This window comes from Taudactylus pleione, unplaced genomic scaffold, assembly GCF_031769625.1.
Source record: "Taudactylus pleione unplaced genomic scaffold, aTauple2 ptg000744l, whole genome shotgun sequence".
Classification (NCBI taxonomy): Eukaryota; Metazoa; Chordata; class Amphibia; order Anura; family Myobatrachidae; genus Taudactylus; species Taudactylus pleione.
This window is the reverse complement of record NW_028285146.1, coordinates 153,605-276,696: the sequence shown is the minus strand read 5'-3', so window position 1 is coordinate 276,696 and position 123,092 is coordinate 153,605. Positions and strand designations below refer to the sequence as shown.

The 123,092-nt window shown below is 52.4% G+C and overlaps 2 protein-coding genes across 4 annotated transcripts; one reads left to right on the top strand and one right to left on the bottom strand.

The window, feature by feature from the left end:
• Nucleotides 1-22,661: 22,661 nt before the first annotated feature.
• On the bottom strand, nucleotides 22,662-47,313 carry PYCR3 (pyrroline-5-carboxylate reductase 3). Its single transcript, XM_088457183.1, has 6 exons — nucleotides 47,203-47,313; nucleotides 30,132-30,196; nucleotides 27,655-27,834; nucleotides 25,930-26,142; nucleotides 23,891-23,983; nucleotides 22,662-23,208 (listed from the first exon to the last, which is right to left on the bottom strand). Exons 1-6 carry the CDS (start codon nucleotides 47,288-47,290, stop codon nucleotides 23,026-23,028), a joined length of 822 nt encoding a protein of 273 aa, XP_088313309.1. The 5' UTR covers nucleotides 47,291-47,313; the 3' UTR covers nucleotides 22,662-23,025.
• Nucleotides 47,314-47,425: 112 nt separating this feature from the next.
• Nucleotides 47,426-121,316, top strand: LOC148477124 (protein brambleberry-like). Of its 3 annotated transcripts, none has more exons than XM_088457181.1 (13): nucleotides 47,426-47,482; nucleotides 100,202-100,449; nucleotides 100,989-101,117; nucleotides 106,878-107,063; nucleotides 107,402-107,624; nucleotides 108,306-108,422; nucleotides 108,904-109,083; nucleotides 110,514-110,720; nucleotides 114,944-115,073; nucleotides 116,511-116,575; nucleotides 117,080-117,261; nucleotides 120,378-120,475; nucleotides 120,665-121,316. In XM_088457181.1, the coding sequence occupies exons 2-13, from the start codon at nucleotides 100,210-100,212 to the stop codon at nucleotides 120,801-120,803; spliced, it is 1,896 nt and encodes a 631-aa protein (XP_088313307.1). In that variant the 5' UTR covers nucleotides 47,426-47,482; nucleotides 100,202-100,209; the 3' UTR covers nucleotides 120,804-121,316. The 3 variants fall into 3 exon arrangements, with proteins under 3 accessions (XP_088313307.1, XP_088313306.1, XP_088313308.1); XM_088457180.1 differs by having other exon boundaries at nucleotides 120,375-120,475; XM_088457182.1 differs by lacking the exons at nucleotides 114,944-115,073; nucleotides 116,511-116,575 and having other exon boundaries at nucleotides 120,375-120,475.
• Nucleotides 121,317-123,092: the final 1,776 nt, after the last annotated feature.

The following is a 123,092-nucleotide window of genomic DNA, read 5'->3' as shown; positions in this document are numbered from 1 at the left end:
TTAGTAATTCCTGAGTAAGGTCAGAGCCAATGTAAGTGTGTGTGCTGTGATGGTACTCCATGTTACTGATGGTATCTCAGTCTTGTGTAATCACTGTGTGTGATGAGGTTAGTAATTCCTGAGTAAGGTCAGAGCCTGTGTAAGTGTGTGTGAGGCTGTGATGGTACTCCATGTTACTGATGGTATCTCAGTCTTGTGTAATCACTGTGTATGATGAGGTTAGTAATTCCTGAGTAAGGTCAGAGCCTGTGTAAGTGTGTGTGAGGATGTGATGGTACTCCATGTTACTGATGGTATCTCAGTCTTGTGTAATCACTGTGTGTGATGAGGTTAGTAATTCCTGAGTAAGGTCAGAGCCTGTGTAAGTGTGTGTGAGGCTGTGATGGTACTCCATGTTACTGATGGTATCTCAGTCTTGTGTAATCACTGCGTGTGATGAGGTTAGTAATTCCTGAGTAAGGTCAGAGCCTGTGTAAGTGTGTGTGAGGATGTGATGGTACTCCATGTTACTGATGGTTTCTCAGTTTTGTGTAATCACTGTGTATGATGAGGTTAGTAATTCCTGAGTAAGGTCAGAGCCTGTGTAAGTGTGTGTGAGGATGTGATGGTACTCCATGTTACTGATGGTTTCTCAGTCTTGTGTAATCACTGTGTGTGATGAGGATAGTAATTCTTGAGTAAGGTCAGAGCCTGTGTAAGTGTGTGTGAGGCTGTGATGGTACTCCATGTTACTGATGGTATCTCAGTCTTGTGTAATCACTGTGTGTGATGAGGATAGTAATTCTTGAGTAAGGTCAGAGCCTGTGTAAGTGTGTGTGAGGATGTGATGGTACTCCATGTTACTGATGGTTTCTCAGTCTTGTGTAATCACTGTGTGTGATGAGGTTAGTAATTCCTGAGTAAGGTCAGAGCCTGTGTAAGTGTGTGTGAGGATGTGATGGTACTCCATGTTACTGATGGTCTCTCAGTCTTGTGTAATCACTGTGTGTGATGAGGTTAGTGATTCCTCAGTAAGGTCAGAGCCTGTGTAAGTGTGTGTGAGGCTGTGATGGTACTACATGTTATCGATGGTTTCTCAGTCTTGTGTAGTCACTGTGTGTGATGAGGTTAGTAATTCTTGAGTAAGGTCAGAGCCTGTGTAAGTGTGTGTGATGCTGTGATGGTACTCCATGTTACTGATGGTCTCTGTCTTGTGTAATCACTGTGTGTGATGAGGTTAGTAATTCCTGAGTAAGGTCAGAGCCTGTGTAAGTGTGTGTGAGGCTGTGATGGTACTCCATGTTACTGATGGTGTCTCAGTCTTGTGTAATCACTGCGTGTGATGAGGTTAGTAATTCCTGAGTAAGGTCAGAGCCTGTGTAAGTGTGTGTGAGGATGTGATGGTACTCCATGTTACTGATGGTATCTCAGTCTTGTGTAATCACTGTGTGTGATGAGGTTAGTAATTCCTGAGTAAGGTCAGAGCCAATGTAAGTGTGTGTGCTGTGATGGTACTCCATGTTACTGATGGTATCTCAGTCTTGTGTAATCACTGTGTGTGATGAGGTTAGTAATTCCTGAGTAAGGTCAGAGCCTGTGTAAGTGTGTGTGAGGCTGTGATGGTACTCCATGTTACTGATGGTATCTCAGTCTTGTGTAATCACTGTGTGTGATGAGGTTAGTAATTCCTGAGTAAGGTTAGAGCCTGTGTAAGTGTGTGTGATGCTGTGATGGTACTCCATGTTACTGATGGTTTCTCAGTTTTGTGTAATCACTGTGTATGATGAGGTTAGTAATTCCTGAGTAAGGTCAGAGCCTGTGTAAGTGTGTGTGAGGATGTGATGGTACTCCATGTTACTGATGGTATCTCAGTCTTGTGTAATCACTGTGTGTGATGAGGTTAGTAATTCCTGAGTAAGGTCAGAGCCTGTGTAAGTGTGTGTGAGGCTGTGATGGTACTCCATGTTACTGATGGTATCTCAGTCTTGTGTAATCACTGCGTGTGATGAGGTTAGTAATTCCTGAGTAAGGTCAGAGCCTGTGTAAGTGTGTGTGAGGATGTGATGGTACTCCATGTTACTGATGGTTTCTCAGTTTTGTGTAATCACTGTGTATGATGAGGTTAGTAATTCCTGAGTAAGGTCAGAGCCTGTGTAAGTGTGTGTGAGGATGTGATGGTACTCCATGTTACTGATGGTTTCTCAGTCTTGTGTAATCACTGTGTGTGATGAGGATAGTAATTCTTGAGTAAGGTCAGAGCCTGTGTAAGTGTGTGTGAGGATGTGATGGTACTCCATGTTACTGATGGTTTCTCAGTCTTGTGTAATCACTGCGTGTGATGAGGATAGTAATTCTTGAGTAAGGTCAGAGCCTGTGTAAGTGTGTGTGAGGATGTGATGGTACTCCATGTTACTGATGGTTTCTCAGTCTTGTGTAATCACTGTGTGTGATGAGGTTAGTAATTCCTGAGTAAGGTCAGAGCCTGTGTAAGTGTGTGTGAGGATGTGATGGTACTCCATGTTACTGATGGTCTCTCAGTCTTGTGTAATCACTGTGTGTGATGAGGTTAGTGATTCCTCAGTAAGGTCAGAGCCTGTGTAAGTGTGTGTGAGGCTGTGATGGTACTACATGTTATCGATGGTTTCTCAGTCTTGTGTAGTCACTGTGTGTGATGAGGTTAGTAATTCTTGAGTAAGGTCAGAGCCTGTGTAAGTGTGTGTGATGCTGTGATGGTACTCCATGTTACTGATGGTCTCTGTCTTGTGTAATCACTGTGTGTGATGAGGTTAGTAATTCCTGAGTAAGGTCAGAGCCTGTGTAAGTGTGTGTGAGGCTGTGATGGTACTCCATGTTACTGATGGTGTCTCAGTCTTGTGTAATCACTGCGTGTGATGAGGTTAGTAATTCCTGAGTAAGGTCAGAGCCTGTGTAAGTGTGTGTGAGGATGTGATGGTACTCCATGTTACTGATGGTCTCTCAGGCTTGTGTAATCACTGTGTGGGATGAGGTTAGTAATTCCTGAGTAAGGTCAGAGCCTGTGTAAGTGTGTGTGAGGCTGTGATGGTACTCCATGTTACTGATGGTTTCTCAGTCTTGTGTAATCGCTGCGTGTGATGAGGTTAGTGATTCCTCAGTAAGGTCAGAGCCTGTGTAAGTGTGTGTGAGGCTGTGATGGTACTCCATGTTACTGATGGTCTCTCAGTCTTGTGTAATCACTGTGTGTGATGAGGTTAGTAATTCCTGAGTAAGGTCAGAGCCTGTGTAAGTGTGTGTGAGGCTGTGATGGTACTCCATGTTACTGATGGTTTCTCAGTCTTATGTAATCACTGTGTGTGATGACGTTAGTAATTCCTGAGTAAGGTCAGAGCCTATGTAAGTGTGTGTGACGCTGTGATGGTACTCCATGTTACTGATGGTTTCTCAGTTTTGTGTAATCACTGTGTGAGATGAGGTTAGTAATCCCTGAGTAAGGTTAGAGCCTGTGTAAGTGTGTGTGAGGCTGTGATGGTACTCCATGTTACTGATGGTCTCTGTCTTGTGTAATCACTGTGTGTGATGAGGTTAGTAATTCCTGAGTAAGGTCACAGCCTGTGTAAGTGTGTGTGAGGCTGTGATGGTACTCCATGTTACTGATGGTTTCTCAGTCTTGTGTAATCACTGTGTGTGATGAGGTTAGTAATACCTGAGTAAGGTCAGAGCCTGTGTAAGTGTGTGAGGCTGTGATGGTACTCCATGTTACTGATGGTTTCTCAGTTTTGTGTAATCACTGTGTATGATGAGGTTAGTAATTCCTGAGTAAGGTCAGAGCCTGTGTAAGTGTGTGTGAGGCTGTGATGGTACTCCATGTTACTGATGGTCTCTGTCTTGTGTAATCACTGTGTGTGATGAGGTTAGTAATTCCTGAGTAAGGTCACAGCCTGTGTAAGTGTGTGTGAGGCTGTGATGGTACTCCATGTTACCGATGGTGTCTCAGTCTTGTGTAATCACTGTGTGTGATGAGGTTAGTAATTCCTGAGTAAGGTCAGAGCCTGTGTAAGTGTGTGTGAGGCTGTGATGGTACTCAATGTTACTGATGGTATCTCAGTCTTGTGTAATCACTGTGTGTGATGAGGTTAGTAATTCCTGAGTAAGGTCAGAGCCTGTGTAAGTGTGTGTGAGGATGTGATGGTACTCCATGTTACTGATGGTATCTCAGTCTTGTGTAATCACTGCGTGTGATGAGGTTAGTAATTCCTGAGTAAGGTCAGAGCCTATGTAAGTGTGTGTGAGGCTGTGATGGTACTCCATGTTACTGATGGTATCTCAGTCTTGTGTAATCACTGCGTGTGATGAGGTTAGTAATTCCTGAGTAAGGTCAGAGCCTGTGTAAGTGTGTGTGATGCTGTGATGGTACTCCATGTTACTGATGGTTTCTCAGTTTTGTGTAATCACTGTGTATGATGAGGTTAGTAATTCCTGAGTAAGGTCAGAGCCTGTGTAAGTGTGTGTGAGGCTGTGATGGTACTCCATGTTACTGATGGTTTCTCAGTCTTGTGTAATCACTGTGTGTGATGAGGTTAGTAATTCCTGAGTAAGGTCAGAGCCTGTGTAAGTGTGTGTGAGGCTGTGATGGTACTCCATGTTACTGATGGTTTCTCAGTCCTGTGTAATCACTGTGTGTGATGAGATTAGTAATTCCTGAGTAAGGTCAGAGCCTGTGTAAGTGTGTGTGAGGATGTGATGGTACTCCATGTTACTGATGGTTTCTCAGTCTTGTGTAATCACTGCGTGTGATGAGGATAGTAATTCTTGAGTAAGGTCAGAGCCTGTGTAAGTGTGTGTGAGGATGTGATGGTACTCCATGTTACTGATGGTTTCTCAGTCTTGTGTAATCACTGCGTGTGATGAGGATAGTAATTCTTGAGTAAGGTCAGAGCCTGTGTAAGTGTGTGTGATGCTGTGATGGTACTCCATGTTACTGATGGTCTCTGTCTTGTGTAATCACTGTGTGTGATGAGGTTAGTAATTCCTGAGTAAGGTCAGAGCCTGTGTAAGTATGTGTGAGGATGTGATGGTACTCCATGTTACCGATGGTTTCTCAGTCTTGTGTAATCACTGTGTGTGATGAGGTTAGTAATTCCTGAGTAAGGTCACAGCCGGTGTAAGTGTGTGTGAGGCTGTGATGGTACTCCATGTTACTGATGGTGTCTCAGTCTTGTGTAATCACTGCGTGTGATGAGGTTAGTAATTCCTGAGTAAGGTCAGAGCCTGTGTAAGTGTGTGTGAGGCTGTGATGGTACTCCATGTTACTGATGGTTTCTCAGTCTTGTGTAATCGCTGCATGTGATGAGGTTAGTGATTCCTCAGTAAGGTCAGAGCCTGTGTAAGTGTGTGTGAGGCTGTGATGGTACTCCATGTTACTGATGGTCTCTCAGTCTTGTGTAATCACTGCGTGTGATGAGGTTAGTAATTCCTGAGTAAGGTCAGAGCCTGTGTAAGTGTGTGTGAGGCTGTGATGGTACTCCATGTTACTGATGGTATCTCAGTCTTGTGTAATCACTGTGTGTGATGAGGTTAGTAATTCCTGAGTAAGGTCAGAGCCTATGTAAGTGTGTGTGATGCTGTGATGGTACTCCATGTTACTGATGGTTTCTCAGTTTTGTGTAATCACTGTGTATGATGAGGTTAGTAATTCCTGAGTAAGGTCAGAGCCTGTGTAAGTGTGTGTGAGGCTGTGATGGTACTCCATGTTACTGATGGTTTCTCAGTCTTGTGTAGTCACTGTGTGAGATGAGGTTAGTAATTCCTAAGTAAGGTCAGAGCCTGTGTAAGTGTGTGTGAGGCTGTGATGGTACTCCATGTTACTGATGGTTTCTCAGTCTTGTGTAATCACTGTGTGTGATGAGGTTAGTAATACCTGAGTAAGGTCAGAGCCTGTGTTAGTGTGTGTGAGGCTGTGATGGTACTCCATGTTACTGATGGTTTCTCAGTATTGTGTAATCACTGTGTATGATGAGGTTAGTAATTCCTGAGTAAGGTCAGAGCCTGTGTAAGTGTGTGTGAGGATGTGATGGTACTCCATGTTACTGATGGTTTCTCAGTCTTGTGTAGTCACTGCGTGTGATGAGGTTAGTAATCCCTGAGTAAGGTCAGAGCCTGTGTAAGTGTGTGTGAGGCTGTGATGGTACTCCATGTTACTGATGGTTTCTCAGTCTTGTGTAGTCACTGTATGTGATGAGGTTAGTAATTCCTGAGTAAGGTTAGAGCCTGTGTAAGTGTGTGTGAGGATGTGATGGTACTCCATGTTATTGATGGTTTCTCAGTCTTGTGTAGTCACTGTGTGAGATGAGGTTAGTAATCCCTGAGTAAGGTTAGAGCCTGTGTAAGTGTGTGTGAGGCTATGATGGTACTCCATGTTACTGATGGTCTCTGTCTTGTGTAATCACTGTGTGTGATGAGGTTAGTAATTCCTGAGTAAGGTCAGAGCCTGTGTAAGTGTGTGTGAGGATGTGATGGTACTCCATGTTACCGATGGTGTCTCAGTCTTGTGTAATCACTGTGTGTGATGAGGTTAGTAATTCCTGAGTAAGGTCAGAGCCTGTGTAAGTGTGTGTGAGGCTGTGATGGTACTCAATGTTACTGATGGTATCTCAGTCTTGTGTAATCACTGTGTGTGATGAGGTTAGTAATTCCTGAGTAAGGTCAGAGCCTGTGTAAGTGTGTGTGAGGATGTGATGGTACTCCATGTTACTGATGGTATCTCAGTCTTGTGTAATCACTGCGTGTGATGAGGTTAGTAATTCCTGAGTAAGGTCAGAGCCTGTGTAAGTGTGTGTGATGCTGTGATGGTACTCCATGTTACTGATGGTTTCTCAGTTTTGTGTAATCACTGTGTATGATGAGGTTAGTAATTCCTGAGTAAGGTCAGAGCCTGTGTAAGTGTGTGTGAGGATGTGATGGTACTCCATGTTACTGATGGTTTCTCAGTCTTGTGTAATCACTGTGTGTGATGAGGTTAGTAATTCCTGAGTAAGGTCAGAGCCTGTGTAAGTGTGTGTGAGGCTGTGATGGTACTCCATGTTACTGATGGTTTCTCAGTCCTGTGTAATCACTGTGTGTGATGAGATTAGTAATTCCTGAGTAAGGTCAGAGCCTGTGTAAGTGTGTGTGAGGATGTGATGGTACTCCATGTTACTGATGGTTTCTCAGTCTTGTGTAATCACTGCGTGTGATGAGGATAGTAATTCTTGAGTAAGGTCAGAGCCTGTGTAAGTGTGTGTGAGGATGTGATGGTACTCCATGTTACTGATGGTTTCTCAGTCTTGTGTAATCACTGCGTGTGATGAGGATAGTAATTCTTGAGTAAGGTCAGAGCCTGTGTAAGTGTGTGTGATGCTGTGATGGTACTCCATGTTACTGATGGTCTCTGTCTTGTGTAATCACTGTGTGTGATGAGGTTAGTAATTCCTGAGTAAGGTCAGAGCCTGTGTAAGTATGTGTGAGGATGTGATGGTACTCCATGTTACCGATGGTTTCTCAGTCTTGTGTAATCACTGTGTGTGATGAGGTTAGTAATTCCTGAGTAAGGTCACAGCCGGTGTAAGTGTGTGTGAGGCTGTGATGGTACTCCATGTTACTGATGGTGTCTCAGTCTTGTGTAATCACTGCGTGTGATGAGGTTAGTAATTCCTGAGTAAGGTCAGAGCCTGTGTAAGTGTGTGTGAGGCTGTGATGGTACTCCATGTTATTGATGGTTTCTCAGTCTTGTGTAATCGCTGCGTGTGATGAGGTTAGTGATTCCTCAGTAAGGTCAGAGCCTGTGTAAGTGTGTGTGAGGCTGTGATGGTACTCCATGTTACTGATGGTCTCTCAGTCTTGTGTAATCACTGCGTGTGATGAGGTTAGTAATTCCTGAGTAAGGTCAGAGCCTGTGTAAGTGTGTGTGAGGCTGTGATGGTACTCCATGTTACTGATGGTATCTCAGTCTTGTGTAATCACTGTGTGTGATGAGGTTAGTAATTCCTGAGTAAGGTCAGAGCCTATGTAAGTGTGTGTGATGCTGTGATGGTACTCCATGTTACTGATGGTTTCTCAGTTTTGTGTAATCACTGTGTATGATGAGGTTAGTAATTCCTGAGTAAGGTCAGAGCCTGTGTAAGTGTGTGTGAGGATGTGATGGTACTCCATGTTACTGATGGTTTCTCAGTCTTGTGTAGTCACTGTGTGAGATGAGGTTAGTAATTCCTGAGTAAGGTCAGAGCCTGTGTAAGTGTGTGTGAGGCTGTGATGGTACTCCATGTTACTGATGGTTTCTCAGTCTTGTGTAATCACTGTGTGTGATGAGGTTAGTAATACCTGAGTAAGGTCAGAGCCTGTGTTAGTGTGTGTGAGGCTGTGATGGTACTCCATGTTACTGATGGTGTCTCAGTATTGTGTAATCACTGTGTGTGATGAGGTTAGTAATTCCTGAGTAAGGTCAGAGCCTGTGTAAGTGTGTGTGAGGCTGTGATGGTACTCCATGTTACTGATGGTTTCTCAGTATTGTGTAATCACTGTGTGTGATGAGGTTAGTAATTCCTGAGTAAGGTCAGAGCCTGTGTAAGTGTGTGTGAGGCTGTGATGGTACTCCATGTTACTGATGGTGTCTCAGTCTTGTGTATTCACTGTGTGTGATGAGGATAGTAATTCCTGAGTATGGTCAGAGCCTGTGTGAGTGAGGCTGTGATGGTACTCCATGTTACTGATGGTTTCTCAGTCTTGTGTAGTCACTGCGTGTGATGAGGTTAGTAATCCCTGAGTAAGGTCAGAGCCTGAGTAAGTGTGTGTGAGGCTGTGATGGTACTCCATGTTACTGATGGTCTCTCAGTCTTGTGTAATCACTGTGTGTGATGAGGTTAGTAATTCCTGAGTAAGGTCAGAGCCTGTGTAAGTGTGTGTGAGGATGTGATGGTACTCCATGTTACTGATGGTCTCTCAGTCTTGTGTAATCACTGTGTGTGATGAGGTTAGTAATTCCTGAGTAAGGTCAGAGCCTGTGTAAGTGTGTGTGAGGCTGTGATGGTACTCCATGTTACTGATGGTCTCTCAGTCTTGTGTAATCACTGTGTGTGATGAGGTTAGTAATTCCTGAGTATGGTCAGAGCCTGTGTGAGTGAGGCTGTGATGGTACTCCATGTTACTGATGGTTTCTCAGTCCTGTGTAATCACTGTGTGTGATGAGGTTAGTAATCCCTGAGTAAGGTCAGAGCCTGAGTAAGTGTGTGTGAGGCTGTGATGGTACTCCATGTTACTGATGGTTTCTCAGTCTTGTGTAATCACTGTGTGTGATGAGGATAGTAATTCCTGAGTAAGGTCAGAGCCTGTGTAAGTGTGTGTGAGGATGTGATAGTACTCCATGTTACTGATGGTTTCTCAGTCTTGTGTAATCACTGTGTGTGATGAGGTTAGTAATTCCTGAGTAAGGTCAGAGCCTGTGTAAGTGTGTGTGAGGATGTGATGGTACTCCATGTTACTGATGGTTTCTCAGTCTTGTGTAGTCAGTGTGTGTGATGAGGTTAGTAATTCCTGAGTAAGGTCAGAGCCTGTGTAAGTGTGTGTGAGGCTGTGATGGTACTCCATGTTACTGATGGTGTCTCAGTCTTGTGTAATCACTGTGTGATGAGGATAGTAATTCCTGAGTATGGTCAGAGCCTGTGTGTGTGAGGATGTGATGGTACTCCATGTTACCGATGGTATCTCAGTCTTGTGTAATCACTGTGTGTGATGAGGTTAGTAATTCCTGAGTAAGGTCAGAGCCTGTGTAAGTGTGTGTGAGGATGTGATGGTACTCCATGTTACTGATGGTTTCTCAGTCTTGTGTAATCACTGCATGTGATGAGGTTAGTATTTCCTGAGTAAGGTCAGAGCCTGTGTAAGTGTGTGTGAGGATGTGATAGTACTCCATGTTACTGATGGTTTCTCAGTCTTGTGTAATCACTGCGTGTGATGAGGTTAGTAATTCCTGAGTAAGGTCAGAGCCTGTGTAAGTGTGTGTGAGGCTGTGATGGTACTCCATGTTACTGATGGTATCTCAGTCTTGTGTAATCACTGCGTGTGATGAGGTTAGTAATTCCTGAGTAAGGTCAGAGCCTATGTAAGTGTGTGTGATGCTGTGATGGTACTCCATGTTACTGATGGTTTCTCAGTTTTGTGTAATCACTGTGTATGATGAGGTTAGTAATTCCTGAGTAAGGTCAGAGCCTGTGTAAGTGTGTGTGAGGATGTGATGGTACTCCATGTTACTGATGGTTTCTCAGTCTTGTGTAATCACTGTGTGTGATGAGGATAGTAATTCCTGAGTATGGTCAGAGCCTGTGTGAGTGAGGCTGTGATGGTACTCCATGTTACTGATGGTTTCTCAGTCCTGTGTAATCACTGTGTGTGATGAGGTTAGTAATCCCTGAGTAAGGTCAGAGCCTGAGTAAGTGTGTGTGAGGCTGTGATGGTACTCCATGTTACTGATGGTTTCTCAGTCTTGTGTAATCACTGTGTGTGATGAGGATAGTAATTCCTGAGTATGGTCAGAGCCTGTGTGAGTGAGGCTGTGATGGTACTCCATGTTACTGATGGTTTCTCAGTCTTGTGTAATCACTGTGTGTGATGAGGATAGTAATTCCTGAGTAAGGTCAGAGCCTGTGTAAGTGTGTGTGAGGATGTGATAGTACTCCATGTTACTGATGGTTTCTCAGTCTTGTGTAATCACTGTGTGTGATGAGGTTAGTAATTCCTGAGTAAGGTCAGAGCCTGTGTAAGTGTGTGTGAGGATGTGATGGTACTCCATGTTACTGATGGTATCTCAGTCTTGTGTAATCACTGTGTGATGAGGTTAGTATTTCCTGAGTAAGGTCAGAGCCTGTGTAAGTGTGTGTGAGGATGTGATAGTACTCCATGTTACTGATGGTGTCTCAGTCTTGTGTAATCACTGTGTGTGATGAGGTTAGTAATTCCTGAGTAAGGTCAGAGCCTGTGTAAGTGTGTGTGAGGCTGTGATGGTACTCCATGTTACTGATGGTTTCTCAGTCTTGTGTAATCACTGTGTGTGATGAGGTTAGTAATTCCTGAGTAAGGTCAGAGCCTGTGTAAGTGTGTGTGAGGCTGTGATGGTACTCCATGTTACTGATGGTTTCTCAGTCTTGTGTAATCACTGTGTGTGATGAGGTTAGTAATTCCTGAGTAAGGTCAGAGCCTGTGTAAGTGTGTGTGCTGTGATGGTACTCCATGTTACTGATGGTCTCTCAGTCTTGTGTAATCACTGTGTGTGATGAGGTTAGTAATTCCTGAGTAAGGTCAGAGCCTGTGTAAGTGTGTGTGAGGCTGTGATGGTACCCCATGTTACTGATGGTATCTCAGTCTTGTGTAATCACTGCGTGTGATGAGGTTAGTATTTCCTGAGTAAGGTCAGAGCCTGTGTAAGTGTGTGTGAGGCTGTGATGGTACTCCATGTTACTGATGGTATCTCAGTCTTGTGTAATCACTGCGTGTGATGAGGTTAGTAATACCTGAGTAAGGTCAGAGCCTGTGTAAGTGTGTGTGAGGCTGTGATGACCATTCTAGGCACCCTACTAGCCAGATGAGGTTAGCAGAAAAAAGCTCCAAGGGCCTGACCAAATGATTCCGGGGGCCTTATACAGCCCCCGGGCGTGAGGTTCCCCATCCCTGCTCTATAGAGTAGTGACAACTGCATCAAAATGTGTCCAGTGGTTCTCGAGATTATCCCAAACACACAGACCGACGCCTACCAGGGACTTTATTTTATACTATATAGATAGCTATAATGGAATTGCAGGTGTTTAATTTTATCAGATGGAGTCACAATGTTTTCACCAAAAGTTTTCAATGAAAGATACATATAAACGTCTTTGAGCCAAATGTAATAGGGTGAGAGTTTAGAAATCACACTTTTTAAACTCAGAAAAAGTAATAGAGTATGCGAACATGGAAACTCAGCCTATGTAATAGAGCCTGAGAACATACAAACTCAGCCAATGTAATAGAGTCTGAGAACATGGAAACTCGGCCAATGTAATAGAGTCTGAGAACATGGAAACTCGGCCAATGTAATAGAGTCTGAGAACATGGAAACTCGGCCAATGTAATAGAGTCTGAGAACATGGAAACTCGGCCAATGTAATAGAGTCTGAGAACATACAAACTCGGCCAATGTAATAGTCTGAGAACATACAAACTCGGCCAATGTAATAGAGTCTGAGAACATACAAACTCGCCTGTTTTCAGACTAAAAAACCTCTCATGATTTAAACTCTCATCCAGATAATTTCCCATTTTGAAGATAAAACTCCACCAATGTGACAGTGTGAGCGGTTACTGCTAAACTCTCCCACATTCTCTATACGCTCACCCTATTACATTTGGCCTCTGTGTCGGCAGACGCATTGATTTCATAGAGAATAACTTTTCGTTCTTTTTTAAATTTTGGGTTTTTTTTTAGGTAGAAGTGGATTTTTTTTATGGTAGAACATTGGAATAAATGTTTTATGTTATGGTCTTTACAAGGGGCAAAATGGACAATAAGAAACAGGGCGTGACTCATTAAGGATCTCTATTGTGATCGCAGCAGCGATTACACACGCAATCTCATTGCGAAAATATGCTAATTGCAATGCCGTGGCAGCATAACTTAAGGACGCCCACTTCCCCTTTCACACATCCGTAATACTTAAGGGCATATTCAATAGGCTGCGAGAATAGCAAAAAACCCGCACCTGCGAGGTTTTTCCCTCAGGTGCGGGTTTTTTGCTATTCTATTAGGTACGTATTTTTTGTAAAAGACACACTAGGAGGTTTTTTTTCGCGCACCTCCTGAGCAAGCGGGATTTTTCCTAAAATCGATGATTTTAGGTAACATCACCGGGACTTGCTCCAACACCCCTGAGGACTAATTAAGCAATTGGAAGTATCCAGTTAGCTTAATTACCTTCGGGAGCCATGTCTTCTTCATCCTGCGTCGGGAGCCGGCTCTTCTGCAGCAGGAGTGAGGTTGGTGTTTGTAAGTGTGTATGAGTGTGTGTGTCATGGTGTCAGTGTGCCCCACCCCCAGTGCCACTGTGGTCCCCCTGTAATGGGCGCAGGGAGAACTACATCTCCCAGCAGCCCTTGCCCCACCCGCTAGCCCCTGGACTCTCAGCAGTCTCCCCTCCAGTAAGAAGAGAGAGGGGAAGCCACCGGGAGCCGTGGAGACCCCGGGCAGGTTAAGTGACTTTTTTTTTTTTATTACGCGGCGCAGGGTTTGCAGTGATGAAAACCCCGCTTCCACAATTTTTTTAAATGAAATCCCGCGGGTATCGGGAGCGCGCATACCTGTGGGATTCCGAAATTGGGCTAAAACCTCGCGCCCAATTGAATATACCCCTTAGCAAGTTTGCGAAACCATCGGTAACATCGCAGACTCATACACAAGCTCTGACCTTACTCCAGAATTGCTAACCTCATCGCACGCAGTGAAAGCCCAAGCTGCGTATGGCATTGTAGTGGCTAATTTATGCACGCCCCTGTAATGGCGTACAAGCGCTCTGGCACGCCTGCGTTTCGCCAACCACCCCTCAGTCACCTACCCCCAGTCACTTCCTGTCAATCATACAAACAAATAGTTGGAGAATACCACTCTGCGCTTTCTTAACATATAAAGTTTACTTATCTTAAATATGATGTCCTGGTTTTTGGGACCTCAAATCCTTTTGTAATAGACACTTTATATAATAGATGTGGAATATATGCTCCGATGTTGGTGAATATGTGGGAACATAAAACACAATCTAGTGCAGACGTATAAAGATTCACTTAAGTACACAATAATTCAAAGAGATTGACATATGAGGGTATATGTGACTTAACCCAGATCAAAACACATATAATCCATTCAAATATGTACTCTCCATGTATCCATGATGAAATGGGAAAAAAAAAAGAGTCACGTTTAAAACAGAAGAGACAATTTTCCAAATAAAAATAAAAATATTTAATTGGATATGTCCAGATAATAGAATTCAAAAATGACTTTAGAATACAACAATGTTTCACTGCTGATATATCCAAAAAACGGTGAAGGTGACTTCCTACCAGAATCCAGTGGTTTTTTGTGCATATAAGAGTAATCTCACTGCCCGCAGTAATACACCCCAAATCTTTGATGGAAAAGGCACCGTCTTCCTCTGGTCTGGATAGCTGTTCAACACCAATACCGCCAACGTGTTTCGATCAGTACTCTGATCTTTCTCAAGGCTTAGATGTTTACCACTCTTCCCATGGGTATTTATACCCAGTGGGATAAGATGCACCTAATTACTGGGAGGAGCCACCCTCACTTACAAAATACACATATTTACAAATATTACATAAATGACTGTCTAACATAAAAATATCTTCCTAAACAAATAACCACACCATCGTTTCATTAATAACATAAAAACATAGATTTCATAATTTTTATTTATAAATAAAATAATTTATAAGGGCTTCCGGCTATTACTTCCGGTTCGACCATTAAGTATGTCCCCGCAGAGCTCAGCCATAAAGGTTCCTCCTCCATTAGTATAAAACTAACTTTATACTAATGGAGGAGGAACCTGTATGGATTCTGGTAGGAAGCCACCTTCACCTTTTTTTGGATATATCAGCAGTGAAACATTGTTGTATTCTAAAGTCATTTTTGAATTCTATTATCTGGACATATCCAATTAAATTTTTTTTTTTTTTTTTTTGGATAATTGTCTTCTGTTTTAAACGTGACTTTTTTTTTCCATTTCATCATGGATACATGGAGAGTACATATTTGAATGGATTATATGTGTTTTGATCTGGGTTAAGTCACATATACCCTCATATGTCAATCTCTTTGAATTATTGTGTACTTAAGTGAATCTTTATACGTCTGCACTAGATTGTGTTTTATGTTCCCACATATTCACCAACATCGGCGCATATATTCCACATCTATTATATAAAGTGTCTATTACAAAAGGATTTGAGGTCCCAAAAACCAGGACATCATATTTAAGATAAGTAAACTTTATACTTTAAGAAAGCGCAGAGTGGTATTCTCCAAATATTTGTTTGTATTAATGTATTTTTGGTGAGGATAACACCAAGGAGATTTATTCTTCAGCAGCTTTCTTGGCGCAATTGTTGGCAGATATCACTTTTCACACTTCCTGTCAATCACTCTGCGATGGGTCTGCGTAGTCACTGCGATCTCTGCCCTGATTCAGAGACGGACACTCTGAAAGAGCGCTAGCTCTGAAATCAGGGCGGTTTTTTTGGGTGTGGCCTCCTGGCCGTTCACATAGCTGTGGGTGACTACCCACAGCTATTGCAAGCGGCCAGGTTGATGGTCGCGATGGTCAAGACCATCGGGCTTGCGTCGAGACCCTTGAAGTAGTGTCTCGTGGCCGCAAGCCCCAGAGAGCTTCTGGCTCTAATAGAGCCGGAAGCTCTCCCACTGACATCACTGGTGATGCCAGTGGGGCCGCCCCCAAACGGCAGGCGTTCCTTCGGGAACGCATCCGTTTGGTCAGCCACCCCCCCCCTGCCCACCTACCAAACGGGGCAAGCTGTCAATCACCATCGACAGCTCGCCCCCTTTGGTGCGAGACCCAGAGCGACGAAGCACCAGTCGCTAGCCGGGTCTCGCGCATGCACATGACGTAGCCGGCTCAGTCGTGCGCATCCCCAGTGGGCAAACATCGACTCGGTTGCGAGCACTCAGCGCTTGCGACCGGGTCGGAATCAGGGCCTCTGCCCCGATCACAATGAAGTCTTCGCGCACTGCAATGCATGAGCAGAACGCAACAATCGGCTGATTGCGTGCATAATCATAGTTGCGATCGGTAGTGATTTAGGCCCTATGTGCAGTGATAGTGAGCAGTGATTATTATTATCGTTTATTTATATGGCGCCACAAGTGTTCCGCAGCGCCTTACACAGTACATAACCAAAAAAGTGACTTACAATACAATACAATGCAGGACAAGGACATGGATAATATACATTGATACATAGGTGGCCATAACACCCAGATAAGCAACAGAACATAAGCACCAAGTGTTGGGTGCCTGAGTGGTGGGTAAGAAGTAGATGAAAATAAAGTAAGGAGAAGCACAAGAGGGAAGAGCACAGAGTATATGCGCAGTGACAGGGATTACAGAGTATGCGCAGTGACAGTGTGAGCACAGAGTATGCGCAATGACAGTGATTACAGAGTATATGCGCAGTGACAGTGATTACAGAGTATATGCGCAGTGACAGTGATTACAGAGTATATGCGCAGTGACAGTGATTACAGAGTATATGCGCAGTGACAGTGATTACAGAGTATATGCGCAGTGACAGTGATTACAGAGTATATGCGCAGTGACAGGGATTACAGAGTATATGCGCAGTGACAGGGATTACAGAGTATATGCGCAGTGACAGTGTGAGCACAGAGTATGCGCAGTGACAGGGATTACAGAGTATATGCGCAGTGACAGGGATTACAGAGTATATGCGCAGTGACAGGGATTACAGAGTATATGCGCAGTGACAGGGATTACAGAGTATATGCGCAGTGACAGGGATTACAGAGTATATGCGCAGTGACAGGGATTACAGAGTATATGCGCAGTGACAGGGATTACAGAGTATATGCGCAGTGACAGGGATTACAGAGTATATGCGCAGTGACAGGGATTACAGAGTATATGCGCAGTGACAGGGATTACAGAGTATATGCGCAGTGACAGGGATTACAGAGTATGCGCAGTGACAGTGATTACAGAGTATGCACAGTGACAGTGATTACAGAGTATGCGCAGTGACAGTGATTACAGAGTATATGCGCAGTGACAGTGATTACAGAGTATATGCGCAGTGACAGTGATTACAGAGTATATGCGCAGTGACAGTGATTACAGAGTATATGCGCAGTGACAGTGATTACAGAGTATATGCGCAGTGACAGGGATTACAGAGTATATGCGCAGTGACAGTGTGAGCACAGAGTATGCGCAGTGACAGTGTGAGCACAGAGTATGCGCAGTGACAGTGTGAGCACAGAGTATGCGCAGTGACAGTGTGAGCACAGAGTATGCGCAGTGACAGTGATTACAGAGTATGCGCAGTGACAGTGATTACAGAGTATGCGCAGTGACAGGGATTACAGAGTATATGCGCAGTGACAGGGATTACAGAGTATATGCGCAGTGACAGGGATTACAGAGTATATGCGCAGTGACAGGGATTACAGAGTATATGCGCAGTGACAGGGATTACAGAGTATATGCGCAGTGACAGGGATTACAGAGTATATGCGCAGTGACAGGGATTACAGAGTATGCGCAGTGACAGGGATTACAGAGTATGCGCAGTGATTACAGAGTATGCGCAGTGACAGTGATTACAGAGTATGCGCAGTGATTACAGAGTATATGCGCAGTGACAGTGATTACAGAGTATGCGCAGTGACAGTGATTACAGAGTATGCGCAGTGATTACAGAGTATGCGCAGTGATTACAGAGTATGAGCAGTGATTACAGAGTATGAGCAGTGATAGTGATTACAGAGTATATGCGCAGTGACAGTGATTACAGAGTATGCGCAGTGACAGTGATTACAGAGTATATGCGCAGTGACAGTGATTACAGAGTATATGCGCAGTGACAGTGATTACAGAGTATGCGCAGTGACAGTGTGAGCACAGAGTATGCGCAGTGACAGTGATTACAGAGTATGCGCAGTGACAGTGATTACAGAGTATGCGCAGTGACTGATTACAGAGTATATGCGCAGTGACTGATTACAGAGTATATGCGCAGTGACAGTGATTACAGAGTATATGCGCAGTGACAGGGATTACAGAGTATATGCGCAGTGACAGGGATTACAGAGTATATGCGCAGTGACAGGGATTACAGAGTATATGCGCAGTGACAGGGATTACAGAGTATATGCGCAGTGACAGGGATTACAGAGTATATGCGCAGTGACAGGGATTACAGAGTATGCGCAGTGACAGGGATTACAGAGTATGCGCAGTGATTACAGAGTATGCGCAGTGACAGTGATTACAGAGTATGCGCAGTGATTACAGAGTATATGCGCAGTGACAGTGATTACAGAGTATGCGCAGTGACAGTGATTACAGAGTATGCGCAGTGATTACAGAGTATGCGCAGTGATTACAGAGTATGCGCAGTGACAGTGATTACAGAGTATGCGCAGTGATTACAGAGTATGCGCAGTGATTACAGAGTATGCGCAGTGATTACAGAGTATGCGCAGTGATTACAGAGTATGCGCAGTGACAGTGATTACAGAGTATGAGCAGTGACAGTGATTACAGAGTATGAGCAGTGACAGTGATTACAGAGTATATGCGCAGTGACAGTGATTACAGAGTATGCGCAGTGACAGTGATTACAGAGTATGCGCAGTGATTACAGAGTATGAGCAGTGACAGTGATTACAGAGTATATGCGCAGTGACAGGGATTAGAGTATGCGCAGTGACAGTGATTACAGAGTATGCGCAGTGACAGTGATTACAGAGTATGAGCAGTGATAGTGATTACAGAGTATGCGCAGTGATAGTGATTACAGAGTATATGCGCAGTGACAGTGATTACAGAGTATGCGCAGTGACAGTGATTACAGAGTATGCGCAGTGATTACAGAGTATATGCGCAGTGACAGTGATTACAGAGTATGAGCAGTGATAGTGATTACAGAGTATGAGCAGTGATAGTGATTAGAGTATGCGCAGTGATTACAGAGTATGCGCAGTGATTACAGAGTATGCGCAGTGATTACAGAGTATGCGCAGTGACAGTGATTACAGAGTATGCGCAGTGACAGTGATTACAGAGTATGCGCAGTGACAGTGATTACAGAGTATGAGCAGTGATAGTGATTACAGAGTATGCGCAGTGATAGTGATTACAGAGTATGAGCAGTGATAGTGATTACAGAGTATGAGCAGTGATTACAGTGTATGCGCAGTGATAGTGATTACAGAGTATGCGCAGTGATAGTGATTACAGTGTATGCGAAGTGATAGTGATTACAGAGTATGCGCAGTGATAGTGATTACAGAGTATGAGCAGTGATAGTGATTACAGAGTATGAGCAGTGACAGTGATTACAGAGTATATGCGCAGTGACAGTGATTACAGAGTATATGCGCAGTGACAGTGATTACAGAGTATATGCGCAGTGACAGTGATTACAGAGTATATGCGCAGTGACAGTGATTACAGAGTATGAGCAGTGATAGTGATTACAGAGTATGAGCAGTGATAGTGATTAGAGTATGCGCAGTGATTACAGAGTATGCGCAGTGATTACAGAGTATGAGCAGTGACAGTGATTACAGAGTATGAGCAGTGACAGTGATTACAGAGTATGCGCAGTGATAGTGATTACAGAGTATGAGCAGTGATAGTGATTACAGAGTATGAGCAGTGATTACAGTGTATGCGCAGTGATAGTGATTACAGAGTATGCGCAGTGATAGTGATTACAGTGTATGCGCAGTGATAGTGATTACAGAGTATGCGCAGTGATAGTGATTACAGAGTATGAGCAGTGATAGTGATTACAGAGTATGAGCAGTGACAGTGATTACAGAGTATATGCGCAGTGACAGTGATTACAGAGTATATGCGCAGTGACAGTGATTACAGAGTATATGCGCAGTGACAGTGATTACAGAGTATATGCGCAGTGATAGTGATTACAGAGTATGAGCAGTGATAGTGATTACAGAGTATGAGCAGTGATAGTGATTACAGTGTATGCGCAGTGATAGTGATTACAGAGTATGCGCAGTGATAGTGATTACAGAGTATGCGCAGTGACAGTGATTACAGAGTATGCGCAGTGATAGTGTGATCACAGTGGAGCCTTCGCACACGTGCACTGCGATGTATTCGCAGTATGCAACAACCGGCCGTATGTGTGCAGAACCGCAATAGCGATCTGTAATGAATCAGAGCCAGAAACACTTGTGTGTGATTCTTTGACAAACTACATTTACATTATTAGTGCATCCCCAAACTCTATCCCAAATTCAAACTGCTGCTCCTGGGGGGGGCACATTATAAAGACACAGATTTCCTCATATAGGGCTGACATTGCAGGTCTTTCGGGTTTGAGCGGGTGGAGAGGTAAATGGGGCCCCCCTTATAGGTGCGGTATCGCCGGTGTGACATCACTTCTGCTATCCTCCAGAAAGGAGACAGCGCCAGGAAACCATGCGCAAGCTACTTTCTGCCATATTTGTGTGGCCCGCGCTTTATGTGTGATCAGCAGACGGGCAGAGGTCTCGGCCATCACTGGAAATAGCGTCTGCGGTATTTTATCACCATTTCCCTTACAGCCAGTCACGTCTTGTCTGAGTGCACGGTGTCCATTGCAGCAACATACATGTATATAGGTATGTACCAGATTTATGGTCAGTAAATTAACCCCTGCTAGAGATATTTTCCACCACAAAGCCCAGACTTACTTTCATATATGTGCAATACATCCATCCTATTTTCTTTTTCTCTCTCTTACGCCCCCTCCTCAAACAAGATTCATTTTTATTCCTGGGCAAATGTGACTTTGTCAGGCAGGAAACGGGAATAAAGGGGAGAATAGACGGGGATTTAGAAGACGCGGTAATACCCTGTACAGGAAGTCAGCAGCAACATTTCAGGATTCTGCCGAAGGCTCCATTCATACAGATCCCATTTATAGCCTCAAGCGTTTATCAGCTTTATCTCCCCCGCGCAGTGATACACCAATGACACGCAGCGTCGGGATAGTAATACAGGGAGAGCCGGGCAGTAATACACCAATGACACGCAGCGTCGGGATAGTAATACAGGGAGAGCCGGGCAGTGATACACCAATGACACGCAGCTTTGGGATAGTAATACAGGGAGAGCCGGGCAGTGATACACCAATGACACGCAGCTTTGGGATAGTAATACAGGGAGAGCCGGGCAGTGATACACCAATGACACGCAGCTTTGGGATAGTAATACAGGGAGAGCCGGGCAGTGATACACCAATGACACGCAGCTTTGGGATAGTAATACAGGGAGAGCCGGGCAGTGATACACCAATGACACGCAGCTATGGGATAGTAATACAGGGGAGAGCCAGGCAGTGATACACCAATGACACGCAGCTATGGGATAGTAATACAGGAGAGCTGGGCAGTGATACACCAATGACACGCAGCTATGGGATAGTAATACAGGGAGAGCAGAGCAGTGATACACCAATGACACGCAGCTTTGGGATAGTAATACAGGGAGAGCCGGGCAGTGATACACCAATGACACGCAGCTATGGGATAGTAATACAGGGAGAGCAGAGCAGTGATACACCAATGACACGCAGCTTTGGGATAGTAATACAGGGAGAGCCGGGCAGTGATACACCAATGACACGCAGCTATGGGATAGTAATACAAGGAGAGCAGGGCAGTGATACACCAATGACACGCAGGGAGAGCCGGGCAGTGATACACCAATGACACGCAGCTTTGGTATAGTAATACAGGGAGAGCCGGGCAGTGATACACCAATGACACGCAGCTATGGGATAGTAATACAGGGAGAGCCGGGCAGTGATACACCAATGACACGCAGCTATGGGATAGTAATACAGGGGAGAGCCAGGCAGTGATACACCAATGACACGCAGCTATGGGATAGTAATACAGGAGAGCTGGGCAGTGATACACCAATGACACGCAGCTATGGGATAGTAATACAGGGAGAGCAGAGCAGTGATACACCAATGACACGCAGCTTTGGGATAGTAATACAGGGAGAGCCGGGCAGTGATACACCAATGACACGCAGCTATGGGATAGTAATACAAGGAGAGCAGGGCAGTGATACACCAATGACACGCAGCTATGGGATAGTAATACAGGGGAGAGCCAGGCAGTGATACACCAATGACACGCAGCTTTGGGATAGTAATACAGGGAGAGCCGGGCAGTGATACACCAATGACACGCAGCTATGGGATAGTAATACAGGGGAGAGCCAGGCAGTGATACACCAATGACACGCAGCTATGGGATAGTAATACAGGGAGAGCCGGGCAGTGATACACCAATGACACGCAGATTTGGAATAGTAATACTATGATTTCTGGGTGACCAGATGCCTCACTATCCTTTGGGGATGCAATCAGGAAGCAGACGGTCGAAATCCCGACGCCTATCATTATCCCTACGCCGACGGATGTATACCGAACGAAGGTAAGCCAGACGGCGGGCGTGGATAGCTGCGGGAAGGGGGGGGGCGGGACGTTTAGGGTAGGCACCCCCCCCCCCCGGGAGAGACTTGGGTGTAGGCTGCGTGGAAGGGGGGGGGGCTTTGGCACTTACAGGGGGGGGGGTTAGGCATTTGGAGGGAGGTTAGTCACCCCTAAGGGAGGATTAGTAATAGTGAAAAAACTTACCTGTCAGGATCTTCTGTTGCCGGTCTACCGGTGTCGGGATTTGAACCGCCGGACATGCGTCTGATCCTGTCTGCCACTCCTGGCAGACAGCAGTTAAGGCTGGAACTGAAACCTAAATCCTGCCGAGATGTTTCCATCTGTCAGGCTATGGTGCTTGTTATTGCTAATGTGTCCCAAGTTAGGAAATGTACAGGTCCACATAATAATGAAATGATAGCAGCTTTTATTTAGTCCGAGTACAACAGTATTACTGATGGGAGCATTACAGACTTTATCCTATAAGGAGACAGCGCAGTATACTCCCAAATAGTGGGATGTGATGTGAACAGGACAGCAAAACATCACTTACACAGCATTTACTGTGACATCCAGGTGTGTGTGTGTAGCGGTGTGTGTGTAGAAGGTGTGTGTAGATGGTGTATGTGTAGCGGTGTGTGTGTAGAAGGTGTGTGTGTAATACTGGATGTGGGGCAGTTTCAAACATTTAGCTGTGTGACACAATCTGTTCAGCTGGTGATAGCAGGGAGCGGCCTCGGTCTGTGACTACCCCAAACGCAGGTCCTTTGCTTCTCAGCGCCTGTCCAGATCTCGGGCCCTTTGTGTTGCAGCTTCCACGGCGTTCATTACCGTGGCTCTCAGACCCCCCTTTTCCAGTTCGTGGAGGCCATGTATTGTGGTCCCTCCGGGGGTGCAGACGTCTGAGCGCAGCTTTGCCGGGTGGTCCCCAGTCTCTAGAATCATCTTTGCAGCCCCCTTAAATGACAGAATAAATAGATTAATGGGGAAGATGATCTGTAACAGTGTTCCCCCAATATGTGCAGGGGAAGGTGAAGTCCCTATTACATAATCCTGGCATCCACCCCCCGGGAGGTATGAAACCAACACAGCCTGGACGGGCCCGCTCATTAATGACGTTCCCCGCCAAAGAGTGAGGGGGGGGGGGGGGACTTAATATCTTCCAAATGTGACCAGACCCCCTTTAAGTGTGTTGTATCTTTTTACTGACACCATGGAGCATTCACAGCTAGAGGTCAGGAGACGCCACAAGAGGCAGGAAATGTATCACACACAAGACTTCCACCCCTTTCACATTACCGGCAATAACCCAGGTCACTGTGCAGTGTGCAAGGGCCCACTTGAAATAACCCATGTGGAGCAACCCGGCATTTCAACCCGGGTAACGAGCAGGGTTGAACACGGGTTCAACTCGGCTTGGCACATGCCTGTGGTGACGTCAAGTCTGAAAGGGGCCTCATCTAGGATGGACCGTGTACAAAATCCCAAGGGCGACCCGGCATTGCGATGTGAAAGCAGTTTTCGGTGGTGTGAGGGCACGCTCATGATACGGGCAGACTAGGCCGGAGAGGTAAAGTGCGCCAGTTACTAATATAGATTTATGGAAGCATTGTCCTGTGGATTTGTTATCCGCACTTACCAGCAGAGTCTGGGCTGCAATGCGGCGTGCGAGGTCACCAGACATTCCCATCTTCACTGCACCATCCGCTAAAGCTTCTGCAAACACGTAAACCTGATGAGAGCAACACATGTGAGGAGACTGAATCCGGGAAATGTCATTACCGCGTCCATTTACAAAGGGCTGAACAAGAGACATACAAGTAACGGCTGAGATAAGATTATCAGATAGGAAACCCGACTACAGAAGGAGGCAATTCCCTAGATTGCAAAACTACAGGATAGACAACAGTCTGACAGTGCTCTTAAGGCCCCCATACACAGGGCGATTTTTCACACGATATAGCAGTTTTCGACTGATCGTAAGGTCCAATCGTGTAAAAAAATGGCGTTTTCTAGACTATTACGATGCCCATGAGCCTTCCCCGCAGTCGTGTATCGGCAACGTAGATCAAATGGTTTTGCAGAAAGCTTTCGACCGATCGAGTACGATGTGACGCATCTTAATACATCGTATCGTATGGTCATTTGTACAGTCGTACCTTTTCTAAACACAAATCGTACAGAATGGCAAAGGTAGAATTTTCAAGGGAAATCGTATGTGCCATCGGATCTGATACAAATCGCCCCGTGTATGGGGGCCTTAACTCTCCTCCGTACAGGCTGCCCTCTCTCAGACTCCCCTCCCCTTCCAAGCTGCCCTCCCCCACACTGACCCACCCCTCAGACTCCCCTCTTCTTCCAAGATGCCCTCCCCATACTGACCCACCCCTCAGACTCCCCTCTTCTTCCAGGCTGCCCTCCCCCAGACTGACACTCCCCTCCCCTACCAGACTGACCCACCCCTCAGACTCACCTTCCCTTCCAGGCTGTCTCCTGCTTCTTGATTGTCCCATCACACACACTCGCCCCCGCTTCCAGGCTGCCCTCCCCCAGACTCGCCCCCGCTTCCAGGCTGCCCTCCCCCAGACTCGCCCCCGCTTCCAGGCTGCCCTCCCCCAGACTCGCCCCCGCTTCCAGGCTGCCCTCCCCCAGACTCGCCCCCGCTTCCAGGCTGCCCTCCCCCAGACTCGCCCCCGCTTCCAGGCTGCCCTCCCCCAGACTCGCCCCCGCTTCCAGGCTGCCCTCCCCCAGACTCGCCCCCGCTTCCAGGCTGCCCTCCCCCAGACTCGCCCCCGCTTCCAGGCTGCCCTCCCCCAGACTCGCCCCCGCTTCCAGGCTGCCCTCCCCCAGACTCGCCCCCGCTTCCAGGCTGCCCTCCCCCAGACTCGCCCCCGCTTCCAGGCTGCCCTCCCCCAGACTCGCCCCCGCTTCCAGGCTGCCCTCCCCCAGACTCGCCCCCGCTTCCAGGCTGCCCTCCCCCAGACTCGCCCCCGCTTCCAGGCTGCCCTCCCCCAGACTCGCCCCCGCTTCCAGGCTGCCCTCCCCCAGACTCGCCCCCGCTTCCAGGCTGCCCTCCCCCAGACTCGCCCCCGCTTCCAGGCTGCCCTCCCCCAGACTCGCCCCCGCTTCCAGGCTGCCCTCCCCCAGACTCGCCCCCGCTTCCAGGCTGCCCTCCCCCAGACTCGCCCCCGCTTCCAGGCTGCCCTCCCCCAGACTCGCCCCCGCTTCCAGGCTGCCCTCCCCCAGACTCGCCCCCGCTTCCAGGCTGCCCTCCCCCAGACTCGCCCCCGCTTCCAGGCTGCCCTCCCCCAGACTCGCCCCCGCTTCCAGGCTGCCCTCCCCCAGACTCGCCCCCGCTTCCAGGCTGCCCTCCCCCAGACTCACACCTGCTTCCAGGCTGCCCTCCTCCGGATCCAGACTCACCCAATTCCAGGTTACCCTTCCCTCCCCCAGACTCACCCCTTCCACACTGACCCTCCTCTCAGACTTAACCCTGCTTCCAGGCTGACTCTCCCTACATACTAACCCCCACTTCCAGCATGACCCTCACCTCGTACTCACTCCCGCTTCCATGCTGTCCTTACACAGACACGTCTTGATTCCACACTGCAACCTCCCCTGAGTCTCCCCACTTAGCAACCACTCTCTCTACTCACCCTGCCCTCACCCGGCACTCACATATGCCACTCCGCTGCCGCTGAGTCCTGTGTGGATATCAATGTAGGCCTCTGGAGTCTCCTCACACAATCCACATTCAGACAGAAGGCTCTTTAACATGTCTGCCTCCTGCTGCTCCGCACAGGAACCACGAGAGAACACCAGCGCCCCCTCCTGGATCATACACGGCAGGTTGGGAGACATGCGGAGAATCTTGGTACCAGGAGGAGAGAGCTGGAGAAAATAATGGTTACAGGTTCACAGGTCCTCGCAAGCAGCATGCACCGTTTCGATAAATTATAATATATCATAACGGGGTACAAAAGCCCGAAATCCTCACAGTAATAAGCTGTATAATAACAACACTAAGGGCTCAGTTTATCAAATTATTTCTCTTCAACTTAACTATTTCGCATTGCACATGCCCGGACCCAGAAGTGATATCCTGTGTACATGCAAGATACTGTTGGTACATTTCCACCCCAAAAAAGGTTTGCAAATATTAATAAATCGTCCCCTAAATCTTTTACAGGGCTCATCATCCACATGCAGAGTCTGTGATGTCAGTCACTGTCCCCGGGCTCATCTTCCACGTGCAGAGTCTGTGATGTCAGTCACTGTCCCCGGGCTCATCTTCCATGTGCAGTCTGTGATGTCAGTCACTGTCCTGGGCTCATCTTCCATGTGCAGAGTCTGTGATGTCAGTCACTGTCCCGGGCTCATCTTCCATGTGCAGAGTCTGTGATGTCAGTCACTGTCCCGGGCTCATCTTCCATGTACAGAGTCTGTGATGTCAGTCACTGTCCAGGGCTCATCTTCCATGTGCAGAGTCTGTGATGTCAGTCACTGTCCTGGGCTCATCTTCCATGTGCAGAGTCTGTGATGTCAGTCACTGTCCCGGGCTCATCTTCCATGTACAGAGTCTGTGATGTCAGTCACTGTCCCGGGCTCATCTTCCATGTACAGAGTCTGTGATGTCAGTCACTGTCCAGGGCTCATCTTCCATGTGCAGAGTCTGATGTCAGTCCCTGTCCTGGGCTCATCTTCCATGTACAGAGTCTGTGATGTCAGTCACTGTCCTGGGCTCATCTTCCATGTGCAGAGTCTGTGATGTCAGTCACTGTCCTGGGCTCATCTTCCATGTGCAGAGTCTGTGATGTCAGTCACTGTCCTGGGCTCATCTTCCATGTGCAGAGTCTGTGATGTCAGTCACTGTCCCGGGCTCATCTTCCATGTACAGAGTCTGTGATGTCAGTCACTGTCCCGGGCTCAACTTCCATGTGCAGAGTCTGATGTCAGTCACTGTCCTGGGCTCATCTTCCATGTGCAGTCTGTGATGTCAGTCACTGTCCTGGGCTCATCTTCCATGTACAGAGTCTGTGGTGTCAGTCACTGTTCCGGGCTCATCATCCATGTGCAGAGTCTGTGGTGTCAGTCACTGTCCAGGGCTCATCTTACATGTGCAGAGTCTGTGATGTCAGTTACTGTCCCGGGCTAACCATCCATGTGCAGAGTCCGATGTCAGTCACTGTCCCGGACTCACCATCCATGTGCAGAGTCTGTGAGGTCAGTCACTGTCCCGGGCTCACCATCCATGTGCAGAGTCTGTGGCGTTAGTCCCGGGCTCATCTTCCATGTGCAGTGTCTGTGGTGTCGGTCACTGTACCGGGCTCCTATTCCATGTGCAGAGTCTGATGTCAGTTATTGTACCGCTGCTTGGGAGTATCACCAGCTCATTGGACTCACCTTGGCCAGGGTTTGTAGGGACACTCCAGCAGCCATAGAGATGATCACATGATTACTGGTTACGGTAGATGAAATCTCCGCCAGCACCGTGGGGATAATGTGCGGCTTGGTCGCCAGGAAAATGACATTACAATCATAGAGGACAACGACATTGGAATGAGTTGTGTTGCAGCCATGATCCTATGGGTGGAACCAGCAGTGAGAAGACAGATTAACGAGCAGGCAATTAATATATACTTATGTACAGCCATGGCCAAAAGTTTTGAGAATGACACAAGTTTTGGTTTTCACAAAGTTTGCTTCTTCAGTGTTTTTAGACCTTTTTGTCAGATGTTACTATGGTATACTGACGTAATATTACAAGTATTTCATAACTGTCAGAGACTTTTATTGACAATTACATTAAGTTTATGCAAAGAGTCTATATTTGCAGTGTTGACCGTTCTATTTCAAGACCCCTGCAATTCGCCCTTCCATGCTAAAATTCAACTTCTGGGCAACATACTGACTGATGGCCGCCCATTCTTGTCTAATAAATGCTTGGAATGTTAGAATTTGTGGGTTTTAGTTTGTCCACCCGCCTCTTGAGGATTGACCACAAGTTCTCAATGGGATTAACGTCTGGAGTGTTTCCTGGCCATGGATCCAAAATGTCGATGTTTTGTTCCCTGAGCCACTTAAGTTATCACTTTTGCCTTATGGCAAGGTGCTCCATCATGCTGGAAAAGGCATTGTTCCTCACCAAACTGTTCTTGGATGGTTGGGAGAAGTTGCTCTCGGAGGATGTTTTGGTACCATTCTTTATTCATGGCTGTGTTCTTAGGCAAAATTGTGAGTGAGCCCACTCCCTTGGCTGAGAAGCAACCCCACACATGAATGGTCTCAGGATGCGTTACTGTTGGCATGACACAGAACAAAGACATTTGGAGGATGGCCTGGTGTCAAGAAGGGCAGCAAAGAAGCCACTTCTCTCCAGGAAAAACATCAGGGACAGACTGATATTCTGCAGAAGATACAGGGATTGGACTGCTGAGGACTGGGGTAAAGTTATTTTCTCTGATGAATCCCCTTTCAGATTGTTTGGGGCATCTGGAAAAACGCTTGTCCGGAGAAGGCAAGATGAGCGCTACCATCAGTCCTGTGTCATGCCAACAGTAAAGCATCCTGAGACCATTCATGTGTGAGGTTGCTTCTGAACCAGGGGAATGGGCTCACTCACAATTTTGCCTAAGAACAAAGCCATGAATAAAGAATGGTCCCAGCATGATGGAGCACCTTGCCATAAGGTAAAAGTGATCACTAAGTGGCTCGGGGAACAAAACAATCTAAATTTTGGGTCCATGGCAGGAAACTCCCCAGACCTTAATCCCATTGAGAACTTGTGGTCAATACTCAAGAGGAGGATGGACAAACAAAAGCCCACAAATTCTGACACACTCCAAGCATTGATTAGGCAAGAATGGGCGCCCATCAGTCAGTATGTTGCCCAGAAGTTGAGTGACAGCATGCCAGGGCGAATTGCAGAGGTCTTGAAAAAGAGGGGTCAACACTGCAAATATAGACTCTTTGCATAAACTTAATGTAATTGTCAATAAAAGCCTCTGACACTTATGAAACACTTGTAATTTTTAGGGATGTGCAGGCTCAGATTTTCCCGCCAAATTTGTATTTTTCCAGCCAAAAAATGGGTTTTAGAAAGCGGTAAAACGTCATCTTTCATGTACAAACATCATCATTCCTGGACAAAAGTCCAGGAATGATGATGTTTGTCCATGAAAGATGACATTTTGCCTCTGAGACCCGATTTTTGTCTGGAAAAATCCTTATTTGACGGGAAAATTCGACCTAATCTGAGCCTGCACATCCCTAGTAATGTTACTTCAGTATACCATAGCATACCTCCCAACTATTGAAGAGAGGGATGCGGGACCCCTCGCGAGCCGAAGGCGCGCCCCCCAAAAGGGGGTGGGGCTTCCACTAAGGGGCGAGGCTTCCCTTAAAGGGGCGGAGCCCGGCGGCAACCCCCCGTTCTCGTCACTATAGGGGACGTGCCCAACACTCTCCGAGATGCTGGGGAGCCCCCCAGGCTCTCCCTGCGCTAGTGAACAGATGCCATGTGATGCATCTGTTCACCTTCTGCACACCTGCTGCAGTGGGTGTGCTCTCCCCAACTTCCCCCCCACCGCGGGACAGTTGGGAGGTATGCCATAGTAACATCTGACAAAAAGGTCTAATTAACACTGAAGCAGCAAACTATATGAAAACCAATACTTGTGTCATTCTCAAAACTTATGGCCATGGCTGTACAATCATTGACAAATCACAGATATTTGGATGACTGTTCTCTTGTTACAGTAGGATCATGATAATATGACATTAATGCAAATTTTATGTATTAAACGTGGAATAGATACACCATCCAAACTATGCTGGTCTCTACCTTCTCTCATATGAAAATTATTCTGTATGTGACTTACCTGGAAATACTGCAGGTTGGTGTCTGATGGAGCACTCACTGTAATGTGCTTAACTGGCACTTTCCCTAAAACAGCACAAACAGAAACATAAACCTCACAGGAGGAGGAGAGATGCAAAGACAGCTGGAAGAGGCAGCGAGTCCACACAGTGACCTATCACTGTGATAATAGGAGCACAGTACAGATGTACAGTGATAGCGAGAGCAGTGATTACAGCGTATGCGCAGTGATAATGATTACAGAGTATCCGCAGTGATAGTGACAGCAGTGATAGTTATTACAGAGTATATGCGCAGTGATAGTGTGAGCAGTGATAGTGATTAGAGTCTGCGCAGTGATAGTTAGAGCAGTGACAGTGATTACAGAGTCTGCGCAACGAAGGTGATTAGTCTGCGCAGTGATAGTGAGCAGTGATACTGATTACAGAGTATATGCGCAGTGATAGTGTGAGCAGTGATAGTGATTACATAGTATGTGCAGTGATAGTGATTACAGAGTATGTGCGCAGTGATAGTGTGAGCAGTGATAGTGATTACATAGTATGTGCAGTGATAGTGATTACAGAATATATGCGCAGTGATAGTGTGAGCAGTGATAGTGATTACAGAGTATATGCGCAGTGAGTGTGAGCAGTGATAGTGATTACAGAGTATATGCGCTGTGATAGTGTGAGCAGTGATAGTGATTACAGAGTATATGCGCTGTGAGTGTGAGCAGTGATAGCGACTAGAGTCTGCACAGTGATATTTAGAGCAGTGATAGTGATTACAGTCTGCGCAGCGAAGGTGATTAGTCTGCGCAGTGATAGTGAGCAGTGATAGTGATTACAGAGTATATGTGCAGTGATAGTGTGAGCAGTGATAGTGATTACAGAGTATGTGCAGTGATAGTGTGAGCAGTGATAGTGATTACAGAGTATATGCGCTGTGAGTGTGAGCAGTGATCGTGATTACAGAGTCTGCACTTTTATAGTGATTAGAGTCTAAGCAGTGATAGTGAGAGCAGTGATAGTGATTATAGAGTATGTGTAGTGATAGTTATTACAGTGTATATGCGCAGTGATAGCGACTAGAGTCTGCACAGTGATATTTAGAGCAGTGATAGTGATTACAGAGTCTGCGCAGCGAAGGTGATTAGTCTGCGCAGTGATAGTGAGCAGTGATAGTGATTACAGAGTATATGCGCAGTGATAGTGATTACAGAATAACAAGAGATATGGTAAGAACTTACCTTTGTTATCTCTGTTTCTACGAAGTCCATAGGGTCCACAGGGTTGACCTTGGGGTATAGCTGGATCTGGATCCACGGGCACCACGCAGTGAAAGCTTTGCTGCTCCCAGGATGCACTTGGGTCCATCCTCCTCTATACCCCGCCCCCGGCCACAGGCACCTCAGTTGGTAAGCAGCTAAGGCCGGAGGAGGAGACTAAACAGAGAGAAGGAAGACTGGAACACACAAGAAACCATACTCACAGAAATGGGAGACTGAAAACCGGTGACCAGCCACACAGCCCATTTGAAGCCAGGTGCGTCAGGGCGGGCGCCCTGTGGACCCTATGGACTTCGTAGAAACAGATAACAAAGGTAAGTTCTTACCATATCTCTTGTTTTCTACTTCAGGGTCCATAGGGGGTCCACAGGGTTGACCTTGGGGATGTCCCAAAGCAGTTCAACTAAGGGCGGGGACGCTCCTGTGCTGAAAGGAGTACCCGGCGCCCAAAGGATGCATCCTGAGAGGCGAAGGTGTCAAACGCATAAAACCTCAAAAACGTCTGAATTGAAGACCAAGTGGCCGCCTTACACAGCTGAACAGCGGAGGCGCCACGTCTAGCAGCCCAAGAGGGACCCACAGAACGAGTGGAATGAGCCTTAACAGAGGCTGGCACAGGTAAACCCTCCTGTGCATAAGCCTCACAAATAACTGAACGAAGCCAACGGGCTAATGTTTGCTTGTTTGAAGGCCAACCCCTCTTGTGAAAACCGAAGAGGACAAACAAAGAATCCGACTTCCTAACCGAAGCAGTCCGGTCCACGTAGATTCTAAGTGCCCGGACTACATCTAAGGAAGCCTCACCAGCGGAAAGATCAGGTGACTGAAAAGCTGGCACAACAAATTCCTGATTAATGTGGAACTTGGAGACCACTTTGGGCAAAAACTCAGGACGAGTGTGGAGCACCGCCCTGTCCTGGTGAAAAATCAGAAAAGGGGGGCGACAGGAAAGCGCCCCCAATTCTGAAACCCTCCTGGCAGAAGCAATTGCCAGGAGAAAAATGGTCTTAAACGTCAGCCACTTGAGCTCCACCGACTCAAGCGGCTCAAAAGGAGGACCCTGCAAGACCCGCAGTACCACCGCCAAGTCCCACGGAGCCACGAAGGGAGGCTGGATCCTGAGAACACCTTGGAAAAAGGTGTGAACATCTGGCAGTGTAGCAATCCGTCGCTGAAACCACACGGACAAAGCAGACACATGAACCTTCAGAGAGGCCAGGCGTAAGCCGAGGTCCAAACCAGATTGAAGAAACTCCAAGATTCTGGAAACCCGGAACACCTGCGGATCATAGTTTCTGGATTCACACCACTGAAAATAAGTGCGCCACACCCTGTGGTAAATCCGCGCGGAAGCAGGCTTGCGTGCCCTAAGCATGGTACCAATGACCGAACTGGAGAAACCCCTAGACCTCAAGACTGCTGTCTCAAGAGCCACGCCGTCAAAGACAGCCGACCCAGATCCGGGTAAAGGCAGGGCCCTTGAGACAACAGGTCCCGACGCTGAGGAAGAAGGTACGGAGCGTCGATGGAGGCACCTCAGATCGGAGTACCAAGGACGTCTGGGCCACGCCGGAGCCACCAGCACGAGCGTGCCGCCGTCCTGCTTGAATTTCCGCAGAACCCGAGGAAGCAGGGATATCGGAGGAAACAGATACGCCAGGTGAAACGTCCATTTCACCGACAGAGCGTCTACCAGACAGACGCCTGCGTCTCTTGTCCTTGACCCGTAAACGGGCAACTTGTGATTGTGACGGGAGGCCATCAAGTCCAGCTCCGGCAGCCCCCACCTGTCCACGAGTAGCTGAAACACCTCTGGGTGAAGCGACCATTCCCCAGGATGCACGTCGTGACGGCTGAGGAAGTCCGCCTCCCAATTGAGGACTCCGGGAATGAAGACTGCCGAGATCGCTGGAACGTGACACTCCGCCCAAGCAAGAATGCGAGACACCTCCGACATTGCTGCCCGACTGCGAGTTCCCCCTTGGTGGTTGATGTACGCCACCGTGGTGGCGTTATTGGACTGCACCTGAACCGCCCTTCCGTGAAGAGCGGGGCCGGACGACTGCAGGGCCCTGTACACAGCCCGCAGTTCCAGGATGTTGATGGGGAGAAGTGCTTCTTCCGCGGACCAACAACCCTGAAGCGATAATGAGCCGGTCACTGCCCCCCAACCCCGGAGACTGGCATCCGTCATGAGCAGGACCCAGTCCGGGACCCAAAAGGGGCGCCCCTCGACCAGATGCGCTGTCTGAAGCCACCAAGCCAAAGACTGCCGAACCTCCGGGGACAACACCAGCATCTGAGAGCGGATCCGGTGAGGTAACCAGTTTCATTCCGATAGAATCAGCCCCTGCAGGGGCCGGGAATGGAACTGGGCAAATTCCACCATGTCGAATGTCGACACCATGGACCCCAGAACTCTCATAGCTGAATGGACCGACAGGCGGCAACTGCTCAGGCAACTGTGTATCCGCAGCTGCAGGGAGGAGACCTTCTCCGGAGTCAGGAAAATCCGTTACTGACGAGAATCCAGCAGGGCTCCCAAATGAACCATCCGCTGTGATGGAATCAGGGAGGACTTCTTCCAATTTATCAACCACCCGTGTGCTTGAAGACAAGCAATGGCCAGGTGGAGATGTCGAAGAAGCACCTCCGGGGAGCTCGCCAGCAGCAGAAGATCGTCCAGGTACGGCAACAGACGTAGACCCTGACCCCGAAGGTGGCCAGCCATAACTGCCATCACCTTGGTGAACACCCTCGGAGCCGTGGAAAGGCCGAAAGGCAATGCCCGAAAATTGGTAGTGATGGTTCAGGATAGCACACCTCAGATACCGCTGATGTGCTGGTGCTATGGGCACATGGAGATAGGCGTCCTGGATATCGAGGGAGACCATATAATCCCCGGGTTCCATTGCCAGAATGATGGAACGTAACGTTTCCATCCTGAACCTGGGAACTCTGAGGTATCTCGGGAAGGACTGGCCCTTGGCCTTACCCTGAACCCGAAAGGACCGAAAGGCAGAGCTCCTCACTTTAGCCGGCGCAGAGGCCGAAGGGAGAAAAGCCGACTTGGACAAATAGTAAATCACCATTAAAAGGCAAGGCCTCCAGACCCTTTTTTGAATCTGCATCAGCCCTCCAGGACCTCAGCCACAGGGAGCGCCGAGCAGACACCGCTGCAGCCGACACCCTAGAAGTGAGCAGGCAGGCATCCAAAGACGCTTCCCCGATACAGGAAGCTGCATCCCGCATCTGTCCCACTAACGCTCTCTGAATATCCGGAGCCTCATCAGGAAAGGTATCCTCCAAGGCATTGGCCCATGCCTCAATGGCTTTAGCCACCCAGGAGATAGCCATGGACGGGTGAGCCACCGCCCCGGAAAGAGAATAAATGGACTTTAAACAAGTCCACCTTCCTGTCCGTGGGATCCTTCAAAGAGGAGATAGACGGCAATGGCAGCGTCGCACTTTTGATCAAGCGGGTAACGTGGGAATCCACCGCCGGCGGAGTCTCCCATTTCCTGCAATGAGCTTCAGGAAAAGGATAGTTCGCCGCCAACCTCTTCTGTGGATGGAACCTCTTACTGGGTAATTGCCAGGCCGACGCCATATGATCCGATAATTGATCAGACAGGGGGAACACAGTTGAAGTCACCTTGGCCTTTTTAAAATTAGGAAACTTCGACCTAGGAGCCGGCGCATCATCCTCAACATGTAGGATAGCCCGCACCGCCCTGAGGCTGGAACATTAATGGAGGACTTAGCTTCCACCTCCTGCCCCATGGCATCAGAGTCAGAGTCCTCATGGATTTATCCATCATCTGAGGACACTTCCGAGTCCGACAACTGCGCAGCTAGTGAACTCACAACCGGACGTTTAGACGCCCTTGGTGGCACATCACCTTGCAACATGGACTGAAACGCAGAGGATGAAGCCGCCAGACTCTGTACGGAGCTGGAGAGAACATCCACCCAAGGCGGAGGAGCAGTCGGAGCAAAACTCTGCAAAGGCACTACAGACTGACGCGTCACTGGGGAAGACTGCACATACACAGGCAGTCCCGAGTAAGGACCCACAGTCTGGGCCCCGGGGGAGACCGCAACATTTGTGGAACACCCGGGGAATGGGGGATGGTGGGCTGCAGCAACGCCCTAGAAGGGACCGCTGATGGGACCGATAACCGGTCCGCAATAGACGCCAGCACCTGTGAAAACATCGCCCAAGGAGGGTCCTGTGATACAGGGGGGTTGGAGGGGCCCGGTACCCGCTGGCACAGACCATGCTGAGATAAGTCCTCCCCATCAACTCCAGCAGCACAGCGTCTGCAGGAAAATAGCACAGGAGCCACAGAGCGCTCAGTCTCCTCATCCGACATGATACCGTAAATCACAAGAAATACGTATCACCAGAGGAATTACGGTATTAACACCCACGCACTCACCAGTATGCGACACAACAGCCCAGATATGGTACTGTGTAGCACACAACAGTATGTGACTGACCCCACAAATACGTGTTTTATATAAGTGAGGGTCTCAGAAAAACGCCCTTCCCCCACACACCTGCCGGGCCGTAGGAGAAGGAAAGGGATAGTTATAAGCTGACAGCAAGGAGAATAAGTCACAGACAGGCAGCACTAGCAATAGTCACATACAATGCAGAAAAGTTAGTACTCACTGCACCTTCCGCTACAATCAACCACCCAGATTCAGTGTCTGGGAGGGCTATAGCGCTGTGTACACTGTCCTTTAGCAGGGGAGAGGTACACAGGGGGACCGGTCCACTTGATACCGCCTGGGAGTCTGCGATGCCTGCCAGTAAAGATGGCCGCCGGAGACCTCAAAAGGAGGAGTGGCCGTAAGATAAGAGCAGCTCAGCGACGCCAGACTGCTAGTTGAAAGGCGCGCTGAGCTGAGGGGAGGAGCCGCTAGACAGGGAAGGCTGCCTCCCCTGGCTAGCAATTAACCCCCGGGTTGCCGGTCCCGCTACCAGCCTGTTACCCTGGTGGTCTAGCGGACACGCGGGGTATTCCTCAATAGAGGGGGAGCCCGCCGCCCCCGCTAGCGCCTCCGGTCTGTCCCCAGAGACCGGAGGCTTGTGACTGCATAAAAAGTATCCGCGGGCCGCCGCACGCGGCGACCCGCGGCTTACCTGATCCCCGTCGCGTCTGGCAGCAGTCAAGGGAGTCCCCAGAGCCCGGCTAGTACAGGCTCTGGGGTCCCGCCGCGATCCCCAGAGCTGTACTGGCGTCGCGGCGCCAGCGGGGAGGAGCGGCAGCGTGGACGTCCTAAAGGACAGTCTGATGCTGCCGCTCTAAAAGTGTAAAAAAAGTAGAAAAAAAAATAAAAAATTTATCTTTTAAAATAAAGCTTAGGGGCTGCTCCTGCAGCCCCACTGCGACAGGGTGACCAGACTCCGGCCGGGCACCAACTAAAACTGAGGTGCCGGGGGCAGGGTATAGAGGAGGACGGACCCAAGTGCATCCTGGGAGCAGCAAAGCTTTAACTGCGTGGTGCCCGTGGATCCAGATCCAGCTATACCCCAAGGTCAACCCTGTGTACCCCCTATGGACCCTGAAGTAGAAATATGCGCAGTGATAGTGATTACAGAGTATATGCGCTGTGATAGTGTTAGCAGTGATAGTGATTACAGAGTCTGCACTTTTATAGTGATTACAGAGTCTGAGCAGTGATAGTGAGAGCAGTGATAGTGATTATAGAGTATGCGGTAGTGATAGTTATTACAGTGTATATGCGCAGTGATAGTGTGAGCAGAGATAGTGATTAGTCTGCGCAGTGATAGTGATTACAGAGTATGTGCAGTGATAGTGAATACAGAGTATATGTGCAGTGATAGTGTGAGCTGTGAGTGATGACAGAGTATGTGCAGTGATAGTGATGACAGAGTATACGCAGTGATGGTGAGAGTAGTGATTACAGTATGCGCAGTGATAGTGTAATAGTGATTACAGAGTATGTGTAGTGATAGCGAGAGCAGTGATAGAGATTATAGAGCAGGGCTTGACAAATCCCGGGGGCCAGGTCGCCAGTGCTACCAGATTTTGCTGCCTGGCTACTAGATTTTGCAGTGAGGAAGGAAGCAGATCCTCATCAGCTCCGGCGGAGATTCGTGCCTATAGTATTGCGGTGTTTATATCATGCACAGGAGTGCATGTGCTGAGTGTCGCCTGCGGTGACTGCTGTGCCTGTGTCCGTTCCGGCCTGCACTGATGACTCCTCTCCATCCTGGCCTGCTCTGATCCTTGCTGTCTGTCCCAGTCTACGCTGATCCTCCTGTACGTCCCGGCTGTCTACTGTCTCCTATCTCCGTCTGCATAGAGCTCTCCGGTAGCAGGGTCTATGCATGGCCAGGGATTGCGAAGCGGCTGCAGATGTGTGACCACGAGGGGAGGGGGGGGGTTTTGTTGTACTTTCTGGCACCATTGTTTTATATGAAATGTGGTCCGTTATTACTGGAGGGTGGAGCAGGGGAGCGAGCTGTGCAGAGCAGTGAGGGAGCCTCCATGTTACTGTAGCCATTCAACTGTGACCATTTTGCGGACTAGTATAGTGTGTATAAGTGTTACATAACACACAGAGCTGTGCTCCTCACTCACTCCTGTAATTTCACTTGTATCCTGGCTCCTACATTTTAGAAAAATTCGTCAAGCCCTGTTACAGAGTATGTGCAGTGATAGTGTGATAGTGATTACAGAGCATGTGCAGTGCATCACATCATAGATGATCTGAATCAGTGCGATACAGACGGCCTCTCACCATACAGTGGGCAGCACAGTATATCGTCGGGGCTACAGACAGAAAGCCTGTCCATACCCCACTACTATCTGCTGCACACAGGGTGAGGCACCTCCAGATTGTACAGGAACGGGACAGTAAATGATGGGAAACGGGTCATGTGGTGCGAAAGAGGGGAGCAGCGGGTGTGCAGCGAGAGAGAGAGGGCGCAGCGGGTGTGCAGCGAAAGTTAAGAGGAAAAAGTAGAGTGGGAAGAGAGTAGGGAACGTGAAGAGAGAGAGAGAGGAAGAGAGAGTAGGTACAGTGAAGAGAGTAGGGAGATAGAGAGGAAGAGAGAGTAGGGAGAGAGAAAAAGTAATGTGGAGAGAGTCTGGAAATAGAGGAAAAGAGTAGGGAGTGGGAAGAGAGAGTAGGGAGTGGGAAGAGAGAGTAGGGAGTGTGCGGAGAGAGAGTAGGGAGTGTGTGGAGAGAGTAGGAAGAGAGCGTAGGGAGAGAGTAGGGGGAGTGAGGAGAGTAAGGTGTGAGAAGAGAGTAGGTAATGTGGAGAGAGAGTAGGGAGTGTGAGGAGAGAGAGTAGGGAGTGTGAGGAGAGAGAGTAGGGAGTGTGAGGAGAGAGAGTAGGGAGTGTGAGGAGAGAGAGTAGGAAGAGAGTAGGGAGTGTGAGGAGAGAGAGTAGGGAGTGTGAGGAGAGAGAGTAGGGAGTGTGAGGAGAGAGAGTAGGGAGTGTGAGGAGAGAGAGTAGGGAGTGTGAGGAGAGAGAGTAGGGAGTGTGAGGAGAGAGAGTGTGAGAAGAGAGAGTAGGGAGTGTGAGGAGAGAGTAGGAAGAGAGTAGGGAGTGTGTGGAGAGAGTAGGCAGTATGAGGAAAGAGTAGGGAGTCAGAGTAGGGAGTGTGTGGAGAGAGCGTAGGGAGAGAGTAGGGGGAGTGAGGAGAGTAAGGTGTGAGAAGAGAGAGTAGGGAGTGTGAGGAGAGAGAGTAGGAAGAGAGTAGGGAGTGTGAGGAGAGAGAGTAGGCAGTGTGAGGAGAGAGAGTAGGGAGTGTGAGGAAAGAGTGTGGAGAGAGAGTAGGGAGTGTGTGGAGAGAGTAGGAAGAGAGCGTAGGGAGTGTGAGGAGAGAGTAGGGGGAGTGAGGAGAGTAAGGAGTATGAGGAGAGAGAGTAGGGGGAGTGTGGAGAGAGTAGGGGGAGTGTGGAGAGAGTAGGGGGAGTGTGGAGAGAGTAGGGGGAGTGTGGAGAGAGTAGGGGGAGTGTGGAGAGAGTAGGGGGAGAGAGTAGGGCGTGTGGAGAGAGTAGGGCGAGTGTGGAGAGAGTATGAGGAGAGAGAGAGCGCAGGGGGAGTGAGGAGAGAGAGAGCGCAGGGGGAGTGAGGAGAGAGAGAGCGCAGGGGGAGTGAGGAGAGAGAGAGCGCAGGGGGAGTGAGGAGAGAGAGAGCGCAGGGGGAGTGAGGAGAGAGAGAGCGCAGGGGGAGTGAGGAGAGAGAGAGCGCAGGGGGAGTGAGGAGAGAGAGAGCGCAGGGGGAGTGAGGAGAGAGAGAGCGCAGGGGGAGTGAGGAGAGAGAGAGCGCAGGGGGAGTGAGGAGAGAGAGAGCGCAGGGGGAGTGAGGAGAGAGAGAGCGCAGGGGGAGTGAGGAGAGAGAGAGCGCAGGGGGAGTGAGGAGAGAGAGAGCGCAGGGGGAGTGAGGAGAGAGAGAGCGCAGGGGGAGTGAGGAGAGAGAGAGCGCAGGGGGAGTGAGGAGAGAGAGAGCGCAGGGGGAGTGAGGAGAGAGAGAGCGCAGGGGGAGTGAGGAGAGAGAGAGCGCAGGGGGAGTGAGGAGAGAGAGAGCGCAGGGGGAGTGAGGAGAGAGAGAGCGCAGGGGGAGTGAGGAGAGAGAGAGCGCAGGGGGAGTGAGGAGAGAGAGAGCGCAGGGGGAGTGAGGAGAGAGAGAGCGCAGGGGGAGTGAGGAGAGAGAGAGCGCAGGGGGAGTGAGGAGAGAGAGAGCGCAGGGGGAGTGAGGAGAGAGAGAGCGCAGGGGGAGTGAGGAGAGAGAGAGCGCAGGGGGAGTGAGGAGAGAGAGAGCGCAGGGGGAGTGAGGAGAGAGAGAGCGCAGGGGGAGTGAGGAGAGAGAGAGCGCAGGGGGAGTGAGGAGAGAGAGAGCGCAGGGGGAGTGAGGAGAGAGAGAGCGCAGGGGGAGTGAGGAGAGAGAGTAGGGCGTGTGTGGAGAGAGAGTAGGGCGTGTGTGGAGAGAGAGTAAGGCGTGTGTGGAGAGAGAGTAAGGCGTGTGTGGAGAGAGAGTAAGGCGTGTGTGGAGAGAGAGTAAGGCGTGTGTGGAGAGAGAGTAGGGCGTGTGTGGAGAGAGAGTAGGGCGTGTGTGGAGAGAGAGTAGGGCGTGTGTGGAGAGAGAGTAGGGCGTGTGTGGAGAGAGAGTAGGGCGTGTGTGGAGAGAGGAGGAAGAGAGCATAGGGAGAAAGTAGGGGGAGTGAGGAGAGTAAGGTGTGAGAAGAGAGAGTAAGGTGTGAGAAGAGAGAGTAGGGAGTGTGTGGAGAGAGTAGGAAGAGAGAATAGGGAGTGTGTGGAGAGAGCGTAGGGAGTGTGTGGAGAGAGCGTAGGGAGTGTGTGGAGAAAGCGTAGGGAGTGTGTGGAGAAAGCGTAGGGCGTGTGTGGAGAGAGAGTAGGGCGTGTGTGGAGAGAGAGTAGGGCGTGTGTGGAGAGAGAGTAGGGCGTGTGTGGAGAGAGAGTAGGGCGTGTGTGGAGAGAGAGTAGGGCGTGTGTGGAGAGAGAGTAGGGCGTGTGTGGAGAGAGAGTAGGGCGTGTGTGGAGAGAGAGTAGGGCGTGTGTGGAGAGAGAGTAGGGCGTGTGTGGAGAGAGAGTAGGGAGAGCGAGTAGGGAGTGTGTGGAGAGAGGAGGAAGAGAGCATAGGGAGAAAGTAGGGGGAGTGAGGAGAGTAAGGTGTGAGAAGAGAGAGTAGGGAGTGTGAGGAGAGAGAGTAGGGAGTGTGAGGAGAGAGAGAAGGAAGAGAGTAGGGAGTGTGTGGAGAGAGTAGGCAGTATGAGGAAAGAGTAGGGAGTGAGAGTAGGGAGTGTGGAGAGAGAGAGCAGGGCGAGTGTGGAGAGAGAGAGCAGGGCGAGTGTGGAGAGAGAGAGCAGGGCGAGTGTGGAGAGAGAGAGCAGGGCGAGTGTGGAGAGAGAGAGCAGGGCGAGTGTGGAGAGAGAGAGCAGGGCGAGTGTGGAGAGAGAGAGCAGGGCGAGTGTGGAGAGAGAGAGCAGGGCGAGTGTGGAGAGAGAGAGCAGGGCGAGTGTGGAGAGAGAGAGCAGGGCGAGTGTGGAGAGAGAGAGCAGGGCGAGTGTGGAGAGAGAGAGCAGGGCGAGTGTGGAGAGAGAGAGCAGGAAGAGTGTGGAGAGAGAGAGCAGGAAGAGAGCGTAGGGAGAGAGTAGGGGGAGTGAGGAGAGTAAGGTGTGAGAAGAGAGAGTAGGTAATGTGGAAAGAGTAGGTAATGTGGAGAGAGAGTAGGGAGTGAGGAGAGAGTAGGGAGAGAGTATGCAGTGTGAGGAGAGAGAGTAGGGAGTGTGAGGAGAGAGAGTAGGAAGAGAGTAGGGAGTGTGTGGAGAGAGTAGGGAGAGAGTAGGCAGTGTGAGGGGAGAGAGTAGGGAGTGTGTGGAGAGAGTAGGGAGTGTGTGGAGAGAGTAGGGAGAGCGAGTAGGGAGTGTGTGGAGAGAGGAGGAAGAGAGCATAGGGAGAAAGTAGGGGGAGTGAGGAGAGTAAGGTGTGAGAAGAGAGAGTAGGGAGTGTGTGGAGAGAGAGTAGGGAGTGTGAGTAGAGAGAGTAGGGAGAGAGCGCAGGGGGAGTGAGGAGAGAGAGCGCAGGGGGAGTGAGGAGAGAGAGCGCAGGGGGAGTGAGGAGAGAGAGCGCAGGGGGAGTGAGGAGAGAGAGCGCAGGGGGAGTGAGGAGAGAGAGCGCAGGGGGAGTGAGGAGAGAGAGAGTAGGGCGTGTGTGGAGAGAGGAGGAAGAGAGCATAGGGAGAAAGTAGGGGGAGTGAGGAGAGTAAGGTGTGAGAAGAGAGAGTAGGGAGTGTGTGGAGAGAGTAGGAAGAGAGTAGGGGGAGTGAGGAGAGTAGGGAGTGTGTGGAGAGAGCGTAGGGAGTGTGTGGAGAGAGCGTAGGGAGTGTGTGGAGAGAGCGTAGGGAGTGTGTGGAGAGAGCGTAGGGAGTGTGTGGAGAGAGGGTAGGGAGTGTGTGGAGAGAGGGAGTGTGTGGAGAGAGGGAGTGTGTGGAGAGAGCGTAGGGAGTGTGTGGAGAGAGCGTAGGGAGTGTGTGGAGAGAGCGTAGGGAGTGTGTGGAGAGAGCGTAGGGAGTGTGTGGAGAGAGCGTAGGGAGTGTGTGGAGAGAGCGTAGGGAGTGTGTGGAGAGAGCGTAGGGAGTGTGTGGAGAGAGCGTAGGGAGTGTGTGGAGAGAGCGTAGGGAGTGTGTGGAGAGAGCGTAGGGAGTGTGTGGAGAGAGCGTAGGGAGTGTGTGGAGAGAGCGTAGGGAGTGTGTGGAGAGAGCGTAGGGAGTGTGTGGAGAGAGCGTAGGGAGTGTGTGGAGAGAGCGTAGGGAGTGTGTGGAGAGAGCGTAGGGCGTGTGTGGAGAGAGCGTAGGGCGTGTGTGGAGAGAGCGTAGGGCGTGTGTGGAGAGAGCGTAGGGCGTGTGTGGAGAGAGAGTAGGGCGTGTGTGGAGAGAGAGTAGGGCATGTGTGGAGAGAGAGTAGGGCGTGTGTGGAGAGAGAGTAGGGCGTGTGTGGAGAGAGAGTAGGGCGTGTGTGGAGAGAGAGTAGGGCGTATGTGGAGAGAGAGTAGGGAGTGTGTGGAGAGAGAGTAGGAAGAGAGTAGGGGGAGTGAGGAGAGTAAGGTGTGAGAAGAGAGAATAGGGAGTGTGTGTAGAGAGGAGGAAGAGAGCGTAGGGAGAGAGTAGGGGGGAGTGAGAAGAGTAATGGTGCGTACACACTGGGCGATAAAGTGGATGACTGAACGATAACGATATCGTTATCGTTCAGTCGTCCACTTTATCGTCCATTTTTAAGCCCAAAAAGATGAACGATGACGACGACGCGCGTTCCCGCGGGTCGTTCGTCATCATCGTTCATCGGGCTGACATGCAGACCAACCTGACGATCTCGTCAGGTTGCTGCATGTCAGGGAATGGGGGAGAGAGCCCAGCGCTGAACGATATCGTTAATGATATCGTTCAGCGGCTGTGCTCAATGTCATAAAACATTGAGCACAGCCTGCCGGGGACACACTACACGATATCGCTCAGGGAGCATATCGTCTAGTGTGCATGCACCTTAAGGTGTGAGAAGAGAGAGTAGGGAGAAGGTGGAGAGAGTACGGGGAGTGTGGAGAGTAGGGAGTGTGAGGAGAGAGAGTAGGGAGTGTGTGGAGAGAGCGTAGGGAGTGTGTGGAGAGAGCGTAGGGAGTGTGTGGAGAGAGCGTAGGGAGTGTGTGGAGAGAGCGTAGGGAGTGTGTGGAGAGAGCGTAGGGAGTGTGTGGAGAGAGAGTAGGGCGTGTGTGGAGAGAGAGTAGGGCGTGTGTGGAGAGAGAGTAGGGCGTGTGTGGAGAGAGAGTAGGGCGTGTGTGGAGAGAGAGTAGGGCGTGTGTGGAGAGAGAGTAGGGCGTGTGTGGAGAGAGAGTAGGGCGTGTGTGGAGAGAGAGTAGGGCGTGTGTGGAGAGAGAGTAGGGCGTGTGTGGAGAGAGAGTAGGGCGTGTGTGGAGAGAGAGTAGGGCGTGTGTGGAGAGAGAGTAGGGCGTGTGTGGAGAGAGAGTAGGGAGTGTGTGGAGAGAGAGTAGGGAGAGCGAGTAGGGAGTGTGTGGAGAGAGGAGGAAGAGAGCATAGGGAGAAAGTAGGGGGAGTGAGGAGAGTAAGGTGTGAGAAGAGAGAGTAGGGAGTGTGAGGAGAGAGAGTAGGGAGTGTGAGGAGAGAGAGTAGGGAGTGTGAGGAGAGAGAGTAGGGAGTGTGAGGAGAGAGAGAAGGAAGAGAGTAGGGAGTGTGTGGAGAGAGTAGGCAGTATGAGGAAAGAGTAGGGAGTGAGAGTAGGGAGTGTGGAGAGAGAGAGTAGGGCGAGTGTGGAGAGAGAGAGTAGGGCGAGTGTGGAGAGAGAGAGCAGGGCGAGTGTGGAGAGAGAGAGCAGGGCGAGTGTGGAGAGAGAGAGCAGGAAGAGTGTGGAGAGAGAGAGCAGGAAGAGTGTGGAGAGAGAGAGCAGGAAGAGTGTGGAGAGAGAGAGCAGGAAGAGAGCGTAGGGAGAGAGTAGGGGGAGTGAGGAGAGTAAGGTGTGAGAAGAGAGAGTAGGTAATGTGGAAAGAGTAGGTAATGTGGAGAGAGAGTAGGGAGTGAGGAGAGAGTAGGGAGAGAGTATGCAGTGTGAGGAGAGAGAGTAGGGAGTGTGAGGAGAGAGAGTAGGAAGAGAGTAGGGAGTGTGTGGAGAGAGTAGGGAGAGAGTAGGCAGTGTGAGGGGAGAGAGTAGGGAGTGTGTGGAGAGAGTAGGCAGTGTGTGGAGAGAGTAGGGAGAGCGAGTAGGGAGTGTGTGGAGAGAGGAGGAAGAGAGCATAGGGAGAAAGTAGGGGGAGTGAGGAGAGTAAGGTGTGAGAAGAGAGAGTAGGGAGTGTGTGGAGAGAGAGTAGGGAGAGAGCGCAGGGGGAGTGAGGAGAGAGAGCGCAGGGGGAGTGAGGAGAGAGAGCGCAGGGGGAGTGAGGAGAGAGAGCGCAGGGGGAGTGAGGAGAGAGAGCGCAGGGGGAGTGAGGAGAGAGAGCGCAGGGGGAGTGAGGAGAGAGAGCGCAGGGGGAGTGAGGAGAGAGAGCGCAGGGGGAGTGAGGAGAGAGAGCGCAGGGGGAGTGAGGAGAGAGAGCGCAGGGGGAGTGAGGAGAGAGAGCGCAGGGGGAGTGAGGAGAGAGAGAGTAGGGCGTGTGTGGAGAGAGGAGGAAGAGAGCATAGGGAGAAAGTAGGGGGAGTGAGGAGAGTAAGGTGTGAGAAGAGAGAGTAGGGAGTGTGTGGAGAGAGTAGGAAGAGAGTAGGGGGAGTGAGGAGAGTAGGGGGAGTGAGGAGAGTAGGGAGTGTGTGGAGAGAGCGTAGGGAGTGTGTGGAGAGAGCGTAGGGAGTGTGTGGAGAGAGCGTAGGGAGTGTGTGGAGAGAGCGTAGGGAGTGTGTGGAGAGAGCGTAGGGAGTGTGTGGAGAGAGCGTAGGGAGTGTGTGGAGAGAGCGAGTGTGTGGAGAGAGCGTAGGGAGTGTGTGGAGAGAGCGTAGGGCGTGTGTGGAGAGAGCGTAGGGCGTGTGTGGAGAGAGCGTAGGGCGTGTGTGGAGAGAGCGTAGGGCGTGTGTGGAGAGAGCGTAGGGCGTGTGTGGAGAGAGCGTAGGGCGTGTGTGGAGAGAGCGTAGGGCGTGTGTGGAGAGAGCGTAGGGCGTGTGTGGAGAGAGCGTAGGGCGTGTGTGGAGAGAGCGTAGGGCGTGTGTGGAGAGAGCGTAGGGCGTGTGTGGAGAGAGCGTAGGGCGTGTGTGGAGAGAGCGTAGGGCGTGTGTGGAGAGAGAGTAGGGCGTGTGTGGAGAGAGAGTAGGGCGTGTGTGGAGAGAGAGTAGGGAGTGTGTGGAGAGAGAGTAGGAAGAGAGTAGGGGGAGTGAGGAGAGTAAGGTGTGAGAAGAGAGAATAGGGAGTGTGTGGAGAGAGGAGGAAGAGAGCGTAGGGAGAGAGTAGGGGGGAGTGAGAAGAGTAATGGTGCGTACACACTGGGCGATAAAGTGGATGACTGAACGATAACGATATCGTTATCGTTCAGTCGTCCACTTTATCGTCCATTTTTAAGCCCAAAAAGATGAACGATGACGACGACGCGCGTTCCCGCGGGTCGTTCGTCATCATCGTTCATCGGGCTGACATGCAGGCCAACCTGACGATCTCGTCAGGTTGCTGCATGTCAGGGAATGGGGGAGAGAGCCCAGCGCTGAACGATATCGTTAATGATATCGTTCAGCGGCTGTGCTCAATGTCATAAAACATTGAGCACAGCCTGCCGGGGACACACTACACGATATCGCTCAGGGAGCATATCGTCTAGTGTGCATGCACCTTAAGGTGTGAGAAGAGAGAGTAGGGAGAAGGTGGAGAGAGCGTAGGGAGAGAGTACGGGGAGTGTGGAGAGTAGGGAGTGTGAGGAGAGAGAGTAGGGAGTGTGTGGAGAGAGAGTAGGGAGTGTGAATAGAGAGAGTAGGGAGTGTGAATAGAGAGAGTAGGGAGTGTGAATAGAGAGAGTAGGGAGTGTGAATAGAGAGAGTAGGGAGTGTGAATAGAGAGAGTAGGGAGTGTGAATAGAGAGAGTAGGGAGTGTGAATAGAGAGAGTAGGGAGTGTGAATAGAGAGTAGGGAGTGTGAATAGAGAGTAGGGAGTGTGAATAGAGAGAGTAGGGAGTGTGAATAGAGAGAGTAGGGAGTGTGAATAGAGAGAGTAGGGAGTGTGAATAGAGAGAGTAGGGAGTGTGAATAGAGAGTAGGGAGTGTGAATAGAGAGAGTAGGGAGTGTGAATAGAGAGAGTAGGGAGTGTGAATAGAGAGAGTAGGGAGTGTGAATAGAGAGAGTAGGGAGTGTGAATAGAGAGAGTAGGGAGTGTGAATAGAGAGTAGGGAGTGTGAATAGAGAGTAGGGAGTGTGAATAGAGAGAGTAGGGAGTGTGAATAGAGAGAGTAGGGAGTGTGAATAGAGAGAGTAGGGAGTGTGAATAGAGAGAGTAGGGAGTGTGAATAGAGAGTAGGGAGTGTGAATAGAGAGTAGGGAGTGTGAATAGAGAGAGTAGGGAGTGTGAATAGAGAGAGTAGGGAGTGTGAATAGAGAGAGTAGGGAGTGTGAATAGAGAGAGTAGGGAGTGTGAATAGAGAGAGTAGGGAGTGTGAATAGAGAGTAGGGAGTGTGAATAGAGAGAGTAGGGAGTGTGAATAGAGAGAGTAGGGAGTGTGAATAGAGAGAGTAGGGAGTGTGAATAGAGAGAGTAGGGAGTGTGAATAGATAAAGTAGGGAGAGAGTAGGAGGTGCGTGGAGAGTAGGGAGTGTGAGTGATTACCGGCCTGTATGATCCCGCTCAGGATCCCCCGCGCCATCTTGCCGGCCCCGATACATCCCACCCTCCGTTCAGCCCCCGCTGCCGCCATCTCTCTCTCCCGGTACAGGGGCGGGGCCTGGTGCCACGTTATACACATGAATGACTGGGCGTGGCCTCTGTGACAGCGGACGCTGTGATTGGCCATATAACTCTGACGTCATAAAACGATCTTTTATAAGAGAGTCTGTGTGATGCGGTGGATGATGCTGCCGATAGGAGAAAGAGAAGGCGGAGGACTCGGGTACTGCACCGGCCGCCATATACTGTCCCTGCACCTCCACCTGTACTGCACCGGCCGCCATATACTGCCCCTGCCCCTCCACCTGTACTGCACCTCCACCTGTACTGCACCGGCCGCCATATACTGCCCCTGCACCTCCACCTGTATTGCACCGGCCGCCATATACTGCCCCTGCACCTCCTGTACTGCACCGGCCGCCATATACTGTCCCTGCACCTCCACCTGTACTGCACCGGCCGCCATATACTGCCCCTGCCCCTCCACCTGTACTGCACCGGCCGCCATATACTGCCCCTGCACCTCCTGCACTGCACCGGCCGCCATATACTGCCCCTGCACCTCCTGCACTGCACCGGCTGCCATATACTGTCCCTGCACCTCCACATGTACTGCACCGGCCGCCATATAGTGTCCCTGCACCTCCTGCACTGCACCGGCTGTCATATACTGTCCCTGCACCACCTGCACTGCACCGGCCGCCATATACTGTCCCTGCACTGCACCGGCCGCCATATACTGTCCCTGCACCTCCTGCACTGCACCGGCCGCCATATACTGTCCCTGCACCTCCTGCACTGCACCGGCCGCCATATACTGTCCCTGCACCTCCTGCACTGCACCGGCCGCCATATACTGTCCCTGCACCTCCTGCACTGCACCGGCCGCCATATACTGTCCCTGCACCTCCTGCACTGCACCGGCCGCCATATAGTGTCCCTGCACCTCCTGCACTGCACCGGCCGCCATATAGTGTCCCTGCACCTCCTGCACTGCACCGGCCGCCATATACTGTCCCTGCACCTCCTGCACTGCACCGGCCGCCATATACTGTCCCTGCACCTCCTGCACTGCACCGGCCGCCGTATACTGTCCCTGCACTGCATCGGCCGCCATATACTGTCCCTGCACCTCCTGTACTGCACCGGCCGCCATATAGTGTCCCTGCACCTCCTGTACTGCACCGGCCGCCATATACTGTCCCTGCACCTCCTGTACTGCACCGGCCGCCATATAGTATCCCTGCACCTCCTGTACTGCACCGGCCATCATATAGTGTCCCTGCACCTCCTGTACTGCACCGGCCGCCATATACTGTCCCTGCACCTCCTGTACTGCACCGGCCGCCATATAGTGTCCCTGCACCTCCTGCACTGCACCGGCTGTCACATACTGTCCCTGCATCTCCTGTACTGCACCGGCTGTCATATACTGTCCCTGCACCTCCTGCACTGCACCAGCCGCCATATACTGTCCCTGCACCTCCTTCCTGCACTGCACCGGCCGCCATATACTGCTCCTGCACTGCACCGGCTGCCATATACTGCCCCTGCACCTCCTGCACTGCACCGGCTGCCATATACTGCCCCTGCACCTCCTGTACTGCACCAGCCGCCATATACTGCCCCTGCACCTCCTGCACTGCACCGGCCGCCATATACTGCTCCTGCACTGCACCAGCCGCCATATACTGCCCCTGCACCTCCTGCACTGCACCGGCCGCCATATACTGTCCCTGCACCACCTGCACTGCACCGGCCGCCATATACTGTCCCTGCACCACCTGCACTGCACCGGCCGCCATATAGTGTCCCTGCACCTCCTGCACTACACCGGCTGTCATATAGTGTCCCTGCACCTCCTGCACTGCACCGGCCGCCATATACTGTCCCTGCACCTCCTGCACTGCACCGGCCGCCATATACTGTCCCTGCACCTCCTGCACTGCACCGGCCGCCATATACTGTCCCTGCACCTCCTGCACTGCACCGGCCGCCATATACTGTCCCTGCACCTCCTGCACTGCACCGGCCGCCATATACTGTCCCTGCACCTCCTGTACTGCACCGGCCGCCATATACTGTCCCTGCACCTCCTGCACTGCACCGGCCGCCATTTACTGTCACTGCACCTCCTGTACTGCACCAGCCGCCATATACTGTCCCTGCACCTCCTGTACTGCACCGGCCGCCATATACTGTCCCTGCACCTCCACCTGTACTGCACCGGCCGCCATATACTGTCCCTGCACCTCCTGCACTGCACCGGCCGCCATATACTGCTCCTGCACTGCACCGGCTGCCATATACTGCCCCTGCACCTCCTGCACTGCACCGGCTGCCATATACTGCCCCTGCACCTCCTGTACTGCACCAGCCGCCATATACTGCCCCTGCACCTCCTGCACTGCACCGGCCGCCATATACTGCTCCTGCACTGCACCAGCCGCCATATACTGCCCCTGCACCTCCTGCACTGCACCGGCCGCCATATACTGCCCCTGCACCTCCTGTACTGCACCAGCCGCCATATACTGTCCCTGCACCTCCTGCACTGCACCGGCCGCCATATACTGCTCCTGCACTGCACCAGCCGCCATATACTGTCCCTGCACCTCCTGTACTGCACCGGCCGCCATATACTGTCCCTGCACCTCCTGCACTGCACCGGCCGCCATATACTGTCCCTGCACCACCTGCACTGCACCGGCCGCCATATAGTGTCCCTGCACCTCCTGCACTACACCGGCTGTCATATAGTGTCCCTGCACCTCCTGCACTGCACCGGCCGCCATATACTGTCCCTGCACCTCCTGCACTGCACCGGCCGCCATATACTGTCCCTGCACCTCCTGCTCTGCACCGGCCGCCATATACTGTCCCTGCACCTCCTGCACTGCACCGGCCGCCATATACTGTCCCTGCACCTCCTGCACTGCACCGGCCGCCATATACTGTCCCTGCACCTCCTGCACTGCACCGGCCGCCATATACTGTCCCTGCACCTCCTGCACTGCACCGGCCGCCATTTACTGTCACTGCACCTCCTGTACTGCACCAGCCGCCATATACTGTCCCTGCACCTCCTGTACTGCACCGGCCGCCATATACTGTCCCTGCACCTCCACCTGTACTGCACCGGCCGCCATATAGTGTCCCTGCACCTCCTGTACTGCACCGGCCGCCATGTACTGTCCCTGCACCTCCTGCACTGCACCGGCTGTCACATACTGTCCCTGCATCTCCTGTACTGCACCGGCCGTCATATACTGTCCCTGCACCTCCTGCACTGCACCGGCCGCCATATACTGTCCCTGCACCAGCTGCACTGCACCGGCCGCCATATAGTGTCCCTGCACCTCCTGCACTGCACCGGCCGCCATATACTGTCCCTGCACCTCCTGCACTGCACCGGCCGCCATATACTGTCCCTGCACCTCCTGCACTGCACCGGCCGCCATATACTGTCCCTGCACCTCCTGCACTGCACCGGCCGCCATATACTGTCCCTGCACCTCCTGCACTGCACCGGCCGCCATATACTGTCCCTGCACCTCCTGCACTGCATCGGCCGCCATATACTGTCCCTGCACCTCCTGCACTGCACCGGCCGCCATATACTGTCCCTGCACCTCCTGCACTGCACCGGCCGCCATATAGTGTCCCTGCACCTCCTGCACTGCACCGGCCGCCATATACTGTCCCTGCACCTCCTGCACTGCACCGGCCGCCATATACTGTCCCTGCACCTCCTGCACTGCACCGGCCGCCGTATACTGTCCCTGCACTGCACCGGCCGCCATATACTGTCCCTGCACCTCCTGCACTGCACCGGCCGCCATATAGTGTCCCTGCACCTCCTGTACTGCACCGGCCGCCATATACTGTCCCTGCACCTCCTGTACTGCACCGGCCGCCATATAGTATCCCTGCACCTCCTGTACTGCACCGGCCGTCATATAGTGTCCCTGCACCTCCTGTACTGCACCGGCCGCCATATACTGTCCCTGCACCTCCTGTACTGCACCGGCCGCCATATAGTGTCCCTGCACCTCCTGCACTGCACCGGCTGTCACATACTGTCCCTGCATCTCCTGTACTGCACCGGCTGTCATATACTGTCCCTGCACCTCCCGCACTGCACCAGCCGCCATATACTGTCCCTGCACCTCCTGCACTGCACCGGCCGCCATATACTGCTCCTGCACTGCACCAGCCGCCATATACTGCCCCTGCACCTCCTGCACTGCACCGGCTGCCATATACTGCCCCTGCACCTCCTGTACTGCACCAGCCGCCATATACTGCCCCTGCACCTCCTGCACTGCACCGGTCGCCATATACTGCTCCTGCACTGCACCAGCCGCCATATACCGCCCCTGCACCTCCTGCACTGCACCGGCCGCCATATACCGCCCCTGCACCTCCTGTACTGCACCAGCCGCCATATACTGTCCCTGCACCTCCTGCACTGCACCGGCCGCCATATACTGCTCCTGCACTGCACCAGCCGCCATATACTGTCCCTGCACCTCCTGTACTGCACCGGCCGCCATATACTGTCCCTGCACCTCCTGCACTGCACCGGCCGCAATTTACTGTCACTGCACCTCCTGTACTGCACCAGCCGCCATATACTGTCCCTGCACCTCCTGCACTGCACCGGCCGCCATATACTGCCCCTGCACCTCCTGCACTGCACCGGCCGCCATATACTGTCCCTGCACCTCCACCTGTACTGCACCGGCCGCCATATACTGTCCCTGCACCTCCACCTGTACTGCACCGGCCGCCATATAGTGTCCCTGCACCTCCTGCACTGCACCGGCTGTCATATACTGTCCCTGCACCTCCTGCACTGCACCGGCCGCCATATACTGTCCCTGCACCACCTGCACTGCACCGGCCGCCATATACTGTCCCTGCACCTCCTGCACTGCACCGGCCGCCATTTACTGTCACTGCACCTCCTGTACTGCACCAGCCGCCATATACTGTCCCTGCACCTCCTGTACTGCACCGGCCGCCATATACTGTCCCTGCACCTCCACCTGTACTGCACCGGCCGCCATATACTGTCCCTGCACCTCCTGCACTGCACCGGCCGCCATATACTGCTCCTGCACTGCACCGGCTGCCATATACTGCCCCTGCACCTCCTGCACTGCACCGGCTGCCATATACTGCCCCTGCACCTCCTGTACTGCACCAGCCGCCATATACTGCCCCTGCACCTCCTGCACTGCACCGGCCGCCATATACTGCTCCTGCACTGCACCAGCCGCCATATACTGCCCCTGCACCTCCTGCACTGCACCGGCCGCCATATACTGCCCCTGCACCTCCTGTACTGCACCAGCCGCCATATACTGTCCCTGCACCTCCTGCACTGCACCGGCCGCCATATACTGCTCCTGCACTGCACCAGCCGCCATATACTGTCCCTGCACCTCCTGTACTGCACCGGCCGCCATATACTGTCCCTGCACCTCCTGCACTGCACCGGCCGCCATATACTGTCCCTGCACCACCTGCACTGCACCGGCCGCCATATAGTGTCCCTGCACCTCCTGCACTACACCGGCTGTCATATAGTGTCCCTGCACCTCCTGCACTGCACCGGCCGCCATATACTGTCCCTGCACCTCCTGCACTGCACCGGCCGCCATATACTGTCCCTGCACCTCCTGCACTGCACCGGCCGCCATATACTGTCCCTGCACCTCCTGCACTGCACCGGCCGCCATATACTGTCCCTGCACCTCCTGCACTGCACCGGCCGCCATATACTGTCCCTGCACCTCCTGCACTGCACCGGCCGCCATATACTGTCCCTGCACCTCCTGTACTGCACCGGCCGCCATATACTGTCACTGCACCTCCTGCACTGCACCGGCCGCCATTTACTGTCACTGCACCTCCTGTACTGCACCAGCCGCCATATACTGTCCCTGCACCTCCTGTACTGCACCGGCCGCCATATACTGTCCCTGCACCTCCACCTGTACTGCACCGGCCGCCATATAGTGTCCCTGCACCTCCTGTACTGCACCGGCCGCCATGTACTGTCCCTGCACCTCCTGCACTGCACCGGCTGTCACATACTGTCCCTGCATCTCCTGTACTGCACCGGCCGTCATATACTGTCCCTGCACCTCCTGCACTGCACCGGCCGCCATATACTGTCCCTGCACCACCTGCACTGCACCGGCCGCCATATAGTGTCCCTGCACCTCCTGCACTGCACCGGCCGCCATATACTGTCCCTGCACCTCCTGCACTGCACCGGCCGCCATATACTGTCCCTGCACCTCCTGCACTGCACCGGCCGCCATATACTGTCCCTGCACCTCCTGCACTGCACCGGCCGCCATATACTGTCTCTGCACCTCCTGCACTGCATCGGCCGCCATATACTGTCCCTGCACCTCCTGCACTGCACCGGCCGCCATATACTGTCCCTGCACCTCCTGCACTGCACCGGCCGCCATATACTGTCCCTGCACCTCCTGCACTGCACCGGCCGCCATATAGTGTCCCTGCACCTCCTGCACTGCACCGGCCGCCATATAGTGTCCCTGCACCTCCTGCACTGCACCGGCCGCCATATACTGTCCCTGCACCTCCTGCACTGCACCGGCCGCCATATACTGTCCCTGCACCTCCTGCACTGCACCGGCCGCCGTATACTGTCCCTGCACTGCACCGGCCGCCATATACTGTCCCTGCACCTCCTGCACTGCACCGGCCGCCATATAGTGTCCCTGCACCTCCTGTACTGCACCGGCCGCCATATACTGTCCCTGCACCTCCTGTACTGCACCGGCCGCCATATAGTATCCCTGCACCTCCTGTACTGCACCGGCCGTCATATAGTGTCCCTGCACCTCCTGTACTGCACCGGCCGCCATATACTGTCCCTGCACCTCCTGTACTGCACCGGCCGCCATATAGTGTCCCTGCACCTCCTGCACTGCACCGGCTGTCACATACTGTCCCTGCATCTCCTGTACTGCACCGGCTGTCATATACTGTCCCTGCACCTCCCGCACTGCACCAGCCGCCATATACTGTCCCTGCACCTCCTGCACTGCACCGGCCGCCATATACTGCTCCTGCACTGCACCAGCCGCCATATACTGCCCCTGCACCTCCTGCACTGCACCGGCTGCCATATACTGCCCCTGCACCTCCTGTACTGCACCAGCCGCCATATACTGCCCCTGCACCTCCTGCACTGCACCGGCCGCCATATACTGCTCCTGCACTGCACCAGCCGCCATATACTGCCCCTGCACCTCCTGCACTGCACCGGCCGCCATATACCGCCCCTGCACCTCCTGTACTGCACCAGCCGCCATATACTGTCCCTGCACCTCCTGCACTGCACCGGCCGCCATATACTGCTCCTGCACTGCACCAGCCGCCATATACTGTCCCTGCACCTCCTGTACTGCACCGGCCGCCATATACTGTCCCTGCACCTCCTGCACTGCACCGGCCGCAATTTACTGTCACTGCACCTCCTGTACTGCACCAGCCGCCATATACTGTCCCTGCACCTCCTGCACTGCACCGGCCGCCATATACTGCCCCTGCACCTCCTGCACTGCACCGGCCGCCATATACTGTCCCTGCACCTCCACCTGTACTGCACCGGCCGCCATATACTGTCCCTGCACCTCCACCTGTACTGCACCGGCCGCCATATAGTGTCCCTGCACCTCCTGCACTGCACCGGCTGTCATATACTGTCCCTGCACCTCCTGCACTGCACCGGCCGCCATATACTGTCCCTGCACCACCTGCACTGCACCGGCCGCCATATAGTGTCCCTGCACCTCCTGCACTGCACCGGCCGTCATATAGTGTCCCTGCACCTCCTGCACTGCACCGGCCGCCATATAGTGTCCCTGCACCTCCTGCACTGCACCGGCCGCCATATACTGCCCCTGCACCTCCTGTACTGCACCGGCCGCCATATAGTGTCACTGCACCTCCTGTACTGCACCGGCCGCCATTTACTGTCACTGCACCTCCTGTACTGCACCAGCCGCCATATACTGCCCCTGCACCTCCTGCACTGCACCGGCCGCCATATACTGCTCCTGCACTGCACCAGCCGCCATATACTGCCCCTGCACCTCCTGCACTGCACCGGCCGCCATATACTGCCCCTGCACCTCCTGTACTGCACCGGCCGCCATATACTGTCCCTGCACCTCCTGCACTGCACCGGCCGCCATTTACTGTCACTGCACCTCCTGTACTGCACCAGCCGCCATATACTGCCCCTGCACCTCCTGCACTGCACCGGCCGCCATATACTGCCCCTGCACCTCCTGCACTGCACCGGCCGCCATATACTGTCCCTGCACCTCCACCTGTACTGCACCGGCCGCCATATACTGTCCCTGCACCTCCACCTGTACTGCACCGGCCGCCATATAGTGTCCCTGCACCTCCTGCACTGCACCGGCTGTCATATACTGTCCCTGCACCACCTGCACTGCACCGGCCGCCATATACTGTCCCTGCACCACCTGCACTGCATCGGCCGCCATATAGTGTCCCTGCACCTCCTGCACTACACCGGCCGCCATATAGTGTCCCTGCACCTCCTGCACTACACCGGCTGTCATATAGTGTCCCTGCACCTCCTGCACTACACCGGCTGCCATATACTGTCCCTGCACCTCCTGCACTGCACCGGCCGCCATATACTGTCCCTGCACCTCCTGCACTGCACCGGCCGCCATATACTGTCCCTGCACCTCCTGCACTGCACCGGCCGCCATATACTGTCCCTGCACCTCCTGTACTGCACCGGCCGCCATATACTGTCCCTGCACCTCCTGCACTGCACCGGCCGCCATTTACTGTCACTGCACCTCCTGTACTGCACCAGCCGCCATATACTGTCCCTGCACCTCCTGTACTGCACCGGCCGCCATATACTGTCCCTGCACCTCCACCTGTACTGCACCGGCCGCCATATAGTGTCCCTGCACCTCCTGTACTGCACCGGCCGCCATATACTGTCCCTGCACCTCCTGCACTGCACCGGCTGTCACATACTGTCCCTGCATCTCCTGTACTGCACCGGCCGTCATATACTGTCCCTGCACCTCCTGCACTGCACCGGCCGCCATATACTGTCCCTGCACCACCTGCACTGCACCGGCCGCCATATAGTGTCCCTGCACCTCCTGCACTGCACCGGCCGCCATATAGTGTCCCTGCACCTCCTGCACTGCACCGGCCGCCATATAGTGTCCCTGCACCTCCTGCACTGCACCGGCCGCCATATACTGTCCCTGCACTTCCTGCACTGCACCGGCCGCCATATACTGTCCCTGCACCTCCTGCACTGCACCGGCCGCCATATACTGTCCCTGCACCTCCTGCACTGCATCGGCCGCCATATAGTGTCCCTGCACCTCCTGCACTGCATCGGCCGCCATATAGTGTCCCTGCACCTCCTGCACTGCATCGGCCGCCATATAGTGTCCCTGCACCTCCTGCACTGCACCGGCCGCCATATACTGTCCCTGCACCTCCTGTACTGCACCGGCCGCCATATACTGTCCCTGCACCTCCTGCACTGCACCGGCCGCCGTATACTGTCCCTGCACTGCACCGGCCGCCATATACTGTCCCTGCACCTCCTGTACTGCACCGGCCGCCATATAGTGTCCCTGCACCTCCTGTACTGCACCGGCCGCCATATACTGTCCCTGCACCTCCTGTACTGCACCGGCCGCCATATAGTATCCCTGCACCTCCTGTACTGCACCGGCCATCATATAGTGTCCCTGCACCTCCTGTACTGCACCGGCCGCCATATACTGTCCCTGCACCTCCTGTACTGCACCGGCCGCCATATAGTGTCCCTGCACCTCCTGCACTGCACCGGCTGTCACATACTGTCCCTGCATCTCCTGTACTGCACCGGCTGTCATATACTGTCCCTGCACCTCCTGCACTGCACCAGCCGCCATATACTGTCCCTGCACCTCCTGCACTGCACCGGCCGCCATATACTGCTCCTGCACTGCACCGGCTGCCATATACTGCCCCTGCACCTCCTGCACTGCACCGGCTGCCATATACTGCCCCTGCACCTCCTGTACTGCACCAGCCGCCATATACTGCCCCTGCACCTCCTGCACTGCACCGGCCGCCATATACTGCTCCTGCACTGCACCAGCCGCCATATACTGTCCCTGCACCTCCTGCACTGCACCGGCCGCCATATACTGTCCCTGCACCACCTGCACTGCACCGGCCGCCATATACTGTCCCTGCACCACCTGCACTGCACCGGCCGCCATATAGTGTCCCTGCACCTCCTGCACTACACCGGCCGTCATATAGTGTCCCTGCACCTCCTGCACTGCACCGGCCGCCATATACTGTCCCTGCACCTCCTGCACTGCACCGGCCGCCATATACTGTCCCTGCACCTCCTGCACTGCACCGGCCGCCATATACTGTCCCTGCACCTCCTGCACTGCACCGGCCGCCATATACTGTCCCTGCACCTCCTGCACTGCACCGGCCGCCATATACTGTCCCTGCACCTCCTGCACTGCACCGGCCGCCATATACTGTCCCTGCACCTCCTGCACTGCACCGGCCGCCATTTACTGTCACTGCACCTCCTGTACTGCACCAGCCGCCATATACTGTCCCTGCACCTCCTGTACTGCACCGGCCGCCATATACTGTCCCTGCACCTCCACCTGTACTGCACCGGCCGCCATATACTGTCCCTGCACCTCCTGCACTGCACCGGCCGCCATATACTGCTCCTGCACTGCACCGGCTGCCATATACTGCCCCTGCACCTCCTGCACTGCACCGGCTGCCATATACTGCCCCTGCACCTCCTGTACTGCACCAGCCGCCATATACTGCCCCTGCACCTCCTGCACTGCACCGGCCGCCATATACTGCTCCTGCACTGCACCAGCCGCCATATACTGCCCCTGCACCTCCTGCACTGCACCGGCCGCCATATACTGCCCCTGCACCTCCTGTACTGCACCAGCCGCCATATACTGTCCCTGCACCTCCTGCACTGCACCGGCCGCCATATACTGCTCCTGCACTGCACCAGCCGCCATATACTGTCCCTGCACCTCCTGTACTGCACCGGCCGCCATATACTGTCCCTGCACCTCCTGCACTGCACCGGCCGCCATATACTGTCCCTGCACCACCTGCACTGCACCGGCCGCCATATAGTGTCCCTGCACCTCCTGCACTACACCGGCTGTCATATAGTGTCCCTGCACCTCCTGCACTGCACCGGCCGCCATATACTGTCCCTGCACCTCCTGCACTGCACCGGCCGCCATATACTGTCCCTGCACCTCCTGCACTGCACCGGCCGCCATATACTGTCCCTGCACCTCCTGCACTGCACCGGCCGCCATATACTGTCCCTGCACCTCCTGCACTGCACCGGCCGCCATATACTGTCCCTGCACCTCCTGCACTGCACCGGCCGCCATATACTGTCCCTGCACCTCCTGCACTGCACCGGCCGCCATTTACTGTCACTGCACCTCCTGTACTGCACCAGCCGCCATATACTGTCCCTGCACCTCCTGTACTGCACCGGCCGCCATATACTGTCCCTGCACCTCCACCTGTACTGCACCGGCCGCCATATAGTGTCCCTGCACCTCCTGTACTGCACCGGCCGCCATGTACTGTCCCTGCACCTCCTGCACTGCACCGGCTGTCACATACTGTCCCTGCATCTCCTGTACTGCACCGGCCGTCATATACTGTCCCTGCACCTCCTGCACTGCACCGGCCGCCATATACTGTCCCTGCACCACCTGCACTGCACCGGCCGCCATATAGTGTCCCTGCACCTCCTGCACTGCACCGGCCGCCATATACTGTCCCTGCACCTCCTGCACTGCACCGGCCGCCATATACTGTCCCTGCACCTCCTGCACTGCACCGGCCGCCATATACTGTCCCTGCACCTCCTGCACTGCACCGGCCGCCATATACTGTCCCTGCACCTCCTGCACTGCACCGGCCGCCATATACTGTCCCTGCACCTCCTGCACTGCATCGGCCGCCATATACTGTCCCTGCACCTCCTGCACTGCACCGGCCGCCATATAGTGTCCCTGCACCTCCTGCACTGCACCGGCCGCCATATAGTGTCCCTGCACCTCCTGCACTGCACCGGCCGCCATATAGTGTCCCTGCACCTCCTGCACTGCACCGGCCGCCATATAGTGTCCCTGCACCTCCTGCACTGCACCGGCCGCCATATACTGTCCCTGCACCTCCTGCACTGCACCGGCCGCCGTATACTGTCACTGCACCGGCCGCCATATACTGTCCCTGCACCTCCTGCACTGCACCGGCCGCCATATAGTGTCCCTGCACCTCCTGTACTGCACCGGCCGCCATATACTGTCCCTGCACCTCCTGTACTGCACCGGCCGCCATATAGTATCCCTGCACCTCCTGTACTGCACCGGCCGCCATATACCTCCCCTGCACCTCCTGTACTGCACCAGCCGCCATATACTGTCCCTGCACCTCCTGCACTGCACCGGCCGACATATACTGCTCCTGCACTGCACCAGCCGCCATATACTGTCCCTGCACCTCCTGTACTGCATCGGCTGCCATATACTGTCCCTGCACCTCCTGCACTGCACCGGCCGCAATTTACTGTCACTGCACCTCCTGTACTGCACCAGCCGCCATATACTGTCCCTGCACCTCCTGCACTGCACCGGCCGCCATATACTGCCCCTGCACCTCCTGCACTGCACCGGCCGCCATATACTGTCCCTGCACCTCCACCTGTACTGCACCGGCCGCCATATACTGTCCCTGCACCTCCACCTGTACTGCACCGGCCGCCATATAGTGTCCCTGCACCTCCTGCACTGCACCGGCTGTCATATACTGTCCCTGCACCTCCTGCACTGCACCGGCCGCCATATACTGTCCCTGCACCACCTGCTCTGCACCGGCCGCCATATAGTGTCCCTGCACCTCCTGCACTGCACCGGCCGTCATATAGTGTCCCTGCACCTCCTGCACTGCACCGGCCGCCATATACTGTCCCTGCACCTCCTGCACTGCACCGGCCGCCATATACTGCCCCTGCACCTCCTGTACTGCACCGGCCGCCATATAGTGTCACTGCACCTCCTGTACTGCACCGGCCGCCATTTACTGTCACTGCACCTCCTGTACTGCACCAGCCGCCATATACTGCCCCTGCACCTCCTGCACTGCACCGGCCGCCATATACTGCTCCTGCACTGCACCAGCCGCCATATACTGCCCCTGCACCTCCTGCACTGCACCGGCCGCCATATACTGCCCCTGCACCTCCTGTACTGCACCGGCCGCCATATACTGTCTCTGCACCTCCTGCACTGCACCGGCCGCCATTTACTGTCACTGCACCTCCTGTACTGCACCAGCCGCCATATACTGCCCCTGCACCTCCTGCACTGCACCGGCCGCCATATACTGCCCCTGCACCTCCTGCACTGCACCGGCCGCCATATACTGTCCCTGCACCTCCACCTGTACTGCACCGGCCGCCATATACTGTCCCTGCACCTCCACCTGTACTGCACCGGCCGCCATATAGTGTCCCTGCACCTCCTGCACTGCACCGGCTGTCATATACTGTCCCTGCACCACCTGCACTGCACCGGCCGCCATATACTGTCCCTGCACCACCTGCACTGCACCGGCCGCCATATAGTGTCCCTGCACCTCCTGCACTACACCGGCCGCCATATAGTGTCCCTGCACCTCCTGCACTACACCGGCTGTCATATAGTGTCCCTGCACCTCCTGCACTACACCGGCTGCCATATACTGTCCCTGCACCTCCTGCACTGCACCGGCCGCCATATACTGTCCCTGCACCTCCTGCACTGCACCGGCCGCCATATACTGTCCCTGCACCTCCTGCACTGCACCGGCCGCCATATACTGTCCCTGCACCTCCTGTACTGCACCGGCCGCCATATACTGTCCCTGCACCTCCTGCACTGCACCGGCCGCCATTTACTGTCACTGCACCTCCTGTACTGCACCAGCCGCCATATACTGTCCCTGCACCTCCTGTACTGCACCGGCCGCCATATACTGTCCCTGCACCTCCACCTGTACTGCACCGGCCGCCATATAGTGTCCCTGCACCTCCTGTACTGCACCGGCCGCCATATACTGTCCCTGCACCTCCTGTACTGCACCGGCCGCCATATACTGTCCCTGCACCTCCTGTACTGCACCGGCCGCCATATACTGTCCCTGCACCTCCTGCACTGCACCGGCCGCCATATACTGTCCCTGCACCACCTGCACTGCACCGGCCGCCATATAGTGTCCCTGCACCTCCTGCACTACACCGGCCGCCATATAGTGTCCCTGCACCTCCTGCACTGCACCGGCCGCCATATACTGTCCCTGCACCTCCTGCACTGCACCGGCCGCCATATACTGTCCCTGCACCTCCTGCACTGCACCGGCCGCCATATACTGTCCCTGCACCTCCTGCACTGCACCGGCCGCCATATACTGTCCCTGCACCTCCTGCACTGCACCGGCCGCCATATACTGTCCCTGCACCTCCTGCACTGCACCGGCCGCCATATACTGTCCCTGCACCTCCTGTACTGCACCGGCCGCCATATACTGTCCCTGCACCTCCTGCACTGCACCGGCCGCCATATACTGTCCCTGCACCAGCTGCACTGCACCGGCCGCCATATAGTGTCCCTGCACCACCTGCACTGCACCGGCCGCCATATAGTGTCCCTGCACCTCCTGCACTACACCGGCCGCCATATAGTGTCCCTGCACCTCCTGCACTGCACCGGCCGCCATATACTGTCCCTGCACCTCCTGCACTGCACCGGCCGCCATATACTGTCCCTGCACCTCCTGCACTGCACCGGCCGCCATATACTGTCCCTGCACCTCCTGCACTGCACCGGCCGCCATATACTGTCCCTGCACCTCCTGCACTGCACCGGCCGCCATATACTGTCCCTGCACCTCCTGCACTGCACCGGCCGCCATATACTGTCCCTGCACCTCCTGCACTGCACCGGCCGCCATTTACTGTCACTGCACCTCCTGTACTGCACCAGCCGCCATATACTGTCCCTGCACCTCCTGTACTGCACCGGCCGCCATATACTGTCCCTGCACCTCCACCTGTACTGCACTGGCCGCCATATAGTGTCCCTGCACCTCCTGTACTGCACCGGCCGCCATGTACTGTCCCTGCACCTCCTGCACTGCACCGGCTGTCACATACTGTCCCTGCATCTCCTGTACTGCACCGGCCGTCATATACTGTCCCTGCACCTCCTGCACTGCACCGGCCGCCATATACTGTCCCTGCACCACCTGCACTGCACCGGCCGCCATATAGTGTCCCTGCACCTCCTGCACTGCACCGGCCGCCATATACTGTCCCTGCACCTCCTGCACTGCACCGGCCGCCATATACTGTCCCTGCACCTCCTGCACTGCACCGGCCGCCATATACTGTCCCTGCACCTCCTGCACTGCACCGGCCGCCATATACTGTCCCTGCACCTCCTGCACTGCACCGGCCGCCATATACTGTCCCTGCACCTCCTGCACTGCACCGGCCGCCATATAGTGTCCCTGCACCTCCTGCACTGCACCGGCCGCCATATAGTGTCCCTGCACCTCCTGCACTGCACCGGCCGCCATATAGTGTCCCTGCACCTCCTGCACTGCACCGGCCGCCATATAGTGTCCCTGCACCTCCTGCACTGCACCGGCCGCCATATACTGTCCCTGCACCTCCTGCACTGCACCGGCCGCCATATACTGTCCCTGCACCTCCTGCACTGCATCGGCCGCCGTATACTGTCCCTGCACTGCACCGGCCGCCATATACTGTCCCTGCACCTCCTGCACTGCACCGGCCGCCATATAGTGTCCCTGCACCTCCTGTACTGCACCGGCCGCCATATACTGTCCCTGCACCTCCTGTACTGCACCGGCCGCCATATAGTATCCCTGCACCTCCTGTACTGCACCGGCCGCCATATACCTCCCCTGCACCTCCTGTACTGCACCAGCCGCCATATACTGTCCCTGCACCTCCTGCACTGCACCGGCCGCCATATACTGCTCCTGCACTGCACCAGCCGCCATATACTGTCCCTGCACCTCCTGTACTGCACCGGCCGCCATATACTGTCCCTGCACCTCCTGCACTGCACCGGCCGCAATTTACTGTCACTGCACCTCCTGTACTGCACCAGCCGCCATATACTGTCCCTGCACCTCCTGCACTGCACCGGCCGCCATATACTGCTCCTGCACTGCACCGGCCGCCATATACTGTCCCTGCACCTCCACCTGTACTGCACCGGCCGCCATATACTGTCCCTGCACCTCCACCTGTACTGCACCGGCCGCCATATAGTGTCCCTGCACCTCCTGCACTGCACCGGCTGTCATATACTGTCCCTGCACCTCCTGCACTGCACCGGCCGCCATATACTGTCCCTGCACCACCTGCTCTGCACCGGCCGCCATATAGTGTCCCTGCACCTCCTGCACTGCACCGGCCGTCATATAGTGTCCCTGCACCTCCTGCACTGCACCGGCCGCCATATACTGTCCCTGCACCTCCTGCACTGCACCGGCCGCCATATACTGCCCCTGCACCTCCTGTACTGCACCGGCCGCCATATAGTGTCACTGCACCTCCTGTACTGCACCGGCCGCCATTTACTGTCACTGCACCTCCTGTACTGCACCGGCCGCCATATACTGCCCCTGCACCTCCTGCACTGCACCGGCCGCCATATACTGCTCCTGCACTGCACCAGCCGCCATATACTGCCCCTGCACCTCCTGCACTGCACCGGCCGCCATATACTGCCCCTGCACCTCCTGTACTGCACCGGCCGCCATATACTGTCTCTGCACCTCCTGCACTGCACCGGCCGCCATTTACTGTCACTGCACCTCCTGTACTGCACCAGCCGCCATATACTGCCCCTGCACCTCCTGCACTGCACCGGCCGCCATATACTGCCCCTGCACCTCCTGCACTGCACCGGCCGCCATATACTGTCCCTGCATCTCCACCTGTACTGCACCGGCCGCCATATACTGTCCCTGCACCTCCACCTGTACTGCACCGGCCGCCATATAGTGTCCCTGCACCTCCTGCACTGCACCGGCTGTCATATACTGTCCCTGCACCACCTGCACTGCACCGGCCGCCATATACTGTCCCTGCACCACCTGCACTGCACCGGCCGCCATATAGTGTCCCTGCACCTCCTGCACTACACCGGCCGCCATATAGTGTCCCTGCACCTCCTGCACTACACCGGCTGTCATATAGTGTCCCTGCACCTCCTGCACTACACCGGCTGCCATATACTGTCCCTGCACCTCCTGCACTGCACCGGCCGCCATATACTGTCCCTGCACCTCCTGCACTGCACCGGCCGCCATATACTGTCCCTGCACCTCCTGCACTGCACCGGCCGCCATATACTGTCCCTGCACCTCCTGTACTGCACCGGCCGCCATATACTGTCCCTGCACCTCCTGCACTGCACCGGCCGCCATTTACTGTCACTGCACCTCCTGTACTGCACCAGCCGCCATATACTGTCCCTGCACCTCCTGTACTGCACCGGCCGCCATATACTGTCCCTGCACCTCCACCTGTACTGCACCGGCCGCCATATAGTGTCCCTGCACCTCCTGTACTGCACCGGCCGCCATATACTGTCCCTGCACCTCCTGCACTGCACCGGCTGTCACATACTGTCCCTGCATCTCCTGTACTGCACCGGCCGTCATATACTGTCCCTGCACCTCCTGCACTGCACCGGCCGCCATATACTGTCCCTGCACCACCTGCACTGCACCGGCCGCCATATAGTGTCCCTGCACCTCCTGCACTGCACCGGCCGCCATATAGTGTCCCTGCACCTCCTGCACTGCACCGGCCGCCATATACTGTCCCTGCACCTCCTGCACTGCACCGGCCGCCATATACTGTCCCTGCACTTCCTGCACTGCACCGGCCGCCATATACTGTCCCTGCACCTCCTGCACTGCACCGGCCGCCATATACTGTCCCTGCACCTCCTGCACTGCACCGGCCGCCATATACTGTCCCTGCACCTCCTGCACTGCACCGGCCGCCATATAGTGTCCCTGCACCTCCTGCACTGCATCGGCCGCCATATAGTGTCCCTGCACCTCCTGCACTGCACCGGCCGCCATATACTGTCCCTGCACCTCCTGTACTGCACCGGCCGCCATATACTGTCCCTGCACCTCCTGCACTGCACCGGCCGCCGTATACTGTCCCTGCACTGCACCGGCCGCCATATAGTGTCCCTGCACCTCCTGTACTGCACCGGCCGCCATATACTGTCCCTGCACCTCCTGTACTGCACCGGCCGCCATATAGTATCCCTGCACCTCCTGTACTGCACCGGCCATCATATAGTGTCCCTGCACCTCCTGTACTGCACCGGCCGCCATATACTGTCCCTGCACCTCCTGTACTGCACCGGCCGCCATATAGTGTCCCTGCACCTCCTGCACTGCACCGGCTGTCACATACTGTCCCTGCATCTCCTGTACTGCACCGGCTGTCATATACTGTCCCTGCACCTCCTGCACTGCACCAGCCGCCATATACTGTCCCTGCACCTCCTGCACTGCACCGGCCGCCATATACTGCTCCTGCACTGCACCGGCTGCCATATACTGCCCCTGCACCTCCTGCACTGCACCGGCTGCCATATACTGCCCCTGTACTGCACCAGCCGCCATATACTGCCCCTGCACCTCCTGCACTGCACCGGCCGCCATATACTGCTCCTGCACTGCACCAGCCGCCATATACTGCCCCTGCACCTCCTGCACTGCACCGGCTGCCATATACTGTCCCTGCACCACCTGCACTGCACCGGCCGCCATATACTGTCCCTGCACCACCTGCACTGCACCGGCCGCCATATAGTGTCCCTGCACCTCCTGCACTACACCGGCTGTCATATAGTGTCCCTGCACCTCCTGCACTGCACCGGCCGCCATATACTGTCCCTGCACCTCCTGCACTGCACCGGCCGCCATATACTGTCCCTGCACCTCCTGCACTGCACCGGCCGCCATATACTGTCCCTGCACCTCCTGCACTGCACCGGCCGCCATATACTGTCCCTGCACCTCCTGCACTGCACCGGCCGCCATATACTGTCCCTGCACCTCCTGCACTGCACCGGCCGCCATTTACTGTCACTGCACCTCCTGTACTGCACCAGCCGCCATATACTGTCCCTGCACCTCCTGTACTGCACCGGCCGCCATATACTGTCCCTGCACCTCCACCTGTACTGCACCGGCCGCCATATACTGTCCCTGCACCTCCTGCACTGCACCGGCCGCCATATACTGCTCCTGCACTGCACCGGCTGCCATATACTGCCCCTGCACCTCCTGCACTGCACCGGCTGCCATATACTGCCCCTGCACCTCCTGTACTGCACCAGCCGCCATATACTACCCCTGCACCTCCTGCACTGCACCGGCCGCCATATACTGCTCCTGCACTGCACCAGCCGCCATATACTGCCCCTGCACCTCCTGCACTGCACCGGCCGCCATATACTGCCCCTGCACCTCCTGTACTGCACCAGCCGCCATATACTGTCCCTGCACCTCCTGCACTGCACCGGCCGCCATATACTGCTCCTGCACTGCACCAGCCGCCATATACTGTCCCTGCACCTCCTGTACTGCACCGGCCGCCATATACTGTCCCTGCACCTCCTGCACTGCACCGGCCGCCATATACTGTCCCTGCACCACCTGCACTGCACCGGCCGCCATATAGTGTCCCTGCACCTCCTGCACTACACCGGCTGTCATATAGTGTCCCTGCACCTCCTGCACTGCACCGGCCGCCATATACTGTCCCTGCACCTCCTGCACTGCATCGGCCGCCATATACTGTCCCTGCACCTCCTGCACTGCACCGGCCGCCATATACTGTCCCTGCACCTCCTGCACTGCACCGGCCGCCATATACTGTCCCTGCACCTCCTGTACTGCACCGGCCGCCATATACTGTCCCTGCACCTCCTGTACTGCACCGGCCGCCATATACTTTCCCTGCACCTCCTGCACTGCACCGGCCGCCATTTACTGTCACTGCACCTCCTGTACTGCACCAGCCGCCATATACTGTCCCTGCACCTCCTGTACTGCACCGGCCGCCATATACTGTCCCTGCACCTCCACCTGTACTGCACCGGCCGCCATATAGTGTCCCTGCACCTCCTGCACTGCACCGGCCGCCACGTACTGTCCCTGCACCTCCTGCACTGCACCGGCTGTCACATACTGTCCCTGCATCTCCTGTACTGCACCGGCCGTCATATACTGTCCCTGCACCTCCTGCACTGCACCGGCCGCCATATACTGTCCCTGCACCACCTGCACTGCACCGGCCGCCATATAGTGTCCCTGCACCTCCTGCACTGCACCGGCCGCCATATACTGTCCCTGCACCTCCTGCACTGCACCGGCCGCCATATACTGTCCCTGCACCTCCTGCACTGCACCGGCCGCCATATACTGTCCCTGCACCTCCTGCACTGCACCGGCCGCCATATACTGTCCCTGCACCTCCTGCACTGCACCGGCCGCCATATACTGTCCCTGCACCTCCTGCACTGCATCGGCCGCCATATACTGTCCCTGCACCTCCTGCACTGCACCGGCCGCCATATACTGTCCCTGCACCTCCTGCACTGCACCGGCCGCCATATAGTGTCCCTGCACCTCCTGCACTGCACCGGCCGCCATATAGTGTCCCTGCACCTCCTGCACTGCACCGGCCGCCATATACTGTCCCTGCACCTCCTGCACTGCACCGGCCGCCATATACTGTCCCTGCACCTCCTGCACTGCACCGGCCGCCGTATACTGTCCCTGCACTGCACCGGCCGCCATATACTGTCCCTGCACCTCCTGCACTGCACCGGCCGCCATATAGTGTCCCTGCACCTCCTGTACTGCACCGGCCGCCATATACTGTCCCTGCACCTCCTGTACTGCACCGGCCGCCATATAGTATCCCTGCACCTCCTGTACTGCACCGGCCGTCATATAGTGTCCCTGCACCTCCTGTACTGCACCGGCCGCCATATACTGTCCCTGCACCTCCTGTACTGCACCGGCCGCCATATAGTGTCCCTGCACCTCCTGCACTGCACCGGCTGTCACATACTGTCCCTGCATCTCCTGTACTGCACCGGCTGTCATATACTGTCCCTGCACCTCCCGCACTGCACCAGCCGCCATATACTGTCCCTGCACCTCCTGCACTGCACCGGCCGCCATATACTGCTCCTGCACTGCACCAGCCGCCATATACTGCCCCTGCACCTCCTGCACTGCACCGGCTGCCATATACTGCCCCTGCACCTCCTGTACTGAACCAGCCGCCATATACTGCCCCTGCACCTCCTGCACTGCACCGGCCGCCATATACTGCTCCTGCACTGCACCAGCCGCCATATACTGCTCCTGCACTGCACCGGCCGCCATATACCGCCCCTGCACCTCCTGTACTGCACCAGCCGCCATATACTGTCCCTGCACCTCCTGCACTGCACCGGCCGCCATATACTGCTCCTGCACTGCACCAGCCGCCATATACTGTCCCTGCACCTCCTGTACTGCACCGGCCGCCATATACTGTCCCTGCACCTCCTGCACTGCACCGGCCGCCATTTACTGTCACTGCACCTCCTGTACTGCACCAGCCGCCATATACTGTCCCTGCACCTCCTGCACTGCACCGGCCGCCATATACTGCCCCTGCACCTCCTGCACTGCACCGGCCGCCATATACTGTCCCTGCACCTCCACCTGTACTGCACCGGCCGCCATATACTGTCCCTGCACCTCCACCTGTACTGCACCGGCCGCCATATAGTGTCCCTGCACCTCCTGTACTGCACCGGCCGCCATATAGTGTCCCTGCACCTCCTGCACTGCATCGGCCGTCACATACTGTCCCTGCACCTCCTGCACTGCACCGGCCGCCATATACTGTCCCTGCACCTCCTGCACTGCACCGGCCGCCATATACTGTCCCTGCACCTCCTGCACTGCACCGGCTGCCATATACTGTCCCTGCACCTCCTGCACTGCACCGGCCGCCATATACTGTCCCTGCACCTCCTGCACTGCACCGGCCGCCATATACTGTCCCTGCACCTCCTGCACTGCACCGGCCGCCATATACTGTCCCTGCACCTCCTGTACTGCACCGGCCGCCATATACTGTCCCTGCACCTCCTGCACTGCACCGGCCGCCATTTACTGTCACTGCACCTCCTGTACTGCACCGGCCGCCATATACTGTCCCTGCACCTCCTGTACTGCACCGGCCGCCATATACTGTCCCTGCACCTCCACCTGTACTGCACCGGCCGCCATATAGTGTCCCTGCACCTCCTGTACTGCACCGGCCGCCATATACTGTCCCTGCACCTCCTGCACTGCATCGGCCGTCACATACTGTCCCTGCATCTCCTGTACTGCACCGGCTGTCACATACTGTCCCTGCACCTCCTGCACTGCACCGGCCGCCATATACTGTCCCTGCACCACCTGCACTGCACCGGCCGCCATATAGTGTCCCTGCACCTCCTGCACTGCACCGGCCGCCATATAGTGTCCCTGCACCTCCTGCACTGCTTCGGCCGCCATATAGTGTCCCTGCACCTCCTGCACTGCACCGGCCGCCATATACTGTCCCTGCACCTCCTGCACTGCACCGGCCGCCATATACTGTCCCTGCACCTCCTGCACTGCACCGGCCGCCATATACTGTCTCTGCACCTCCTGCACTGCACCGGCCGCCATATACTGTCCCTGGACCTCCTGCACTGCACCGGCCGCCATATACTGTCCCTGCACCTCCTGCACTGCACCGGCCGCCATATAGTGTCCCTGCACCTCCTGCACTGCACCGGCCGCCATATAGTGTCCCTGCACCTCCTGCACTGCACCGGCCGCCATATAGTGTCCCTGCACCTCCTGCACTGCACCGGTCGCCATATAGTGTCCCTGCACCTCCTGCACTGCACCGGCCGCCGTATACTGTCCCTGCACCTCCTGCACTGCACCGGCCGCCGTATACTGTCCCTGCACTGCACCGGCCGCCATATACTGTCCCTGCACCTCCTGCACTGCACCGGCCGCCATATAGTGTCCCTGCACCTCCTGCACTGCACCGGCCGCCATATAGTGTCCCTGCACCTCCTGTACTGCACCGGCCGCCATATACTGTCCCTGCACCTCCTGTACTGCATCGGCCGCCATATAGTATCCCTGCACCTCCTGTACTGCACCGGCCGTCATATAGTGTCCCTGCACCTCCTGTACTGCACCGGCTGCCATATACTGTCCCTGCACCTCCTGTACTGCACCGGCCGCCATATAGTGTCCCTGCACCTCCTGCACTGCACCGGCTGTCACATACTGTCCCTGCATCTCCTGTACTGCACCGGCTGTCATATACTGTCCCTGCACCTCCTGCACTGCACCAGCCGCCATATAGTGTCCCTGCACTGCACCGGCCGCCATATAGTGTCGCTGCACCTCCTGCACTGCACCGGCTGTCATATACTGTCCCTACACCTCCTGCACTGCACCGGCCGCCATATACTGTCCCTGCACCTCCTGCACTGCACCGGCCGCCATATACTGTCCCTGCACCTCCTGCACTGCACCGGCCGCCATATACTGTCCCTGCACCTCCTGCACTGCACCGGCCGCCATTTACTGTCACTGCACCTCCTGTACTGCACCAGCCGCCATATACTGTCCCTGCACCTCCTGCACTGCACCGGCCGCCATATACTGCCCCTGCACCTCCTGCACTGCACCGGCCGCCATATACTGTCCCTGCACCTCCACCTGTACTGCACCGGCCGCCATATACTGTCCCTGCACCTCCACCTGTACTGCACCGGCCGCCATATAGTGTCCCTGCACCTCCTGCACTGCACCGGCTGTCATATACTGTCCCTGCACCTCCTGCACTGCACCGGCCGCCATATACTGTCCCTGCACCACCTGCACTGCACCGGCCGCCATATAGTGTCCCTGCACCTCCTGCACTGCACCGGCCGTCATATAGTGTCCCTGCACCTCCTGCACTGCACCGGCCGCCATATACTGTCCCTGCACCTCCTGCACTGCACCGGCCGCCATATACTGTCCCTGCACCTCCTGCACTGCACCGGCCGCCATATACTGTCCCTGCACCTCCTGCACTGCACCAGCCGCCATATACTGTCCCTGCACCTCCTGCACTGCACCGGCCGCCTTATACTGTCCCTGCACCTCCTGCACTGCACCGGCCGCCTTATACTGTCCCTGCACCTCCTGCACTGCACCGGCCGCCATATACTGTCCCTGCACCTCCTGCACTGCACCGGCCGCCATATACTGTCCCTGCACCTCCTGCACTGCACCGGCCGCCATATACTGTCCCTGCACCTCCTGCACTGCACCGGCCGCCATTTACTGTCACTGCACCTCCTGTACTGCACCGGCCGCCATATACTGTCCCTGCACCTCCTGTACTGCACCGCCCGCCGTATACTGTCCCTGCACCTCCACCTGTACTGCACCGGCCGCCATATAGTGTCCCTGTACTGCACCGGCCGCCATATACTGTCCCTGCACCTCCTGCACTGCACCGGCTGTCACATACTGTCCCTGCATCTCCTGCACTGCACCGGCCGTCATATACTGTCCCTGCACCTCCTGCACTGCATCGGCCGCCATATACTGTCCCTGCACCACCTGCACTGCACCGGCCGCCATATAGTGTCCCTGCACCTCCTGCACTGCACCGGCCGTCATATAGTGTCCCTGCACCTCCTGCACTGCAGCGGCCGCCATATACTGTCCCTGCACCTCCTGCACTGCACCGGCCGCCATATACTGTCCCTGCACCTCCTGCACTGCACCGGCCGCCATATACTGTCCCTGCACCTCCTGCACTGCACCGGCCGCCATATACTGTCCCTGCACCTCCTGCACTGCACCGGCCGCCATATACTGTCCCTGCACCTCCTGCACTGCACCGGCCGCCATATACTGTCCCTGCACCTCCTGCACTGCACCGGCCGCCATATACTGTCCCTGCACCTCCTGCACTGCACCGGCCGCCATATACTGTCCCTGCACCTCCTGCACTGCACCGGCCGCCATATACTGTCTCTGCACCTCCTGCACTGCACCGGCCGCCATATACTGTCCCTGCACCTCCTGCACTGCACCGGCCGCCATATACTGTCCCTGCACCTCCTGCACTGCACCGGCCGCCGTATACTGTCCCTGCACTGCACCGGCCGCCATATACTGTCCCTGCACCTCCTGCACTGCACCGGCCGCCATATAGTGTCCCTGCACCTCCTGTACTGCACCGGCCGCCATATAGTGTCCCTGCACCTCCTTTACTGTACCGGCCGCCATATAGTATCCCTGCACCTCCTGCACTGCACCGGCCGTCATATACTGTCCCTGCACCTCCTGCACTGCATCGGCCGCCATATACTGTCCCTGCACCACCTGCACTGCACCGGCCGCCATATAGTGTCCCTGCACCTCCTGCACTGCACCGGCCGCCATATAGTGTCCCTGCACCTCCTGCACTGCAGCGGCCGCCATATACTGTCCCTGCACCTCCTGCACTGCACCGGCCGCCATATACTGTCCCTGCACCTCCTGCACTGCACCGGCCGCCATATACTGTCCCTGCACCTCCTGCACTGCACCGGCCGCCATATACTGTCCCTGCACCTCCTGCACTGCACCGGCCGCCATATACTGTCCCTGCACCTCCTGCACTGCACCGGCCGCCATATACTGTCCCTGCACCTCCTGCACTGCACCGGCCGCCATATACTGTCCCTGCACCTCCTGCACTGCACCGGCCGCCATATACTGTCCCTGCACCTCCTGCACTGCACCGGCCGCCATATACTGTCTCTGCACCTCCTGCACTGCACCGGCCGCCATATACTGTCCCTGCACCTCCTGCACTGCACCGGCCGCCGTATACTGTCCCTGCACTGCACCGGCCGCCATATACTGTCCCTGCACCTCCTGCACTGCACCGGCCGCCATATAGTGTCCCTGCACCTCCTGTACTGCACCGGCCGCCATATAGTGTCCCTGCACCTCCTTTACTGCACCGGCCGCCATATAGTATCCCTGCACCTCCTGTACTGCACCGGCCGTCATATAGTGTCCCTGCACCTCCTGTACTGCACCGGCCGCCATATACTGTCCCTGCACCTCCTGTACTGCACCGGCCGCCATATAGTGTCCCTGCACCTCCTGCACTGCACCGGCTGTCACATACTGTCCCTGCATCTCCTGTACTGCAGCGGCTGTCATATACTGTCCCTGCACCTCCTGCACTGCACCAGCCGCCATATACTGTCCCTGCACCACCTGCACTGCACCGGCCGCCATATAGTGTCCCTGCACCTCCTGCACTGCACCGGCCGTCATATACTGTCCCTGCACCTCCTGCACTGCACCGGCCGCCATATACTGTCCCTGCACCTCCTGCACTGCACCGGCCGCCATATACTGTCCCTGCACCTCCTGCACTGCACCGGCCGCCATATACTGTCCCTGCACCTCCTGCACTGCACCGGCCGCCATATACTGTCCCTGCACCTCCTGCACTGCACCGGCCGCCATATACTGTCCCTGCACCTCCTGCACTGCACCGGCCGCCATATACTGTCCCTGCACCTCCTGCACTGCACCGGCCGCCATATACTGTCCCTGCACCTCCTGCACTGCACCGGCCGCCATATACTGTCCCTGCACCTCCTGCACTGCACCGGCCGCCATATACTGTCCCTGCACCTCCTGCACTGCACCGGCCGCCATATACTGTCCCTGCACCTCCTGCACTGCACCGGCCGCCATATACTGTCCCTGCACCTCCTGCACTGCACCGGCCGCCATATACTGTCCCTGCACCTCCTGCACTGCACCGGCCGCCATATACTGTCCCTGCACCTCCTGCACTGCACCGGCCGCCATATAGTGTCCCTGCACTGCACCGGCCGCCGTATACTGTCCCTGCACCTCCTGCACTGCACCGGCCGCCGTATACTGTCCCTGCACTGCACCGGCCACCATATAGTGTCCCTGCACCTCCTGTACTGCACCGGCCGCCATATAGTGTCCCTGCACCTCCTGTACTGCACCGGCCGCCATATAGTGTCCCTGCACCTCCTGTACTTCACCGGCCGCCATATAGTGTCCCTGCACCTCCTGTACTGCACCGGCCGCCATATACTGTCCCTGCACCTCCTGTACTGCACCGGCCGCCATATACTGTCCCTGCACCTCCTGTACTGCACCGGCCGCCATATAGTGTCACTGCATCGGCTGTCACATAGTGTCCCTGCACCTCCTGTACTGCACCGGCCGCCATATAGTGTCCCTGCACCTCCTGTACTGCACCGGCCGCCATATAGTGTCCCTGCACCTCCTGTACTGCACCGGCCGCCATATAGTGTCCCTGCACCTCCTGTACTGCACCGGCCGCCGTATACTGTCCCTGCACCTCCTGTACTGCACCGGCCGCCGTATACTGTCCCTGCACCTCCTGTACTGCACCGGCCGCCATATACTGTTCCTCCACCTCCTGTACTGCACCGGCCGCCATATAGTGTCACTGCACCGGCTGTCACATAGTGTCCCTGCACCTCCTGTACTGCACCGGCCGCCATATAGTGTCCCTGCACCTCCTGTACTGCATCGGCCGCCATATAGTGTCCCTGCACCTCCTGCACTGCACCGGCTGTCACATACTGTCCCTGCATCTCCTGCACTGCACCGGCTGCCATATAGTGTCCCTGCACCTCCTGCACTGCACCGGCTGTCATATACTGTCCCTGCACCTCCTGCACTGCACCGGCCGCCATATACTGTCCCTGCACCACCTGCACTGCACCGGCCGCCATATAGTGTCCCTGCACCTCCTGCACTGCACCGGCCGCCATATAGTGTCCCTGCACCTCCTGCACTGCACCGGCCGCCATATACTGTCCCTGCACCTCCTGCACTGCACCGGCCGCCATATAGTGTCCCTGCACCTCCTGCACTGCACCGGCCGCCATATAGTGTCCCTGCACCTCCTGCACTGCACCGGCCGCAATATAGTGTCCCTGCACCTCCTGCACTGCACCGGCCGCCATATAGTGTCCCTGCACCTCCTGCACTGCACCGGCCGCCATATAGTGTCCCTGCACCTCCTGCACTGCACCGGCCGCCATATAGTGTCCCTGCACCTCCTGCACTGCACCGGCCGCCATATAGTGTCCCTGCACTGCACCGGCCGCCATATAGTGTCCCTGCACCTCCTGCACTGCACCGGCCGCCATATAGTGTCCCTGCACCTCCTGCACTGCCCCGGCCGCCATATAGTGTCCCTGCACCTCCTGCACTGCACCGGCCGCCATATACTGTCCCTGCACCTCCTGCACTGCACCGGCCGCCATATACTGTCCCTGCACCTCCTGCACTGCACCGGCCGCCATATACTGTCCCTGCACCTCCTGCACTGCACCGGCCGCCATATACTGTCCCTGCACCTCCTGCACTGCACCGGCCGCCATATAGTGTCCCTGCACCTCCTGCACTGCACCGGCCGCCATATAGTGTCCCTGCACCTCCTGCACTGCACCGGCCGCCATATAGTGTCCCTGCACCTCCTGCACTGCACCGGCCGCCATATAGTGTCCCTGCACCTCCTGCACTGCACCTGCCGCCATATACTGTCCCTGCACCTCCTGCACTGCACCGGCCGCCATATACTGTCCCTGCACCTCCTGCACTGCACCGGCCGCCATATACTGTCCCTGCACCTCCTGCACTGCACCGGCCGCCATTTACTGTCACTGCACCTCCTGTACTGCACCGGCCGCCATATACTGTCCCTGCACCTCCTGTACTGCATCGGCCGCCATATACTGTCCCTGCACCTCCACCTGTACTGCACCGGCCGCCATATAGTGTCCCTGCACCTCCTGTACTGCACCGGCCGTCATATAGTGTCCCTGCACCTCCTGTACTGCACCGGCCATCACATACTGTCCCTGCACCTCCTGCACTGCACCGGCTGTCACATACTGTCCCTGCATCTCCTGTACTGCATCGGCTGTCATATACTGTCCCTGCACCTCCTGCACTGCACCGGCCGCCATATAGTGTCCCTGCACCACCTGCACTGCACCGGCCGCCATATAGTGTCCCTGCACCTCCTGCACTGCTCCGGCTGTCATATAGTGTCCCTGCACCTCCTGCACTGCACCGGCCGCCATATACTGTCCCTGCACCTCCTGCACTGCACCGGCCGCCATATACTGTCCCTGCACCTCCTGCACTGCACCTGCCGCCATATAGTGTCCCTGCACCTCCTGCACTGCACCGGCCGCCATATAGTGTCCCTGCACCTCCTGCACTGCACCGGCCGCCATATAGTGTCCCTGCACCTCCTGCACTGCACCGGCCGCCATATAGTGTCCCTGCACCTCCTGCACTGCACCGGCCGCCATATAGTGTCCCTGCACCTCCTGCACTGCACCGGCCGCCATATAGTGTCCCTGCACCTCCTGCACTGCACCGGCCGCCATATACTGTCCCTGCACCTCCTGCACTGCACCGGCCGCCGTATACTGTCCCTGCACTGCACCGCCCGCCATATAGTGTCCCTGCACCTCCTGTACTGCACCGGCCGCCATATAGTGTCCCTGCACCTCCTGTACTGCACCGGCCGCCATATAGTATCCCTGCACCTCCTGTACTGCACCGGCCGCCATATAGTATCCCTGCACCTCCTGTACTGCACCGGCCGTCATATAGTGTCCCTGCACCTCCTGTACTGCACCGGCCGCCATATACTGTCCCTGCACCTCCTGTACTGCACCGGCCGCCATATAGTGTCCCTGCACCTCCTGCACTGCACCGGCTGTCACATACTGTCCTGCATCTCCTGTACTGCACCGGCTGTCATATACTGTCCCTGCACCTCCTGCACTGCACCGGCCGCCATATACTGTCCCTGCACCACCTGCACTGCACCGGCCGCCATATAGTGTCCCTGCACCTCCTGCACTGCACCGGCTGTCATATACTGTCCCTGCACCTCCTGCACTGCACCGGCCGCCATATACTGTCCCTGCACCTCCTGCACTGCACTGGCCGCCATATACTGTCCCTGCACCTCCTGCACTGCACTGGCCGCCATATACTGTCCCTGCACCTCCTGCACTGCACCGGCCGCCATATACTGTCCCTGCACCTCCTGCACTGCACCGGCCGCCATATACTGTCCCTGCACCTCCTGCACTGCACCGGCCGCCATATACTGTCCCTGCACCTCCTGCACTGCACCGGCCGCCATATAGTGTCCCTGCACCTCCTGCACTGCACCGGCCGCCGTATACTGTCCCTGCACCTCCTGCACTGCATCGGCCGCCGTATACTGTCCCTGCACTGCACCGGCCGCCATATACTGTCCCTGCACCTCCTGCACTGCACCGGCCGCCATATAGTGTCCCTGCACCTCCTGCACTGCACCGGCCGCCGTATACTGTCCCTGCACCTCCTGCACTGCATCGGCCGCCGTATACTGTCCCTGCACTGCGCCGGCCGCCATATAGTGTCCCTGCACCTCCTGTACTGCACCGGCCGCCATATAGTGTCCCTGCACCTCCTGTACTGCACCGGCCGCCATATAGTGTCCCTGCACCTCCTGTACTGCACCGGCCGCCATATAGTGTCCCTGCACCTCCTGTACTGCATCGGCCGCCATATACTGTCCCTGCACCTCCTGTACTGCACCGGCCGCCATATACTGTCCCTGCACCTCCTGTACTGCACCAGCCGCCATATAGTGTCACTGCATCGGCTGTCACATAGTGTCCCTGCACCTCCTGTACTGCATCGGCCGCCATATAGTGTCCCTGCACCTCCTGTACTGCACCGGCCGCCATATAGTGTCCCTGCACCTCCTGTACTGCACCGGCTGCCATATACTGTCCCTGCACCTCCTGTACTGCACCGGCCGCCGTATACTGTCCCTGCACCTCCTGTACTGCACCGGCCGCCATATACTGTTCCTCCACCTCCTGCACTGCACCGGCCGCCATATACTGTCCCTGCACCTCCTGCACTGCATCGGCCGCCATATAGTGTCCCTGCACCTCCTGCACTGCACCGGCCGCCATATAGTGTCCCTGCACCTCCTGCACTGCACCGGCCGCCATATAGTGTCCCTGCACCTCCTGCACTGCACCGGCCGCCATATAGTGTCCCTGCACCTCCTGCACTGCACCGGCCGCCATATAGTGTCCCTGCACCTCCTGCACTGCACCGGCCGCCATATAGTGTCCCTGCACCTCCTGCACTGCACCGGCCGCCATATAGTGTCCCTGCACCTCCTGCACTGCATCGGCCGCCATATAGTGTCCCTGCACCTCCTGCACTGCATCGGCCGCCATATACTGTCCCTGCACCTCCTGCACTGCACCGGCCGCCGTATACTGTCCCTGCACTGCACCGGCCGCCATATACTGTCCCTGCACCTCCTGTACTGCACCGGCCGCCATATACTGTCCCTGCACCTCCTGTACTGCACCGGCCGCCATATAGTGTCCCTGCACCTCCTGTACTGCACCGGCCGCCATATAGTGTCCCTGCACCTCCTGTACTGCACCGGCCGCCATATAGTGTCCCTGCACCTCCTGTACTGCACCGGCTGCCGTATACTGTCCCTGCACCCCCTGTACTGCACCGGCCGCCGTATACTGTCCCTGCACCTCCTGTACTGCACCGGCCGCCGTATACTGTTCCTCCACCTCCTGTACTGCACCGGCCGCCGTATACTGCCCCTGCACCTCCTGTACTGCACCGGCCGCCGTATACTGCCCCTGCACCTCCTGTACTGCACCGGCCGCCGTATACTGCCCCTGCACCTCCTGTACTGCACCGGCCGCCGTATACTGTCCCTGCACCTCCTGTACTGCACCGGCCGCCGTATAATGCCTTTGCACCTCCTGTACTGCACCGGCCGCCGTATACTGTCCCTGCACCTCCTGTACTGCACCGGCTGTCATATAGTGTTCCTGTACTGCACCGACTGCCATATACTGTCCCTACACCTCCTGTACTGCATCGGCCGCCATATACTGTCCCTACACCTCCTGTACTGCACCGGCTGTCATATAGTGTCCCTACACCTCCTGTACTGCACCGGCTGTCATATAGTGTCCCTACACCTCCTGTACTGTACCAGCTGTCATATACTGTCCCTGCACCTCCTGTACTGCACCGGCCGCCAAATAGTGTCCCTGCACCTCCTGTACTGCACCGGCCGCCGTATAGTGTCCCTGCACCTCCTGTACTGCACCGGCCGCCGTATAGTGTCCCTGCACCTCCTGTACTGCACCGGCCGCCGTATAGTGTCCCTGCACCTCCTGTACTGCACCGGCCGCCGTATAGTGTCCCTGCACCTCCTGTACTGCACCGGCCGCCGTATAGTGTCCCTGCACCTCCTGTACTGCACCGGCCGCCGTATAGTGTCCCTGCACCTCCTGTACTGCACCGGCCGCCGTATAGTGTCCCTGCACCTCCTGTACTGCACCGGCCGCCGTATAGTGTCCCTGCACCTCCTGTACTGCACCGGCCGCCGTATAGTGTCCCTGCACCTCCTGTACTGCACCGGCCGCCGTATAGTGTCCCTGCACCTCCTGTACTGCACCGGCCGCCGTATAGTGTCCCTGCACCTCCTGTACTGCACCGGCCGCCGTATAGTGTCCCTGCACCTCCTGTACTGCACCGGCCGCCGTATAGTGTCCCTGCACCTCCTGTACTGCACCGGCCGCCGTATAGTGTCCCTGCACCTCCTGTACTGCACCGGCCGCCGTATAGTGTCCCTGCACCTCCTGTACTGCACCGGCCGCCGTATAGTGTCCCTGCACCTCCTGTACTGCACCGGCCGCCGTATAGTGTCCCTGCACCTCCTGTACTGCACCGGCCGCCGTATAGTGTCCCTGCACCTCCTGTACTGCACCGGCCGCCGTATAGTGTCCCTGCACCTCCTGTACTGCACCGGCCGCCGTATAGTGTCCCTGCACCTCCTGTACTGCACCGGCTGCCGTATAGTGTCCCTGCACCTCCTGTACTGCACCAGGCGCCGTATAGTGTCCCTGCACCTCCTGTACTGCACCGGCCGCCGTATAGTGTCCCTGCACCTCCTGTACTGCACCGGCCGCCGTATAGTGTCTCTGCACCTCCTGTACTGCACCGGCCGCCGTATAGTGTCTCTGCACCTCCTGTACTGCATCGGCCGCCGTATAGTGTCTCTGCACCTCCTGTACTGCACTGGTCGTCGTATAGTGTCCCTGCACCTCCTGTACTTCACCGGCCGCCATATAGTGTCCCTGCACCTCCTGTACTGCACCGGCTGCCATATAGTGTCCCTGCACCTCCTGTACTGCACCGGCTGCCATATAGTGTCCCTGCACCTCCGGTACTGCACCGGCCGCCATATAGTGTCCCTGCACCTCCGGTACTGCACCGGCCGCCATATAGTGTCCCTGCACCTCCGGTACTGCACCGGCCGCCATATAGTGTCCCTGCACCTCCTGTACTGCACCGGCCGTCATATAGTGTCCCTGCACCTCCTGTACTGCACCGGCCGTCATATAGTGTCCCTGCACCTCCACCTGTACTGCACCGACTGCCATATAGTGTCCCTGCACCTCCTGCACTGCACCGACTGCCATATAGTGTCCCTGCACCTCCTGTACTGCACCGGCTGTCATGCTGTCCCTGCACCTCCATCTGTACTGCACCGGCCGTCATATAGTGTCCCTGCACCTCCTGTACTGCACCGGCCGCCATATACTGTCCCTGCACCTCCTGTACTGCACCGGCCGTCGTATACTGCCCCTGTACCTCCTGTACTGCACCGGCCGCCGTATACTGCCCCTACACCTCCTGTACTGCACTGGCTGTCATATACTGTCCCTACACCTCCTGTACTGCTTCGGCCGCCATATACTGTCCCTACACCTCCTGTACTGCACCGGCCGCCATATAGTGTCCCTGTACTGCACCGGCCGCCATATAGTGTCCCTGCACGTCCACCTGTACTGCACCGGCCGTCATATAGTGTCCCTACACCTCCTGTACTGCACCGGCTGTCATACTGTCCCTGCATCTCCATCTGTACTGCATCGGCCGTCATATACTGTCCCTGCACCTCCTGTACTGCACCGGCTGTCATATAGTGTCCCTGCACCTCCTGTACTGCACCGGCTGCCATATACTGTTCCTCCACCTCCTGTACTGCACCGGCCGCCGTATACTGCCCCTGCACCTCCTGTACTGCACCGGCCGCCGTATACTGCCCCTGCACCTCCTGTACTTCACCGGCCGCTTTATACTGTCCCTGCACCTCCTGTACTGCACTGGCTGCCATGTACTGTCCCTGCACCTCCCGTACTGCACCGGCCGCCATATAGTGTCCCTGCACCTCCACCTGTACTGCACCGACTGCCATATAGTGTCCCTACACCTCCTGTACTGCACCGGCTGTCATATACTGTCCCTGCACCTCCTGTACTGCACCGGCTGTCATATAGTGTTCCTGTACTGCACCGACTGCCATATACTGTCCCTACACCTCCTGTACTGCATCGGCCGCCATATACTGTCCCTACACCTCCTGTACTGCACCGGCTGTCATATAGTGTCCCTACACCTCCTGTACTGCACCGGCTGTCATATAGTGTCCCTACACCTCCTGTACTGTACCAGCTGTCATATACTGTCCCTGCACCTCCTGTACTGCACCGGCCGCCAAATAGTGTCCCTGCACCTCCTATACTGCACCGGCCGCCATATAGTGTCCCTGCACCTCAACCTGTACTGCACCGGCCGCCATATAGTGTCCCTGCACCTCAACCTGTACTGCACCGGCCGCCATATAGTGTCTCTGCACCTCCACCTGTACTGCAACGGCCGCCATATAGTGTCCCTCCACCTGTACTGCACCGCCTGCCATATACTTTCCCTGCACCTCCACCTGTACTGCACCGGCCGCCATATAGTGTCCCTCCATCTCCTATACTGCACCGCCCTCCATATACTGTCCCTGTACTGCACTGGCCGCCATATACTTTTCCTCCACCTCCTATACTGCACTGGCTGCCATATACTGTCCCTGCACCTCCTGTACTGCACCGGCTGCCATATACTGTCCCTGCACCTCCTGTACTGCACTGGCCGCCATAAACTGTCCCTGCACCTCCACCTGTACTGCTCTGGACGCCATATACTGTTCCTCCACCTCCTATACTGCACTGGCCGCCATATACTGTTCCTCCACCTCCTGTACTGCACCGGCCGCCATATACTGTCCCTGCACCTCCTGTACTGCATCGGCCGACATATACTGTCCCTGCACCTCCTGTACTGCACTGGCTGCCATATACTGTCCCCTCCACTTCCTGTACTGCACTGGCTGCCATATACTGTCCCTCCACCTCCTGTACTGCACTGGCTGCCATATACTGTACTGGACTGGCCATCATATACTGTCCGTGTACTGCACTGGCCGCCATATCCTGTCCCTCCACCTCCTGTACTGCACTGGCCACCATATACTGTCCCTGCACCTCCTGTACTGGACTGGCCATCATATACTGTCCCTGTACTGCACTGGCCGCCATATACTGTTCCTCCACCTCCTGTACTGTACTGGCTGCCATATACTGTCCCTCCACCTCCTGTACTGCACTGGCCACCATATACTGTCCCTGCACCTCCTGTACTGCACTGGCTGCCATATATTGTCCCTGCACCGGCTGCCATATACTGTCCCTGCACCTGTACTGCACCGGCCTCCATATACTGTCCCTGTACTGCACTGGCTGCCATATACTGTATTGGACTGGCCATCATATACTGTCCCTGTACTGCACTGACTGCCATATACTGTCCCTCCACCTCCTGTACTGCGCTGGCTGCCATATACTGTTCCTGCACTTACTCCTGTACTGCACTGGCCACCATATACTGTCCCTCCACCTCCTGTACTGCGCTGGCTGCCATATACTGTTCCAGCACTTACTCCTGTACTGTACTGGACACACGCTGCACCTGGCAACCATATACTGTCCCTGCACTACATCCTATACTGCACCTGACAACCATATACTGTCTCTGCACCTCCTATACTGCAATGGCTTCCATATGCTGTACCACCATATACTGTACTTGCACCTTCTCCTGTACTGCCCTTGCCGCCATATATTACCCCTGCACCTCCTCCAGTACTGCACATGCTGCTATATACTGTCCTGCACCATCTCCTATACTTCACCAGTCACCATATACTGTCACTGCAGCAGCCACCTTATACAGTTCCTCTACCTCCTCCAGTACTGCACATGCTGCTATATTTTGTACTGTACCAGCCACCATATACTGTCCTTGCACCTCTTGTATTGTACCAGCCACCATATACTGTGCCTGCTCCTCCTCCTGTATTGCACTGGCCACCATATACAGTCCATGCACCTCTTGTATTACACCAGCCGCCATATACTGTCCCTGCACCTCCTCCTGTACTGCCCTGTTCACCATATACAGTCCATGCATCTCCTCTTGTACTGCACCAACCACCATATACTGTTCCTGCACCCTCTGTACTGCATTGGCCACCTTATCTTAGCACCTCATATACTGTGCTGTTCGCCATATACTGTCCCTGCACCTCCTATACTGCACCGGCTGCTATATATTGTATACACACTGCACCAGCCACCGCTATTTATACACCTATACTGCACTAGCTCCCATTTATCACCTGAGCAGCCATATATTATATACATACTGCACCAGCCACCGCTATTTATACACCTATACTGCACTAGCTCCCATTTATCATCTTAGTACCTGAGCAGCCATATATTATATACATACTGCACCAGCCACCACTATTTATACACTTATACTGCACTAGCTCCCATTTATCATCTTATCACCTGAGCAGCCATATATTATATACATACTGCACCAGCCACCACTATTTCTACTTCAGGGTCCGTAGGGTATCCACAGGATACCTTGGGTATAGGTGTGACGTCAGTCTTCAGGCACCACAGAGTTAAGCTTTCACCCTCCCAGGATGCACTAGGTCCCCCTCCTATACCCCGCCCCCGAGCCAAGGCATCTCAGTTTCGTTTGGTGCCCGGCCGTAGTCGGAGGCACCTGCTAGAGGGGGGCTTAGAAGAGCCCCTGAAGCTTTTTCTTCATGCAGCTGTGGCTGCACATCGGGATGAACAGCATGGACAGTCAGTCCTGACATCCATGCTGTCTTCCCTACACCCCGCCGGTACCAGAACGCCGGTACTGATCCGGGGATGCTGTTGGACATCTGGGGTCACAGCTAGCGGTGACCCCAGATGTTCCGGACCATGGCCGGATTCAAGGGGGACAGAGGTAAGCAGCGGGGTCCCGCGGGGGGTCCCCGCTGATCACATGGTCCTAAGTCCCGAGGCAGGGGGCTCCCTGGGGACTGGCTGCAGCGTGGAGCCAGGCGACCAACCTGTGCTTCCACTACCCCCTGGGACAGCGGACCGCAGCAGAGCGGTAGCGCTGCGGCGTCCCAGGGGTTAAATGCATGCCAGGGGAGCGCGCCTTCCCTGTCTCACAGCCGGCGCCTCCCCCGCTGCACACAGCCCTCTCTGCACTGTGCTGACTGGCCCTGTGTCAGCGCTCCTCCCCCAGGCCAGCTTCTCTCTGCTCCTCAGTGGCCATCTTTTCTGAAGCATGGTGAACGCTGCTGGAAGCCTGCATTGGAAGCATCGTGGTCTGGGTCCCCCCGCATACCTCTCCTCCGCTGTGGTCAGGTCTGTGTATGCAGCGCTGTGTCCTACCAGGCCCTGTGTCTGTGTAGTTGAGTGATCAGCGCTGTTAGTGCAGGAATTGTTATTTCTCTGCATTGTATGTGACTGTGCTAGCGCTGCTGCCTGTAACTTTTTTTCTAAACTGTCAGCTTTATACTGTCCCTGTTTTTTCTGCTAAGCCCTTGCGGTGCGGTGCTGCAGGGTGGTGGTCTCTCGCCTCTTAAATATATAATTGGTGAGAGGGGTCACATACGTGGTGCCATCATGTCTGAAAGTGATTTTCCCCTCCGGCTACAGTGTACTACGTGTAAAGTACCGTTAGCGGAGGGGGAGGGTAGTGCGGAGGGCCTCTGCCGGCAGTGTTTGTCTATGGCGCGGCCTCTTACGGTTACTGCACCGGTACAGGAGCCGCCCTGGGCTTGTATCGCTCAAGCGCTTACAGCCTTAGTGGGCCAGTTAGCTCCGCAGCCCGCGTTTACACCGATGGGTTTGTCCCAGCAGTCAGTGGTGTCGTCACCCATGCAGGGATTCCCCACGACAATTGGTGGTACCCGACATTCTCCCTATTTCCCCGCTCCCGGTTTCTCAGGAGCCAGCGTGGGTTAACTCCCTGACGAGTTCTGTACAGCACTTGTCGGATGTGTTGCAAGGGGAGTCTGTGATGCGGCCGCATAAACGGCCGGTGGCGTCTGTCGGCTCCTTGTGAGGATGACGAGGGGACGTCTGATGGTGGGGAGATTCTGGATCTTTACGATCAGGAACCTCTCCATGCTAAGGACGCTGATGCTAAGTCCAAAGTATATATTCCTGGACTTATTCGGGCGGTCCGCACAGCCTTGGTGATTGAGGACGAAGTTCCCCCAGCGGCTAAATCTAAGTATGCCTTTTTCAAAGATGTGAAGGGCGATGCCACAGTCTTTCCTCTTTCGGGTCAGTTGGTGGACCATTTAGAGGAGGCGTGGAAACAGCCTGGCAAAAGATACCAGCCGCAGAGACGCCTGGCGGTGGCTTATCCGTTCGCGGGTAATTATTTTGCTAAGTGGGAATCCCCTCCACAGGTGGATTCTCACGTGACCCGTCTTGTCCGTAGTGCCACATTGCCGATGCCATCCATGTCCTCCCTTAAGGATGCTACGGACCGCAAGGTGGAGATCTGCCTGAAGTCCGCTTATTCCCTTGCGGGGGGGGGCAGCACGGCCGGCTATGGCCATTTGCTGGGTTGCCAGAGCGTTGGAGCGGTGGGAGGATTCATTAGAGGCTTCTTTTGATTCAGACTGTCCGGCCGAACAGGCAGAGTTGATTGGCAATCTCCGTGATTCGGCCACCTACATCAACGAGGCGGCCCTAGACATTAGTACTCTGGTGTCTAGGATTTCTTCAGCAGCGGTAGCTGCTCGTCGCACCTTGTGGCTGCGATCCTGAAAGGTGGACGTAGATTCCAAAAAGGGTCTGGAGGCGTTGCCGATTACCGGAGAAGTTCTCTTCGGTCCGGATCTGGATAAGATTGTGGCCACGCTGGCGGCAGCCAAATCGGCTTGTCTCCCGTCGGCCGCTGCTCCTTCTGGTTCTGGACCATCGTCCTTTCGGTCATCTAGGGCCCAGGGCAGGCCCAAACCACAGTCGTTTCCTCGACAGGCTGGCCCTAAGAAATCGGTCAAGCCCCGGAAGCAGACATGGAGTACCAGACGTCCGGCCCCCAAGCCAGATGACAAGCCTGCGGCCTGACGGTCCAGGCCTCCCTTTCGGGGATCCCAGGGTGGGAGGCCGCCTGCTGCAGTTCGCCCAGTGTTGGTCGACCACTACGACAGACACTTGGGTTCTGGAGGTGGTCTCCCACGTGTACGCCCTCTCCTTTCGGCACAGACCCCCGGCTCGATTCTTCACCATGGGTCTACCATCAGACCGGAACAAGGCTACGGAGCTGCGGAAGGTATTGCACACTATGCTCCAGGCTGGAGTTATAGTGCCTGTTCCATTCTCCCAGAGGGGCCAGGGTTTCTATTCAAATCTTTTTTTGGTACAGAAACCCAATGGGTCGTATCGTCCGATTCTCAACCTCAAAGCACTCAACAGGTCTTTGCGGGTACCGAAGTTTCGGATGGAGACCCTACGGTCCATCATTCTGGCGCTGGAACCTGGGGACTACATGGTGTCATTGGACATACAGGACGCTTACCTGCATGTCCCTATTCTTTTGCGCCATCAACAGTTCCTCAGGTTTGCAATCCGCAGCGACCACTTCCAGTTTTGGGCGTTACCTTTTGGCCTGGCGACAGCACCATGGGTTTTCACCAAGGTGATGGCGGTCATGGCGGCTTCTCTGCGACTGCAGGGAGTCCGCATGTTGCCGTACTTGGACGACCTGTTATTGGTGGCAGGATCTCCAGAGCTCCTGATACGCCACTTGGACCTGACCATTGCACTGCTGCAACGGCACGGCTGGCTAATCAACTGGCAGAAGTCCACTCTAATCCCGTCTTGGAGGATTCTACATCTTGGAGCCTTATTGGACTCGGGACAGCAAAGGATCTTCGTGACTGAGGACAAGATCTCTGCTTTACAGTCAAGGGTGCGCAGTTGTCTGCACAGGCGCCGGGTGTCCCTACACTCGGCGATGAGGTTACTGGGCTCCATGGTGTCGGTGTTCGACATGGTGGAATACGCCCAGTTTCACTCCAGACCTCTGCAGCACCTGATCCTGTCCAAGTGGAACGGGCTGCCTCAGTCTCTGAAGTCCCAGACGATTGTGCTCACCCCGGAAGTTCGCCTGTCCCTTGCTTGGTGGTTACAGACGACCCATCTCAACAAGGGACGTCCGTTCTGGGTTCCAAATTGGGTCCTGTTGACAACGGACGCCAGTCTTCGGCACTGGGGAGCTGTTTTGGGTCCACACTTGTTCCAGGGCAGTTGGACGCCGACAGAAGTGGAGCTTCCCATAAATATCTTGGAAATCCGTGCGGTCTTCAATGCTCTCCAGCAGGCACATCGGTTTCTCCAGGGTCACCCGGTACAGGTCCAGTCGGACAACGCTACCACCGTGGCCTACATAAACAGGCAAGGAGGAACCCGAAGTCGGGCGGCTCTCGTAGAGGTCTCTCGGATCCTGGTTTGGGCGGAGCGCAATCTTCCGGCCATATCAGCGGTCTTCATCCCGGGAGTGCTAAATTGGGAGGCGGACTTTCTAAGTCGCCAGGACGTTCATCCGGGGGAATGGTCCCTGCACCCGGACGTTTTTCAACTGCTGGTGGACAGGTGGGGTCTTCCAGAGATCGACCTCATGGCATCTCGGCACAACACCAAGTTGCCGGTGTATGGGTCTCGCACAAGAGACGAAGCGGCGTCTCTGATGGATGCTCTGTCCGTCCGGTGGACGTTCCGGTTCGCATACCTGTTCCCTCCGGTCTCCCTTCTTCCACGGGTAATCCGGAAATTCAAACAGGAAGGAGGGACGCTCCTGTTGATAGCTCCTGCGTGGCCCAGACGGCACTGGTTCTCAGACCTTCAGGGTCTGTCCGTGGTCAGTCCTCTGCGGTTGCTGCTACGACCGGACCTTCTGTCTCGGGGTCCTTGTCTTCACCCGGACCTGACTCGGCTGTCTTTGACGGCGTGGCTGTTGAGACGGCCATGCTGAGGTCCCGGGGGTTTTCCAGCTCTGTGGTGCGTACCATGTTGCGAGCTCGGAAACAGTCTTCCGCGGGGATATACCATCGCGTGTGGCATACGTTCTTCCAGTGGTGTCGACCGAGAGGTTATGCACCGCGGGAGTTTCGTCTGTCTCGGATTCTCGCCTTCCTACAAGCGGGAATAGATCATGGGCTTCGCCTTGCTTCTTTGAAGGTACAGGTTTCGGCCCTGTCTGTCTGGTTTCACCGTAGGATTGCTACAATCCCGGATGTGCGCACCTTTATGCAAGGTGTTGTCCGCATTCAGCCGCCCTTTGTTCCACCTGTGGCGCCTTGGGATTTGACTGTGGTCCTGAGGGCTCTCCAAGGACCGCCGTTTGAACCACTGGGCTCAGTGGATCTTAAATGGCTAACAGCTAAGACTGTTTTCCTTCTGGCCATTGCTTCGGCCAGACGTGTTTCTGAGTTAGGGGCTCTTTCTTGTAGACCCCCTTTCTTGGTTTTTCATGGGAACAGGGCAGTGCTCCGCACTCGGCCCGAGTTTCTTCCCAAAGTTGTTTCCCAGTTTCATGTTAACGAGGAAATCGTTGTTCCGGCCTTTAACTCACCGGGTCTTTCCGTGGGTGAGGCCTCTTTGGATGTTGTGCGGGCCTTAAGGACTTATGTTGACCGCACTTCTTCGTTTAGGAAGTCGGACGCTTTGTTTGTCCTCTATGGCTTCCGTAAAAAGGGTTGGCCTGCTTCAAAGCAAACTTTGGCAGCCTGGATCCGTATAGCTATTTCTGAAGCTTATCTTCATGAAGGCCTGCCAGTTCCTCCTTCTGTGAAGGCTCATTCCACTAGGTCTGTGGGTCCTTCGTGGGCAGCTCGATGTGGTGCCTCTGCAGTGCAGATCTGCAAGGCTGCTACGTGGTCCTCTGTCCATACCTTCGTGAGGTAATACAGGTTTGACACCTTCGCCTCTCAGGATGCTTCCTTCGGGCGGCGGATTCTCCTTTCTGCACAGGAGCGTCCCCACCCTTAAAGGATACTGCTTTGGGACATCCCCAAGGTATCCTGTGGATACCCTACGGACCCTGAAGTAGAAACTGAGATAGAGATAAGGGTAAGTTCTTACCATATTTCTACGAAGTCCATAGGGTTCCACAGGACTCCCGCCCTGTCGCACCTGTGCTGCAGATGGGCTTTGCTCTGGTCACCGGTTTTCCGTCTCCCTCTGGTGAGAATGTGATTCTTGTATGTGTCCAGATCTTTGTTCTCTCTCTTCCTTCTCCTCCTCCGGCCTATGGCTTGGTAACTAACTGAGATGCCTTGGCTCGGGGGCGGGGTATAGGAGGGGGACCTAGTGCATCCTGGGAGGCTGAAAGCTTAACTCTTTGGTGCCCGATAACTGTCGTCACACCTATACCCAAGGTATCCTGTGGAACCCTATGGACTTCGTAGAAATAGAGATAACAAGGGTAAGTTCTTACCATATCTCATATTTTATACACCTATACTGCACCAGCCACCACTATTTATACACCTATACTGCACTAGCTCCTATTTATCACTTGAGCAGCCATATATTATATATACACTGCACCAGCCACCACTATTTATACACCTATACTGCACCAGCCACCACTATTTATACACCTATACTGTACTAGCTCCCATTTATCATCTTATCACCTGAGCAGCCATATATTATATACATACTGCACCAGCCACCACTATTTATACACCTATACTGCACTAGCTCTCATTTATCATCACCTGAGCAGCCATATACTATATACATACTGCACCAGCCACCACTATTTATACACCTATACTGCACTAGCGCCCATTTATCATCTTATCACCTGAGCAGCCATATACTGTATACATACTGCACCAGCCACTGCTATTTATACACCTATACTGCACTAGCTCCCATTTATCATCTTATCACCTGAGCGGCCATATATTGTATACATACTGCACCAGCCACCACTATATATACACCTAAACTGCACCAGCCACCACTATATATACACCTATACTGCACCAGCTCCCATTTATCATCTTATTACCTGAGCAGCCATATATTATATACATACTGCACCAGCCACCACTATTTATACACCTATACTGCACCAGCCACCGCTATTTATACACCTATACTGCACTAGCTCCCATTTATCATCTTATCACCTGAGCAGCCATATATTATATACATACTGCACCAGCCACCACTATTTATACACCTATACTGCACTAGCTCCCATTTATCACCTGAGCAGCCATATATTATATACATACTGCACTAGCCACCACTATTTATACACCTATACTGCACTAACTCCCATTTATCATCACCTGAGCAGCCATATATTATATACATACTGCACCAGCCACCACTATTTATACACCTATACTGCACTAGCTAGCTCCCATTTATCATCTTATTACCTGAGCAGCCATATATTATATACATACTGCACCAGCCACCACTATTAAGACACCTATACTGCACCAGCCACCGCTATTAATACACCTATACTACACTAGCTCCCATTTATCATCACCTGAGCAGCCATATATTATATACATACTGCACCAGCCACCACTATTTATACACCTATACTGCACTAGCTCCTATTTATCACCTGAGCAGCCATATATTATATACATACTGCACCAGCCACCACTATTTATACACCTATACTGCACTAGCTCCCATTTATCACCTGAGCAGTCATATATTGTATACACACTGCACCAGCCACCACTATTTATACACCTATACTGCACTAGCTCCCATTTATCATCTTATCACCTGAGCAGCCATATATTATATACATACTGCACCAGCCACCACTATTTATACACCTATACTGCACTAGCTCCCTTTTATTATCTTATCACCTGAGCAGCCATATATTATATACATACTGCACCAGCCACCACTATTTATACACCTATACTGCACTATCTCCCATTTATCATCACCTGAGCAGCCATATATTATATATACACTGCACCAGCCACCGCTATTTATACACCTATACTGCACTAGCTCCCATTTATCATCTTATCACCTGAGCAGCCATATATTATATACATAATGCACCAGCCACCGCTATTTATACACCTATACTGCACTAGCTCCCATTTATCACCTGAGCAGCCATATATTATATACATACTGCACCAGCCACCACTATTTATACACCTATACTGCACTAGCCACCACTATTTATACACCTATACTGCACTAACTCCCATTTATCATCACCTGAGCAGCCATATACTATATACATACTGCACCAGCCACCACTATTTATACACCTATACTGCACTAGCTAGCTCCCATTTATCATCTTATTACCTGAGCAGCCATATATTATATACATACTGCACCAGCCACCACTATTTATACACCTATACTGCACTAGCTAGCTCCCATTTATCATCTTATTACCTGAGCAGCCATATATTATATACATACTGCACCAGCCACCACTATTAAGACACCTATACTGCACCAGCCACCGCTATTAATACACCTATACTACACTAGCTCCCATTTATCATCACCTGAGCAGCCATATATTATATACATACTGCACCAGCCACCACTATTTATACACCTATACTGCACTATCTCCTATTTATCACCTGAGCAGCCATATATTATATACATACTGCACCAGCCACCACTATTTATACACCTATACTGCACTAGCTCCCATTTATCACCTGAGCAGTCATATATTGTATACACACTGCACCAGCCACCACTATTTATACACCTATACTGCACTAGCTCCCATTTATCATCTTATCACCTGAGCAGCCATATATTATATACATACTGCACCAGCCACCACTATTTATACACCTATACTGCACTAGCTCCCTTTTATTATCTTATCACCTGAGCAGCCATATATTATATACATACTGCACCAGCCACCACTATTTATACACCTATACTGCACTATCTCCCATTTATCATCACCTGAGCAGCCATATATTATATATACACTGCACCAGCCACCGCTATTTATACACCTATACTGCACTAGCTCCCATTTATCATCTTATCACCTGAGCAGCCATATATTATATACATAATGCACCAGCCACCGCTATTTATACACCTATACTGCACTAGCTCCCATTTATCACCTGAGCAGCCATATATTATATACATACTGCACCAGCCACCACTATTTATACACCTATACTGCACTAGCCACCACTATTTATACACCTATACTGCACTAACTCCCATTTATCATCACCTGAGCAGCCATATACTATATACATACTGCACCAGCCACCACTATTTATACACCTATACTGCACTAGCTAGCTCCCATTTATCATCTTATTACCTGAGCAGCCATATATTATATACATACTGCACCAGCCACCACTATTTATACACCTATACTGCACTAGCTCCCTTTTATTATCTTATCACCTGAGCAGCCATATATTATATACATACTGCACCAGCCACCACTATTTATACACCTATACTGTACCAGTCCCATTTATCATCTTATCACCTGAGCAGCCATATATTATATACACACTGCACCAGCCACCACTATTTATACACCTATACTGCACTAGCTCCCATTTATCACCTGAGCAGTCATATATTGTATACACACTGCACCAGCCACCACTATTTATACACCTATACTGCACTAGCTCTCATTTATCATCACCTGAGCAGCCATATACTATATACATACTGCACCAGCCACCACTATTTATACACCTATACTGCACTAGCGCCCATTTATCATCTTATCACCTGAGCAGCCATATATTATATACATACTGCACCAGCCACCACTATTTATACACCTATACTGCACTAGCTCCCATTTATCATCTTATCACCTGAGCAGCCATATATTATATACATACTGCACCAGCCACCACTATTTATACACCTATACTGCACCAGCCACCACTATTTATACACCTATACTGCACTAGCGCCCATTTATCATCTTATCACCTGAGCAGCCATATATTATATACATACTGCACCAGCCACCACTATTTATACGCCTATACTGCACTAGCTCCCATTTATCATCTTATCACCTGAGCAGCCATATATTATATACATACTGCACCAGCCACCACTATTTATACACCTATACTGCACTAGCTCCCATTTATCATCTTATCACCTGAGCAGCCATATATTATATACACACTGCACCAGCCACCACTATTTATACACCTATACTGCACTAGCTCCTATTTATCATCTTATCACCTGAGCAGCCATATATTATATACATAATGCACCAGCCACCACTATTTATACACCTATACTGCACCAGCTCCCATTTATCATCACCTGAGCAGCCATATATTATATACATAATGCACCAGCCACCACTATTTATACACCTATACTGCACTAGCTCCTATTTATCATCTTATCACCTGAGCAGCCATATATTATATACATACTGCACCAGCCACCACTATTTATACACCTATACTGCACTAGCTCCCATTTATCATCTTATCACCTGAGCAGCCATATACTATATACATACTGCACCAGCCACCACTATTTATACACCTATACTGCACCAGCCACCACTATTTATACACCTATACTGCACTAGCTCCCATTTATCATCTTATCACCTGAGCAGCCATATATTATATATGTACTGCACCAGCCACCACTAGTATTTATACACCTATACTGCACTAGCTCCCATTTATCATCTTATCACCTGAGCAGCCATATATTATATACACACTGCACCAGCCACCACTATTTATACACCTATACTGCACCAGCTCCCATTTATCACCTGAGCAGCCATATATTATATACATAATGCACCAGCCACCACTATTTATACACCTATACTGCACTAGCTCCTATTTATCATCTTATCACCTGAGCAGCCATATATTATATACATACTGCACCAGCCACCACTATTTATACACCTATACTGCACCAGCTCCCATTTATCACCTGAGCAGCCATATATTATATACATAATGCACCAGCCACCACTATTTATACACCTATACTGCACCAGCTCCCATTTATCATCTTATCACCTGAGCAGCCATATATTATATACATACTGCACCAGCCACCACTATTTATACACCTATACTGCACTAGCTCCCTTTTATTATCTTATCACCTGAGCAGCCATATATTATATACATACTGCACCAGCCACCACTATTTATACACCTATACTGCACCAGCCACCGCTATTTATACACCTATACTGCACTAGCTCCCATTTATCACCTGAGCAGTCATATATTGTATACACACTGCACCAGCCACCACTATTTATACACCTATACTGCACTAGCTCTCATTTATCATCACCTGAGCAGCCATATACTATATACATACTGCACCAGCCACCACTATTTATACACCTATACTGCACTAGCGCCCATTTATCATCTTATCACCTGAGCAGCCATATATTATATACATAATGCACCAGCCACCACTATTTATACACCTATACTGCACCAGCTCCCATTTATCATCACCTGAGCAGCCATATATTATATACATAATGCACCAGCCACCACTATTTATACACCTATACTGCACTAGCTCCTATTTATCATCTTATCACCTGAGCAGCCATATATTATATACATACTGCACCAGCCACCACTATTTATACACCTATACTGCACTAGCTCTCATTTATCATCACCTGAGCAGCCATATACTATATACATACTGCACCAGCCACCACTATTTATACACCTATACTGCACTAGCGCCCATTTATCATCTTATCACCTGAGCAGCCATATATTATATACATAATGCACCAGCCACCACTATTTATACACCTATACTGCACTAGCTCTCATTTATCATCACCTGAGCAGCCATATATTATATACACACTGCACCAGCCACCACTATTTATACACCTATACTGCACTAGCTCCTATTTATCACCTGAGCAGCCATATATTATATATACACTGCACCAGCCACCACTATTTATACACCTATACTGCACCAGCCACCGCTATTTATACACCTATACTGCACTAGCTCCCATTTATCATCTTATCACCTGAGCAGCCATATATTATATACGTACTGCACCAGCCACCACTATTTATACACCTATACTGCACTAGCTCCCATTTATCATCGTATCACCTGAGCAGCCATATATTATATACATACTGCACCAGCCACCACTATTTATACACCTATACTGCACTAGCTCCCATTTATCTGATCCCCTGAGCAGCCATATATTATATATACACTGCACCAGCCACCACTATTTATACACCTATACTGCACTAGCTCCCATTTATCATCTTATCACCTGAGCAGCCATATATTATATACACACTGCACCAGCCACCTCTATTTATACACCTATACTGCACCAGCTCCCATTAATCATCTTATCACCTGAGCAGCCATATATTATATACATACTGCACCAGCCACCACTATTTATACACCTATACTGCACTAGCTCCCATTAATCATCTTATCACCTGAGCAGCCATATATTATATACATAATGCACCAGCCACCACTATTTATACACCTATACTGCACCAGCTCCCATTTATCACCTGAGCAGCCATATATTATATACATAATGCACCAGCCACCACTATTTATACACCTATACTGCACTAGCTCCTATTTATCATCTTATCACCTGAGCAGCCATATATTATATACATACTGCACCAGCCACCACTATTTATACAACTATACTGCACTAGCTCCCATTTATCATCGTATCACCTGATAAGCCATATATTATATACATACTGCACCAGCCACCACTATTTATACACCTATACTGCACTAGCTCCCATTTATCACCTGAGCAGCCATATATTATATTCATACTGCACCAGCCACCACTATTTATACACCTATACTGCACTAGCTCCCATTTATCATCGTATCACCTGAGCAGCCATATATTATATACATACTGCACCAGCCACCACTATTTATACACCTATACTGCACTAGCTCCCATTTATCATCTTATCACCTGAGCAGCCATATATTATATACATACTGCACCAGCCACCACTATTTATACACCTATACTGCACTAGCTCCCATTTATCACCTGAGCAGCCATATATTATATACATAATGCACCAGCCACCACTATTTATACACCTATACTGCACTAGCTCCTATTTATCTTCTTATCACCTGAGCAGCCATATATTATATACATCTATACTGCACTAGCTCCCATTTATCATCTTATTACCTGAGCAGCCATATATTATATTCATACTGCACCAGCCACCACTATTTATACACCTATACTGCACTAGCTCCCATTTATCATCTTATCACCTGAGCAGCCATATATTATATACATACTGCACCAGCCACCACTATTTATACACCTATACTGCACTAGCTCCCATTTATCATCTTATCACCTGAGCAGCCATATATTATATATGTACTGCACCAGCCACCACTATTTATACACCTATACTGCACCAGCCACCGCTATTTATACACCTATACTGCACTAGCTCCCATTTATCATCACCTGAGCAGCCATATATTATATACATAATGCACCAGCCACCACTATTTATACACCTATACTGCACTAGCTCCTATTTATCATCTTATCACCTGAGCAGCCATATATTATATACATACTGCACCAGCCACCACTATTTATACACCTATACTGCACCAGCCACCGCTATTTATACACCTATACTGCACTAGCTCCCATTTATCATCTTATCACCTGAGCAGCCATATATTATATACGTACTGCACCAGCCACCACTATTTATACACCTATACTGCACCAGCTCCCATTTATCACCTGAGCAGCCATATATTGTATACATACTGCACCAGCCACCTCTATTTATACACTTATACTGCACTAGCTCCCATTTATCATCTTATCACCTGAGCAGCCATATATTATATACATACTGCACCAGCCACCACTATTTATACACCTATACTGCACCAGCTCCCATTTATCACCTGAGCAGCCATATATTGTATACATACTGCACCAGCCACCGCTATTTATACACCTATACTGCACTAGCTCCCATTTATTTTCTTCAAAATGTTACCATCCACCATGTACTGTCCCTCCTATACTCTCCCACTACACTCCCCCTTTGATAGCTCTATTGCAACCTATGCCCACATCCCTTTATACATCTGTATTACGCACTATACTGACCCTGTGATGTCTCTGTATTGCACACTATACTGGCCCTGTGACGTCTCTGTATTACACACTATATTGCCCCTGTGACATCTCTGTATTACACACTATACAGCCGCTGTGACATCTCTGTATTATGCACTATCCAGCCCCTGAGATGCCTCTGTATTACGCACTATCCAGCCCCTGTGACACCTTTGTATTACGCACTATACTGCCTCTGTGACACCTGTATTACACACTATACTGCCCCTGTGACACCTCTGTATTACGCACTATATTGCCCCTGTGACACCTCTGTATTACGCACTATACTGCCCCTGCTACGCCTCTGTATTACGCACTATAATGCCCTTGTTACGCCTCTGTATTACGCACTATACTGCGCCTGTGACACCTCTGTATTACGCACTATACTGCCCCTGTGACACCTCTGTATTAAGCACTTTACTGTCCCTGTGACACCTCTGTATTAAGCACTTTACTGTCCCTGTGACAACTCTGTATTACGCATTGTACTGTCCCTGTGACACCTCTGTATTATGCACTATACTGCCCCTGTGTCACCTCTGTATTACGCACTATACTGCCCCTGTGTCACCTCTGTATTACGCACTATACTGCCCCTGTGACACCTCTGTATTACACACTATACTGCCCCTGGTACTCCTCTGTATTACGCACTATACTGCCCCTGGTACTCCTCTGTATTACGCACTATACTGCCCCTGTGACGCCTCTGTATTACGCACTATACTGTCCCTGTGACACCTCTGTATTACGCACTATACTGTCCCTGTGACACCTCTATTACGCACTATACTGCCCCTGTGACACCTCTGTATTACGCAGTATACTGCCCCTGTGACACCTCTGTTTTACACACTATACTGCCCCTCTGACACCTCTGTATTACGCACTATACATCCCCTGTGACTCCTGTTTTACGCACTAGGTTTGCCCCTGTGACACCTCTGTATTACGCACTAGGTTTGCCCCTGTGACACCTCTGTATTACACATTATACTGCCCCTGTGACACCTCTGTATTGACGCCTCTGTATTATGCAATATACTCTCCCTCTGTCGTGTCCTGCACTCTCCCTGTGACGCCTCTGTATTACACACTATACTGCCCCTGTGATGCCTCTGTATTACATACTATACTGTCCCTGTGACACCTCTATTACACACTATACTGCCTCTGTATTGTGCAATATACTCTCCCTGTGGTTCCCTGCGCTCTCCTTGTGACTCCTCTGTATAAAGCACTATACTCTCCCTGTGACGCCTCTGTATAAAGCACTATACTCTGCCTGTGACGCCTCTGTATAAAGCACTATACTCTCCCTGTGACGCCTCTGTATAAAGCACTATACTCTGCCTGTGACGCCTCTGTATAAAGCACTGTACTCTGCCTGTGACGCCTCTGTATAAAGCACTGTACTCTGCCTGTGACGCCTCTGTATAAAGCACTATACTCTGCCTGTGACGCCCCTCTGTATAAAGCACTATACTCTGCCTGTGACGCCCCTCTGTATAAAGCACTGTACTCTGCCTGTGACGCCCCTCTGTATAAAGCACTGTACTCTGCCTGTGACGCCTCTGTATAAAGCACTATACTCTGCCTGTGACTCCTCTGTATAAAGCACTATACTCTGCCTGTGACTCCTCTGTATAAAGCACTATACTCTGCCTGTGACTCCTCTGTATAAAGCACTATACTTTGCCTGTGACGCCTCTGTATAAAGCACTATACTCTGCCTGTGACGCCTCTGTATAAAGCACTATACTCTGCCTGTGACTCCTCTGTATAAAGCACTATACTCTGCCTGTGACGCCTCTGTATAAAGCACTGTACTCTGCCTGGGACGCCTCTGTATAAAGCACTGTACTCTGCCTGGGACATTGCTGTGTATATAATGACTTGTTACAATGTGTTTGCAGAACAAGTTATAGGGTAATTATCCGATACCGCAGCACTGACCCCTCTGTTCTCCGTCTAGGTCTCACAATGTCTCTGCACAGGCGGCTCCTGCTTCTCGCCCTCCTCACCCTCCCAGCACATAGTGCGGCTTTTTTTGGCTGGTTCACCCGCAAGCCTTCAAGCCAGCCCTCTGCGCCCCATAAGGAAGTGAATCCTGACCCCAAGTCTCTCCCCAATGCTCCGTTTGAGATGACCACAGCGGATGACAAGTTTCTGGCTGAAGCCCACCAGCTGGAGCTCTCCCCGCTGGACAGCTGTCACTATAAGGTGGGCTACACTCCCTCCCCCTCCTCTCCCCGCTGGACAGCTGTCACTATAAGGTGGGGTACTCTCCCTCCCCCTCCTCTCCCCGCTGGACAGCTGTCACTATAAGGTGGGGTACACTCCCTCCCCCTCCTCTCCCCCCCTCTCCTCGCTGGACGGCTGTCACTATAAGGTGGGATACACTCTTCCCCCCCCCCCCCTCCCCCTAAACCCCCCCTCCACTCCCCCCCCTCTCCCCGCTGGACGGCTGTCACTATAAGGTGGGATACACTCTCCCCCCCCCCCCCCCCCTCCCCCTAAACCCCCCCCTCAACCCCCCCCCTCTCCCCGCTGGACGGCTGTCACTATAAGGTGGGGTGCTTCTGTTACACTGGGAGAAGTATTTCCCTCTAGATTGCTAGCTCTTGTGTTTTCATCTTATGGAGAGTACAGACATGAATGCTAGATAGTATTATTATTTTTATTAGTGTTTTGAATTTTACGAAACATTGTGAACTATGCAGTGAAAAATGTTTGTCTCATCGTGTTAATGGCGATTACAGGTTGTGAGTCTGCTGAGGGCGTCGTGTACAGAGATGTCGGAGGAAGAGATTGCAAAACTTGGGGTGACGCTGTTCAACTGTCAGGCAGAGGTAGAGGGGCGTAAGACCTACCCCTGTACTGATGATATGGTGAGTGTTATTGTGCTGAGATGCCACCTGCTGGCTGTGTATGTGTAGTGCAGCCACTGCTTCCCATATACCTACTGCAGTGTGATGTTATAGGAATCGGGATGCAGTAATAGTCTATTACAGTCCTATAGTGTAATTCTGTTATCACTTATAGAGTGGGTGACGTCTTCTTATAAACAGGCTAGTCCAGTATAGCACTGACTCCTCCCGGTTTTTATGCTGTTTCTACTAAACTGGGGGTCTATTTACTAAGCCTTCGATGGAGATAAAGTACCAGCCAACCAGCTGGTACTTTATCTCCATCCAAGGCTTAGTACATAGGCCCCTTATAGCGGTGACTGCTTTGTCCATTTTCCTTTGGTCATGCAGGGACTGTACCGTGTCATTATACATCGGGAACATTACAGCTGTGTAAGTTATGGCCACTTATGCTATCACACAACCTGATCCAGCAAAACACACACACACATACACACACACACACACACTACAGCATCCAGGCAAACACTACCATAAGTATAGCACCCGCACTTCTGCTGGCTCTTTAGCAATCTATAAATGTTCCTCGTGTCTGACGTGGCGATTGTTGGTGGCACTTGTGGAAGCCTGTCTGATGGTTCTATCCAATTTCCTGCAAATCTGTGGATGATTTCTACTCCTACAGGATTTTCCCAGACTTGCTAAGTATTACGGATGTGTGTAAGGTAAGGGGGGCGTCCCTATGTAGTGCTGCGACGCATAGCGATCGCAATGGATGAGCATTTCCTCGCCGTACGTGAACGCAGTTGCGCTCCATGGAGAATCAGACCCTAGGTTAGGAGGAGTGCGGTTTAGTAGTGTAATGGGTAGATCTGGAGACAGGTGTAGTGTCTGGGATGTGTGACTGCAGGCGGCATTGTCAGTGTTTAGGGCCCATTTATCAATGATCACGTGTGCAATGCGATCGGGACGGGATATCAGTGCCCATGATCGCATGGCAGGATGCGATCATACAGCACGAATGGATTAAGTTGCTCCGTCCCTGCGATGTGCTTGGAGTGAAATGACGGCGTCAGCGGTCTCACTCCTGTTCCTGGACATAAGCGCGTGTGTGGTTTACAAACCACGCGTGCGCCGTGGCCATTGCAGGGAGGGAATCCTCTCCTTGTAATTTGTACAAAGTATAGCCTGTAGGCTACAGCAGCACAGCGCCATCTTCTGACGACATCGCGCAACTCCATCTGCTGACAGCTTTGCGTCCCCCATAGAAATTTAAGGGAGTTTGGCTGTTGTGGGAAATGGAGGGACAGTCCCTGCATAATACATCTGGGGGGTACAAAGCGGTAATTGCAGCAGATAGTTCATACTACAATAAATGGGCTCCTTTGTGTGTTTGTCACTCTCACACTGCGCGCTCTCTCACTGCGCTGCAAACTTTTTTCTTAAAGTGAACCTGCTGCACCCCGAGAAGAACTTCTTTTTAAGGGTTTTTTTTCCCAGTGATAAATAAAAAAAATGTGCACAAAAATAAAATATTTTTTGCCTGTTTAAAACAAAAAAAAAATCCTAACAGAGACACATGGGGGTGAGGGTCGCACCAGACTGATATAAGAAACCTACTTTCAAGTCCCTCAGGACCTGAAGTACATACAAATAATCATATACCAACTAGATTAATTAAACCTCCACTTAGTGGACCAATTTTAATATGTTGGTGGTGCTCCCCAAAGTCAGGAAAGGAACAATAAGAGACCAAAGGAGAAAGAAGACTTATCGTTGGGGGCACTCATATAGAAATAAAGATAATTTAAAATATAACTTTTAATATAATGTTACTAAAACAAGGTAACCTACACAGACGGACATACATACAAGCAACATATACCTTATATTTACCCTTATAATTAAGGGAGCCAGCTCATATAAGGAAAAAAAGAGAGGGATTACCCTCTATAGAGTCCAGAAATTTTTTTTTGGTTGAGCGACATCAAATTAACAGAGTAATCCCTCTGTGCAGTACAATAACGCACCGCTAAGATAACAATAGTATTTATCTGATAAGGATAATACCACCCCACGAGTAGCAGCAACTGATAGCTGTCACTCACAATTTAGTAACACAATAGTATATTTCAGAAGATATAAAATTTGGCTCTGATCACAGAGCACAAGTGCATATGATTGGGATATGTACACACACAGCTGTGTATCACATATATAATTTGTCGCTATTCCTGATATATAACATTGTCGGGATAAATTCCTGCGCACACAACTGTAGTAGATCTATCCACTGTCACAGAACATGAACAATTTAGATCAAGTGAGCAGGAAAAACATGACAGAGGAAATAGAGGCACAGCTGTGTGTAATCATGTGTATACAGAATCATGAAATACAACAAAACCCTGTGATGGTCAAACTAATAGGTTTATAACCAAATCATACCACTGCAGTGGGTATTAATCAATCCTTCTAATAATGTACATATCCACAATGCCCATTTATTAATCTAAATATACTGCCAGAATTTGGAAGTGCATGTATCAAGAGGCTGATCCTCAAATAGCAAGTGACAATGTGCTAGGAGACTAGCACATATAATGAGTGTGTGCACATACAAATTCACTTAGCTTGATACAAATTGTATAAGGAAATCCTTCTAGTGTGCCGCTGCTCCACGGGGGAGAGATGACTGTGAACACGCACAGAGGGCACAGGCTATGGAGGAGACGGTAGCGGCAGTGGGATTCTCCCTCCACGCGGCTTCCCCAGGGAGATACCTGGTCGTCTCATGCAGGTTCGGCGGCAGATGCGGGGAAATCCTAGCTCATTGCCGCGCGGGCTGGTGCCTTCCTGCTCCAACAGCCTGCTGTGACTCAAATCGGATGACGTACGTTTCGCCGGGGGCGGGGGCTTGATCACATCAGAGTGATGCATGCCTGGGAACCCCATTCTTAAAACGGCCTGTCAGCCAATCCTAGGCCTATGTGCGAATGATGGACAGATTATCTGTCCAATTAAAGCAGGACTAGAGATAAGGGTAAGGAGGAATGGGATTAATTAGAGAAAGAAAAGAACGGAGGGACATATATTTATAAACATATTTCATTCTGTTATGTAGAAAGAAAAAGAGAAACATTAGGTAGAGCAAAATAGAATAGAATAAACGAGACCCAAAGAAAGGCATTTATATACATAGAGTTAATAGTATATCCCAATCAATCCATATAAGGTTGGCAAACGCAATATCGAGAAGCTACTGCTACCATTAGTGCATTAGATTAATTATGCATGATCCAGTATTTTCTGAATGATTCTAATATAATATATGATATAATCAAATGGGACCTAGGATGTATAGGGGTTGGTATAGACAAGACTACATAAATTACCATTAACACCATACACTATACAATGTACAAGGAGGTGGAGTCATAATATTCATATTCAAGTACACAGGGTTCCTTCCTATCTAACAATCATATGATATGATGAGCACATCCTGTGCTTACAAATATACAGGGGACATTGCATCATAAATCCTAGATGCACAGAAGACCCCATACCGTAAATCAAAGAGATGATATAGAATAAACATTCAGAATTTTGCTTTAATGCCCCATGGTGCATATTAAATCCCCTAACGTTTCTAAAAATAACTAAACATCATAGTCTCCCTAGCTGAAATTACATGAAGAAGAAGCCAATATATGTACTAAATCGTCCTACAACATATTTATACGAAATAATATGCACAAGAGAGATCTTGATCCCAAAATAGATGGGGGGGGGGGGAAGAGAAGAGAGAGAAGGCCAATAAACAGAGAGTCTTAAAGTCATGATTCCTATCATTAATAGAGTACCCTGTATAAATAAATCTCCTTATTGGATTAGAGTCTGCAAGTATCCAAAATAGCTTGTCCCGTCTCTAATGTCAAGATAATGAGGAAACTGATTCCAAAGTATTATAGTACATAGGTATAGAACAACATAGAAAATTAAACACTGGAGTTGTATATACCACGTTGTCTCTTGATATAGCATACATAATGCAAGAAATATAAAGTCTATTGCTAAGCCATAGTCAGGACCTATCACAAACCTTCCTATTATTAAGCATCTGTATAACTCACGTTATAAGGGTGTATAATGAGTCACACGGATCTTATTGACATCAATATTAAATTGATAATGTCAAAAGATATATGCAATAAAACAAATGAAAATATGAATATTAAATAAGAATAAATATAAATAGGAGATATATTTTATTCAAGATTTTAGGAGAGGGTTTATAGAAAAGGGCTATAGTTAATGTACTCATTTAGTCCTCCTGGTGAGAGTGCCCCTAATCTAAAAGTCCAGAAGCTCTCACGTTTCAGGAGTTCCATTATATGTGCTAGCCTGTGCCCTCTGTGCGTGTTCACAGTCATCTCTCCCCCGTGGAGCAGCGGCACACTAGAAGGATTTCCTTATACAATTTGTATCAAGCTAAGTGAATTTGTATGTGCACACACTCATTATATGTGCTAGTCTCCTAGCACATTGTCACTTGCTATTTGAGGATCAGCCTCTTGATACATGCACTTCCAAATTCTGGCAGTATATTTAGATTAATAAATGGGCATTGTGGATATGTACATTATTAGAAGGATTGATTAATACCCACTGCAGTGGTATGATTTGGTTATAAACCTATTAGTTTGACCATCACAGGGTTTTGTTGTATTTCATGATTCTGTATACACATGATTACACACAGCTGTGCCTCTATTTCCTCTGTCATGTTTTTCCTGCTCACTTGATCTAAATTGTTCATGTTCTGTGACAGTGGATAGATCTACTACAGTTGTGTGCGCAGGAATTTATCCCGACAATGTTATATATCAGGAATAGCGACAAATTATATATGTGATACACAGCTGTGTGTGTACATATCCCAATCATATGCACTTGTGCTCTGTGATCAGAGCCAAATTTTATATCTTCTGAAATATACTATTGTGTTACTAAATTGTGAGTGACAGCTATCAGTTGCTGCTACTCGTGGGGTGGTATTATCCTTATCAGATAAATACTATTGTTATCTTAGCGGTGCGTTATTGTACTGCACAGAGGGATTACTCTGTTAATTTGATGTCGCTCAACCAAAAAAAAATTTCTGGACTCTATAGAGGGTAATCCCTCTCTTTTTTTCCTTATATGAGCTGGCTCCCTTAATTATAAGGGTAAATATAAGGTATATGTTGCTTGTATGTATGTCCGTCTGTGTAGGTTACCTTGTTTTAGTAACATTATATTAAAAGTTATATTTTAAATTATCTTTATTTCTATATGAGTGCCCCCAACGATAAGTCTTCTTTCTCCTTTGGTCTCTTATTAAAACAAAAAAAACCCTGCAGTCTTTTCGAATTGAATGTATTCATTATACTGTGTATTTCAAGATATGTGTGTCCAGTTCAGATGAGTGACGCATTGTAGATCAGCGTAGATTACTGTTCTGTGTGCGGTGGTGTCACACCCTTAACCCTGCATCCCAAACACCTGACAGTCAGAATCCTGACACCTCAAGGTAAGCAGCCTAACCCGGACCCTCCCCCCTCCCGGTAGCTGGACCCTCCCGGTAGCTGGACCCTCCCGGTAGCTGGACCCTAACCCTCCCATTACGCATTCTAACCTTAAGTTGATCCCCCACCCTCTAAGTTGTACAGCCAGGAACAGAGCTTCTCATTTCATGGAAACGTGACCGGAGTAGATGTTTGTTTTGTATTTGACCAGACACTTGCAGACTGCACGGCGCCCATGGACCCAGATACCTGGAATGCTTATCATATTGTCAGCAACAGGGCGCGCTCAGTCTGCTACGCCACCCGCCAGCTTCATTTCCGCCGCAGGACAGAGCTGACGGTCAACACGCTGGTATCAACAGCCATGGGTCAACTGGAGGCCATGAAAATGCTGAAGGTAATGTTGCATGATGATGCCACAAGGTAATATATTCTGTATTAGATCAGTGTATAACCCGGTATGATCTGCACGTGCCTGGATGGGACCCTTACTCACTGAGCAGCCACTGTGAAGGGTTTGTGGGTAACGCTGAGGTTGTAAGTCGTTCTCCCTGTAATAGAGGGCGCTTGAGCCAGGCCGTGTTACACAGCGGAGTCTGTTTCCTCATTGCAGCAATACATGGCAATCTGTGCCTGGTCTATAGGATGTAACCCCCCAACTGTCTTTCCTCCCATAAGAATGTCACCCAGTAGTTGGGCATGTAGTGACTGTCTCCTGGTGGCGTCTCTCTGCAGGACGGGCAGGAGGAGCTGAAGGAACTGACATCGGAGTCACTGCAGAAGGTCCTCACTAGCCAGAAGGATCTGATAACCCAACAGGAGCAGCTGCAGAATAACCAGGAGGAGATGGAGGGCTCGATCAGCGGCAACCTGGAGATGCTGGCAGAGGAGAAGGCGCTGATCGCCAGTGGGCACCACCTGGTGGCACAGATGATAGAAGGAATCGCTCAGAAGATGGGTACGGAGAACCCCTCTGTCTTCCTTTTAGCACAGCACCAGCACAAAACGAACTTTCATCTACATGTCATAAAGCGCTTCCAGCCCGACCTTAGCGCTCCCTGTGTGTGCCGCTATATCAGCCGTTCTAGAATGTTTTTAGGTGTTAGAGAAACCTTTTTTGTGTTTGGTCCATTCCCACAACAGACAGCCACAGGTACGCCTGCCAGGTCATCCCTTTAATTCCGGACATGGGAATTACATCGGTTCTGTGGCTGATTAAAACCAGGAAAAATGGAGACTTGAAGTCACCCAGCCACAGAATCTGTATAATTCATGTCCTTTATTAAAGGGATTATGTGGCAACCCTAGACATGGGACACCTGCAGATTCACCCCGGCTGGTAATGGCCTTATAGGCTTTGTGAGCACAAATAAATAGTTCCAAGATCAGTCCTGGAGCGGCAGCTGGTTATGGCACCGCCAAGGCCGAGCTTCACCCGACTGAGAGCAGGGTGGTGGTTCTGGTAGTAGAGGAGTTGCCAGGTTTGGTTTATGGAGTTTGGTTTGTCTTTATTTAAAGGGTATAATCTGGTTATTACAGACACCAGAGTAACACACCTGTATTTCTGTGTATCCTGCTGCATTACTCGCTCACTGCGCACCCCAGGGATTGATGCCGGTTCTGCTTGTTCTGTCTGTAGAGAATGTGACCGGTCATCTCCTGGAGCAGGACGCAGAAGTGCAGGAGGGGCACAGGACGATTCTGGCTGACCTATCCGAGGTCCGGGCCCGATCCCATGAAGTCTACTCCAAAATTGGTAGGTTTACGCTTAGGGGTAGAATTATGCTACTGGGCGGTCTTGACCTCTAGGTTTAATTTGCCACTAAAGAGCAGATCACGCTAAGCTTTGTATTCAGTATTGGTGGCCCTTTACATTTTCAGGTCAAATCGACAGAGAAGTGGCTGCTTTGTGTGTGTGTGTATGTATGTATATATATATATGTATATGTATATATATATATATATATATATATATATATATAATATTTTCTATCTATCCCCTGGTCTTTACTAGAATTACTCATTGTGTCTATCTCCAGCCATTGTGGGGCTTTAATGCTGATAAAAATGAGGGGTATGAATAATAATTCTCCGGTTTGTCACGTTGTCCTGTAATAATGATGGTGCCTGATGTCCCTTGTGTAATGGGGCAGATGGGGTGCTCTGCTGCTACCAACCTGCCATCCAGCTGAGCTGCGGGTCAGATGCCATGATCTCTCTCTCCCCTATCTGCGCAGAGTCCAACCTGGCGCTTTTCCTGTCATACCAGAACAAAAGCGCGCAGTATTTTGATGTCCTAATGGAGAAGCTGCAGCGGATGAACCAGAGCCTGGGCACTGTGCTCTACGCCATGGACCACATGCATCGGAGTGTGGAGGACCGGCTGAGCTACATCCAAGCCTTCATCAGCTGGGCAGGTGAGTCTCTGCCAATTCTCTGCTCTCAGCAGCATCAGGTCTTGTGTGACGTTCCCCAAGATACAATTGTATGGTGATACCTTCTGTGAGGTGGGACCCCTGTCTGGTGGTGGGTCACGGTCTAGCAATTGTCTCCAGAGGACTGTTGACATTCAGAGACCCAGGGAATGATTGGGTCAGTCATGGGGGGAGCTCTGACTGCTTATTAATTTGGTCCTGTGACAAAAGATTGTGACGTGAGTTTTTATCCAATCACACTGTCACTATTTAGTTTGGGAAGGAGGATACTTTGTGGTCTAGAAAACCCAAATATTTCACCCCCCCAATAAAATTACTTCACCATAGTGAGGCATTGTTTAGGGCTGCGAGGACGCTGCAGGCTCCACTACGGCACATAAGCCAGGCAGCGACAGCCACAGAGGGGACGCTGGTTAATGCGGCAGCCGGTGCCCACAGTATCTGGGTCACTGTTGGGTACTATTAGTAGCTCGGTTTGTAATGCTTAGCTGTCCAATCATTCCGCAGTTCATGTCCAGGGCCGTAGCTAGGGTAGTGCGGCCGGTGCCATGGCACAGGGCACCACAGGTCAGGGGGCGCTGTTTGGGCCATGTCATATTTCTGTTTATCATTCTTGCTTGTAGTTTCCTCTTATTTCATCTCCACCATCTCCTGGCCTCTCCTATCTCTTCCCTGGCCTTTCCCCATGAGGCCATGGCTCTTTTTTGGGTGCATTCTGTCCCTTTGAAAAATGGGGGGGCGCCAATGCTCTTTCTGGCACAGGGCACCAAAAAGTCTAGTTACAGCTCTGTTCATGGCTCATACTGTAAGGAATCCTCTCCCTGGCTCTTGCCCTCTGTGGAGATCTTAAACTGAGCTGATTCACAGAACTCACTATATGGATCATTAATCTATTTATACAGCCATAGCAGATCTAGCACATCCTCTGATTTGGATTCTCACCGGATCTACGAAATTGTTTTTGTAAATTGGCGCTAAAATCTGTAAAGCAGGTGTTCTCAACTCCAGTCCTCCAGTACCCTCCCAACAGGCCAGGTGTGTGGAAACCTATAATCCTGCACAGGTGAGGTAATCTATGTTGCTGGGTCAGTAATTATCTCACATGCTTCCACAGACAAATCCTGAATACATGACCTGTTGAGGGAACTTGAGGATTGAGGCGTAGAACCAGCGGTTGTACAGCATATTGGAGACCATGATTCTCTTCTCTCGAGACGATGCCCCTTCTAATACATCATCTGCTGGCTCTTTAAACGTCCTCTCCTGTGTGGCGGATAGTTTACTCGCCAGATCAGTGTTATAATATGTAGACTTAGAGATGTACAATGTAAATTAGGAATACATGAATCTCTAATTATGAAACTAAGCCAAACCACCTATGATACGAAACACGGACCAATACTTTGTTGCAGGCGGGAACCTGAACGCCATATACACGTGCGTACTCCACGCTGCCTACTTTCTGCTCCTGGCTCTGATGATGTCCTTCCTGCAGACTCCTGGCTTCTCTCGCGCAGTTCTGCTTGTCCTGATAGCGGTGAACGCCCTGTCCGAGCTGAACCACCACGCCTCGCTGGGATTCCGGTCTCTGACAGCGTTACTGGTGTGTACAATTATCGGTGAGTCTGGTAATTCCACGTAGGGAGCCCCTCGACAGTGCGATTTCTGGTGATCTACAGGTCGGTTTCCTAATCTTTAAGTCGGTTAAAGTGAAATTATTCTGTTAATCGCCCGTATAAGCTTCCGATGGTTGCTATGAGTGATATCGGATTATTCGGTAATAAGTGTAGAACAGGTGACTCTGTGAAAGTTTCATTTACTAAATTGACTAAAAAAAATAATTTTCACTGATTTCAGAGCCTCGAAGTTCAAAACAATTAAGGTGCAAAAACCTCCGTAGGAACATTGAAATGAATGGACCCATTAAATGCCTGGTTTTCATAGTTGTGCACTTAATGCCAGTGAAATGAGTAGTCAGTTACTAGACAGAGGACCTCATTCAGAGCCGGTCGCACAGAGCGTGCGGTTGGTCTGAATGAGGGGAGGACGTCTTGAATTTTCAAGACGTCCTCCTTTGCGGTGGTAAGGCTGTGGGTTAACACATCCACAGCCTTACGACCGCCTAAGGTGATGGTCGCGATGGTAAAGACCATCGGGGCTTACGACGAGACCCTAGGGTAGGGTCTCCCTTGTCGTAAGCCCCGGAGAGCTTTCGGCTCTGTCTGAGCCGGAAGCTCTCCACTGACATCACTAGTGATGTCAGTGGGGCCGCCCCCAAATGGTAGGCGTTCCCATGGGAACGCTCCCGTTTGGGCTGCCACCCCCCCCCGGCCCGCTTTCCAAACGGGGCGAGTTGTCAATCAACATCGACAGCTTGCCCCCTTTGGATCGAGACCCGCTACGACCGGCGCCGTCGTGCGCATGCTCTGTGGGGGGCCATCGACCCGGTCCGAGCGCATCGGCGCTAACGACCGGGTCTGAATGAGCCCCAGAGAACTACCAAGAGGTTCTACTCAGGTGCTGCTGGGGGTAGTGATTCCAAAGCGGTTGTTAAAATTAAGGCTAGTCGCCCTTAAGCAGATAAATGCATAGATATGGTGAGATAAACAGCGCTAATAACATTTAAATAAAACTTAATCCAATGGAATGGATTGTGTATATGAAAATATTTAATAAAAACGGATAAAAATAAATGATAAATATGTATATGCACACAGTATCTAAGCCTTTTTAACATCAATAAAAAGAAATCTAGGCAAATAACATATGCATAAATACTTTTAAAAGGATTAGTAAACAATCAGTTGATATTCGGCATCTGGGACATTTTGGGTATAATGCACGGACCACCTGTTCCTATTATAGCCTGGTAGGAATAGTCTGTTGGCTGGTGTCACATGTATAGTGTCCGACCATCTCAGATAGTTACCACATTGGTCCAGTGATGTCGGGTTCTTTAGCAGAGAAGGTCCTGCATGTTGTTGGTCCCTTGTAACGCTAAAGGTGCGTGTACACAACAATTTTTTTGAACGATTACCGATAACTATATCGTTAATTGTTCACTTTCTGAGTTAAAACGATGAACGATTATCGTTCATGCGCGTTCACGTTTGTAGTTCAGTCAGACTGACCAACTGAACGATTTTCAGTAAGGGAATATGCAAAAATCGTTTGTAGTTCAAAAAAATTGTTCATTATACTTTAAAAAAAATCTGACCGATAATCTGACAGAAAATCGTTCATAAAATCGTTGGTAACAAAATCGTGTGTGTATGCAGCTTTAAGCGCATACATACAACGATTTTTTGAACGATTATCGTTAACGATATCGTTTATCATTCAATCGTTGAAAAAATCGTTCACTTTCTTAAGTTAAAACGAACGATTATCGTTCATGCGCGTTAACTAAAATCGTTCATTTACTAAATGTAATGAACGATTTTTTTTTTGAGCTACAAACTATTTTTGCATGTTCCCTTAATGAAAATCGTTGAGTTAACTACAAACGTGAACGCGCATGAACAATAATCGTTCATCGTTTTAACTCTGAGTGAACGTTTTTTTCAACGATTGAACGATAAACTATATCGTTATCGATATTCGTTCAAAAAATCTTTGTGTGTATGCACCTTTAGACCTTTGTGGTTGGAGTTGCTGCAGATATGATAGGTGACAGCCGCAATAAGTCCAGATATTGAGAGGACCCAGAGCTTGGTCCAGATGCTGATAAAATCCCAATGCAGCAGGCAATCCAGTACAGAGTACACCTGACACGTTTCCCTGTGTCCCACAGCTTTATCAGTTACTAGACAAAGGACACAGACATTGGGACGCCATGCTGGAGTTGTCCGGAGTATTCCAGGTGCTCCTGCATCTTGTTTCCATGGCTGTATAGCTGACCAACATTTTTAAATGGGCTTTTTGTCCGATATCAATGGAGGTTTAGGTTCCTTTTTAAGTGATAAATGTAGTATTTTGATAACGCTTACTATTGAAATCTCGCTGGAATTGAAGTAGATGCTATCAGTATTCAACAATTGGTGCAGGTCTTTTCCCTTTTATTTTAATGGCGGTTTCAGTGCCTACGTACATGGTAAAAACACCATATAATAGTCAAACGTTAGCACCCCCCAAATTCCATGCTCATCGCCACTGTTAGAGACACAGAGCTGGTTCCCACGTCATAGGGGCATGGATTGGGGCTGCAGCCTATGATTTCGGTGGGGGGGGACACATCTTCCCTCTCCCAGAGGCACCCAGCCCCCTGCTATAAACATGCATCCGTAAAGATTGCTTTCCTATCTACTGATGTGGGGGCACTTAGCAGTGCTGTGAAGCTCCGTTTGTGTCAATAGCCCATTCATTGTAATGGAGTTGCTACATGTGGTGCACGGCTCTAATGAAATGAATGAGCCATTGACATTAATGTGACAATTGTGCTAACCTCAAGTCACTATGTAATTGGTGCACTCCCATACAAATGAATGGACTTATTCAAGTGCTTGAACATTCTGTGAATGCACTGAAAGCAAAGCTGTCAGAAGTGAGTATGCACACCCGGGTATGGATGTGTAGTAATCAGTGGTACATGCGGGTGCATAGACGGGTCTTCAGTGGTACATGCGGGTGCATAGACGGGTCTTCAGTGGTACATGCGGGTGCATAGACGGGTCTTCAGTGGTACATGCGGGTGCATAGAAGGGTCTTCAGTGGTACATGCGGGTGCATAGAAGGGTCTTCAGTGGTACATGCGGGTGCATAGAAGGGTCTTCAGTGGTACATGCGGGTACATAGAAGGGTCTTCAGTGGTACATGCGGGTACATAGAAGGGTCTTCAGTGGTACATGCGGGTAGATAGATCGGTCTTCAGTGGTACATGCGGGTCATTAGAAGGGTCTTCAGTGGTACATGCGGGTGCATAGAAGGGTCTTCAGTGGTACATGCGGGTGCATAGAAGGGTCTTCAGTGGTACATGCGGGTGCATAGATCGGTCTTCAGTGGTACATGCGGGTGCATAGATCGGTCTTCAGTGGTACATGCGGGTGCATAGATCGGTCTTCAGTGGTACATGCGGGTGCATAGATCGATCTTCAGTGGTACATGCGGGTGCATAGATCGGTCTTCAGTGGTACATGCGGGTGCATAGAAGGGTCTTCAGTCGTACAAGTTTTGAAATCTCTAAAACCGTCTTTGGTTACAGATTTGGGACAGATCAATCCCATTCTTGTGATATTGATCAGTATCAAAGAAAGTTGGAATATCGGGATGTAATTAGTATGGCGGCTAACAGGATGCCGGCAGTCTATATCCCGACGTCGGAAGCTCAACCCGGGACTAAAGATAGGTGTCAAAATCCCGACTCCTATCTAAATCCCGGTGCCGGAATCTCGACAGCCGCCATCCTGATCGAAGGTAAACCGGGGCGTTTTAGCTGTTAGTTGCGGGGGTGGGGTGGGGGTTGTTGGGTTTAGGCACCACAGCGGGGTTAGGCTGTGGGGAGGGGGGAGGGTGGTTGGGGTTAGGCACCACTGGGGGGGAGGGGGTTAGGCACTAAGGGGGGGTTTAGGTTTAGGCACTAATGGGGAGGGTTAGGGGGGAGGGTTAGTATACTTGCCCGACCCCTGTTGGGATTCCGAGCATCGGATGCCGGTGTTGACATTTTGACAATAGGCATCCAGACTCCCCCCTTCCTGGCATACCCCTAGTCCCAGCCTAGAAGATTGGCGTATCCCACCTGCCCTCTGACCACAGCATGTGACAGTAGCACATTCTATGCCAGGCACGGCTGGCCGAGCGCAGATCTGCAGGACAATGTGACGCTCTGGTTGTGGTTTCTGCGCAGGTCACTGGATGCTGCTGAACACTCTCCGCTGCCTTGCGAAGGTGAAGAAGAAGATCTGTGCTGCGCTGCCCCCTCCTCAACTCGTCCCTGTATGCAAAGAGAAGGAAAAGCACTTTTCTACCCCGGAGAGGTAAGAATGGAGACCGGGCGCTGTACAACGGCGATGTCACGGGGGCGTCTTACAGCGCCAGGAATCCAGTGACTAAACGTACCCTCAGTGTGAGCGTTAATGAAATGAGGGGGGGGAACGACACAACGCCAGCCACTAATGACACTGTCTCTGCGTTACCGGCCGTATAATGCGCAGTACGTGGGAAGCCATGAAAGGTCGGGAATATGGACTCCTGTATGGTATTTCTGATATGGGGGTAACGCTTTTCCTTTGGGAATCATTACATTATATCTTATTATTCTGTTACAGCAAAACAAATCCAAATTCTCCCTAATGCACCAACACATCTGCTATATTACGGGCGCTGTGTAGATTACGGGCGCTGTGTAGATTACGGGCACTTTATGATTTCTCAGATTGTAGCTGGTGGATTATATAGGCCCTATAGTGTAGGGGTGTGAGGCAGTAACGGGGCTCAGATTTGCCCCTTTCAAACTCGGTGGGACAATTGTTTGCCTTTAGTGAGTGGGGTGAAGAGCTTGCAATCTGGAGACCGAATTACTATGTATTTCACAATACTTGGTGTGTTAGGCTTGCTGTGTGTTATACAGAGGGGCCGCCTGTTTGTCCTAATGCTAAAGTGGTTTCCATGAGATACCGGATAATGAAAGATTCAGTGAATGATAACAGAAGGTTATCTGTGTGTTTTTGGGGGGTTGGTGAGGTTTGTGTATGGGACAGTGGCCCTCATTCAGAGGCGGTCGCAAGAAGCGACTGCTCTCTGAATGAGGGCGGCCGCTTTATTTTTTTAAGTGCGGCCTCCCGGTCGCTAGCTAAGCTGTGGGTTACCACCCACAGCTTTAGCGACCGACCAGGTTGATGGTCGCGATGGTCAAGACCATCGGGGCTTGCGACGAGACCCTAAGGTTGGGTCTCGGCAGCCGCAAGCCCCAGGGAGATTCCTGCTCTGGTCGAGCAGGAAACTCCCTACTGACATCACCGCTGATGTCAGTGCGGCCGCCCACAAAATGGCAGGTGTTCCTTAAGGAATGCATCAGTTTGTGCAACCACGCCCCCTCCCGCCCCGCCTACAGAACGGGCCGAGCTGTCGATCAACATTGACAGATGGCCCTTTAGTAGAGAGCTTCGGAGCGAGAGAATTTCTCTCTCGCTCCGGGGCTTGCACACTCGCAGTGCTGCCGCTGCGCGTGCACAGAGCCTAAACATCGACCCGGTTGCGAGCGCTCAGTGCTTGCAACCGGGTCTGAATGAGGACCAGTATGTGCTCCATAAATTAGAATAATGAAATTTATATTAGAAGATGGGACACATGGGGATTATTGCCTGTGTAGAAGGAGCATTTACATGGGTCCTCCACAAGGGGGTGCTACAAGCCAGGGCTGGGATAAAGCAATGCCTCTACTTGCCAGTCACCTTCTGTATCTGTGTTGTCAGGTTGGGGGAGGAGACTCTGCTGGAGGAGGAGCTATGGAAGCTGGCGGATGACTCTTATACAGTCGGTGAGATGCTCTGGATGATTACACACATAACGATTCTGTTAGTGAACGATTTTCGTTCAGTTTTTCCTTTGAAAAAGTGAACTTTTTTTGAAGTGTAATGAACGATTTATTTTTTTTTCAACGATGAACGAAAACTGTTCCTTCCCTTAATGAAATTCGTTAAGTTGGACAGTCGGAAATGGACGATGAACTACAAACGGGAACACTCATGAACGATTATCGTTCATCGTTATAACTCAGAAGCTGAATGATATTTTGAACGATAACAACGTAGTTATAGTTAAATCGTTCAAAAAAATCGTTGCGTGTGTACGCACCTTTAGGTGCTATATTGTGTGTAAATATAAAATGAAGCCATGTTATAGTATGTGTATGCATTGCTTTGTAGTATCGCAGATCTGTTTACTGTCCCACAAGTCGCTGACCTGGGCAGATTGTGCTGAGTAATGTGGCTCTGGGATTATATATGGCACATACCTAATGGCAGCATTTCTGCTCTTGCAGATGATTCCCTGTTGGGTCACAAGTCTTTGGTTAAGGAAGCGTCTGTCATGGCGTCTCCTGCGCCTCTGGAATGGAAGATGCAGCATTGTCTGAGGACCCCCGGTCAGTCCACTCCGGCCATGAAGCTGCGCCGGCTCAGTATCACCAAAGCAGTCCAAGGACACGACAGTCCCTTAAAGCTGGTAAGTGCCAGGAGTGGCCGGGCCTTGTGCAGGGTGTGCCTGGCCCAGAGGATTGCTAGGAGAGGTCTTTATTCCCTGATGAGCATGTGCCAAGAGACGTGCCTACATGGTGGTACAGCCGGATTGGGTATGAAATCCTGGTGGCTGAATAGGTTAAAACGCAGACGCCGGAAACCCGAAAATTTATAATCCCGACGGAGGCGGTAAGTCCCCTAAACCTACCCTTCTCCCCTTCCCTAACACTCCCTTAGGGGTGCCTAACCCTAAAACTCCCCGGGGTGGTGCCTAACCCAAAATGTCCCAACCCTGAGGATGCCTAAACCTAACCCGGGGGAGTGCCTACCCCCCCTTAGTGGCGCCTAGCCTCCATACCCCTAGCCTAACCCTCCCCGGGGGGGTGCCTAACCCCAAGTCCCCCTGGGTGTGCCTAAACCTAACCCCCCAGCGGCTAACAACTAAGTGTCCTCGCTTACCTTTGTTCGGGAAGCCGTCCTGTCGGGATTCAGTCATCGGACTAAAGATATGCGCCTGGGTTTAGTCCCATGTCGTGATTTAGACAGCGGGATTCTCCCGTCCGTAGGTATATTGACTGTATCCCGTGCAGCCCCCCGGACACGTGAGAGGCTGGGGCCTCAGGGAGAGGTAACGGGGGGTTGAGGTCACTATTGGATATCAGGGAGAGAAAATGAAGTGTTTAAACTCCCACGTGCTACATAGCATTCTGGGGCTTCCTGAAAGGACTCCATACAGTGTAATGTGCCGCTGCCATTGATACAGCTCCCCCTCTCTGCGTCACAAATCTGGGTAATAGGGTTACAGGGCTGAGAGGCTTTTGCTGCTAAAGGTAAGGGTTAGGCCAATCCCAAGCTGTATACCCCCTTTACAAATCTGTATTTCCGCTTGAAGACTCCTCAGCAGCCAGTACAATGGGGAGATTCCCTACTAAGTTAGGTAGAGCTGCCCCTTCCCCAGGGTCCGTCCTGTCTCCAGCATAGGTCCCAGTGACGCCGCCTGACGCTGCATGCAGGGGACATCCTGTCTCTAGCATAGGTCCCAGTGACACCGCCTGATGCTGCACGCAGGGGACATCCTGTCTCTAGCATATAGGTCCCAGTGACATCGCCTGATGCTGCACGCAGGGGACATCCTGTCTCTAGCATGGGTCCCAGTGACACCGCCTGATGCTGCACGCAGGGGACATCCTGTCTCTAGCATATAGGTCCCAGTGACGCCGCCTGATGCTGCACGCAGGGTCCGTCCTGTCTCTAGCATAGGTCCCAGTGACGCCGCCTGATGCTGCACGCAGGGGACATCCTGTCTCTAGCATAGGTCCCAGTGACGCCGCCTGATGCTGCACGCAGGGGACATCCTGTCTCTAGCATAGGTCCCAGTGACGCCGCCTGATGCTGCACGCAGGGGACATGCTGTCTCTAGCATAGGTCCCAGTGACGCCGCCTGATGCTGCACGCAGGGGACATCCTGTCTCTAGCATAGGTCCCAGTGACACCGCCTGATGCACGTAGGGTACATGCTGTCTCTAGCATAGGTCCCAGTGACGCCGCCTGATGCTGCACGCAGGGGACATCCTGTCTCTAGCATAGGTCCCAGTGACACTGCCTGATGCTGCACGCAGGGGACATGCTGACTACCTGGGGAGCACCAGGCTGCTGCTACCGGGAACAGAGCTGGTTAGGACTTCCAGAAAGTCGTTCAGCTGGTTGAGCGTCGGCGTTGTGTGCGCACGGTGTCTTCTAACGCCACATTTAGACGGGACAGACTGGAAGCCATTGAAAAGCAACTCCATTCCCTAATAGTGTTGGAGCATGCACGTGGAGGAATGCCATGCAAAAGCAAGATGGAGCCTGAGCTGAAAGACACTCAAAACCAGGAGGGAGGCGGCAGTCATCCCTTCCCGGCAATAAGGCCCTGACCTCGGTGACGCCCTGGTACATTGCTTGGGTACATGTCGTCATTGTAATGGCTGCCATGGAGGAGGAGGCCGGCTAATTATAATTGACACTTTTTTTTTTTTTCTTGACATCCCCCATGGCAGCTCAGATCTACCATGTATGTGTATGATGGGGAGGAGCCGCATCTACCGTGTATGTGTATGATGGGGAGGAGCCGCATCTACCGTGTATGTGTATGATGGGGAGGAGCCGCATCTACCGTGTATGTGTATGATGGGGAGGAGCCGCATCTACCGTGTATGTGTATGATGGGGAGGAGCCGCATCTACCGTGTATGTGTATGATGGGGAGGAGCCGCATCTACCGTGTATGTGTATGATGGGGAGGAGCCGCATCTACCGTGTATGTGTATGAAGGGGAGGAGCCGCATCTACCGTGTATGTGTATGATGGGGACGAGCCGCATCTACCGTGTATGTGTATGATGGGGACGAGCCGCATCTACCGTGTATGTGTATGATGGGGAGGAGCCGCATCTACCGTGTATGTGTATGATGGGGAGGAGCCGCATCTACCGTGTATGTGTATGATGGGGAGGAGCCGCATCTACCCTGTATGTGTATGATGGGGAGGAGCCGCATCTACCCTGTATGTGTATGATGGGGAGGAGCCGCATCTACCCTGTATGTGTATGATGGGGAGGAGCCGCATCTACCCTGTATGTGTATGATGGGGAGGAGCCGCATCTACCCTGTATGTGTATGATGGGGAGGAGCCGCATCTACCCTGTATGTGTATGATGGGGAGGAGCCGCATCTACCCTGTATGTGTATGATGGGGAGGAGCCGCATCTACCCTGTATGTGTATGATGGGGAGGAGCCGCATCTACCCTGTATGTGTATGATGGGGAGGAGCCGCATTATATATCATTGGGGGGGCGATTATCTACTGGTCTCTACCTAATCTAGAAGGGGAGCTACGGTAGACACTGTAATGTCTGTCATGGTGGTTTTCTGGGGAAATTAATTGTAGGTAAATAGAATCAGCAGTTTTCATGCATGTCTACAATTATTTGACTGCAAGTATCAGAAAGAAATGCATCATTTTATTTGTTTTGCACCTGAGAATCCCCCAGTTACAGAGTTATGTAGTGTTACTGTGCCGCTGAGTGACATTGCTAAGTGCAGTAATCTTGTCTGCCAGCAGGTGGGGCCAAACACTTCCAGACGGCACTTGGGCGCTGCGTTTGATGCTCTGTCGGAGTCTGTAAATTACAGTCCGAACAATTCGATGTCCAGTAACCTGTGAGTAGAACTCTGTCCTCCTCCAGTCTTTATACAGATCTAGATCTAAGGTTTGGATTATCTAGAAATCTAGCAGTGACTGCGCCCGGTTGCTGATCGCGGAGATTGGGCTGTTACATAAACATCTCATTTTATGGTTTTCATTAAGATATTCGGCTATGTTGTATTTTCCTCTTCCCCCCCACACAGCTCCGTCTCGTCAGCGTCCCCTCGGCAGTTCTGTCTGGCAATAACCAGAGCCGGCCTGCCGTGCCGGAACAAGGCCAGCGGACGCCAGGAGTACTGCCGGGTCCATGCCTCTGGGGAGTCGTCCTACTCCGCTTCATAGTGACAATCCGTTACCCGGTCACCGCGCCAGACGCTGATGAAACCAGACTCTCTCATTGTACTGATCTCCATGTAATGGAAGCCGCTGTACTGTATAATAACTTATATTGCCCATGTCCGTCTATGGGCCGGGGAAGGAAGAGTCTCTACAGTCCGGTACTAGATCTATAGAGGATGAGGGTTGTTTTCTGCGTTATCCCAGGTGCATCACGCCCTTCCCCAGGCGCACAGCGTGATATTGCAGCATTGATGCCTCGGGTACTGTATATCATTATGTATCGCCCATACAATAGGAAATAAATCATTATACAATGGTAGGGAACATTGCTCATAGGGTTTCTGCTCACTTCACCTTGATACAGGAACCTGAGACGATAGCACCCTCTAGCTATGCGATTCCGTTGCCATTTTAATAGTGATTATTTTATTTTGTTTTTATTGTACTTGACTTGCTGTAATATTTGGTAGAAATGTTATTTAAAGTTCTTTTTGTAATAAACATCACACAAATCCATTCCTGTGTCTTGGTAGATTTTAGTAAAGATGATCCGTATCAGGCAGAGGGGGAAGCGAGACCCCACTAAATGGATGGATTTGCTACTACAGTATATCCCCCCCCCCTCCCCCCCCCCCCAAACACACTCGCACACACACACACTCGCACACACACACACTCGCGCACACACACACTCGCGCACACACACACTCGCGCACACACACTCTCGCACACACACACTCTCGCACACACACACTCTCGCACACACACACTCTCGCACACACACACTCTCGCACACACACACTCTCGCACACACACACTCTCGCACACACACACTCTCGCACACACACACTCTCGCACACACACACTCTCGCACACACACTCTCTCTCTCACACACTCTCTCTCACACACACTCTCTCTCACACACACACTCTCTCTCACACACACTCTCTCTCACACACACTCTCTCTCACACACTCTCTCTCTCACACACTCTCTCTCTCACACACTCTCTCTCTCACACACTCTCTCTCTCACACACTCTCTCTCTCACACACTCTCTCTCTCACACACTCTCTCTCTCACACACTCTCTCTCTCACACACTCTCTCTCTCACACACTCTCTCTCACACACACTCTCTCTCACACACACACTCTCTCACACACACACTCTCTCACACACACACTCTCTCACACACACACTCTCTCACACACACACTCTCTCACACACACACTCTCTCACACACACACTCTCTCACACACACACTCTCTCACACACACACTCTCTCACACACACACTCTCTCACACACACACACTCTCACACACACACCTTCCCCAAATAAACTGCTCACAGAAGTATTAATAATGTTTAAAAGCTACAACATAATATTTGCTTGGATTAAATGAAGTGTATATACTATGTGTGTAGTTTGTTACAAAAGGGACATGAATTGTTTGCCTATTGTGTGTAGCAGACACAAGTGAGCCCACAGCAGCCGGCATAGTGCAGAGAGACTGGATAGGCAGGGTAGCATACACACAGCGGAGTCTCAGCAATGGTACATTAGATATATGGCATCGGACGCCCTATACGGCGTATTCAATATATCTGGATAACTGTACACGCTGCACCATAACATCTCTCAAACGGCCGCTGGGGGTTTTGAAAATGTCCTCGTCAGTGACATTTGGCGCAGTTCAACACAATAGTCTGACTGTACAGAGCAATGATTGGTCGCGATCCCCTGAACAGATATAATATTTGGATTTCAACAATTGTTAAGTGAGTCTGAACGATGTGATTGGGGAAATCGCCAGGTCAGTCAGCCGTTACATCGCGTGTAGCCCACATTACAAACCCGTTTATACAATATCGTTTAGTCAGTACCTGGTGCACATGCAGCCTCTGTTCTGCTTGTTCAACTGGGGGGATTGGCTTAGCGGCTGGGGGGATTGGCTTAGCGGCTGGGGGGATTGGCTTAGCGGCTGGGGTGGATCCTCCCTAAAGACTTTCTCCCAATGCGTCTCCTGCCAGGGACATGTATAAATTACTCCTATACTGACATACGCACTCAACTGCTGCTGTATTGGGTACACCTTCCTGGCCCATGGCGGCACACAGTTGCCCTATTGTACTAAGGTCTGGTGACTGTGGCGGCCGTTGTAGGACACTGACCTCATTGTCACATACATGATGCCAGCGTGAGGTGACGTGCACTGCGACATGGCGCCTTAACCCACTGGACGGAGCCGTTGGAAGGTAGGGAAACTGGCCATAAAGGGGGATATACA

Coding starts and splice junctions, on each gene's coding strand:
- LOC148477124 (XM_088457180.1), top strand. CDS start 100,210: ATGTCTCTGCACAGGCGGCTCCTGCTTCTCGCCCTCCTCACCCTCCCA. Junction 109,084..110,513: donor AGCCTTCATCAGCTGGGCAG/GTGAGTCTCTGC, acceptor ACTTTGTTGCAG/GCGGGAACCTGAACGCCATA. Junction 117,262..120,374: donor ACGACAGTCCCTTAAAGCTG/GTAAGTGCCAGG, acceptor CTTGTCTGCCAG/CAGGTGGGGCCAAACACTTC.
- PYCR3 (XM_088457183.1), bottom strand. CDS start 47,290: ATGGCGGCAGCGGGGGCTGAACGGAGGGTGGGATGTATCGGGGCCGGC. Junction 30,197..47,202: donor GAGCGGGATCATACAGGCCG/GTAATCACTCAC, acceptor GTGCTGTTTTAG/GGAAAGTGCCAGTTAAGCAC. Junction 26,143..27,654: donor CCCTACAAACCCTGGCCAAG/GTGAGTCCAATG, acceptor TATTTTCTCCAG/CTCTCTCCTCCTGGTACCAA.